Below are 121,896 nucleotides of genomic sequence, written 5' to 3' on the forward strand. Positions count from 1 at the left end.
TAGAGGCCGGTGGTGGGAGATTGTTAATCATAAAGACAGTCATGTGTAAAGGGCAGCTGCCCAAGAGGGTGGGATGGAATAAAGGAACCGCATGTTTCCCAGTCCTCAATGTTCAGTCTCTGTGGGAAACGGGAAGAAGGAGAGCAGGGAGAATTAGAAGTCAAGAGGGAAGAGGAAAAGATGAGACAACTTAAGGGAAATAGGACTGATTTATCGAATATATGTTATCTCACTTAATCCTTATTACAACCCTATGAACTACTCTTTTTTTAAAAAAATTTTTATTGGAGTACAGTTGATTTACAATGTTGAGTTAGCTTCTGCTGTACAGCAAAGTGAATCAGTTATGCATATACATATAACCACTCTTTTTAATATTATTTTCCCATATAGGTCATTACAGAGTACTGAGTAGAGTTCCCTGTGCTGTACAGTAGATCCTTATTAGTTATCCAATTTTTTTTAAGTCTTTTCTGAATTTGTTACAATATTGCTTCTGCTTTATGTTTTGGTTTTTTGGCCGCGAGGCATGTGGGATCTTAGCTCCCCGACCAGGGATCGAACCTGTACCCCCTGCATTGGAAGGTGAAGTCCCAACCACTGGACCGCCAGGGAAGTCCCTAGTTATCTATTTTATATATAGTAGTGTATATATGTCAATCTCAATGTCCCAATTCATCCCTCTCCCCATTTCCCCCCTGGTAACCATAAGTTTGTTTTCTATATCTGTGACTCTGTTTCTGTTTTGTAAATAAGTTCATTTGTACCATTTTTTTAGGTTCCACATATAAGTGACATCATAAGATACTTGTCGTTCTCTTGTCTGACTTCACTTAGTATGATAATCTCTAGGTCCTTCCATGTTGCTGCAAATGGCATTATTTCATTCTTTTTTATGGCTGAGTAATATTCCATTGTGTATATGTTCCACATCTTCTTTATCCATTCCTCTGTTGATGGATATTTAGGTTGCTTCCATGTCTTGTCTATTGTAAACAGTGCTGCAATGAACATTGGGGTGCATGTATACTTTAGGATTATGGTTTTCTCTGGATATATGCCCAGGAGTGGGATTGTTGGATCATACGGTAGTTCTATATTTAGTTTTTTAAGGAACCTCCATACTGTTCTCCATAGTGGTTGTACCAACTTATATTCCCACCAACAGTGTAAGAGGGTTCCCTTTTCTCCACACCCTCTCCAGCAATTATTGTTTGTAGATTTTGTGATGATGCCCATTCTGACTGGTGTGAGGTGATACTTCATTGTAGTTTTGATTTGCATTTCTCTGATAATAATTGATGTTTAGCATCTTTTCATGTGCTTTTTGGCCATCTGTATGTCTTCTTCTTCTTCTTTCTTTCTTTCTATTTTGGCCATGCTGTTTGGCTTGTGGGATCTTAGTTCACAAACTAGGGATCGAACCCAGGCCTTGGCAGTGAATGCTCCGAGTCCTAACCACTGGACCACCAGGGAATTCCCTGTATGTCTTCCTTGGAGAAATGTCTATTTAGATCTTCTGCCCATTTTTTGATTGGGTTGTTCTTTTTTTTTTTTTTTGACATAGAGCTGCATGAATTTATTATATTTTGGAGATTAACCCCTTGTCGGTTGCTTCGTTTGCAAATATTTTCTCCCATTCTCTGGTTTGTCTTTTCATTTTGTTTATGGTTTCTTTTGCTCTGCAGAAGCTTTTAAATTTAATTAGGTCCCATTTGTTTATTTTTGTTTTTATTTTCATTACTCTAGGCGGTAGATCAAAAAAGATATTGCTGTGATTTATGTCACAGTGTTCTACCTATGTTTCCTTCTAAGAGTTTTATAGTGTCTGGCCTTACATTTAGGTCTTTGAACTACTCTTATTACAAGCTTTTCAGAGGAGGACATTGAGATTCAAAAGGACAAATTACGATCTCATGGTTGTGGGAAGAAACAGGGAGAGAAGGAGAGAGGAGTGAAGGGAGGAGAGAAGGGAAGAGACTGGAGTTGGGCAGGTTGATCAGAAAAGGGGGACAATTTTTGAAATGTTGCCAAAACATACTCATGCTGCCAGAACACCATGCTTCCTCCCTCTGCACCCAAACTGGGAAACCAAGAGGGAAATAAGTCCCTGAACCCCCAGACCTCATTCTACCTTCTCTTTCTCCCTTCTCATACCTGCAGATCCTGCTTGAGGCACCCAAAGACCTCTGATGGCTTGTCTTTCCAGAGGTTTTAAACACGTGATCACAGAGATCATTTTTGGCTTCAATTCTAATAGAACTTTCTTTTTGAATTTATTTTTTAAATTTTATTTTTATTTATTTATTTTTGACTGCGTTGGGCCTTTGTTGCTACGCGCGGGCTTTCTCTAGTTGCGGCGAGCAGGGGCTACTCTTCGTTGCGGTGCGCGGGCTTCTCATTGTGGTGGCTTCTTTTGTTGCGGAGCACAGGCTCTAGGCGCGTGGGCTTCGGTAGTTATGACACATGGGCTCAGTAGTTGTGGCTCGCGGGCTCTAGAGCACAGGATCATTAGTGGTGGCGCACAGGCTTAGTTGCTCCACAGCATGTGGGATCTTCCCGAAACAGGGCTCGAACCCGTGTCCCCTGCATTGGCATGCAGATTCTTAACCACTGCACCACCAGGGAAGCCCCTACTAATAGAATTTTCAACAATAAAATGAACACTCTCTGTACTACAGGAACTTTCAAATATGTTATTTCCTTTACTCTTCACAATAACCATGCCAAAATAAAGAATTATTATTTCTATTTTTGTAGAAGATGAACCTGAAGCTCTGCGAGCTTGAGTAACTGGTGCAAGATCACACAGCTTGTGTCAGAACTGGTTTTCCAAGCCAGGCTGGAGCCTACACACTTTTCACTTGACCGTCTTGCCTCAAAATTACTGAGGTCCATGAACCCCACATATATTGCCCCGGTCTTGCTTTTGATTGATCCAAACATTCAGGGTCCATTACGGGCTGCAAATTTTGCATGGATCAGTTACCAGTACTGGGCATTTTATCTTTATTTAGGTAGTTCAAAATTTTTCTTTTCTTTTCTTTTTTTTTGGTGACTGTTGGTATCCAGATAGCATACAGGCCTCCCTCAAATTAATTAAACTTCCCATCTGTACTGAGTTATTTGGCAAGAAGTGGTTCACAGCCAATGCAAATAGAGGAAGAATGCAGGAAAAGGGGTGGGGTGGGGTCGGGGAAGACATTTGTAATGTACGGAGCTGTGAGTGCAAGCACCGCATCTTTGCCTCCCCGCAAATAACAAGCACCCCCATGTCAGTATTCACCCAAGAAGCCATTCAGTCTCTACTTTGGGTCTGTAGTCCCTTAGCGACCACACAGCCAGCACCCACTGCCCCGTGCCTTTGGCAATCACCCTTGGCCTGGGACTGGCTCTATCCTGTGTGGATGCCTGTGGATGCTCCAATAGTCCCTCAAAGGATGGGAGCCGTGAGGCTCTGCCCTTCTTCAAGGTGGATAGGAGGGACTCGGTGCTCCCAGGTCCTGGCAGGGCACTGAGAGATGGGTGCGAGCGTTGAGTGAGGGCTGACAAGCCAGAGCCGGAGAGAAGAGGACAATTCTGGAAGCCCACCCAGCAGAAGGCACTGTTCTCTCAGAACCGAACGAGGAGGCAGGAAACCCCCAAAACAGTCACACTGTGACCACTGCTATCAGGCAACAAAGGAGGTGGGTGAAAGAGGGGGTGGGAAGATGTTATTTCCTGGGGCATATGGAAGAACTGGAGTCAAGCAAATGCCAGGGACAATGTCAAAATGGCTTTCATCCTCAACCCTGGGTGGTGAAAAGAAAAAACATATGTATATATAATTTCTCTTAAACAGCGCTGAGTTTGAGATCCCCTCTGCCATTTACCATTGTGGGACCTGGCACAAGGCACATAAACTAAAGGCGGGTAATAATTCCTCTGGACAAGGCTGCCAGGGAGGATTCAAGGGCTGGCACACACGGAGCGCAGGAAAAGCTAGTTCCCTTCTCTCTCACCCCCTCGGAAGGATTAGGAAGGATGCTTTGCTTTCTTCCCAGGTCGAGACCTCGAGGAAGAGCAGGGCTTGGGACTGTTTTCGGAATTCTCTAAGGGGAGGGCCCTGGGCGTGGCGGGCCGCAGCTGCCTCGAGGGCCCGCTACAAAGAGGCATTGTTCCCGGCCTGCCGGTTGGGCGGCGCTGGCTCCGCCGCGGGCCGGGGAGTGGGCAGGTTTGCTCCCGCCGAGGAGCGAGCACAGGGGCCAACCTCCAACAATGGTTTTGTTAAAAATCAGGAATGCAGGAAAGTGCCAGAGACCGTTTATTTTCCCTTGGGGTGGGCCGGAGAGAAAGCCGCTCCCTTTCCTGGGCGGGATCGAGTCTTGTCCCGCCGGCGGTGTGGCCGCACCAAGCTCCGAGGTCCCCGGGGAGGCGGCCAGGTGACCTCCAGGCCCCTTCCTCTCGGCAACTGCGCGCCTTTCCCAGCCCCACTCAGCCTGTTTTCTTCGGCGCCTGAAAAAGATGCTACGGTCACAGGCCCGAAAGCGGGATAAACTTAACCCACCCTCACTCCACTGTAGTACCGGGAGATGGAAAATACACACACACACACACACACACACACACACACACACACACGCACACACATCGTTCCCTTCTACAAGGAAACCCGGCGCCTCCTTTGACAACCCCCCAGTCCCATGACGGCGATGGTGGGGAGGGCGTCTCCGCTTGGAGGAGGGCGGCTGGGTCGCCACCCAGTTCTCTGGGGGGTTGTCCGCTGCCTCCGGAGCTCCCCTCCCGAGGCTCAGGCTCGAAAGAGGAGGGCACGGGGATTTGAGAGAATCTTTCTTCGCTGTGATCGTTGTCGGCCGTGCCCGCCTGCAGGTCTGGGGTCCTGCCCCCGTTGATCCCGACACCCACCCGCTCCCGGCATCTCTGGTGACACTCGGCACTGCGGAGAGGATGAGCCCAAAGAAGTAGGCCGAGTCCAGATGGGAGAGCCAGGCTCCTTCCCGCTGGCCGGATCGTGTCCTTCCTCCCCTTCCCAGGGCTGGTAGCCTTTGAGCGTCAGAGGGAAGGAAGCCTTAGACTCTTCCCAGAAAGTTGCGCTCTCATCTACCCAATTCTGCGTTACCCTCTGGGCCTCCCTTGGACCCGCTGAAGACCCGGGTGGGGCCCGATCCCAGCTCGGGAAGGCGGCTGGCCAGCCCTCGGCTCCGGGATCCGAGCCCCGCTCGCCCCCTCTGGGTCCTACCTGTGCGCGGCGCCCGCACATCCCTGGTGACCCGCCCGGGAAGGGCTGGGCGGTGCTGACCATGCGAAGCGTCATTTATTCACGTACAACAAGAAAGGGAGGCTGGGGTCCACACCTGTGAGTTCGCCTGCGGGTGCGTCTCCTCGCTGCTGGCAAGCCCAGTGGGAGGCCGGAGCCGGCGAAGTTGCTGGAAAACGGTGAACTCAGAGCTGGAGAGTTAGATGAATCAAAGGTACGGGGACATTAGGCTCGGACAGTCTGTTAACCCATCTCAACGTGACCAGATACTTCCGTGAGCCCCGTAAGGCTCGCCCTTGCCTAGATCCGTGTCCCCTTCCTCCTCTCTTTTGTGATGCGCCCCATCCGAGGTGTGTTAATACACGCACTCAGGTTACGGTTTACTCGGGCTGTTTTTTGCGCATCTATCTCTGCACTCTTCCTCTGTGGGCCGATTTCACAGGTTCACCGGCAGAGGGCAACCTTATTCCAAGTTCTCGAGGGCTCCTAGGCACGTCTCGTCTCTCCGCCCAGCCGCTGAGGTGGGACTTAGGTCTTCCGTGTTTACAGCCATTCCTTCCCGTGATGTTCCCTTTCCTCATCGGGGTCCTCCAGAAGATCCAGCAGTGCTGGCCTCCCCCTCACTTGCAGTAAGGCTTAGGGGAGAGGGTCCCCACGCATCTCCTCTCTAGCACACCCAGTGTGAGCTCTGTCTGGGTGACTGTCCTTTTATTCCCCCTCCTGAGAGCTGTTTACATTTTAAGGAGCCACAAGGCGCCCACCTGAAGGAAAGCAGGCCCAGGGAGGCAGGGCGTTGGGGTGTGTGCATGGGCGCCTGCAAGGAGACAGAGAAAGAGAGAGCAGGACGGCTGGGCAGCCTCTGAAAGAGGGTGAGGGAAGGCTTTCCCTGCTTTCTGAAATCCCTTCAGTTTCCAGTTCAGCTAGCTTGTGGGAGCCCCTGCTCTGTGCCAGGCACAGGGTTGCACACTGTCTTCCTTAGGGGATGAGCTCTGGGCTTGGAGCTGTAAGATCCAGCTGGATTCTGGCTCTCTCCCTGTGAATCTCCTTTTAGAGAAGCACATCTTGTTCATAGCACTTCCTATATGTAATCAAACACTTGTACAGTTGTTTTATCCATTCAAGACGTATTTCTATGTGCCAGTATAGGATCCCTGGCCGAGCTTGTAGTCAGATAATAAGCAATAAATATAATAACTAGAGCATGTCTGTTGGAAGGGGGCCGATTGTATAGGGCTTTGCAGACATTTTATGGGCTCTAACGTGAATGATACGGGGAGCCATTCGTGGGTTTTGCCCAACAGGTGGATACTTATTCTTCACAAGGATCACACTTGGCTGCGAATAGGAGGTAACAACAAAATGAGGGCCATGGTGATGATCTGGGGAGGTTCCCTCGGGGCAGGGGTGGAAAGAGGTGCTCAGATTCTGGATGTAGTTTTCAAAGTAGGAGAAAAAAGATTCCTGCCCTCCTGTGGGGTGTGAAGGAAATCGAAGATGACTCCAAGCAGTTGGAAGGATAGAGCTGCTGTTGACTGAGACTGGAAGACTGTGGAGAAAAGGTGGAGCAGAGCTGAATTTTGGACATATTCAGGTTGAGGTATCTATTAGAAAAGCCAGTGGAGAGGTTGGCTAGGTGGACACTCGTGTCTCGGGAGGGCTGGGCTGGAGATGGAAAGGGGGGGTTGTCGGGATACATATAGGCGGTGCTGAAAACCCTAAGGCTGGAGAGATCAGCGAGAGGATGAGTGGGACACAGGAGCCCAAGCCCTGAGCCCGAGGCGCCATCGTGCGCATCACAAGGGAGCCTGCTCGGCTCCAGGTCCCATGATCCTCTCTGGCTCATGGCTCAGGCACAGGGCCTGCTCAGAGAGCATCTGGTAAATGGACAGACCAACCTCTCTGACTCTTACTTGCATCACACGTAAAATGAAAATAAACGAGGTACTCACCTCAGAAGGTTGTCTTCAGGAAAAGTTAAATGAGGTCATGAAAGTGAAAATGCCTTACAAGTAGCAGGCGCTCAGTGTATCTTTTTTAAATTTTATGTATTTATTTATTTATGGCTGTGTTGGGTCTTCGCCTCTGTGCGAGGGCAGTCTCCCGCCGCGGCAAGCGGGGGCCACTCTTCATCGCAGTGCGCGGGCCTCTCACTGTCGCGGCCTCTCTTGTTGCGGAGCACAGGCTCCAGACGCGCAGGCTCAGCAATTGCGGCTCACGGGCCTAGTTGCTCTGCGGCATGTGGGATCTTCCCAGACCAGGGCTCGAACCCGTGTCCCCTGCATTAGCAGGCAGATTCTCAACCACTGCGCCACCAGGGAAGCCCCGCTCAGTGTATCTTAAAAATGTAGGTTCGATGATCTCATCCTCTTCTCTCTTGTTTGTAACTCAGATTTATATGAACTTTACAGCTTATATTTCTTGATGGTATTGTCACAATAAATTCCTGATGCGTGCAGGACAAACATTGTTATTCTCATTTTATGGATGAGGAACGTGGGCTTGGGGAGGTAAAATAACTTCCTGAAGGCTCACCTCTGATAGTAATTCCACTGGCTAATGTATCTGCGTATGTCTGTGTCAGGCACTGGGTTAATGATTTTGCTTGCATCTTGCAAGGACACTCTTGAGGTGGGTATTATTATCTCCATTTGCAAATAAGGAAACTGAAGCATGGAGAGGATGGATCACTTAGCCAAGGCCACGTGGTGAGTGCCCGGGTCATGAGCAAACCTCCCAATCCTGCCTTGAATGATCTTTTCCCATCTGGTAGCTCCTCTTCCTCATTTGCATCCTAGATTCCTGCCAGGACTGGGCCTTGCCATAGGCAGCGTGAGCGGCTGCCTCCTGGCTTTGAAGTTGGAAAAATTCTCTCTCCTCACACTTCTCTCCTACCAAGGCTGCTGCAGGATGTGAAAGTTCATTCACTTCTTGGGAACTTTCTAGAGCAAGCTGGGTCAAAGCATTTTGGTTCATTGCTCCCTCTCTCTGGAATGTCCTTTCCCCTCTTCTTTATATGGTGGATGACTCCTGTGTGTTCTTCCGAATTCTGGTCAACTCCAGTTTGTTTTTCCAAATCCAGCTCGTATCTCACTTCCACTGTGAAACCTTCCCTGCTTGCACCAAACAGAGTTAGTCACTACTTAGTTCCCACGACACTTTGGTCATACCTCTCTCACAACAACGGACAGTTTCTTATGTGTCTGACTGATGCCACTGTAAGACTGTGATTTCCTCTAGGAAATCTTACTTTTTTTTCATGTCTTTATATCCGATGTTGTGTTTGCTTCATAAACACATAAATGAATGAGTGACCCCTCAATAATCACTATCAAAGCGATTTTATGGATATCAAATAACTGTTTCAGAGATGAGGAAATAGACTCACAGAAGTGACTGCGCAAAGCCATCCAGCTAATTAAATATTGGATCTGGAGCGCCAGAGAGGCGATGAGGTCGTGCCTTATGAAATCTCTTGACAACCGGTGAAGCCCAAAGACTCCATGCTGCCTTTGCCTTCTCTTTGCGCCGCCATCCAGGGTCCTTGAACTCTCCCCCAAATGATCCTGCAGGTGGCAACAGAGGCCAAGGAAAAGTGCAGCTCCCGTCCTGAGCCCCTGTCTGGGCGTGCACGTAAGGAAGGCAAAGCTTTCTGAGGGTGGGGCAAGTGACTTGAAGGAATCCGAGCAAGAGAGAGAGGTCTTAGGTCTCCATCAAGGGTAACTCAGAAAGAAATTGTTTAGACACTTGCAGTGTTAGCACTAGTTATAACATGGATATGAAGAAAGGAAAAAAACAACGAAAATAAAAGGACATCCAGTAACAAAGTGAAACCTTACGTTTGGATGGAAAAGCCACACAATCTGTCCCAAGTCACAGAAAGTGGGGAGGGGAGGGTCAGTTTCAGGGCCACTGCCCTGCGTCATCTGCAAAGCAGGTTTCTGCCTGGTAGAGGAACCAGGTGTAGGTCCAAGTACATTCGCTGCGACCCAGAGGCTGTTTGGTCATGGGCTGATGGCGACCTGGATCATCAGAGCTTCTGGCTTGTGGGACTGTGTCCCCATCTCTGCCCTAATAAACATTTACCAACGGCTCATTAAAAAGCAGAGGAAAGGTCAACCAGTTTGCCAAGGACAGGAAACTCCTGAGTCTTACAAGTGCCCATGTGGAAGAGTGGGCAGCGGGGAGATGGAACAAGGGGACAGTTACCCTGTGCTCAAAATAATTGGGCAGCGTGGAAGACGCCTGGCTGGAGCAGCGGTGTATGTGGGGAAGAACAGAGCTGGGGCCTTTGTGATAACAACTCCTGTTTGTGCAGCACTTGTAAGGCACTTCCATGATCTTTTTACTCCTCTCCACAGGCTAGGAGGTGGTAATGGAGAAACCGAGGCTGGGAGCATCTCATCTAATTACCCACTTATGGTGGAGCTATAGCGTGAATTGCATTTCTGTGACTCTTGGGTTATTCTCTGCTTTGGCCCCATGTCTCTAACCAGGCTGCATGTTCTGCTCCTTCCTTTTTCAGAACATTGTTCATCTCCAATCCAGCCACCTGCCCTATTATAGGAGCTGTTATCTGTCTCTTTCTGGGGCTGTACAACTTCTGCATTTGTTCTTATCCTCTCTTTCTTCCCATTAATTTGACATATGCTATAGGAGTAAGGTCGCCAGATATAGCAAAAACCAAAAACGAGATGTTCAGTTATATTGGAAATTTAGAAAAAATGAATAATTTTTATTGTATGGACATATTAAAATGTTTCTGTGTATCTAGGGGACTTCCCTGGTGGTCCAGTGGCTAAGGCTCTGTGCTTCCAATGCAGGGGGTGCAGGTTCAATCCCTGGTTGGGGAACTAAGATCCCACATGCCACGTGGCATGCCCCCCCCAAAAAAGGTTTCTGTTTATCTAAAACTCAGATTTAACTGAGCACCTGTATTTTATCTGGCAACTCTACATGCAAGTGACAGTTCTGAACACCATTTACATCATTCTGAAGATGTCCAATTGCCCTGTTAGCTATAGGGCTGAGGCCATAAGCTTCTGTGGGGTGTGGGCAGAGGACATAAATGTATGAATTGAGTGATGAATAATAGGAACGGGGCCTGGAACTAAATTGAAAATCAAAGAGCACATATTCCGCCACTCTAGACATTCAAATTCAGAATATTGTAATATTATTAAGGATTTTAAATAAAATATTAAACCAAAAAGCAAGCAAACAAACAGACATATGCACGTACACACATAACACATACATGACTGTCAGAGTCTGGCTCCTATGTGAGACTCTGGCGAGGCCCAGCCACTGCACCTGGCATCGGCAGCCCCTGATCGAGAGCTCTGCCCTCCACTCCCACCCTCCTCCTGCCCACCCACCCCTGCCCCCCACCAGCCAATTCTCACTCATCATGGACCCCCTGGCCATCTTCCACCTCACCAGTCCTGCTGGCCACTCAGATCCACAGTGATCTTTCTCTTTCCGAGGTCAGAATGCTCCTCTCCACCCAGAGACTCCACCAGTGGTCACATTATTCTCCTCTCCAGCAGCCCAAAGGGAGGCCAGGAAGTGACTTTGAGAGACCCTTACCATGAGCCAAGACCTTTATACGCAGATCTTTGCTTATTTTTGGTCTCCTGTCCTTGGTGGGATGGTAAATCACACAAGGACAGCAACCCTGTGACATATAACTCTGATTTCCGTGTTGAGTTTTGGTACAAATATGTGCTCAGGGTATACTTAGCAATGGGACCAGGAAGGTGCAAACTCCTGAACTCAGTAACTGCAGACTGAAGGCAAAACCCTGTACCAGTGCTTCCCCACTCCCATGTTTCCTTACCACACCCCCGTCCCCTCCCGATTCTAGTTTTAAGCATTTTTCAAATCTGAGGCTTTTGTCCAAATTTAAGCCTTGGCTTAAAAATCCATTTTGGAGCTTCCCTGGTGGCGCAGTGGTTGAGAGTCTCCTGCCAATGCAGGGGACGTGGGTTCGAGCCCTGGTCTGGGAGGATCCCACATGCCGCGGAGCTACTAGGTCCGTGAGCCACAACTACTGAGCCTGCGCGTCTGGAGCCTGTGCTCCACAACAAGAGAGGCCGCGACAGTGAGAGGCCCGTGCACCGCGATGAAGAATGGCCCCCACTTGCTGCAACTAGAGAAAGCCCTTGCACAGAAACGAAGACCCAACACAGCTAAAAATAAATAAATAAATAAATAATAAAAATAATAAAAATAAAGGAATTCCTTTTAAAAAAAATACATTTTTTACAGAGCTGATTAGGACCTGAATTTGAAAGATTTTGGTTCTTTTTTGGCCTGCTTTATTAGGAAATTAGCCATAGCACCTTCAAAGATCTCCTCTTGTGCATGCTGAACTGAGGCAGACTTGCGGCTTTGAGAGGAATGCCACTGAATCTTGACAAAGCCCCACCTTTTGTTTCTAAGCGGGAAAAAGTCCCGAGGAACATGGGTGACTTGGAGCAAAGGACCGGTTGGCCCCAGACATGATCTGCTTCCAACGAGGAAAGGGCAAGATTCCTGGAAATACCCAAATTAGACACTAGACTTGGGAAACAAACAAACAAACAAACAAAGGGACAAGCACCGGCTGGGCAACCTTTCAGTCTTTCTAACTCCAAAGATTTTTCAAATATTCTCCCCTTATTGCGATTCCTGGCCTCCCCAGCTAGCGCTGGCTGAGAGGTGCTGAGCTGGGCTGGGGGCCCTGGGCTGCTGCTATGACTTTGTGGCCAGCAGTGCCCTCTCAAGCTCTCTGTTTAAGACTTCCTCTGGCCTCACAGCTGCCTCTGGGAGCCGCCTGGACAGAGAGGGACCTTTCTGGAAGCCCGGTTACCAGGACCTTTCTGGAAGCCCGGTTAATGAATTCTGTTATTACTCTTTTCTTTAGAAATGGATTCCCTTCCTTTCAATGGGAAAAGGTGTCATGACAAATAATATGTCTCTATTTTATCATTAGGCTCCAGACTTCTCCCCGGGGGAAAAAAAATAGCTGTTTTCTGTTTGTTTGTTTGTTTGTCTTTAATTCAATAAACTTGAAGAAGCTCTTTATTATTCATCAACTTCAAAGAGATTCTACTGGGCCCCTTGGACAGGACTCAGAGCTGAGTTTCCTAATCAAGGGCAGAAAGAAAAAGAGACCAGGACACATGGGTGAGTTTACTGGATTAGTGGTTTTTCCTTAAATAGTCTAGTTTAGTGTGTGTGGGGTTGCGTGGGGGGGGGAGTTTGCATGTGCCTGGGCGCCAGCTGCTATGCTGGATGGCAGGGTTGCTGAAATGAATGCAGCATAATCTCTGGCTCTCCCCACCTGCTGGAGGAGGTGGGCTTGGGCCCCCAGCGGCAGGGAGAAGCAGTCTGGTGCAGTGGTTACCAGCACCAGCTCTGGAGTCAGAAGGCCTGTGCCCTGGCTCTGCTGCTTATGGGCTACGTGGCACTGGGCAAGTTACTTAGCTTCTCTGGGCCTTAAGTTTTGCATCCTAAAACGGGGTTCATTACCAAACCTATGTTATAGGGTGCCTGTGAGGATTGAATGAGCTTAAAATAAAGGACTTCAGCACGGTGCTTGGCACTTGTGTTTATTATTATCATTCAGAAGGTGTGCAGGAAGTGCGTGGGAGCACGGAGGAGGGTGCAGCTAACTGCCTAGATGCGTCAGGGGAGGCTTCAAAGAGCCGGTGACATTTGCATTGCACCCTGAAAGATGAGTAGGAGTTTGGTAGACCAAGGTGGCGCCGAGTGAACCCAGGGAGCGGGGAGCGTGGTCAGAGGCATGAGAGAAGGCAGCGGCTTGAAGGAGGAGCAGAGAGGCCGGTGCAGCTGTAGCCAAGGACTTGTGTCTGGCTTGGGGAGGGAGTAAAATCACAAAAGGAGTCCAGAAAGGTGCGGTCAGGCTAAGATTGGCAAAGGATCTTCAGGATCTCAACTTAAGAATCTCAAGTACCATAGGTCATTAATTCATTCGGGTAAGTCACTTTGACCACGTTCGATGTACCTGAAGTATTCGATAAATGTTAGCATCGTTATCATTACTATTATTATCAAGTCCCTTACAGATATCATCTCGTTGAATTCTTACAACATCCCTGCAAAGAAGGTTCTGTCATCCTCATCCTATAAAACCAAAGGAAGGCGGAAGGAAGTTTCGGAATTTGCCTGTCACTGAACCGGTAGGGGGCAGGGCTGGCAGGTGGTGGAGCTGGAGTTTTGAACCTGCGTCTGTCTGACCCCAGAGCCTAATCTCTTCACTGTGGCTTCGTGCTTTCTCACAGTGCTTAAGGAGGCTGCCTTAAAACAAGGCTCCCCATTTGCTTAGTTAATGGGATTGTATATAAGTAATACTATACTGTTTACTTTGAAAAAAATCAATTATAGAAATCCAATAGAGCAGTCTGACAGGGGCTTTGAGTGTATAAATTCACCCTTTGGCCAGGGTGTCTTTCAGGCAGCCTGGGCAGGTGAGGAGCTCTTGGGCTGTATTCCCAAGGCTCAGGCCCCAGAGGTACCGCCAGGTGACACCCACACCCCAACCCCACCCGCGTGCCTGTAGCACAGAAATCACCATGGCAACCCCAGTTAGCATTTCTTTGCAGACTGCTTGGCAGGGCTGAGTGGTACCTGACACCCTCTGGGGCACTTGGCTTTGAACAAGGACTTGGCTCCCTTAGGGGCCAGTGCCAGCCAGGTCTTCAGGTCTCAGGCCTTGAACAAGAGCCCAAACACCTTCCGACTGGACCAGGGCTTGTAACAGCTTCTCTCCCACCCATTCATGGCCAGCCGGGCGTTTGTGTCCTGGGTCAGTTCTGCAGGTCCTCTCCCGTTCTTTGGGGAGACACTCACTAGTTGAAGACACTTAGTCACTGGGGCCCTGGCAGCTGCAGGGAAGGAGCTGGGGAGGGAAGAACATTCTCCAGTGGGAAAGCAGATAACAGGCACGAGGGAGTTCCCCTTCTCCAAACACTTCCCTCTTCATTGTGCACTGGCACCTCCAATGCCAAGGGTTTAAGAAATCGCCAGGGATCCCGGTGACATTTGCCCCAGGACAGCTGCCCCAAATTAGCATCCTTTGCAGGTGAGCTAATCTGCATAAATGTCACCTTCTCCGAGAACCCTTCCCTGCCCCACAATTCACTCTTGTTCCCTGTCTTTCCCCTTACAACATTTATTCCAATTTCTAGTTCTAAAATGTTAAGATTTTCTTGCTTACTGTTCCCTGCCCCCTGCCCCTGACTGTAAACTCCGTGCAGGCAGGGAACTCATCTGTTTTATTCCCTGTTGTGCAGCCAGCGTTGAGAACAGGTGCAGCCCATGGCGTTTTGGTCAGGTCTCTGGCAGCTCCTTCTCTTCCTCTTTTCCCGGCACTGGTTTCTTCTCCTCATCCTGGCCTTGACTGTTAAGTTTCTCAAGGTGGGCTCTTAGGCTGCCTTCATGTCTCACTCTTTTTCCTAAAACATCTCACCCATGTCCAAAGCTTCCATTTGCTTACTTGACATTTTTGTCTGTGTGTCTTCAAGTCACCCTGAATTCCCATGACCGAGGCAAAACACATGGTCTCTTCCCTGGAACGTGGCCCTTTTCCAGGGTTCTCTGAGTCCATGGCTCCATCAGGCAGCCACATGGGCAAACCAGGAAACAAGGAGTCGTGGGTGCCTCCTCCTTGTTTACCCTCCCCCCAATTCAATCACTTTGACCTCTTTCGCAGCTCCTAGATCCATCTACTTCTCACCATCTCTGCAGTCCCCGTCCTGGTCCATGCTACCTGCTCCTTTCACCTGACTGGCTTGTTAACACACCTTCTTGCTGCTCCTCTGGTCCCCTGCATTGTCCATGCTCCAGCCAGAATGTTCTTGAAATGCAGATCCGATCACGTCATCCCCCCCTCCTCCACACACACAATTTGAAACAGCCTTGACCACACGGGGACTGACTCAGGACATGCACTCTCTGGGTGACCTCTTGTGATCCCACCTTCCTCTGGCAGGCCCCCTCTTAGACAGTATCCCTTCAGGATGGCTCCAGCCAGCTCATCTTCCAAGGTCTTCTCTGGTCTAAGAGAGCTCACGCACCGTCCCCTGCCAAATGCCAACCTGGGCAACTTGAGTCGTAATCTAGCCTGTGTGTGCTTTCTTCTAGATTGGAGGCGAGCACTGTCCATGGGGTTCTTTAAACCCCACCAGACGTGTGTAAATGCCTCAGAAAGGTCTCTGTGAGGAGCTCAAACATAGTTCTTTGTAAAGAAATCTCCTCCTGCCTTTTCAACTTCAGCTCTTTCATAGCCAGGAGCAGGGTTGAGGTTAAGGATCACAGACAGGTGTGGGATGACCTCTCTTGCTACTCCTGAGTGCATGCGCCATTATTTCACTTTGGAATATGGGAGCACCTCGCCAACTTCTAAATCCTTTGAGGCCCACCAGAACTGAGTAAAAAGAGTTCTAGGTACAGAATACTGTTTTACATATAAAGTGCTCCATGGAAGGAGTTGGCTAGAATCTACCCCTCAGAGACATGGTCATGTTGCTTTAGGAGAAGTCGGGTAGGCACAGTCCCAAGCCACCGGGAGTCCCATAACAGCACCAGGAAGCTGAGAGAGAGGGCACAGGGGTAACTTGGCTGTGTCACCTGAAGTTAGAGGGCAGGGTCTTCTGAAGCCTTCAACCTCGCCGCCTCTGTCGACCTCCCACCCTCTCAGTCACTCCCTTACCCCACCTGGGGGCCCTCTCCATGGAGTCAGCCCCGGCCTCAGCCCAGAGGAGCTGCTTCCATAGGCAGCACCCCCCAACCTTCTGCCAAGCAGCTGGGGCCGCCACAGCCCCTCCGGGCTGAGAGCCACACTTCTCTTGAAAAGCACAGAGAATCAATCAGGGGGTCAGAGTCCTTCTCTCTGGCTCAGAAGTCCCATGGCTGTCTGAGCCTTGCCCCTCACTGACTCCTTGGTCCAGGCACAGTGTATTTCTATCTTATCCCATCAAGGCCAGCGCTGGGCAAACTCATGTAGAAGATACAGTTCGTCGGAAGTGCTTGTGACCATAGGGACGGGCATCTCCTGCACATTGGCAAGGTGTAAACTGGCACAGCCTTTCTGGGAAGCAATTCAGAAATGTGTGCATTTCAAGAGCATTAAGAGTGTTTTTGCCTTTTGACTGAGAAGTTCCATTTCAGTAGATATTTGTAACCGAAGTTTATAATGGGGAGCTCATTTTCACCGTGGGGAGCCCATCTTTGATGCAGCTTCTTCTGGATGCCTTTTGATTTGCTGCTTTGATAACATGGCAACCTTCTTTGGTTTCCCAGTCATATACTGAACATGGAGAGAGGGTGGAGACAGTCAAAGTGGATTTAAGGCTGTGTAACTCTGTGTAAAATCCCCCTAAGGGGGCCTGTCCCCAAAGATACATGGTTCTCAAAAGGAGACTCTTGTGGTGCTGAGTGCATAAACATTTGTGTGGGGAGCTTGTAAAAAGGGAAATTGTATTGGCCCCTGACCTCCCATTCTGATTCAGTAAGTTCAGGTGGTTTCCAGGAATCTCTGTTTTTAAGAAGCTTCCCTGTAGATTTTGATGCACAGGGAGAAGGTCTGAGAACCATTGCTTAGACTTGTAATCTTCCAGAGTCCATTTAGTTTTTAAAGAATTCCCCTAAGTCTTATTTTCATGGGACTATCGTACGTCACACAGGATCTGTGCATTCAAGAAATGTCTGAAATACCAGACAAGCATTTTTACCACAGATTTAGAGGGAGAGAGTTAATTATCAAAAAGACACGATGTAACCTGTATACCACACTTCTAAGTGTACACACTGCATATAGAGACAGAGACATCTAGAATGACTTCAGTATGCAAAACTTGTTCTGCCCACAAGCAAGCGTGGGCACTTGACTTCTTTTCCTGGGGCCATGTGAACTGGGTGTATGTTTCCAAGCACTTCTAAGACTCTGCCATAAAGTATGATTTTAGAAGCAGATGAGAATTCCTTTTCTTCTCTGCCTAATCCAGCTGTCTTCTCTCCATTCTGCCTGGAGGTCATAAATTGGGCTGTGATTCTTTCCACTGTTAGGAAGAGATCTACTTGGTGGGAGGTGTTATTAATTTTGTCCACTGGTTCTCAAAATGTGCTGGACGTTGGAATCACCAAGAGAGCTTTTCAAAACCAAATGTCTTGCTTGCACCTCAGACTAATTCCACCAGAATCTCGGGGTGGGTGTGGGGTTCTCAGATATCAGTATTTTTAAAGTCCTCATGTGATTCTAGGTGCAACATGGTTGAGAACTATTAATCTAGCCTAAACTTCACTTGAGGTAGAGATAGAAGTAGCGCAGGAAACTGTAGTGAAAGGCCAGGAGAAAAATATTTCTTTTCCTTGTACCTGATTCATGATTACTTTCTGTGTCCACTTGTCTTCCTGTGGATTGGTTTGCTTTTTTTCTTTTCACAGACTTCAATTATTACCCGGTTGCATGACCCCATATTATAGTTTTATTACATTCAGAACTGGAAAGCTCGTCTTGTAACCTGAACCATTTTCCCCTCAAAGTTTGACCATGCCGCCCCCAGTTACCAGGGACACTTTTTAAAAATGGAGATTCATATGTATAAAATAGAAAACTAATAAGAACCTGCTGTATAAAAAAATACATAAAATAAAATTCAAAAACAAAAAATGGAGATTCCTGGTCTCTGCCCATATTCATTAAATCAGAATTAATGGGGATGGTTCCATGAACCTGGATTTTTAACAAGTTCCTCAGTGATTCTTATAAAGTTTGGGTATTTTGGCCCTAACCTCACCAGCCCCATTATGAGTACAGTCACACTTTGGATCCAAAATATTGAGGATGAAGACCTAAGAACAAGCTTAACAGGAATGTGATACATTTCACCCCATGAAGATGGACATTCTGAGGACAGGGATGAGTAAAGGGCTGATTGTTGTTACCAACGACATTGACTCTAGCTTAGAGATTATAAATGAAAATCCCTACAACTATTCTCAAGGCTATCCTTCATAGACTGTGATATAAGAATAATTTTTCCAATCCAGTTTCTCTGTGGATGAAGTGCTAACCACCTCCAGCACTGATGTTATATCAGTTATCTACTGCCACAGCCATGCTGTGTAACATACAACCATAAAACCTCAGTGGTGCACAATATAATGCTGTTCATGAGTCTGTGGGTTGGCGGGGTGATTCTGCTGATCTGAACTGGGTTGGGGGAGGCGCCCCCCCTGAGTCAGCAGTCAGTTGTCAGGCTAGCAGTCAGGCTAAATGACTTAACTGATCTTGCTTGGGCTTTCCCACATCTTGGCCAGAAGCCCTGGGGCAATTCAGCTTGCTCCAAGTGGCTCGTCCTCCAGCAGGCTAGCCCAGGCGTGGCCAGATTCTGAGAGAGTGTGGAAGCGTGCAAGGCCTCTTAGAGCCTAGCTCTGCGACTTGTACAATGCCACTTCTGCCACGCTGTTGGCCAACTTGGTCACAGGAAGAGCCCGCATTCAAGGAGGTGGAGAAACAGACCCTACCTCTTAATAAGATAAGCTGTAAAGTCACATTCCAAAGCGTGTGGGTCCAGGGAGGACATCAATTGGTGCCATTTATGCAAACAATCTACCACAACCATCACTTAATCTTTATCTGTTTAGGTATTGCATGGCTAGAAGGCACCAAGTTCTGAAGGGTCTCACATTGGTGGGAAGGTAAGGCCTTGTATGGCAACTGTCTGCTTCGAGTATGTTAGGCTTTAACCAGTCATGGCCTGGAATACATCCTCCAGGGGGATGTGCAAAAGTATTCAGGAAATTATTCAAGATATTCAGAAAACGTCCCAAAGAAGGCATCACAGTGACCTTGCAGATCCTGTTTCCATGCTGCCCTGAAATTCTAGTTGGGCTCTGGTTGCCAAGGAGATGCTATTGTTTTAAAGTGGGACACATCCATCCCTGTGCTAAAGACCCATTGAAAATGGCTTTCGTCTCCTTTTCCAAATGAATGAATACAAGTCCTTTAGCCTGACCTTTCAGACCCTGCACATCTGACCAAATTACAATTTCCAAATTCATCTTCTAATGTAGGTCCCGCGCATGTGCACTGCATGTTGCAGCAGGCTTTTGCTCCCTCCGACCTCCTTGCCTAAACATGTAGTTCCTCAATCTCTGCAAATCCAGATCGTAGCAATTCTAGAAGTGCCTGTTTCAATATTCACTGTTTTAAAAACCATCACTGTTAACAGCAGACAAAAATGCACGACCCTCCTCTTTATTTGGCATCTGGTTACTGAGTCTAAGCTCGTACTGCTCGCTGCGCGACAGGCCAGCAATCGAAGAGACGAGTTGTTGAGGCAAGGAATAACGACTTTATTCGGAAAGCCAGCAGACCGAGAAGACGGTGGACTCGTGGCCCAAAGAACCATCTTGCCTGAGTTAGAATTCAGACTCCTTTTATATTAAAAGGGGAGGGAGGAAAGTCAAACACGTCCTGGCTCCCATCAGCCTCCGGAGGAGATGTGTTAATTTCTTCCTCCCTCCAGTCATTCACGGGTGAACTTGGTCAGGATGTTTCCTGTGAGCTAAACAAGGGTATTTTAGCTGAATGCTCATTACCTCGGAAGGAAGGTTCTTTTTAACTCTCTAAAATGGGGATAATACCTACTTGCAGGGGGGTTATAATAAAATAATGTATTTAAAGTTCCTAACATTTAGATAGGACACATGATAACTTGATAAACGATGGCTATTTTTATGACCCCACATTACAAGCTATTATCTTCTTTCCTATGTTGTCTGATGTTGCCTATTTTACCCTCTTCTTACCCACACTTCCCCCTTCTTAGCGACAAGGGCTATGTCTTCTTTGTTATTACTGTTAGCTGTATTTACAGATGAGGAAATGGAGGAGCCACAAGATCAGGTAGTTTGTTCAAGTCCAGATAGTTCACTATGGTGGAGTTGAGGTTTGAGTTTATTCTAGGACCTGCTCGATACACCGCTGTGCTGCACTACACTGCCTTATCTTGGCGTGGACTTCCAGGAAGCAAGGCCCGAGACCAAAGTTTATTTGAGATCAAGTGGCCGGAGTGGAGGAACCGGGGGAGTGAAATAGGAAAAGGAGGAAAGAGTAGACTGGTATTCGATTCCACCAGGCCCTCTGAGTCTCCGAACTGCAACCTGGGAGACGGAAAGAAGGAAACACTCATCCCTTGTCTCCAGTGAGTCACTGCTCAGGGGTTAACTGTTAACTCCCTGCACTTGCGGTTGTGCATGATCAGTGTCGAGGCAGGTCCACCTGGCACCCTGCCACAGGCACTCAGAGCAGCCCCGGGGCAGGAAGCCAGACCTAAGAGGTGCTTTCCCACTGTCTCTGGGAAAACCTGGCCCCAGCCTGCGCGGAGCTGGTGGCCACAGCACAGGGCAGGAGGGAGTTAGCGATGGGCCACGGTCAAGTGGTTGGTGTGCGAAGCAGCTGGTGTGTGTGGAGTGGTTGGCACTGCTGCCTCAGCAAATAAAGGAGACAGTCAGTGGGCGGTGAAAGTACTGTAACCAGGAGAGTCTTCCTGAGTTTCCTCTTGATGTGAAGATGAAGGGTTCGTTTATGTTTATTTTAGAAGCAGGCCAGTGTAAGAGGGAGTATTAAGAATTCTTGTCTCAAATTCCTTTTAAAGAGTTCTATGGATGAATTAAAAAAAAAAAAAAGGACTTCCCTGGTGGCGCAGTGGTTAAGAATCCGCCTGCCAATGCAGGGGACAAGGGTTCGATCCCTGGTCCGGGAAGATCCCACATGCCACGGAGCAACGAAGCCCGTGCGCCACAACTACTGAGCCTGTGCTCTAGAGCCCACGAGCCACTACTACTGAGGCCGTGTGCCACAACTACTGAAGCCTGCGTGCCCAGAGCCTGTGCGCCGCAACAAAGAGTAGCCCCCGCTCGCTGCAGCTAGAGAAAGCCTGCATACAGCAACGAAGACCCAGCGCAGCCGAAATAAATAAATAAATAAATTAAGTAAATTTATATATATAAAAAAGAGTTCTATGGAAAGATGTGGGCCCACCTGTGTTTTGAAACATGTCAAGTACGTGAGGTTATGGGAGAAGAAAATTACACACATTAGAAACTATGACTTTGCATTGGTAACTTCCACCATACAGAATGGTCCTAAAAATAAAAAAGTAACATGGTTGTAAGCTTTCCTGAGTCTTCTTTAGCATCAGGCTTATTGTTCTCTTTGGAGAAACTTTTGGCCTTTAAATTGACAAGACCTGCTTTTATATATTGGTCTGTGAACCTGTCCCTCGGGGACCATCTTTTAAATCGAAAGGCCCATTCAGGACTGGAGGAAAAAAATCTATTTTTTAAAATTAAAAAAAAGTTGCCAGTTAGTTAGCCAGAGAGGTAAGTTATCTAACCTCTTGTTTGGAGCATGGACTATCCTTTTATTTTTCAGTTAAAATGTCATGTTGAGAGCATAGTCATTTATATCATTAACTTAAGAAGCTTAGGCTGAATTAAGGTAGTGAAGTTTAGTATACACGTGGCATCAGAAAGACAGAGTTCAGATTCCCACTGTGCTGATTCTAGGTGCCAACTCTTGGGCAAAGCTCTCAAGACTTACTTTCCTCTTCTGTAAAATGTTATCATTTCTTTACAAAGTTATTATGAGGATTAAATGAGATCATATATGTGAAAAGATCAAATACACACATAAACAAGGAGTTTCATTTTACTTTTAAAAATGGCTCAAAGTTATTAATCAGTTCCTAGGGAACTAGTGTCAAAAAGCTGGATTTTGAACTGGGGGAGAAGTGCAAACTTAGCTGTTGGCTGAGTTTGGTCTGATGTGTCCTGTCCTTTATCTCCCCCAGAGGTTGCATATTATTGAAAAAGACAGACTCTAATCAGCAAGAAGCTGGTTTTTGCTGATCTCCCAGTACAGCTGGACACATGGCACAAAGGGAGAGTTCTTGCCTTTGCTATGAATTTTTATGTAATCAGCGAGCTAAGAGAAATAAAAAGGGTTCTCCTTGGAATACCTTGCACAAAAGGCTTTGTACATCCTCTATAACTTTCCCAAAGACTATTTTACATTTCTACTTGGGAGTCTTACTATCACCTCACATTACACATGTATAAACCCCCCTCCCCCCAAATTCTCCTTCCTAACTCTTTATTTCAATTAGCAACAAGAGTATTCTCCGGGCTTTCTCATTTATTCGCTCAGAGTCATCACTGTACTGCATATTTCAAATACATTATTACTCTTCACCTAATCTCAAACAACCATCTCAAGAAGGCATTATGCCTCTCAGATTGTGGTACAGGAATCGACGTTCCTAGAGATCAAATTACTTAAGGTCACAAAGCTAGTAGAATGTGAAAAACGAGCTTTGAATTCAAGCTCTGACCCCAGGTTCAATGCCCCTTTCCTCATTCTACCTTACTATTTTTGGTTAATAAGAGATAATAGTGAAACTAATTTGCCTATTGCTGAGATCACAATGGACATTTTCAAAGGTAACAATAACTGTACGTTTTGCACAACTTACACTATTGCAGTATTCCATTAATGCAGTATCAAGTGATTGTAAGAAATATCCCAAGAAAACTGTGGGTCACGAAGAAATAAGGGGAAAACAATGACTCTTACAATGCTGATGTCTTTCAGAATGCCTGTCCAATAATTTAAGCAGAAACAAACCTAGGAAAGAATGCTACTCCAATATTAATTTAAATATATATACATAAAAGCAAACAGTGTTCAGTTTTGCCAATTTTATTGAACCAATAAAATTCCTACTAATAACAATGAAATAAATTTCTGCAAGTATAAATGTGATACAGTTTAACAAAACCCATTGTTCTGTACCTATAAATAGATTTTCAAAATGTCATAAAAAGTGCAGTTATGAATTGTTAACATGTTAATACACAGTTCCTTTATTTCAAATGTGTTTGCCTTGACTCACCAACAGTTCCTTCTGCATCTGTTCAAATAATATTACCCATCCCTCCAAAAAAAAAAAAAGAGGCATTAAAGCACTAGAATATTACACAAAAACTGATCCATTTAGGTCAGCTTTAGTCAGAACTGTAGAATCAGCAACATAAGAAAAATAAAACCTAGTTATACATACAAAAAGCTTTCATGGGTTCTATAATCTTCTTAACTGCTGACTTATGTGGAGGGCATAATAGTTGAAAAGGCTTATATGGTTAACTAACTTAGACTATATCTACAGCAGGGTCTGATTTGCCAGAACAAGTTTAAAGTGGCTGTTTAGCAAGTTTGCTATTTTCAGAATTGAAACTATAAATGTAAGACCGCCATTTGACACTGAAAATTGTGTGAATCCTAAATTGCATCAATGATCTATTTGATAAAAGCTTATTCTAATTGAAAACCTTATATAGTAAGAGACTGATAGATATATAGCAGTCTTAAAGATCACGTCATCCGCCTCACGTTAGTCCAAAGTCACGTGCTTCGTAAAAAAAAACTTACAGTAACAAAGCACAGGACTACAAAGGCAAAACATCACAGCTTCTGATTACATGGAATAAAAAGTACCAAGGAACGCAAAAGATAACTCTGTATTAATACTGATGAATTAAAGAACTATAACAGACGTTTCACAGCATGCTACATATATCACTCACAACTTAAGGATAAAATGATGTCTAAAATTGAAAGATAAGAAGTTGGCAATCTGATTTCATGTGCAATTCAGCTACAGAGTCTTAATATATACATTCATGATGTAGCTGCTCTGCAAAATCAGGTTAAAAAAAAAAAGAGATTTCAAGTTCAAATCCTATTTCATAAGCTAAAGGATACATCCAGTTCTTCCATGACCAGGAAAGTTATTTTCAGGTTTGAAGGAGCTAATCCAAGTAGCAAGGCCATGTTCCAAGTTGACCTGACAGGGTTCTTTGTAACCTTGCTCCAACTGTGCATGTGGCTGTGAGTATTCTATTAGCATGGAGAAGATGCCAAACTGGCTTGTGGTTTGCTTTCTGTGTCTATCTTATCAGATTGAAAAGAGTAAATGTGAGGAGAAAGAGGAAGGGAAAAATTGCATTTTCTTTCCAGGGAAGATATATGGATGTAAAAGAAATTATCTGCAGTAGATATAGAGTTGGGATGACTTTCTTTCCTTGATGAACAAGGGTACCATTTAACGCTTACCCTTTATTTTAGCGAACCAGTGAAATTCAGAAAGGAGAGGACAGTCTCAACATTACGAAGGAAATTTCTTGGCTACCCAACTGATACATTTCCTTTATCCTACCTTTTGATCCTTCCTTATCAGATTTGGGAGTCAGTTGACAATTTGTAATGACCAACTCGAGAAAGAGACGTATAATCAGTTTCATTCAGTAAGTGTCATAATGCATATACTTAAGCTAATCAGCATTCATAAACAATATTTTAACATTAAAGACTAGAGAGTGTCTCTCCTTTTGATATTCTTTCTGTTAAAATTATACATTCATTTTTAAGAGGTTAAACTCAGGGGTGCAAGAAAATAGACTGTTTTAGCAAATTTACATACCAAAAATTACATTTATCATATTTAGACTTACTAACGTTTGATGCTGTCCTATGAGCTGTAAAATGGGGTGTTTGTTCTAATGGCTATTTTATAGTATGCATTTTATTATTTCAAAGATTTCCACAAGCATTGAAAAGAATCAGATATGCATCCCCCCACCCACCGCCCCCAAATTCCTTCTGTTTTCAACTCTGGACTTCATGGTGGTGCAGTCATAGTTAATTTAAAGCTAGAATGAACACTTCATGACATATGATTTAATAAAAACCATCCTTTCAGTCTCCATCATTCAAGTCTCATTTCTTAACTGGGCATCTATTCATTTCTGGGCCCTTAAAGGAATTGACTAGACTCTGTTATCAGGTTGGGTTGTTCATGAACGGGCATGGAAGGCCATCCAAATACCACTGTAGATCATAATAATCTGTACTTTCAAACAAGGGGGGTTTGTCTTCAGGTCAGACAAGCGTCTGTAGATAAACATGCCCCACGTTAGAAGCCTGACAGTGTTCATCTATGGACCACACTGAGCAGGCACTGGCTATAGAGGAAGAACTGCTGCTTCTTCCTCTTCTGTGCGTTTCCTGTTCCTCAATGATACTGTCTGGATATACCGGAAGTGCAGCCATGGTTATACGGACTACAAAGGCAGTGCATTCCCTTTTCATCCCGTAGCTCATTTTCCCCCATGAGAATAGGGTAGGAATAGGGGTTAGAAGCTTAGTCTAACCTAGGGAAGCTTGATCAAACCATTATGTAGCCAATTTTATGGCATTTTATCTATATTATAAATCAAATGGTCTTCTGTGATCCAATGGGACCACCTAAACATCCTTTATCATATGTCCTTCTATTGGAAATGTGTTTTAAGGCCCAAATGACACCAATAAAACAAATGTCTGAAACACCACCCATTCGTATGCCAGAAACTTCCTGTTCCATTGATAGGTTACAGATCAATCTGGATTGCTGGAGAATTTTCACTTTACATTCAAATAACTTGCACTAACCAAATATAGATCCAGGTTAAGATGGCAATTCAATCACTTTAAAATCCTGCTAAATGCTAAATTCTGCATGGTAGAAATAGTTCAATTTCTGTATCATGTATAAATATAAAGATTCCTACTTTGATAGAAGGCAAAAATCTTCTATGATTTATTTAAAATATGGAAGTAGTATTACTGAACAACGGAGAGTGAATCCATGAAAAGGTTGGATACTCTGAGTTTATAGGCTCTTTGGGGATGAGGTAGAGGAGAGCAAGATATTTTGGCAGCTGGGAAAGGGTAGAACAGTATGGGATGGACGAGATTACACGTGGTGCTGCATTAGATCTGGTAGGGTGTCTAGGGCAAAGGTTAGCCAAGATATAGCTAGATGGTAGAGGGATTTCGAGGGAGTTGGGACAAGTCCTATTCCTCATGGATGGAGAAAAAGTAACTGGGGAAAGTAAATGCTGGTGACGATCAGCAGGTGGCTGGTGGTGTTTCATTTGGATTGTGAAAAGGCGCTCAGACCAAGATGGGCTGAGGGGAGGGAAAGAGAGCGAGCGTGGTAGAGGTCGAGGCACTTGGAGAAAGAGAAAGCAGGCGGGAAAGGACGGGCTGAATGTAGGCAGAAGCTTCCACAATAGGAAGTGCTCCTTTAGATTAGGTGTGTGATGCTGAGGGCAGTCACGCTCTTAGAATTATGGTCCATGTGTTCTTTGAAAGACCCTTCCTCACAGGGTTCTGCCTTGACAGGTACCTCTACCTCTATGATCCATTTCACCCCAGACATTTTTGTTCTAGGTCTCACCTGAGCGGATACTACTAACGAAGCCAAATTAGCATGGAAGTAATCTACACATACAGGGGGCACTGAAGTTCTGTTGACTGAGATGAATACATTCATGTTACAGTACTGTTTTAAGGAAAGATTATTTGATTCTCAGTCTCCAGAGGGATATAATCGGGAAACATAGTTTATAATTATGGCCACCTAGAATAGGTTCTGACTATGAAATTCGGTAACTTAAAACTCGATCTGAATAGAGGAGCCATATACCTTTCAGTTTGCTGTTGAATTTGCTGTTAGCAAATTTCCTGTACTATTTATATAACATTATTGTTGCATAATTTTCACTTCATGCAAGACCGTCTATTTGCATAAAAGAAGAAAAAGTCCCCTTAGATAAAGAGAAGAGTTTAAGGTCTTGCTTTCCAGAGGAATGATTTAGAATTGTCTTTAAAACACAACATAAAACAAAACAAAAACCTCATTTTACTAGCACAGTGCAAATCATTTTTATAATATGCACTGAAATTTTTTTTTCCCTGACGAATTGTCCTTAGAGTTTAAAAGAATCTTACCATCATATATGCATGCGCTCTGCATGAAAGTGGTGAACTATTTTTAAGTACAGATCTTTAATTGTTCGTTGATAATTTCATTTTGCTTCATTTGTGGCATAAAGATCTAAGATTTTGGATTTAAAAACTCTATGAGGTGGGAAAAAAAGTTGCTCAGGAATAATGTTAACTAGTTGTTAGAAGCATTTAAAAATTTTAAGGGACTTAATTAATTAATTTTGTATTGGGGTATATTTGTTTTACAATGTTGTGTTAGTTTCTACTGTACAGCGAAATGAAGTAGAGTTCCCTGTGCTATACAGCAGGTTCTCATTAGTTATCTATTTTACACATATTAGTTAGTGTATATAGGTCAATCCCAATTTAAGGGACTTTATAATACAATTTAAATAGGGGCTCTGGTTCAAATACGATTTTGACATAAAGCTGACATCGAGTTTTCTGTTCTAAGACAGTCCTGTGTTGCTCTGTCACTATTATTTGGGTTTAAAGTCATAATTACAGGCCAAGGCCATGCCCCAGATTCCACACTAGCCATTCTTTATTTTAAAAAGTCCCCAAATGGGACAAAGATTCTTCCTGAGACTGAGATAGTATCCTTAGCTCAAAAATAATAAGTTGTCCCGTCTCAAAAGCCTGTTTTCCTCTAATTATCACAAGTCCATCTGAGGAAGCCTCATCAGAAGGCTCCAAGGAGGCACCTGCCTGGCCACTCCCGCAGTCAAGGGATTGGGTTCAAGATTTACTTTCAGAGAGGAGAGTAGTTGGATTTTCCTAAGGTGATCTGAGAAATTGAGAGTTATAACTGGAAGTGGGAAAACTTGAAATTCAAAAGTAAACGGCTATCCACCAAGCATATACATCAGTGGATTATTAGACTATTTTGAAAATAATAAGCAACGGAGTTAGAGACTTCCCATTCACGTGTGCTTTTCTCACGCACACCTGCACATCTCAGTTTGGCACAATGAGAGCCCAAGGGGTGGGTTAGCAGATCGTATAGTCACATCAATACACCAATTGAACCAGATATCTCTTTTAAAAATATCACATTTTAATATAAAAAGCTATACTATAAATTACTACATAGTAAATTCAATACTCTGAAAAAATACCACCCTGGAAAACCGCATCAGAATTTCAAGTTTGCATTAGCTGAAGTTCACAGCAAACTCGCTGTACAATGGATTTCACAACCTGGAAGGCTGTGCGTGCCGCATCTTGGCAGGTGCTTTGGCACCTTCAAAGTCAACTTTTCTAAGCTGATTCAGTGAGGTTCATAAATATATTGTTTTGTTTTTGTTTCTAGTTCCAAGTCAACTGATTTTCCTGATTAGTGATGAGACAGATCGATGCTGAGCTAGTAAGAAACCTTGCTAGGAAAGAGATCTAGTAAAGGCACTAATATTTCCATAACCCAACTCCAACTACCTACATTTCCGGGGGGTTGGGGGGAACACAAAAAACAAAAATTAAGTGGCCTTTTTAGTTACTTAAACCTTGTTTCCCCTTTTGGTCTAAAGCTCATATGGTGTTCTGTGAGAATTTCTCCTCCTTTTCAATATATAAAAATCATTTTTTATCCTGTAATACAGGTCACCTGCACAAAAACATAGAGATATTAACTGAAAGAATGCTAGTAAAAAAAAAAAAAAGAAAAAAAAAGTCAAGAGTAAAGGATATCCTCAACTTGAAAGTTCTAAAATTAGGGAAGTCAAATGGACATGCATGTTGTCATTCGTATTTTGCCATTCCCCTAAAGACTTTCTTCGTGGTTAACACATATCTATATAATGTGATATGGCATAAAATCAACATATTGTATATGCAATAAACAAAACAGACTAGATCTGACATGAGTTCTTTGAATAATCTCTTTAAATAAACCACCCTGTCTTAAAAAAAATTAGCAGTTTTTTTCCTCAAGTGGAAGATTTCAAACAAAATCCTGGAATCTAAAAATGCAGAACTATCTCATATTCATAGGTTTACAGTCATCTTTCTATTTTCTTATCTAGAACAAAGCCTAAAAGAAAGCAACCTAATGGATTGTACCAGAAAAGGATGATAAATGGAAGGGGAAAATGATTGAACAGAACACTAGTCCACAATTCTTTCATGAGAGAAAAAAAGTAAATCCTAGATAACAAGTAAGTCTAAGATGAAATCTTTGTGGGAACTCTAACGGAAAATTTTAACTATCTTATTCACTATGAAAAAATGGATCTGTTTTAAAACAATTAGCATGTTTGTGTAAAATTCAAGTCACCCTTAGTTAACCAAAAAGTGTTTAAGCAGTGCAGTCGTGTCCTACTGGATAGCTGTAAGCATCTCTTTAGGCACTTCACTGGTTCATTAACATAATATAAATTAAAGCTATAAACACATAACGTTGTGCTCTGTGAAGATAATCTAATCAAGTAACATAAACCAATGCAAAAATGTGACTTTTGGGATGCTTTTTCTTCCCTTAAGACTTGAGATCTTTTTTTAACCAGTTGTCCAAAGAGATTTTTCTGGGGAAGGGGATGCTTTGGCATTATGAAAGGAACATTGTTCAACCCCAGGAAGGCAAAAGCCTTGGGCGATAAAGAAATCTGAACCAAATTTCTTTATGGCTCTCTGTTAAAAGGACACTTCTGCAGTGACATAATAGGGGGAAAGTCTGTTGAGTATTTTTTTTAACATATTGCACTCTTTTGTTGTTGTCGTTCAATCACATTAATGCATAGAAACACAATTTTTACCCTTGAATAATAAACTGTTTAACCTATCATAAGAAAAACCATGGAAAATAAGTTCTAAAAGCCTAGCAGGGAAAAATATAGGTATATTAACCTTCCTCCGCTTACTGCAATATAGAAAACACTATGAGAAAAGAAAAATGTGCAAAGAAAATTTTTGGTCAGTCTTATGTGGGTACATGTTTATATGTGCCAACTAAATGAACTGCAAGTAGCCCTGCAAGCACTGATTATTTCTGATGACTGAGGATTACTGTCAGTGATAGAAAGGATTGTGCATAATTCCACTTTTAATATATACATCTGATATGGAAAACGGAAACTTCTGTTTCAGAAGAGAAAGAAACTAGCTGAATTTGGCATTTCAGTAGCATGCTATAGAATTCATCATGATCAATTTCACATTAAATTATGGACAATGGCTGTATCACATTTCATGTTATCGCCAATAGCAGTTAAAAAAAACAAACAAATAAACAAACAAAAAAAAAATAAACAGTGCCTGACAAATAATCTCCTGGGGACACAGATGAGTGTCCTGTGAGCAGCTTAGTTCAACAGCGCATGCTTCTCCTCCACCAGATTTAGGACACAACATTAAAATTCTAGAATGGCCAGAGGAGGTCATTCATTGCTGAATTCCAATATCTGAAAAACAATTGCTCGAGCAGATTGTAAGCGCTTTTCCATATTATAAAAAAAAAAAAAAAGGAAAGAACAAAAATACACATACACACAAACCCCAAAGCACTGAAGTTAAGCATTAACAAACCAGGTTCATGATTTATGATCAGTATCCAAAAACCCAACTATAAACAATGCCAAGTAGTGCTCCTCAGTATTATTTTTGCAATTGTTAGTCATGTTAAGCATCAAGAAAAAGAAAATAACATCATTGCACATTACAGCCGCCCCCAAAAAAACGGCTAAAACTTTGACACTAGAGAATTGAATAATGTTTGATGCTACATCACAAACAGCTTCTGATGTATATCCTATGTGAAAAGGTCTTTACACATATATGACATTTTCCCTGGATGATGCTTCAGGTCAAATGCCGAGTTATGGCACGAAGAGCATAGAGAAGCTCAGCTTGCATCCGTGCTTCCATTAGAAGTAAATTTACGTGAACCTAGAAATGAAAGTGTTACCAATTTAGTGACCATTATAAACAACTGAAAAAACTTTAATTTTTTTTTTCATATATCAGACATTCACAAATGTTTTTCATGGGTATTACAGACACATATACAAACACACATGCCTGGGCATATTTATGCATGTACATGATGTAATACTCATAAGAAAACTGCATTTATAAAAAAAAGTGAGCAGTAAAAATGACCCCTAAAGTCTTAAAAACGTCCAATAATTTTGTTAGGGTAGATGTTATGTAAAGCCAGTCAATCTTTTGGGTTATAAAATAAAACTAATTTTTACAAATCACAATTTTCCTACAAATTACACGTTCTTCCAGTTGTAAAATTTTATATGGCTAAAACTCAGCCCCACGTTTCTTATAGCCTATGCTTATTCCTTGGAGAGCTTTTAAAAACATTTCTTACTATTTACAGGCATACCTCGTTTTATCACGCTTTGCTTTATGGCACTTTACAGATACTGTGTTTTTTACAAACTGAAGGTTTGTGGCAACGCTGCGTCAAGCAAGTCTATGGGCGTCATTTTTCCAACAGCGTTTACTCGCTTTGTGTCTCTGTGTCATATTTGGGAATCCTCACAACATTTCAAACCCTCCACCAGCAAAAAGATTATGACTCACTGAAGGTTCAAATGATGGTTAGCACTTTTTAGTGATAAAGTATTTTTTTAAATTAAGGTAGGTATACTGTTTTTTAAGACATAATGCTATTATACACTTAATAGACTACAATATAGTGTAAACATAACTTTTATATGCACTGGGAAATCAAAAATTCATGTGACTCCCTTTATTGTGATATTCACTTTAGTGCAGTGGTCTGGAACCAAACCCATAATATCTTTGAGGTATGCCTGTACTTGGGAGATATTGAAGTGAAAATGTGAAGCCTAAAGCAGTTTGGAATTAGTGTCTGGTACTCAGATATGCATAGCTTGCCTAGAGTCTTTCAGATACAGCTGTGAACAAGCACCTAACTTTTCTGGGGGGGGGGGTTACAGCTCATCCGATAGGTTAAATTATATACCCACATATTTTCAAAATTTTTACAAAGAAATATGTTGTGACATATTTAGATTATTTTGATATCTTTCTATAGGTTAGATGTATTGTTGGATCTATTCTCTTGATGAGTAAGGAGAATTTCTAGATACCACCTAGTAAAGGGAGAAAATCTAATGCAAACATATAAGCAGAGCATAGCGATCCATCTCGGAGAGATGCTGGAGGCAAATAGGTATTTATTTATCTGACGTGTGATCGGCTCTAAGACTTCAAGAAAGTCTGCTAGGGATTGAGGTCATAACGTTCTTTATCAAAGTCATATGGTTATTGAGTGAATATTAGGACCCTAAAAAGGTTTTCTTACTCTCAAGCTTAGAAACTGTGATATAAATGGAAGATTCGTGGACTTTAAGGTCAAAGACCTAGGATTTATAGCCATACTTATACTGTACTAGTATATTGGTAAAGATCCTTAACATTTATTAGGTCTTAAATAAGGATTCCTATATATTTCAATCCAAAGAAATATCCTCATATAATAACATATTTGGCTCAAAAGATCCAAATCCATTATATTGTCAAAATACCAAATTACCAAATTGGAATGAGAAACCCTTGTTCTAAGAGGGTAACTGTAATGGCTAGAGTGAAAGAATCTTTAAATGGATATGCCTTCTGGGCATACAATAATATACAATTATAGCTCACACAACATCTCTGAAGGTTTGATTTTTACTAGTAGGATGGTGGACAGTTTCCCAAATATACTTTTAAAATATCAATATTCAGATCCAATCTTTCAAAGGTCAATGCTAAACTTTTACTTTATACAGCACACTGGACAAAACACATAACCAAAATTTAGTTAATACTCAATAAAACCTAATTTAAAATCACTGAAAGAAAAACAGATGGCCAGATGATGCCACTTCCATTTCTTTGATGGAGCTAATTTATTAATATTTTCATGTATAATTTTTTCATAATCATTACTTCTTATATTGAATATTGGTCTACGGTAAAAGGTTTAGTCACGAAACATACCTTTTCTGAGTGTTTGAACTGACGCCAGTAACTATCATACATGCGCTTGGTAGTCCTCTCAGGATAGCAGGTCACTGTCTTAATGTAAACCTTCAGGCTTCGTTCAAGTAATTGATTAACTTCTCCATAATCATAGTCATCATACCTATAAGCAATATGACAACAAGATTTAGAATGACAGAATCAAAATTTCTGATTTCTAAAATTATACCAAGACACAATAATTACCTAGTAATTAAATACCAAAAGCTCATTCATTAATTCACCTAACAAATAGTTACTGAGTGTCTAATTATGTGCCACCATGTTACTCCCCTAGGCACTGGTGATACACAAATGAACAAAATAGACAAAAATCACTGGACCCGTGGAATTTAAATTCTACTGGAGAAAAAAGAAAGAAATGAAAAAGAAAACCATATAATGTATCAGATAGTGATAACTGCTATGGAGAGTAAATGCAACTGGAGGCTGGGAGGGGAATTGTGATTTTAGATAGAGTGGGCAGGAAGGCTTCTCTGAGATGCTGACATTTGAGCCCTAACGCAGGAGTCTAAGGCTTCCCATTTCAAGGAAGAGAGGATAATCAATTGCATCCAATGCTACTGACTAGTCAAAGAAGATGCTACTGAGAACTGACCACGGCAAGGAGCTATGCAGAGGTCATGGACAACCTCAGTAAGAGCAGCTTTGTTGACGTAACAGGAGTAAAAGCCTGATACTGCAGTCGGTTCACAAGAGAATGGGAGATGAGAAAATGGTGAGAGTAGACATACAAAGCTTTTTCAAAGAAGATTTGCTGTGCATGGGAGCAGAAACATGAGGCAACAGCCAGAGGGAAAAGAAGGATGAAGAAAAGATTTTTTTTTTTGAGATGATGAGAGAAAAAATAGCATGTTTATATACTGATGGGAAAGATCTGATTAAGAGAGTAAAGTTGATTATGCAGGAGGGAGAAGGGAGAATTGCTAGAACAGGGATCTTTTGAAGATGAGAGGAGATGGGATTCTATGCCCAAGAGCATAGGAGTGTAGACAGTTCATCCATAATATGAGAGAAGAAAGAGCAAACAGGCACAGAGGCAGATACAAGGGTAAATGTAGGAGTGGGAGCTTGTGGGATTTCTCTTCTATAGTTTCTGTTACTTTCTAACCCAAACATAATGCTTAGTTTAAAAAAAAAAAAGCCTCCAGGATTTTATATAAACTTTATTGAGTAGCATCTAACAGAGAAATATAATCACCATAATATTTGTTATTTATTGTCTTGAATATAATAAATATTTATTGCAACTGAATTAAAATCTATTAGTGTTTCTTTTTCTTAATTAGGTTGGTATAATATCTGATTTAAAGTGTGATGATTCTTTCTAGAATGGTAAATGGGCAAATAGCAGATTTATTATTTACCATTGTAATAGTGTCCTTTAGGTGGACTATTTCATTATTAGTTGATTTTTCAGGAAATTTGGGATTTTTAAAAAAGTTATAGAAACCACGTTGCTTAACAAATTGAATTTTAATTCCATTCCATAAAGGTTTTCTGATACTATATCAGAAAGGATATAGTATAGAGTCAACTGAATGTATTCATTCAGTTGACTGAAGGGGATTTTCCCTTTCTGCAAATCCCTCTCCATAAAAGTCTTCAAAACCCAGCTCAAAAAGGATGTTCTCCAAAAGAGCTTTCCTGATTAGACCATTCAGTCTCATTCACTCATTGACTCCCTGTCCTCTCAATTCTAATTTTCTAAATTTAGAGACCACTAATTTATATTGACTTAAGTTTCATTTCAGTGTTCTTATGTGAGCTTATGTGAGCTTTATGAGGGAGGACTCTACCCTAGTTTTATTTATGCCTTAATTACCATTCCTCCAAAAACTAACCAATCAACCAGCCAGCACTTCTTATTGCTATCTAAAGGGACATAATATATACATTTTTAAATGCCCAGTTCGTCCAGTAAGGATTCTCATACTGAGTGATTCTCTCCTATCCCCAATGATTACTGATATTCTTTTCCCTCCTTAGTAGATTCTAACTACTATAGTTATATATGCATGTTAAGATTCGTAGCAGTTAAACAAAGAAAAATGCTTTTCTATAAGACAGAATTAATTTTTAAAAATCTGAAGTCCACATGTAATATTTTCTCCCCAGAAGCATATACTCCTCAATGGGATAGAAGTAAGACACATGCCAGAGTTTTCACTTAGAAACAAATAAAACTGTCTCCATGATGACCATACCTGATTCCGAACATACAGTGAACGTAGTTAAATAAAGCTCTGCGCAGCATGGTTGTGTCAACATCCTCATGGGTGGCCATAGTGTTATAGGTGAGATTGTAGACCATGCGGAACTTCTCATCAAGAAGATGTCCAATGTCAGAATAAAGTCTGTTCACCAGGGAGAACCCATGATTTTCCCAGGTATAGTCCTAAAAAAATAAAATGTATCTCCAATTACAAAATGGTCACTCTCCATTTAAAGTCTATGTTTTTAAGTATAACTACTGAAGCAAGTAAGTGGAGATATTTCAAAGTCCGTAATTCTTTCACTAATTCCAAGTTTGTAGCTTTACCAAGAACGCTTCCCATCAGTTTGTAGATGGGAGTGCTGTGCTGTTTCCTCGGTGGGTCCAGGGTTTGGCACACTGGTGATGAACTCTGGTTACCTCCTGTGGTCAAGTACTGTGCAAACTATGCCCTCATTTGGAAGGACCCCAGAAGACCTTGGAATATTCCTATGTGACTAAACCTACTCAGTGACACAGATGGTTAGCAGATCATATGAAGCAAGCACGGAGAAGTCTGTCTTTATTCACACTCATACTCTTTTTATGAACCACATCACTACTATGGCTCTTTTCTAGGGCTGGGGAGGGGGTGGCCCTTAAGCCTGTAGCTACTGATGTATATGATCTTATTACAAAATGCCTTTTTATTATAAATGTGAACATATCACTCGATTTCCTCCCTGCCCTCTCCAAAAAAGGACATTATACAACTATCATGTAATAATGCAAGTAACTGAATAAAGTAGTTTCCTTTTGCCTTCTAAGGGGGTTAATGTTGAAATAATAATCCATCAACTGGGACATCCAATTAGACAAGGCCAAAAACTAGGTTAAATAAAGTTATTTACAGATTCTATCGAAATGCTCTATTAATTTATTTAGAAGTCAATTTATTTACATTTCAACATTTCACAATTAAAATGACAGTATCTCTTCTCCAGTTTCTCTGAATTAAAGGCATCTCATACCTGAGCTCGGAATGTTGGCAAATGCTCCTCTCCTCGTCTGGCAAAGTCTTCATACCCAAAACCAGGGTCTTCAATATATCGGGAGACATCAGATGTTATAATCATGTCATCCTCAAAATCTAAGGACAATAATGAACAATCTAGTGTTAAGGAAACCATACCGAGTTAGAACAAATGAATCAGCTTCATTTTCCTCCACTTTTTCGCTTAGCTTTTCCATGGCTTTCCAAAGTGACAATATTGACTACATGGCTTAAATTCACATAAAACATCTTTAGCTGAAGTTTTGAATACAATTTCATTACCAAATATTGGCAATCGTAACATTCAGCTGTAGTCACCCAGGCAAAAAATTGACTAAATATCTAAATAGTAGTAGTCAAGGATCAATACAAGTGTTTTACTTATGTAGAAAAGGAAGATAGCACAGGCCTTTGAATATAAAGCTTAAAAAATTTTTTGATCTCTCCAGGGGATGAAGTAGGATGTGGGGAAAGAGAAGGGATGAAGGTGAAAGACCACTTAAAATTGAGTTTAATGTTAAGATGAATTTTATTAAAATTAGATGGTGTTTCATCTGGATGTATTCACAGTGAAAATTAGTTCAATAGAGTTCATTTTTAGCTTACAAAGAGGCATCCAGGGAGAACTGGTAAGGGCTCACAACAGGGAGGAAAGTAGACTTTTGGGTACCACTATTATTCCCTTAGTGGATTTGGGTGCTAGTTAAACAGGAAGGATCAGTTTGTGTGTAAAGTTCATTAAGTTTTACACCTAAGATACATGCGCTTTTCTGCGTATATGAAAACAACAAGGTATACAACATATGAAGTAAACAATGTGCTTCTGAGACTGTGATTAGAATATTATCAAAATGGCATTCAGAAAGACAGAAGACTATAATAATATTTTAAGACAGTTGACTTCTGTATAGTTGATAATATTAAAAATTTACCACTGAAAAATTGTAAATGCCCAATGCGTGTTAATTTGGTTTAAAGATAATTCTTTTTTAACTTACTTTTTTTTTCCTAGGTTACTCTGTCTTTATAATTACTCTTTTTCTGATTTCAAACACTAAAAGGGAATGAACGACCTTTATTTACTACCTTCTACTCTAGAAAATGAATACATATTTTTCAAAATAAAACACTAGTTTCTTCCACATAAAGAACAGTATTTTCCTAATAAGTGTTTTAATTAATATTAAATAAATTTAACATTTAATAAATAAATAAATATGAAATAATAGTAATGAAACAATTTTGTGGCATAATAAAAAGTTATAATCCTCAAGTGGACAGTCTTGAGAAGCTTAAAATACAAGTGCAATTACAGTAATTCATCTGAAAGACCTAATAGACTAGTAGTACCTGAATTATCTTTAATCTTTGCTATTCATGAAAATCCTAGCAATTATTCTTTTCTCACGAGTTTTGACCCTTCCTTAGTTCCCTTAGCATGGACTAATTAGGGTGCTTAATATAGGCAGGAAAGCTCAAGTGCCCAGGCTACCCAACCTAGGAAACAGCTTATTAAAATCTTACGTAACTTATTACACATAAAGAGAAGAAACTAGCATTTGTTGAGTACTTACAATATACCAGATACTATGCTATGTACTTAATATCTATTTTTTCATTGTTTCATTAATATGAAAAGAAATATATACTTAAGAAATAAATATATACTTAAGAAATATATACTTAAGAAATATACTTAAGAAATAATATGAAAATAAATATATACTTAAGAAATAAAACTAACTGTAAGTTACTAATACCATTATCAGTACTGAGTGTCAGAAACGAATACAGTGTGGGTTAGTTTAAGATGATGTGGGAAACTTGTAAACATTAAACTACTTAAACTGATCTGAAGCTTTTAGGTGACTTGCAGTTCTCCGAAGAGAAAGCTCAGGCTTCTTCCCACCCAACCCCACAACCACTGCCCTGTCTCCTTGTGCTCCAGCCTCTGTTCAGATAAATAGGAACACTTAAAAAATGGTGTTTTCAATGCATTATCTCTTAACATGTATGGACGAGGTTATGCTTTCCTTAATTCAGTCCATCACATAATAAATATAAATGAAGCCAAAAATGTAAAATGTAGTAGCAATCACTGAGGTTGCTATGAAAACTAGGAGTCTTGTGGGTTAAACCAAGACCAGTGAGTGATAAATAAGTTCTATAAAATAGTTCCTCTCTTGAAGTGATCTGCCCCCCCCTACTGTACAACCAGGTGGTCTCATTTGGCAGACATCGATCCTGGGGTTGACTATTACACAGCTGGCTCCTTTGACTTTGCTCTTAGCTTTTGTTTTGCTCATATATATTTCTAAGTTGTCATAGGAACTTTAAACATTTTAAAATAAACAATAAAGAGTAAAACCAAACATGATAGAATTTATCCTACAAATAATATCCATCTATTCATTTTCAAATTAGGAGTCAGTCAAGATCTGTTTTCTAGACAATTTTGTCCATAGAAGGAAATGTACAAAGTTCTCTCAAACTACAAATATTTTTTTCCTAAATTTACCTTAAGAACTTAAATTAAAAAAAAAAAATGTGTCTGATCGACAAATCTAAAACTCTAATCTTAATTCTATCTAAACAAATATTTCAAACTCTGGACTCAAAATATTATTTTACATATTATCTGCATTCTTCTGCTCCTAAGATGTGGCTACTAATATACTACAGAAAATACTATGTTACAGTAATGGAACACCATTCGAACTTGGAAAAAAAAAATAACAATAAAAGCTAGTTAACTCTGTTATCAAGCTACCGAATTCTCCCCTTGTAGAACACTTTAAACATTTATTTTCTCCAAGAGGTTTGAAAAACTATTCTTAGAATCTCTGCATGGAATCTGAAATGCTTTTATCACACTGATCAAACCAAGAAACTTGTTATAGGGAAAAATTAATTTCTATTTCCATTTTAAAACGTAGTAAGTCTATAAAAATAACTCAATTAGCCACATACTGAGTCATTTTTCTATTATCTTTGTGTGACCAGCAAATTTAGTACTGGGAATGGTGAAGAGTTAATAATGAAACAATTTTTCCTTGAATAATTTATAAATGATGCAGCCTTTTCTGTTAAAATCAGAACATAATTTTCGGCTAGGGTCTAAGACTTGCTGGTCAAAATTCACTATAGAAGCTAGAAGTCCTTGCTCAAGGGTCCAAGAAAGTAAAGACTGGGATTCTAAAATATATTTTCAGTACTAAAAAAAAAAACCTAAAAGAAATAAAACATTTATATGTCCTTTAAGCTCTAATGGTCTTAGAGAAGCTTTAAAAAATTAATGTCTATGCCATGTTTCACCGCTATTCAGCTCCAAGTATTTTCTAACCATTGTAACTTTTTCTTTCACTCTGTGCTATTTAGAAGTATACTGCTTAATTTCTAAACACTTGAGAAGTTTCCAGTTATTTTTGTTACTGATTTCTAGCTTACTTCCATTATAGTCAAAAGTTATGATCCATGAAATTTTAATCTCAAAATTTGTTGATATTTGTTTTATTAACCGTATATGGTTGACATTGGGAAATTTTCTATGTGCACTTGAAAAAATGGTATATGTTACAGTTTGGGATATAGTGTTTTATACATGTCAAGTAGCTAAAGTGTGCTAAATAAGTTAAATACTCTCTGGATTTTTGCCTACTTACTCTTTCAGTTATAAAGAGATGTATATTAAAATTTTTCATACATACACACAAAAATTAATGTCTAAAAGCGAATAGATATTACTAACCTTAATACAATTACATTTTAAAATATTGGTTTACCTAGAAGGCTCATTACTTTCCTTTGTCCCATTTGTTTTCCCTGGATGATTTTTATAAATAACCCTTTTGATTTTAACTCCCACATATATGCTGATAACTTCCAAAACTTTATCTTGAGCTTAAAACCCTCTCCTGCTCAACGCTTGCTGCTCCAAGTGTGGTTTGCTGACCAGCAGCACAGGCATCACTTAGAGACGTGATAGAAATGAGGCTTCTCAGGTCCTGGCCCAGATGGACCAAATACAAATCTGCATTTCAACAAGATTCCTCAGTGACTCAATTGCACATTAAAGTTTGAGAAGCACTGTACTAGATGTATCCAGACTGGAAGCTTTAGAGACATTGCAACTCAACATGTCCAAAATAGGGCAGGTTACGTGCTCTGTAAGGTTAGAAAGGTCATCATGATAAGGCTTCTGCCTACCTAATCAGCTTCCTCCTCACATTACCTATCTCGTGAGTTACGTCCTAATGCAGAACCACTTGCTTCTGCACCTACCATCCTGTTTCCTTACCACCGTGCCGTGGCTCAGGCAGGTATGCTGTTCACCACCAACTCCCCATCCCCCAGCCACCGTCAGACTCCCTTGCACTCCAGTCTCTAAGATTTAGCTTCGAGCCAAGCAGCTGGAGGAAGTCCTCCTCTAGGACCCCTTCTGTCCACACTCCTCCCCCACCACGACTGGGTCCATATACCCTTCACATTCTGCCATGTATTGTAATTATTTCTTTCTCTCCCACTAGCAAGGAGAGCCCCCCAGAGGGCAGGAATCATGCCTTATTTAGCCTGGAAACCTTAGTACCTACCACCCTGCTGAGATTACATAGGGTACAATAAATGTTTGTAGTATGAATAGTAAATCAATAACCAAAACAATAAGCTTCTTTATATTTGGCATTTCCTGCTGGTTAGAAGCTCTGAGAAATTATTACTAAATATACTCAATTTGGTAGATAAAATCTTTCATAAAAAAAAATCATCGGGGAAATGATAAAAGGGGTTCTTGTTCTTCCTGGTAAAACTTCTGAGAGCTATTGGTCAACGCCATATTTAACAAACAAGTCATGGCCAAATCAATTACCTTCAGGATTTATGAGACTGACTAGCTTTATGACTAGTCATTTTGAAGCCCTCTTTTAAACCAAGGGAACTCTAAAAATAAATGTTATGTAGATTGATGACTTTGAAGGGTTTAAGCTTTCAAAGTCTATTGAGTCTATGCTATTTTAATAACATTTACTATGTGGTGTTCAATATCTTTTTTAGTCATAATTGGAAAGTTTCCCTCCTATTTCAAAGTCTCTCAGGGTATTAGGAAAAAAATGTGTTTTTAAGACTAGAGCAAAGAAGCCTAGCTTTTAATACAGAATGAATTCCTCCAAATTCAACCTAAGAAAATGACCTAAATAATATATTCTTATAAAATTCCAAAGGTTTCTCCAAAGAAATGCAAATGCAAGTGCAGTGTAATTTTAGAACTAATCTGGAAAAAAGTGGCAGTGTGAGAACAATCCTCCCACATAACTCCCCACCCACAAAAAAGGCAGAGATATTTCTTACAAATGACATCTGTCGAAACAGAATTATACTTATTAAAAAAAATTACAAAAGTAGGATGGATTAAATATTCCTATCTAACCTTATAAGCAACTGGTCTGCTCTGAAAAACATTTTATCCAGGATAGAATATGAACTACAAAACTGAAGTACCTCTCAACTGAATCTGAAATATATTCAAAGATACACCAACATAAGAGGGGAAGCAATGGCATCAGGGTCAGGTAGAGGAGAACTAAATGAAAGGAACATGGTAGTAAAATCATTTCGACATATCCATATGGAAAATACTGAAGGTGGTCTGTCAGGGTTCTAAGAACAACTAAAAGGCAAAGACAGTGAAATAAAAAAGCACCTGAATGAGGAAATGAATGAAAAGTATCTCCAGAGACCACAAAAAGACTTTCTTTCTTCTCCTTCTCAAAGCGAGTGGTCATTTCTTCCTGAGATGCCTCTTCATCTTCCCTTTCTTCTTGAAGCCTTTTCATTCTTTCCATTAAGGCCTCTAGCTCACTTAGAGAATCGACGATCTGGAGCCAGAGAAGATAATATTGGGTGTTATTAATATTAAAAGTTGTTCCAGTCAGTGTCTCCATCTCCCAATGTCACCTTATGCATAGTGGCACTAGCAGAGTTATTAAGTTCCTAAGTGGGTTTTCCAGGAACTCCAAAGAAAATCATATGACAAAATCAAACATTTTCAGAAGTGTAGTGTTTTTGCTTCAGCTATAAATACAGAAAGGTTATATGAATGGATTTATTTAATCTAGAATTCTAGAATTTGGTATATGTTAAATTACATTATCACTTGTTTTGAAAATTGAGGCAGCCTTATGATTTGTAATATGATTTGTAATCTATTTGCTTTAAAAGTTTCCTTAAGACAATTCAGAACTTCAGGTACAGGTTAAATTTTTACAGTAATAAAAATTATATGAAATATTTCAAGTACATAATATCCTGTTTAATCAGATAAATTCTCTAGATATTTTTAACGTAGCAAGTTAAAAGGCAAAGTAGTAAAGAAAACAGTTAAGAAAACTAACCCCAAAGTTGCTGCCTGTTAGAGATGCATTCTCTATGTTGTTGTCATTAGCGAGATCACACACACAGAAATTGTTGACTGATATTAGCCTGAATCCATTGGAGATTTCTGGATCTCTTTCTGGATTGATGCCACTACCAAAAACAAAGCTTGCCAAAGCATGATAATGTGCCAGTAGGACCACAGCATGTACCAGTTCGGGCAGAGACCAATTATTTTCTCCAGTTTTGACAAGTTTCTGAAATGAGAAAGCAAATCAGAGTAAAAGTGAAAATCATAGAATGCTACAAAGCAATTTTAGAAAGTATGGAAAATCTATAAAATTTCACATGTCCATTTATAATACTTAAAATTCCCTTTAAAAATGTTCCATATATTAAAGATACAGCTTTGCTCAGACAATGTTACATTAAACCTATCAAACCTAACAGCAGAAGTACATCGTGGCTTCTCTGAAATTCCTTATATATACAATGCAACTTCTGCTTCCAAAGCACTTTTACATATTATGCTATTTCAATAAGGTATTTTAGAGAATCCAAGAACACTGAAGCTACTTTAAGTAGGGAAGGGACTTTAAAGATTCTCTAGCAAAATCATTCATTTTAAGGTTTTGAGGTAGAGACGCTACCTTAAAAATCACATAAACATTTACTCAGTAAGTTAACTTTTAGTTATCTTCTCTGACGGAGGAAGAACCTATAGCAGATGAGAGAAACTGTAGAATACTAGCTCACATTTGAAAGGACATAAAGAATATCAAAGCACTTTTTTATATGCTATTTTACTGGCTCCTCCAGGTGAATGATGGAATCATAAGTGAAGCCATTAAAAGTAGTAATCCCTCCAATACCAATTCCAGCTGTTAATCCGTCAGGGATCCTCTCCCATCCATCTCTGTCTATCTGTCTGTCTGTCTCTTTCTCAGCGCGTGTGGATGCGTGGGGATATGTCCTGCTGTGCCTTCACCCCCCCCACACCCCCACAAATGTAAAACTTTCATTTGTTTCACTTCACAGCTAAAACCCAAAACCAAAAAACTGCTTTTGCCTTACTCCCCATTATTTAACTATATACAAATTTAATATATTACCAAAAGATCAGGGGAAAAAAAGGGAAAATCAATCATATTCTACCACTTTAATGTAACTTTTACATATCTTCTTTTATTTTCATAAGTAGTAGTATATAATCCGAGTATACCTACATTGTTCTCTGCTTTTCAAACTTTTTGAAAAGTGCGATGTTCATGAAGCATGGGCTATATTGTAGCCCAGAACTACATCTCCATTCCCTTACATGTTCAAATTGCTATAACTTTGTTCATATTTTTGTAAACAATCCCTAATAGATAATAAAAGTCTGAGAGTACGCATACTGACAAAAGCTAAGTTTGGTTTAACTGGGCAAACAACTAACAAAACGAGGAAAAAACAAAACCAAACAAAACCAAACCAAGGACATTTCTATGCATTAGAAGCAGGGATTTTAAATACCTAAGGCTTCTACTGATAATGATTTAGATGATGACTCCTACTTATTGAATAGTGAACAAGTGCCAAGGACAGTGCTAAGCATATTATACAACAACCTCACCCCGGAGGCCTTTCACAGACACTCCTTTTGAAGGGCAAATGCTCCAGTCAATCACAGTTCTCTTTTTTTATCTAAGTTCTAGTTTCTAGAGGCATGTAAGCATACACACACCAGTTGGCAAATCATTTTTATTTGCAAAACCATTTTTTCAAAATCTTAAAATTATGAAATGTTAGAACTAGAAAAGAGTTTAGAACTCATTTAACCTAGGCCCCTCATTTTATAGAAGGGTGAACTACCCAGGCCCACAGAAGTTAACTTACTAAAGGTCACAAACTTGTGGGTAACAGAGTTAAGAGACTAGAACCCAGGTATCTTATCCTGCTAGTGTATTTTCTTTGTTCTACCTACTGCTTGAAAATAGGAATCAACTTTTCTTATAGCTACTCGCTAAAGCGCTAGTACAAGCTAATTACTGATTACTTGAAGAGAAATATTCATTTACATTTAAATTAAACCCACTGACTTTCTAAATTTATCTTTCCTACACATATTAATACACTATTTTTTTATTTTTCAAGTTCCTAATATGCAAGTATTTAAAATTAAGTCTTAGGTAAAATACTTAACTAAAAAATTAACTCTTAGTGAGAATCGTTAGTAAACTATTTTTTTTCCCCAAAAGAAACACTCGGTACCTGAATGTGCTCTTTTGTGATCAGCCAGGGTCGGTGTGCTAACAGCTTGTTTATTTCATTAAGATTTTTCAGTCTTTGTGGTACATATTCCAAACCATTCAACCACTCAGCAATACCTCCTGTCTTTAAAAATTCATCCACATGCATGTTTATTAAGTAAGAACACTGATGTCTAGCTGCAGCCTAAAACACAAAGAAAAAAGTTAGTGGATAAAGTAGTCATGGTATGGTCTTATTCTACTATTACTAAGCCAATCACTGAGATAGAGTTAATTTTTATAGCTAATAATTCTTTTCTTACAGAATCCTCTTCCTAAAACTTTCATCACAATGCTGTCATAGATTCTTGAATCAATATATAAAGCTGATACTTTATATAAGCAAATGTCACAGGAAGCCAATTACTTCCCATCCAGAAGTGGTACGGGTCAACCTAGAACCCATTTTCTATTTATGTTAAGGAAATACATGTTCATTTCATTATGGTAAATGATATCAACTGTATTCTACTTAAAACACAACAAAATCTCATTAACTTGTACTGTACCAATTCAGAATGTATGGTAATTTGAGTATTTCTCGTACTCCCTTTGAGGTAACTGTGAATCAGCCTTATCTGTGCCCATCCTCCTATCGAGATGAAACTGAAGCTCACTGAACCTTTGTTTCATTTGCAAGCCAGAATCAGCCTTGATAAGTTGGTAAATCCATGCAAAACAGCCTTTTCACCTCTCATTTCCTCAGGGCTGCTTCTCAATTAAACAGTATTGTTTTATTCTATTTTCTACATCTTATTTCTCTCTTCATTGGTGACCATTCTAAGTTGGCTTTTGGCCTCACTGTCATCAAAACCTTAAGCTGAGTAATCTTTGTCAAGTTCATCATTTAACAAAACACAGGATGCAGCCCTTTTTTGTTGTTTAAGACTTCAGTGAGAGCATAAACAAATTAAACTGGATAAAAACGAACTCTTGGCTGGCTCTGCTCACTCTGCCAGCTCAGCAGTTCCACTAACCTCTCCAAATATATAGCACTTGCATCTTGTCTTCTTCTTCTTTTCTCCAGCAACAGTCCAACTGTAGCACTGCTTCTACCCTTCTTACTCCTGCTACCTATCATCCCAATTTATAATTCTCCCCACCCCCCCAAACATTAACTAGCTAACTAGTTTGTACCAAGTATTAAACTTAGAAGTATTAGAGTTCACTGAAGAATTCTTCTCTTATCCAGAGCCTCCTTTGGTGCTGGCTAATACTTTCCTCTTATTTAGCCAAATTAGTGATGTTCATCTTGTAAAGAATGACTAAAATGGCACGAACAACCTGTTTTATATATTAATAATAAAAGAAAGCTCTCAGGAGCAAAAACAAAACTTGTGGGCTACTAGAGATATTACTTTGGACCCTACAAGCATCTTTAATCATAAGAGATTAAACATGGAAAATGACTTTACTAATAATTAAATGAGAAACATTCAGTACATTAAGTGGCTTAAAGCATTCAAAATGTATCCAATGGACTTGGGATCCAAAAGCCCACAGGCTTTTTCAGTTCTTATTTCTACCTAATTATACTTAGCTGTGCACACACATATAATACTAGGAGGGAGAGGGACCAAGTAAGGATGATGTCACGTGAACACAGCGCACCATGATGGCGATGTAGTGCCGGTGCGGTAGAGGAAGGGGGCCGTCCATGCGCAGCATGTAGAACTGGCTCCTCAGGAAGGACTCCAGGTACTGCGTGTGCAGACTCATGACCTGGGTGATGTTGTCCAGGCGACCGGATGTAGAGTATTCTTCCACAAGAAAGTTAGTACGTTCATCCACTGTGTTGGCTTGGGCAACCTTCCAATCAAGAAACAAAACAATAGCATGATTTTTGTAAACACACCCTTGGTTTACATACCTTATGCCACGACTGGAGCAATGAATGTTCTTTTTATATGAACAGACACTGAAATTAGGTAGTTGCTCATATTAGAAACAGAAATGAAAAAGAAAGCCCATGCATTTTTGGCTCTGGGACCACAATTTATTAAACAACAAATGTCAAATTATCAAACATTATACACACAGCTATGAAATTGGAGAAAAGAAGCTCCCATCTGCTTTGCCAGGCACATAAGGCAAAATTGGGGAGGCAAAAGCACTGGCATCTGATTACATATATTTACAATTTTATCTCAATAGCTTATGGAGATACTTAATCATTAATCACTATATCTGAAGACAAGTATTTTCAGACTGATCCTTTGCTTGTTTTCATTATTCAACATAAAAAAACCTTTCTGCAGTCTTTTTAGGGACAAAGAAAAATATGATAATTTGTAGGAAAGTGTTAATTGAAAAATTAATAAGGACACTAGAATTCCTATTTTGAGCCTATCATATTAATTACTAAAAACAAGGTAAATTACTACAATGAACATGCTGCATTGGAGAGAATCAAAAGAGCTTTCTCAAAAATAGATTATTTACATATAGCTTTATAAACAGTGACAGCTCGGGCGTGATACCAAGAATTGGCTACGAAGGTGTTAAGAGCGTATTAGCACCTCTTAGAAGGACCCTGCTCTGTGGGAATTAATGGACATCAGATGTGTATTTCTCAGATTGGTTCATTATTTATTGGTATTTTAGAATTAGAGTTCTAGACCTAAGAAGAATGTGTCCCTTATTTTAGATAAGGAAACAGACTCAAGATTAAATTCAACTCATACAGCTATTTAATAGCAGAGACTGGTCTAAAATCTAATCTAAAGTCCAGACTCATGGTCTTTCCAAAGATCCACACTGCTCTTAAGAAATTCTGTTTACTTTTCAGGGCTGGCTTCACAGTCTCTTCTGAAAATAAGTACAAATTATACAAAGACACTACTGACTGAGGAAAATTTAATCCCAAAGGAAATGTAATGTTTAAAAAGTGTAAGTTGTGAGGAAATGTTAATTACAATGGTGTAAAAAAGAGGCAATTCCACTTTGGATCATTATAAAACCAAATATATTTCCATTTGCCCATTTCCTCCCATTTTGTCAACTACAGGGAACCAAGATGATAAAAATATGATAGGATCAAGATAAACTACATATAATTAGGGACAGAATATTTGTTGTTTTTGTTTTGTTTTCCAGCAGCAGATTCTTCTGTTTAACTGATGCCTAAAATACATTAATAGATTCACATGATGCAACAGAGCCTGAAAACAGCAGCTGCTTCTGCAAACCAGATTGTCTTCAAATACATACTGTGTAAATGGCTGTGTTTCAGGAAGTCTTTATATATATATGAGGCAATCACTCCGCTAAGAGCAGCCCTGTGTTCTATGAGGGAAATAGGACAAGCACAGCAGTTTCTCTAATGCATGGTCACCACCTAGATCAGCCACAGTCACTGAGCTCCTGAAACATTACTGTTAACTTTGGAGTTTCATGTAAATGGTAAGGTCACTAAAAAGGCAAATGAACATGATGGAATTGCTGACTCTGGCAATGGCCTGGCATGTATTATTATTCAAATTCTACTCATCCCTTCTTTTAAGCGTTGCCTGAAACATAATAGGTACTCTATAGATAGGTGTTGACTAATTTCTGAACAATAAAGGAATAATGCTGGTGCTTTAAGATAAATGATATCTTTGCAGCCAATAGTAAATCAGTATATATAACCATAGTTAATATGAATTAATAACTCCTTGAAGCAGAGAAAAACTCATTTAGTGGTCCTTAAACTTTTCTTAGCCCAAGTATAACTTAGCGGCATCTAGGAATCTACAGGTCCTAAACATTGCTGTGATCTTTCATAGAGATATATACCCATTAAATAGGTACACAAATCTTGTATTGATTATAATCTCCTTTGTGTCATTTTACATCCTTTCTTTCAACATTTACCATCTTAACTTCCCACCCTCATCAAAAGTGCAGCTTGGAGTGGAGATTCTGTGACATTCTGTCCCACCAGAGACTTAGAACCAAATGAAAAGATTGACTGCTAGTGATATAATATCATGTTTTCTTCAACAGGTTTAGTTGGGAAACGCACTTTTTCATTTCAAAATGTCTTTTCTTAACATTTATGTAATCTACAATCACCATGAAACACTAGCCATTTTAAAACCTTAAACCTTCAAAATAATATTGTTTTGTTATTGTTAGCAGCTTTGTTCAGAAAAGTTATATTTGAAATCAAATATGGTAAAATTTATATTATTCTAACCTTGCAGTACTACCTAACTCCAAAATAAGAAGGCAGATTATTACACACACAGTCTTTTAAGTGAAGTTGAAAAGAAAATACCTCTGTGGTTTTCTGACATATAAATAAGAAATAAGAGCAAAACACATGTTTACTTCCATATTAAAAAAATGGAGATATTCTTTGACATAATTAAGCTTTTTTTTAAAATCACACTTTATGTATATTAAGACAGATCAACTTACTTCCTTCTCTGGAATAAAGGCACTTGGTCCTCTTGTCAAGGGTTGAGATACTCTGATTCTTTTATCCTGTTTTTAAAAGAAAAGTTTTACGTATTAATGATGACTTTCTATGAAAAGTTAAAAGTTAAATTGACTGCTAAGGTACTAAAATAAATGGAATAAATAAATAGAATTATGTAAAATCAGAGTAAGTGTTAGGTCTTGGTTCCCCCCCCATTGCAAAACACAAACAATAACAACAAAAACCCCATATGGCCATTGTATGAACAAGATAATGGGACAGACAAGCTCTTACCACAGTGCTGGGTACCCAGTAGGCTCCCCAAATGTCATTTCCCTCAGTCACACTCTACAGCACCATAGATTTTTTTAGCCCATATTTGACGTGACTGAAACCATCAACCTCCATAATAATCATATCTAATAGTATACTAGTACACTGTTAGACCTCAATTTGAAAGCTAAAGGAAAGGTTAAATTTTAAGAGGATTACATACAACTACCCAAAGCAATGATCTGACTTGTGTTCTTCTTTCTGAATAAAATAGGAATAAGCATATTTAATATAAAGTTTTGAAGCTTTAAGTAGGAAAATGGTAAACCTTGGAGAAGCAGAGGTTAATTTAATCTAAGAAATGGAGACTATAGCAATGCTTATTGTTCCACTGCTATTCTATTTAGTACTAACAACTGCTAGATTGCCAGAGGTAGGTCTGAGTGTTTATTTTTTTAAGTTTTTAATTTTTTTGTTAAATTGTTTTGGTGTCCCCATTCAAGTACAATTATCTCTAAGTCAGGAAAATCCGATCAGGGACTAACTTCCTTCTCCGTAGGCATGATGAAGAACTCTCAGGCTTTGAAATCCTTTTTAACCAGGAGAAGAGACAGGAGGAATGGCCACTTAATTTTCTATAATAAAAGTGACAGCCTAAGGTTCTGAAATAGAAGCCCTCCAAAGTCATTACATAAAAATAGGGACTATGCCATGGTTATAAATATTATAAAGACTGGGAAACTGAAGAACATGGGAACAGATGTCTGCTGGAAAGGAGTGTTAATATTAGGCTTGCCACCAAGCCCTCCTCAGGAAACTGCTAAAATGAGGAAGCAGCTCTAGGTGGTTCCTATCTGAGGATGGCAATAACTATTTCACATGACCTTGTGTCCTGGCCACAGCCAACTAGACCAATCAACACAGAAGCTGATCTGCAGCCCACGAGTGCCTTGATGAAAAAAGTTCTACCCAGACAGAGTTGAGGGTAATTGGCTGGACCAGTAAGATTCTAGAGTACTAGAGTTATAGGAAAGTAATGTAATCTGACAGAGAAGAGACACAAAATAGCTCTCAGAGGCAGAGGCAAAGAGAAAACAATGAAGCAGCAACAGAGTGGCATCAACAGATACCAGCCTCTATGGGAACACCACTAGAGTTTCTACAGATTCACAAGAGAAAGTAAAGCCTAATCATCTCTTCTTTCTCTCCCTTCCCCCTCCCTCTTTTTTCTCCACAAGGTAACCTGAATTTTTTTTGTTCCTTACAATCCAAGAGCCTACCAAACACAAAACAGTTATTTAAATCCCTTACTTCATCAGGAAGCAGTCAGACATTCAACAATTCTTTGAGAACCTAATCAGATACTGTGATAGACTGAAGACATAGGTCGAGCAAAACAGATATGGTCCCTGCCCTCGGGAGCTTGGCACACAGTCTTCAACAATTTCAGGGTTCTACTGAAATAAATATAGTAAATAATGATCATCTCAAACTGCTAATGTTTCAGAAAGAAGTAGGCATCTAGGTTATATTTGTGAAGCGATGACAAATAGATCTCTATCTACTGGTGAAGTACATTAGAGGATTCCATGTAAAAAGGAATAATTTAGAATTTCTAATATTGGTATTTCTTGTCTGCATCAACTATCATCTAGATTTACCTGGAAAAATAATTTAAAAGAAAATAACAGATTTCTTCCCTTTGCTAGCCTTAGTAAATTATAGAAAATAAAATTTCTAATACTCTCTATATAGTATAGCCTAATGCGCTAGTATGTGAAAAGCAATTTCCTTGACAGTTGATCATTTCAAATAAACAAAGCAGTCAGAGCAACTGATTGCGAGGACAAATCACAGGTTTGAGGGGAAAAATACCAATAGGGAGATAAGTGGAAGCTTTTATTAGGTGCATAAAAAAATACATAAAATTCAGAGAAAATATAGGGAGAGAAAAATAAACTAAAAGTGTACAAAGGGACTTTGGAGAAAGAATGATTTATTACTAATATGATTTATTTATAAAAATCATTACTTGATATATGTATCAACTGAATTTACCTTTAAATGTCTGAAATAGTTATTTTGTCTACAAAAATATTTTCTGGAATAGCAGAGAATTAAATCTGAAATGCAGTTTCATCACAAATGGAACTACACACTACTGCACTTAAAAGAATATAACATCTATTAATTTTAACCAGTTGATAAGAAGCAACTGACACGATTTCATTTGTGTCAACATTCATTTGTTCATTTATTCAGCAAGTATTCACTGAGCATTCACAATGTGCTAGGCACAGTGGGGACACAAAAAAGGAGTAGACCGGCAAAAATGCATTAACTGTATCATATGATATAGCCCATAGCAGATGCATATACAAAGTGATATGGGAAGACATCATTTTATTAATTATCATTTACTTAGTCATTTTCCCTTAAAGTTATGTACAGTTTTCACTATTATAAATAATGCTATGATGAATAGCTTTGTATAAAGAGACTTGGGGGCACATTTTGTGGTATTTAAGATGGTTTCTTTAGGAAGATTCCCAGATGTGGATTCACTAGGGTTTAGGTTATAAATCTTTATAAAGTTCTTGTTGCATACTACCAATATGCTAACGGAAATGTTTTACCAATTCTATTTTCATCAGCTGAGAAAATGTTCTTAACCCACTAACTTCAGAAGTGAAAAACAGCCTTCAAAAATGTGTTTGAAACTTTTAATTGTATACATATTTGAGGTAAAATTCCTTAAGCAGAGTTGTGATCAGATCTGTGTGTTTAATAATACAGTTCTGGGAGTGATGTGGTCCCTGGGCCAGAGACAAAAAAACAAAAACAAACAAAAAACAAAAAAACTACAAAATAACATCCTAAAACAAAAAACAAAACAAAACAAAACCCCAGCTGGGAAGCTAGTGCAATAGCCCAGGGGAGAGATGATGTGGCCTCATCTAAGAGAGCTATTTATACACTGAAGAGAAGGGAAAACTAACATTTTAAAGTTATACCAGCATGTATCCTTCTTCAGTTATATTTTTAAAATGGAGTCACTATTGAAAGGATCAGCCGACTTCCAGCTTCTGTAAAAGAAGCATATTTTCTGGTGAGGACTCTACTATTGTCTCGGTTGACTGTTTTGTATATATATATATTTTAAATAAATTTATTTATTTATTTATTTTTAGCTGTGTTGGGTCTTTGTTTCTGTGCGAGGGCTTTCTCTAGTTGCGGCGAGCGGGGGCCACTCTTCATCGCGGTGCGTGGACCTCTCACTGTCGCGGCCTCTCTCGTTGCGGAGCACAGGCTCCGGACGCGCAGGCTCAGTAGTTGTGGCTCACGGGCCTAGTAGCTCCGCGGCACGTGGGATCTTCCCAGACCAGGGCTCGAACCCGTGTCCCCTGCATTGGCAGGCAGACTCTCAACCGCTGCGCCACCAGGGAAGCCCGACTGTTTTGTATATTTATATGAAGGTGAAAAAAAAATTTTTTTAATGATCAAGGCAGCTTGTGAATTCTACTTAAAACTCATTTTCCTGAAAGTTTATTCCCCACCTACTTTCTATTTCTGTATGTTTTTAAAGTTGATAAAATAAAACACAAAAGAAATAGGATAGCACCATATCCAAAAGATTCCCTTTACAACCATAAGCTGGAGTTCTGGTCCCCTGTAATATCTTGTAATACCTTTCCTCAGCTTTTATTTCAAATCCAAAATGCCCAAGAACTGGGTTCCTACTTTATTCATGCCCTGATTCACTTTTCTGAAGTCTCCAGACCTGTGTTGCCTTATATGGCAGCCATCAGCCACATGTGACTACATTTAAATTAATTAAAATTAAATAAAGTTCAAAATCCAGTGGCTTAATCACGCTGGTCACATTTCAAGTGCCCAGCAGCCACATGTGGCTCTGGCTCCTACCGTACAGGCCTGTGCAGGCATCTCCATCACAGAAGGTTCCACCATCGCAGAAATGCTGCTCGAGACTACATCTGATTTTCTTTTAATCACATCTTCAGGCATTTCAATGCCTTTTTGAAATGTTAAATGACTGCTCTGCAGAGTTATTGGTCTGACGGTCACACCTACTGAATCCCATAACCAAGCATCTTAATGTAATTGCAGAAATCCTCTCAACCGAATTGAGAGTGAATCCAGACAGAAACAATTCAGGAAAAGAAAAAAAACCAAAATCAGCCAGTTCTGAGAATCTTTGTCTCAATGTCTGCACATATTACAGTCTGCAAAAAATATCAAGGACTTTTTTTTTTTTATTTTTTCCCCTTTTAAGAAATTACGGTAGAAAAACACATAACATGAGCTCTACCCTCCTAACAAGCTAAGTGCACAGTACAGTACTGAAAACAGATGTCCAGGACTTTGTCATCTGGCATAACTGAAACGTTACACCCACTGAACAACAGCTGCCCACACTCTTCAGATCCCAGCTGAGATGCGACCCCTGCAATCACCGGCCTTCTCGCCTCCATGGACAATTCACATCTGCTTCTTGCTAGGCAACTCTCCCCTAGCTCAGCTTTCCTAGCACTGAGCCATCAAATCCGCTGACTTCTTTGAACACTTCTACACTCTTCCTAGACATTCCTTGCATTTCCTTCATTGACGTTCATTCTCTCAAGTGAGTGTTCTCGTCCATAGCTTCCATCTTCTTGATACAAACAAAACTCTACTGAACTGTTGAGCTTCACTATATTGGGGGGAGGAGGGTGGAGCAGATTAAGGGAGAGAGAAGGGCATGTGATGTGAAAAACAAGCAAGCCCTGCGACTGACTGCTGTATCTTTGCTATTGAGCTCAGAGCTAGCTCTGCTCTGCCCTTCTGTCTGGCTTTGGGGCATTTCGAACAGCTGGGGCATTTTGGAACCTTAAACTCAACATGTTTTAAACTAATCTCCTACCCTAAACAGGTTGTTCCTCACTTTATAAGTTACAAATCACCACACAACACCAGTAACCCTGGCTCCGATTTACAGAGTTATCTTTGACTCTTCATCCTAGGAATCTGCATTCAAACAGCTGCTAAATCCGATAATTCCCTCTTCCCAACAAAATCTTTCAGTTACCCTTTCCCCAGCTCCATCTCAACCATAAGAGTGTCTCTCATGCTGAGAAATATTTTCCCCTCACAGCTGAGAATCATGTCAATTCCAGGCCCTTGCTTTTGAGGAGATAACAGATAAAAGTGTAAAAAAACACACAAAGTACAAGACAAAATAATATCTCATTTTAAAAATTTTCTTCTATTTTCCCTAAAGCATAATAAAACACCCCAAACTGGAACAGCTGTAATATACTTTCTCAACAGATGCTACTCTTAATAGAAGAATTCCAGGGTTGTTCTATATTAGAAGTGAAAATAACCCACAGCTACACTAATTTTGAGGAATAATATTGCCGTGTTTTCCCCTCTTAAGTATAAAGCTAATATCTTATCCTGGGGAATATGTGACTTTGATCATATACTCATATACTAGTGAGTCTTACACAATGACCTTGAAATCATAAACCTTGTTTCATTTCTGTGAAAAAATAAAACCAAAAAACAAGTCCTGGATTTTTTAAAAACTGTACTGTCCGTTACAGTATCCACTAGTCACATGTGGCTCTTTAAATTTAAGTTGATTAACATTAAATAGAAGTTAAAAACTAAGTGTCTTGATTGCAGTAGCCACATTTAAAGTGTATAATAGCTACATGTAGCTAGTGGGTACCAAGCTGGATTTTTCTATCATTGCCAAAAGTTCTATGGTACAGCATTGTTCCATAGCATTGATTAGTCTTGATTTCAGCTACTCGGATAATGCAAAGATACAAAATGGTTAAAAATTCAGGAATGAACATAAGCAGAATAAACAAGTATTAAGGTAACTTCATAGAAATAAAAAAAATTATTTGGATAGTAAGACTGGAAAACCAATAAAACCAACAAATTAACCACGATGGCAGAAAAGTTGGCAGATGGCCATTCTTCAGAGTCTTAATTTGATGACAACTTTCAAATCACTACCTTAAAAAGAAGAAAGGAAATTCTCTAAAATGTTGACGCATGTTAAAAATAAAAGGGGGTATAAAATATTTAAGAAATTTTAAACAATAGTAAATTTAATTGTGATTTGTCTTCAAATATCTTAGACAGCAGTCACAGTATTTGCATACATTTTATTCCATAAAATCCTACAATTTCAATCAAGAGAAAAACTAGTTATAAAATAAGAACTGATACTTTTTAGGTATCAGTTCCATGTGTCCTAAGAGATTATTTTACAAGGGTTGTGATCTCAAGAATGCTACATAAGGAAAGTTTCTTTTTTCAGATGTGTTATTATAGCTGAAAGAAGTTATGCTTGAAATTCATCAGGTGAAATTATGCCTATTAAGTAATTATGTGCTGGAAAACAAAACACTAAAAGGATAAAGATGAATTATATTTAGAAAATTGCTTATTTTGACACTTAACTGCTAGGCAATTTACTAGATCACTTTATATAAATTAATCCCACTAGAAAGTTACGTGGATGTTAGGAATTCTTAAAATTATGAGACTTTAGAGGTAATCAACAAATTACTTGCCCCTAAAAGGCCAACTGCTAAGGAGAATTAATTGCTGCATTTTAAGCTATTAAATATCTTTAAAATAAATTATTCAATTTAATTTTTATATTTCTCTTCTTTAGTTTATTTCATTAAAAATGGAAAAGCAAAAAACATACAAATTCTATCCATTAAAATGTAAAAGCTGCTTATGAATTTATATCTATGGGAGACAATAATATTGAGAGTAATGTGTATAATTAACTTTACATACAGACACTAAGAGGTTAAAAAAATGTGTTCAACATATAAAAAATTCTGGCAAAACAGAAATTTGACTCCACTTAACATACTAATCCCTCAATTTTTGAAGATTTTTAAAGGTATCCTTAGAAGATAATTTAATAGCTTCAACATTTTTTTAACATACTGTAATGACAAAATATCTTAAGTATAAAACACATGTCCCAAATACAAATTTTAATTGTGACTATAAGAAAGCTAACTGCAATTATCAATACAAACAGTAAATTACAGTTGTTGACTCTCCTTCTATTGTTTTTAGATGTTCCATTTTGGCAGAAACCACTGCAAAAAGGGCAGAGATGGGCAGGTGGCTCTATGCTATGAAATAATGCTGATGTCATCTTTTTATTCCTTAGCAGACAATCTCAGGAATAATGACTGGGTTTATAGAAATTGATGATATTACATATTTCAGAAGGAAAGGGCAAATGGAAAAGAACACAGAGATATTCTAAAAACTCTCCATTCCTAAATGAGAAAAGGACGGGTTTTAAATTAGATTAATTGTAATAGATTTTTAATTTTATAGTAAACTCAAATTTAAATGTCTGTCATTACCTGGAATATACATTACTTCCCACCATCCCAAAATGGCCTAAAAGACTGTTTAATAAAATTGTGACTTCTCCTACTCTAGGTTAAAATATGTATTGACCTTCAATATAATAAAGGTATGTATTATAATAACTAACTGAGATCTAAGGTCATTTAGTGAGAAAAGATTGGTAAGCAGAAAACAGCAATAGCATCAAGGGCAAGAATCTTGCAAATCACACAACATCTCTTCTATTCCTTGGAGCTAGAGTGGTATAGGGACCCCAAGAGCACCAGGAGCCCAGCCCCACATGTAGGGTGTGGCAGAAATTTGCAGACACTCTTAAGAGCACTTGAAATTCCCCTTCATAAGTGGGGAACCCTGTCTCCAAGATCCTGAGATTTCAGTTCCCCTTCTAACCAAGCTAGTAAAACCAAGGCTACCAAGCCCTTTCTGCAACAGCTCCACCACTGGGTATAGTCACTTGAGGAACACTGCAAAGATCTTGTCACTAATAACATGAATTTCAGCCTTCTTCAACAACACATACTGAGTAAGATTTTTAACTTGAACTCTCAAAACATTTCCACTAAAAGTACTGCATTTATCAATTTCCCTACCTCCTCATCCCCCTACTAAGCTGTCAGGTGCTAGTGGGTTGGGACAGTACTTTGTTCATCTTGGAGTATTTCAACTTTAGTATGGTGTATGGTGTCAGGTAAACTTCAGGTCCATTTTTGAAAGTTTTACATAATGGCCATTTGAATAACAGCATCTCTTTTCAAAAAATGAGCTGCAGGAAATGAATTAAGCAACTCTCACTACAAAAACAAAAAACCTCGGTGTGCCATTTGGTAGGAAGAGTTAGATAAATTTTGTTTTACTAACTTGTGGGCCTAAAGATAAACAAACTCACCTACTGAGTACTCTGGAAACAGTAGCCATGAGTACTACTATTACTAGTAGAAATCAGCAGTAGCTGTTGTAGTAGATGCAATTAAGTACACAAAGATGAATGGACCTCATCCTAGCACTAAAAGAATTAAAAATTAATATCCATAGAGCAAAGTTTCTAAACTTTGAGTTTCTAAATGAGCTTCCCCTTGGCTAGTAACAAAATCCCTTAAATTTTACTCATTAGAACACATGGGTGACCCTGTTCAAAGTGCAGGTAAGTTTTCATATTTACACCCTGTCTATGAAATGGCAAACTTCTAAAAACAAAGGACCACAAGTACCCTCTACAACCACAGAGTGACACAAACCTACAAAGAAGAACAAATATGGGCCTAGGATAGCCTTTAAACTACACCATTAGCTAATCCTTTAAACTGAAAGTAAATTTAAAATCATGCTCAAGTCCAGTGCCATCCAGAGGCAAGTAGCAAAGAATACACCTCGTTTTCCACTTTCCATGTAATACCACAGAGTAGCGTAAATCAATTAAGTTAGGTTTACTTGTAAATTAAAAATTGGTATTTCTAACATGGCAGATCTTCTCTGTGTCCTGTGGAATTTAGATAGATTTGAACCAGCATTTCCTGAGGCTCTGCCCTCCTTTTTTATCTCTATTGAAATTCTACCCATTCTTCCTCTAAGACCCAGCTCAAATACCAACTCTTTTGGTCTTCTTCCACTCCCACCAACTCTCAAGCTCTTCTAGTAATTTAAATCTATTCTTCTTAAGATTCACAATTATATTTTGTTTCTCTCTTGTAGCTATTAACATATATCATTATCTTATCACTCCCTTCAGACCATAAGTAAGCTCCTAAAAGAGCAGGATCAATTTCTAACATGGTATCTATAGCATTACAGTACAGCAACATGAAAATAGTAAACGCTCATACATTTGTTGAATTGAACTGAGGAGACAGGAGTCTGGTACAGGCTCTTCCATCCCTTTTCTCTTCCTTCAGCAGGGAAGAGCATCCTGTGGACTCGAGGCAGTTCTCTGGACTCTTATTGAGAAATACCAATAAATTAAACTAATAACCACAGTCCTGGACATCAATCCACTACCTTCCTTGTACCCTCTGGGCTCCCTATGTGACAAATATTCACTTTTCTCCATTTGTTTATCTTTTTATGTTGTTAAAACAAGCAGGACCTGCAACTTCCTATAATTTGTACTACTTTCTTAAAAACCAGTAATAATATTGCATGCTGTGACACTGATCCTGAGCAACCAAGGGTCCCATAAAAGCTCTTAAGTGTTAAGCACTTTCTTTAGAGATGCAGAATGACAAAATATACTTGTTGAACATGCTGTAAAATGTTGGGCTAAGGCCAAGAAAATGAGAAGAGAACTATGCCTTGTACCTGAGATAATGCAACTTCATAATAGCTACCTAACTCAATGCTTCCTTATTAACATACAGACAATATACTTTTCTACCACTAATTATAAGATCACTCCCCAGGTCCCACAAAAGTATTAAGAAGTGCTTTACTTCCATACAAACAATTTTTATTTATTTATTTATTTTTGGCTGCGCTGCAGGCTTGTGGGATCTTAGTTCACCAAGACCAGGGATCGAACCCAGGCCCCTGGCAGTGGAAGCGCAGAGTCCTAACCACTGCACCACCAGGGAATTCCCTCAAACAATTTTTAATATTCTGTAATGTGTAATAGTAAAACTTGCTTTTAATTTTAGAAAGCTTTACCTATTAAAATTATGTTCTAATTAGATTAAAAGAATAAAAATTGGGAGTTTTTGAAATTTAGACTCCTATTAGAGACAATTACAGTTACAGAACATTCTAATATTACTAAGTATATGGCTGAGAGTTACTAGTCTTTTGGAGAAACAAAAAATATGCTGTGAATGTAGTTACCTGGTATATGAAGGAAAAGTACAGTTTTAAGTCAAACATCTGTATTTAGTATCTACCACCCATGTTGTAACAAAATCAAAAGGCCTCTAGGTTATTCTAATGAAACAGAATGACAGGACAGTTTCCAGGTTTTTCAACACACAATGATTAACAAAATACAGGTCACTTGCTCAGCTTAGAGTAATCAGGGAAAAAAACATTAAATACAATTGATTTCTAGAGATTTTCAAAACAAGCATTTAGCCATTTGAAAAACCAGTACTTCTTTATACACTGAGTTGTCAAAAATAACAAGAACTCAGGCTCTCATTTAAATTGAGAAAGTACCTTTCACACAGCCTACCAGGAACACAACTGAGCAAATTAAAGTATGTTCAGTTTCACATCGAATTATATTAAACTTCAGTTTCAATACAATTGAAAAGAACAGAAGTTTGAAAGGAAAAATTGTGTTTTAATTTTTGCCTAGAATAGAAAATAGGATTTGTCTCATGAACTTCATCTCTTCATCTCTATTTTGTCAATCCCTAAATCTATAAACAGAGGACTACAAAACTGTGCTTTAATGTATACAGGTAAACTTAAAACCCGTTATAATTGGAATTAAAACCAGTTGCTATGCTCATGTAAGTAGATGGCTCACAAACTTTTTGATGTCAGAACCTCTTTATATTGTTAAAAATTATTGACCCCAAAAAGCTTTTGTTAATGTGAGTGATATCTATCAATAATTATTATATTAGAAATTAAATCAAAGAAAAAATTTAAATATTAATTCATTTAAAAATAAAAATAGAAGTAATAAACCCATTACATTTTAACACAAATGAATTTTTTTGAAACTACAGATTCCAAAACAAAACAAAACAAATTTACTAAGAAGAGTAGCATCATTATACGTTTGTGCAAATATCTGGCTTAAAGAGAACTGGATTCTTATATCCACTTCTGTATTCAATCTGTTTGTTGTACAACATGAAGAAAATCCAGCCTCACAGATACCACATTAAGACTTGACAAGTAGTAGCTTTTAAGTTTGTTGGAATGCAGAATCTGAAACCACATCAATAAACTTCTTACTCTGTTACATAAAAATCCATTGGTTTGAGATTGGTTCAAGATGGTGGAGTAGAAGGACGTGTGCTCACTCCCTCTTGCGAGAGCACTGTAATCACAACTAACTGCTGAACAATCATCGACAGGAAGACACTGGAACTCAAAAAAAAGATACCCCGCATCCAAAAACAAAGGAGAAGCCGCAATGAGACGGTAGGAGGGATGCAATCACAATAAAATCAAATCCCATAACTGCTGGGTGGGTGACTCACAAACTGGAGAACACTTATAGAACAGAAGTCCACCCACTGGAGTGAAGGTTCTGAGCTCCACATCAGGCTTCCCAACCTGGGGGTCTGGCAATGGAGGGAGGAATTCCTAGAGAATCAGACTTTGAAGGCTAGAGGGATTTGATTGCAGGACTTCGACAGGACTGGGGGAAACAGAGACTCCACTCTTGGATGGCACAAACAAAGTAGTGTGCGCATCGGGACCTGGGGGAAGGAGCAGTGACCCCGTAGGAGATTGAACCAGACCTACCTGCTAGTGGTGGAGGGTCTCCTGTGGAGGCGGGGGGTGGCTGTGGCTCACTGTGGGGACAAGGTCACTGGCAACAGAAGTTCTGGAAAGTGCTCCTTGGGGTGAGCCCTCCCAGAGTCCACCATTAGCCCCACCAAAGAAACAGGTAGGCTCCAGTGCTGAGTCGCCTCAGGCCAAACAACCAACAGGGAGGGAACCCAGCCCCACCCATCAACAGACAAGCAGATTAAAGTTTTACTGAGCTCTGCCCACCAGAGCAACACCCAGCTCTACCTACCACCAGTCCCTCCCATCAGGAAGTCTGCACAAGCCTCTTAGCTAGCCTCATGCACCAGAGGGCAGACAGCAGAAGCAAGAAGAACCACAATTCTGCAGCCTGTAGAAGGAAAACCACATTCACAGAAAGATAGACAAAATGAAAAGGCAGAGGACTTTGTACCAGATGAAGGAACAAGATAAAACCCGAGAAAAACAACTAAAAGAAGTGGAGATAGGCAAACTTCCAGGAAAAGAATTCAGAATAATGATAGTGAAGATGATCTAGGGCCTCAGAAAAAGAATGGAGGCAAAGATTAAGAAGATGCAAGAAATGTTTAACAAAAACCTAGATGAATTAAAGAACAAACACTTAGAAGAATTAAAGAACAAACAAACAGAGATGAACAATACAATAACTGAAATGAAAAATACACTAGAAGGAATCAATAGCAGAATAACTGAGGCAGAAGAACAGATAAGTGACCTGGAAGACAGAATGGTGGAATTCACTGCCATGGAACAGAATAAAGAAAAAAGATGAAAAGAAATGAAGACAGCCTAAGAGACCTCTGGGACAACATTAAACACAACAACATTTGCATTATAGGGGTCCCAGAAGGAGAAGAGAGAGAGAAAGGACCCGAGAAAATATGTGAAGAGATTATAGTCGAAAACTTCCCTAACATGGGAAAGGAAATCGCCACCCAAGTCCAGGAAGCACAGAGTCCCAGGCAGGATAAACCCAAGAAGAAACATGCCGAGACACATAGAAATCAAATTGACAAAAATTAAAGACAAAGAAAAGTTACTGAAAGCAACAAGGGAAAAATGAAAAATAACATACAAGGGAACTCCCATAAGGTTAACAGCTGATTTCTCAGCAGAAACTCTACAAGCAAAAAGGGAGTGGCACTATATGTTTAAAGTGATGAAAGGGAAGAACCTACAACTAAGATTACTCTACCTGGCAAGGATCTCATTCAGATTCAACGGAGAAATCAAAAGCTTTACAGACAAGCAAAAGCTAAAAGAATTCAGCATCACCAAGCCAGCTCTACAACAAATGCTAAAGGAACTTCTCTAAGTGGGAAACACAAGAGAAGAAAAGGACCTACAAAAACAAACCCATAACAATTAAGAAAATGGTAATAGGAACATACATATCGATAATTACCTTAAACGTGAATGGATTAAATGTTCCAACCAAAAGCCACAGGCTCACTGAATGGATACAAAAACAAGACCGATATATATGCTGTCTACAAGAGACCCACTTCACACATAGGGACACATACAGACTGAAAGGGAGGGGATGGAAAAAGATAGTCCATGAAAATGGAAATCAAAAGAAAGCTGGAGTAGCAACAGTCATATTAGACAAAATAGACTTTAAAATACAGAATGTTACAAGAGACAAGGAAGGACACTACATAATGATCAAGGGATGAATCCAAGAAGAAGATATAACAATTATAAATATATATGCACCCAACATAGGAGTACCTCAATACATAAGGCAACTGCTAACAGCTATAAAAGGGAAAATCGACAGTAACACAATAATAGTGGGGGATTTTACACCTCACTTACACCAATGGACAGATCATCCAGACAGAAAATTAATATGGAAACACAAGCTTTAAATGATACAATAGACCAGATAGATTTAATTGATATTTATAGGACATTCCATCCAAAAACAGCAGATTACACTTTCTTCTCAAATGCACATGGAACATTCTCCAGGATAGATCCCATCTTGGGTCACAAATCAAGCCTAGGTAAATTTAAGAAAACTGAAATCATATCAAGCATCTTTTCCAAACACAACACTATGAGATTAGAAATAAATTACAGGGGAAAAAACATAAAAAACACAAACACATGGAGGCTAAACAATACGTTACTAAATAAGAGATCGCTGAAGAAATCAAAGAGGAAATGAAAAAATACCTAGAGACAACTTACAACAAAAACATGATGATCCAAAACCTATGGATGCAGCAAAAGCAGTTCTAAGAGGGAAGTTTATAGCAATACAAGCCTACCTCAAGAAACAAGAAAAATCTCAAGTAAACAATCTAATCTTACACCTAAAGGAACTAGAAAAAGAAGAACAAACAAAACCCAGAGTTAGCAGAAGGAAACAAATCATAAAGATCAGAGCAGAAATAAATGATATAGAAACAAAGAAAACAATCGCAAAGATCAATAAAACTAAAAGCTGCTTCTTTGAGAAGATAAACAAAATTGATAAACCTTTAACTAGACACATCAAGAAAAAGAGGGAGAGGATTCAAATCAATAAAATTCAAAATGAAAAAGGAGAAGTTACCATGGACACCGCAGAAACACAAAGCATCATAGGAGACTACTACAAGCAACTCTATGCCAATAAAATGGACAACCTGGAAGAAATGGACAGATTTTTAGAAAGGTATAACCTTCCAAGACTGAACCAGGAAGAAATAGAAAATATGAACAGACCAATCACAAGTAATGAAATTGAAACTGTGATTAAAAATCTTCCAACAAACAAAAGTCCAGGGCCAGATGGCTTCACAGGTGAATTCTATCAAACATTTAGAGAAGAGCTAGCACCGATCCTTCTCAAACTCTTCCAAAAAATTGAACAGGAAGGAACACTCCCAAACTCATTCTATGAGGCCACCATCACCCTGATACCAAAACCAGATAAAGATACTACAAAAAAAGAAAATTACAGATCATTATCACTGATGAATATAAATGCAAAAATCCTCAACAAAATACTAGCAAATATGATCTAACAACACATTAAAAGGATCATACACCATGATCAAGTGGGATTTATCACAGGGATGCAAGGATTCTTCAATATATGCAAATCAATCAATGTGATACACCATATTAACAAACTAAAGAATAAAAACCATATGATCACCTTAATAGATGCAGAAAAAGTTTTTGACAAAACTCAATACCCATTTATGATAAAAATTCTCCAGAAAGTGGGCATTGAGGGAACCTACCTCAACATAATACAGGCCATATATGACAAACCCACAGCCAACATCATTCTCAATGGTGAAAAACTGAAAGCATTTCCTCTAAGATCAGGAACAAGGCAAGGATATCCACTCTCGCCACTATTATTCAACATAGTTTTGGAAGTCTTAGCCACGGCAATCAGAGAAGAAAAAGAAATAAAAGGAATACAAATTGGAAAAGAAGAAGTAAAACTGTCACTGTTTGCAGATGACATACTATACATAGAGAATCCTAAAGATGCCACCAGTAAACTACTAGAGCTAATCAATAAATTTGGTAACTTTCAGGATACAAAATTAATGTACAGAAATCTCTTGCATTCCTATACACCAACAACAAAAGATCAGAAAGAGAAATTAAGGAAACAATCCCATTCACCATTGCAACAAAAAGAATAAAATACCTAGGAATAAACCTACCTAAGGAGGTAAAAGACCTGTACTCAGAAAACTATATGACATTGATGAAAGAAATCAAAGATGACACAAACAGCTGGAGAGATATACCATGTTCTTGGATTGGAAGAATCAGTATTGTGAAAATGACTATACTACCCAAAGCAATCTACAGATTCAATGCAATCCCTATCAAATTACCAGTGGCATTTTTTGCAGAACTAGAACAAAAATATTAAAATTTGTATGGAGACACAAAAGACCCTGAATAGCCAAAGCCTTGAGGGAAGAAAAGAGAGCTGGAGGAATCAGACTCGCTGACTTCAGACTACACTACAAAGCTATAGTAATCAAGGCAATATGGTACTGGCACAAAAACAGAAACATAGATCAATGGAACAAGATAGAAAGACCAGAGATAAACCCACACACCTACGGTCAACTAATCTATGACAAAGGAGGCAAGGATATACAACGGAGAAAAGACAGTCTTTTCAATATGTGGTGCTGGGAAAACTGGACAGCTAAATGTAAAAGAATGAAATTAGAATACTCCCTAATACCATACACAAAAATAAACTCAAAATGGATTAGAGACCTTAGTGTAATACTGGACGCTATAAAACTCTTAGAGGAAAACATAGGCAGAACTCTCTTTGACATAAATCACAGCAAGATCTTTTTTGATCCACCTCCTAGAGTAATGGAAATAAAAACAAAGATAAACAAATGGGACCTAATGAAACTTCAAAGCTTTTGCACAGCAAAGGAAACCATAAACAAGACGAAAAGACAACCCTCAGAGTGGGAGAAAATATTTGCAAACGAATCAACTGACAAAGGATTAATCTCCAAAATATATAAACAGCTCATGCAGGTCAATATTAAAGAAACAAACAACCCAATCCAAAAATGGGCAGAAGACCTAAATAGACATTTCTCCAAAGAAGACATACAGATGGCCAAGAAGCACATGAAAAGCTGCTCAACATCACTACTTATTAGAGAAATGCAAATCAAAACTACCAAGAGGTATCACCTCACACCACTTAGAATGGGCATCATCAGAAAATCTACAAACAACAAATGGTGGAGAGGGTGTGGAGAAAAGGGAACCCTCTTGCACTGTTGGTGGGAATGTAAATGGATACAGCCACTATGGAGAACAGTATGGAGGTTCCTTAAAAAACTAAAAATAGAATTACTATATGACCCAGCAATCCCACTACTGGGCATATATCCAGAGAAAACCATAATTCAAAAAGACACATGCACCCCAATGTTCATTGCAGCACTATTTACAATAGCCAGGTCATGGAAGCAACCTAAATGCCCAACAACAGATGAATGGATAAAGAAGATGTACATATGTACATATATACAATGGAATATTACTCAGCCATAAAAAGGAACACAGTTGGGTCATTTGCAGAGACATGGATGGATCTAGAGACTGTCATAAGGAGTGAAGTACGTCAGAAAGGGAAAAACAAATATCGTATATTAACACATATATGTGGAACCTAGAAAAATGGTACAGATGAACCGGTGTGCAGGGCAGAAATAGAGACACAGATGTAGAGAACAAATGTATGGACACCAAGGGGGGAAAGTGGCAGGGGGGTGGGGGTGGTGGTGGGATGAATTGGGAGATTGGGATTCACATGTATACACTAATATGTATAAAACAGGTAACTAATAAGAACGTGCTGTATAAAAAATAAATAAAATAAAATTCAAAAATTAAAAAAAAAAATCCATTTTTTTATCTTACACTTTGAAGGGATTGTTTACCCATGCATGATTTTGTATTATTAACCATTGGTCATTTAGAAAATAGTGGATCACTGCATTTGACAGGTTTTCCAAAGTTGACACCTTGAATATATTATTTAAAATAAAATGTGTTAATGTCAGCACTGTTCATATCAGAAACATCTTTAAGTTTTGAGAAGTAGTCAAGCTCATGGTCAAGATACCTGTTTTCCAAAATTCTTTTCTCCTCAAAGTTCAAATTTTATCATTGGCAATAAACCGTATCAATTGTTTTCCTGGGAGTGATGGATTCGCTTTGTTCATTTTTATAAAAATGTCTACTAAATACCCAAGTCTGAATAACCATAGCTATGAGTCGGTCATTTTTTCATATAAAAATGGTATTCAAAAAAAATGACTAGTTTGGCTCACAACTCAGTCACACAGCTGCTTTTTCCTCAAGACAGCCACCATACTTTGGCATGGAGAAGAGCTTTGTTTATATTCTCCATTTTGAGACAGAGACTATTAAAATGATAAGTATTCAATGGTCAGGATTTAATAAAATGCATAATTTTTACTGTTTCATCAAGGATACTCTTCAGTGAACCTGACTTTTCTTGTGTGTGTGAATACAGGGTGGTGAGTTAAATAATGATTATTATTTCAGTGTAATGTCACTGCTTTGATTTGTGCTAAAAGCCGGAGGTCCACAGCCACACTTTGGGAACCACTGATAGAAATAAATGTTTCCAATACACTCTCGTCTCTCCTCCTTTTAATTATGTATCCTCATAAATGGTTTCGGTTGCAAAAGGATTGCTAAAAGTAACCTTTACGTGAAGACAAAGTGTTAAGAAACCATTAAGAACAATTATTATTTTTTACTTTTCTCATTACTACGTGGTCATAGAACTTCTGTGGAAGTGTTCATTTCCTTATTTGTAAAATAAACTTAATTGTAAAACAATTAAGCATGAACGATCAAGAAAACCCTATAACAGAAGAGCAATGTAGAAGGGGTGCAAGCTCTACCATATAGTAAAACATAGTACTTTTATAATTAGAGGAGTTGTGTTAGCACATAAATAGAAAAACCAATGGAACTTCCCTAATTATGACTCAAAATCCAGAAACAATAAAAAATTGATAATTCAACTACACACACACACACACACACACTGAAAAGAAAAAAAAAACATTTTGTATGGTACAAAAACACAATAAACAAAATCAGAAGACAAATATTTGCAATTTAACACAGAAAATGGCAAATATATCAATTATATAAGGAGCTCCTGAAAATCATGAGGGAAAAACCAACAACCAGATCAAAAAGTGAACAAAGAATGGGCAATTTACAGAAGAAATAACTCATAAAAAGAAAAGCAAATATTATATTTCACACACCAGATTGACAGAAATCCAAGTTAGGCAACATATTTATTGACAAGACTATAGGGGAACAGGCATTCCCAAAAACTGTGGGAATGCAAAATCAAACAAACCCCCCCCCATACGAATTTGACAATGTCTAGAAAAATTACATATTCATCTACCCTTTGACCCAGCAATCCCACTTGCAGGAATCTAACCTATCAATACAGCCATAAAATAGGATGAGGAAAATGTCTATATACAAAAATAATTTGAACCTGAATTTAATCAAGCCTTCAGCCCCAACTTCAAATTCATAGGAAACAGAAGGTTAGAGGAGCAGGTGAAATGACAACACGAGGAAGCATAGAAAACTATCCAGGTTACAAAATATTCTAGAGGACAGCTGAAAACAACAAGTTAAAGCCATGAAAAACAAAAACAAAAATAAAAGGAGGAACTACTCCTAAGAGAGACTTAAAAGACCTAACAACCAAATGTAATGGTGGACCTAATTCAGAAAGAGTTACCTCGAAAAAGACATTAAACAATTGGCAGGAACTTGAATAAGATGAGGTATTAAATGACATCAAGCAATTATTGCTAATTTTGTTAAGTGTGATACTGGCATTGTAGCTATACAAGAATGTGTCTGTATATTTTAGAAATGCATACTAACATATGTAGGGGTAAAAGGAAATGAGTTTTGAGATTTAATTTAAATTACTTCAGCAACAATAACAACAACACAGGATTGATAAAGTAAGAGTAGCAAAATCTTGCCAATATTGAATTTGGTGATAGGTTTTGGAGGCTCATTACACTGTTCTTTCTGCTTTTGTGTAGAGTGATATTTTTCACGATAATTTTTTTAAAGGTGCCTAGCAAAGTCCCTGACATGAAACAGGCATTTAATAAATGACAATTATTACAATAAAGTTTTGGTAGTTTACAAGTTAAAGAGGAAAAAATGTGTTATGCATATTTAAACCTTACTAAGATTAAGCATTGTAACTTTTATAAAAAAGAACTATTATTCATTCAACATTTTTTTTTGATTTTTTAAAGATTGTTATCTGGAAGGTCTTGGGCTAAGAACTGGAAGTATAAAGATAAATAAAGCATAGGTGTTGACCTCAAGGAAACATGAGGTGAATAAATTTGGATGCACAGTTACAATACCTGTTAGGAGCTTCAATGGAGATGACCAAGATAGGAAAGCCTAATTCTGCAAGAGGATGGATCAAAATTGCCCTCCAGATGGGATAATTCTTTACGAAGAAATAAAGATTTGTTAGACTACCTAGAAAAGGATGGCTAGGTCCATGAGGGTACAACATCCCAGGGAAAAGGAATAGAAAATACAAAGACAATTATACTCCAATAAAGATGTTAAAAAAAAAAGAAAAGAAAATACAAAGACATGACACATTTGGGGAACTATATGCTGTTTCTATATGATCCCTGAATATTTCTCAGGGAATAAGACTTGAGACATAAGCAAGAGCCATATCATGAATGCCAAGAGTTTTGACTTCATATAAATGACAGACACTATTAAAAGGATATTGTCTTTTGAGAAAGCATTTCTGACATCAGTTGGAAAATGGACTGGGGTGGGGAAGTTGGAGGAAATAAAGCCCATTATAAGGCTACTATAAGTTCTAGGAAGGAGATGACTTGGCTTAACTAAGCAGTATGGATTAAGAAAAGGAATTATGTTGAGAGCTTTTTAGGAGGTAGAATAAACGGAATTGAGTGACTGATTGGCTATGAGGATAGTGAGACACGTCTAGGATGCCTCGCCGAATTCGGAATTGGATGAATGGCTGGATGAATAATGGTGACACCAACTGGTATAAAAGCAATCAGGAGAATGAGGCAGCTTGGATTGAGGTTGATACTAATAATCCAGAGATAGACGTTTATAAGGCAGGTATATGGAAGGATATGGGGTTCAGGGAGATGAAATTGCTGGCAAGAGTCAAGTGCTTTATCATTTTAATCTGCACTTAAAGACCCAAACTTCCTATCATGCATAACACCATAACATTTAATAACTTCATACCAGGTTCTCATACCGCCTGCTCACAAACTTTCTTTCAGTGACTCTATTATGCTTCCCGCTTCCATCACCACTACTGGTTTTAGGCTATTACTTTATCCCCAGTGGGGGGTGGGGATTGGGGGAAGAACAGTAGAAACAAAGAAGGTAAGGTTTTCGACATTCTGGCCCTTACCTAGCTTTCCAGTGTTTGTTTTCCAAGTGTTCCCGACATGAACACTTCACTTCGGCTACACTGATTTGCTGACTCCCAAATACTCCTTTGCATATTTCTGTTCCTTCATCCCTGAACCTCCATGTGGAATGCCATGTCCCCTCTTCATATTTATTACAAAGTTGCTCACTCATCTCATAAGGCCCAACTGAGTTCCTACATACACTATATTGAATCATTCAAATCCAGTGAACTGTCTCCTTTCTGGGCCATACCTTTACACATGTCTTTATCTTCTCTATCACCAATTTGATTATAAATGAAGTGTTCCATCTTAACTTGAATAATTAATTCAAATCAGGTGCTCAATAAATGTTGATTGAGCACAATTTTCCTATGTATTACTGAGCCTATTACACATTTAATGATACTAAGTAACAATTTTTGGACAACAACCACTTTAAAAATCATTTCTTGGCATCCTGGACTCATGGTAGTCCTAAAAAACACACCACACACACACACACACACACACACACACACACACACACACACACACCTATTATAAATGAATAGAATTATTTTACAACAGGCGTCCCCCACCACCAGCTGCACAGCAGGAGGTGAGTGGCCGTAGAGCCGGCGAAGCTTCATCTGCCGTTCCCCATCGCTCACATTACTGCCTGAACCATCCCCCCTCCCCCGCGGAAAAACTGTCTTCCATGAAATCTGTCCCTGGTGCCAAAAAGGTTGGGGACCGCTGTTTCACAACATCCAAAGCTTTTGAATTTGTTTTGGCAACAAAATTCTCATAGTGTAGTTTTTGATTGAAGGAACATGCTGCAATTATGTTACAGTCGAGATCTGTGAAAATAATTATTTTCTAATAAGAAGACTTTCTTTAATTTGTCATTCTCTTGATAGTTCCTCCCACTCTCCGGGTTAGCTTACATACAGATGTTATCCAGGCAATGTTCTGTTCTTTCTTATTCTATTTTAACTGACAACTTATTTTAACTAAGGATGGCCTGTACTTAAGGCTTCAGTGTTAGCATACTGAATTGTCTTCTGGTTAACTCAAAATAAATAACGATCATTCATGTGATTTAAGCATTACTAATTTTTAAGCATTAAAAGGACATCTAATGGGAACCAGAACACTGCACTAAGCATTCTAAGTTAAAAACACATACTCAAATCAAACAACCATCCATAACCATTCAGTTATGCACTGAATTCTTCATTGTTAAACAGCTTATGTAATAGCTCTCTTAAGAATATACAAAGTATCAATATAAAAGCTACCTAAAAGGAGCTTACAACCTAGCTGGTGAAATTAGACATATATACCTCAAACAATAATAAACAGAATGATATGTAACTGAATGGTATAGGCAAGGTAATATAATGAAAAGGGTACGAAAAATCTGAGTTCTTTTCCCTTCTCAAGCACTGAGAGACTTTGATCAGTTTCTGGGGCATCACTTTTCTCATTTGAAAAATAAAAAACGAGAAAGATGATCTCTAAGGGCCTTTTGGCATTAACATTCTCTGGTAATACACAATGTTGTGAGAGGCTCTAAGTGCTGGTAGAAAGTTTTCAGAAGCAAAATAACCAATTTGTTTTAGAATTACTTTCTCATTGTTTTAACTAGTTTAAAATAAATGTTATTTTAAAAATAACCAGTTTACTTATAGTCAATTAATAAACTAAAAAAGAGTTTTTGGTAAAATGTTATAAAGCCAAGATTAGAAGACAACCTATATTATAAATATATATTATATAATGTATACATATTTAAAACAGAATGACTTTAAGTATATCTAAGATTCTTTTCAATAATCCAGTTAAGAAAACATACCATACTCCAAAAAAGTTAAAAATAAAAAAATCCGGGCTTCCCTGGTGGCGCAGTGGTTGAGAATCTGCCTGCCAATGCAGGGGACACGGGTTCGAGCCCTGGTCTGGGAAGATCCCACATGCCGCGGAGCAACTAGGCCCGTGAGCCACAACTACTGAGCCTGCGCGTCTGGAGCCTGTGCTCCGCAACAAGAGAGGCCGCGACAGTGAGAGGCCCGCGCACCGCGATGAAGAGTGGCCCCCGCTCGCCGCAACTGGAGAAAGGCCTCGCACAGAAACGAAGACCCAACACAGCCAAAAATAAATAAATAAATAAATAAAATAAATTTATTAAAAAAATAAAATAAAATAAATAAAAAAATCCATTCCTTGTCAGGATCCATGTTGCTTAAAGGTTTTCTTCTTTCTCTCGTTCCTTTTTCCTCCCAAATAAATCAAGGGATTATGATACGCTGTTTTATGTGAATGATGAAAGCGTTGTAAGTTATCTTTATAAGATTAATAATCTTTATAATCTTTTATAAATATCATAAATGATTTTTCAAAGTCATCACAAAATGATGTACGGACTTGTTGTTCTCAGATATTTCTATTTTAAAATGTATTACAGATTTTTAGCTTCAGCATTAAGGATCACTAGGTCTGTCTATATTTGTGAGTTCTAATTTTCCCTAACATATTTTTAGGGAGTTTACATAATCTTAGAGGTCTTCAGATACAGCTGTTTCTTCCCTAGAATGCAGTCTCCAAAAGATATAAGATTTTTCTCCTCTATAAGAAGAGCCACATGATCATTGCTGTGCCAAACATGTATATAATTATCAGCACGTACAGATTGCCTGATAGGTCAAGATGCCTCACTCAAACGCTGGCAGCTGGTGCTGGCTGTCTAATGGGTGTCTTGCTGCTTCTCCACATGGAGAAGGGGATGCTTTTGCTTCCTCCAAGTATGGCAGTGGGTCCAAAAAGAAGCATGCAAATGGAAAAGCTGAAGCTGCAGATCTTCCCCATGAGTTTTTATTGTTTGCCCTTCAAAGCTTAATTTTACTTTATAAAGCAAAGAATTTTTTCCCCGAGTTGTGCTCCAAACTATCTTTTCTCTAAGAGGAGTGTATTACAGTGGGAACAACTCTTGAGTTTTCTCAGCACAATTATATAAGTGGTTATAAGACCCAAGGATTAAGTTCACATGACAAAGTACATTTCCAAATCAATAAAACTAGTCCAATGATAGTTTTTAGAGGATTTAGAGACGAATCAAATGGTGATTTTATGTTATACTCAAGAGCAGAAGTGAACTTAACGAAATCAACACTCTTACCCATGTGAATACAATTATTTTAAATAACAGTTTGAATAGCTGTGTGATTACTGAATCATCAGAATTTAGTTGGCAAATACTTTTTAAATAATTGCAAGGTACCAAGGGACATCTGCATTTCCCATAGCCAATGATTTCTTTGGTATTTTGTTAATGTTATTATTTGATTTCTCAGAGAAAAACATGAAAATATCAAATAAGAATGCTATATGGAACAGAGGGCCCAGTTTAATTTCACGGATAAGCCTTGAAGTAACATTTATTCCTTTAGCAGCAAAACATGAAATACAGATTCATAAGCCTTGAGTGGCAATGTTCTACAAGGTTTCAAGGCAATGGGGTCCTTCTCTACAAAAAGTTAACAACATTTTCCCCCAAAAAAGTGCTTTTTTCTAATTTACAGAACAATATGATAGTGTTTTTCTTATTACAAATAAAAAATAAACAAAAGTGTTTCAAAAATACACATTTCCTCAGAGAAAAAGTAATGCCTTATATTGATAATAGTGCAGCATCCAAGGCAGCAGGTAAATATTTAATCTCTTCAAGCCTCAATTTATTCTTTCATCAAGTGGCGATGGTATCTCAACTTCATAAGATACGTTATAAGGATTAAATGAGATAAGGTATGAAGAAAAAAAATCTAGTACTGTGTCAAGAATATAGTGGGCACAAAGTGAAAAGTAGCCCTATATTCAAATTTTAGACAGAATTTCTGGCAAGATTTACTAATTTCCCTCCATTCTGGATTATGTTTTCCTAAGATCTTCATTAAGAAATAAATTACATTATTGTTAGTACTATACTGCACCCCACAACTTGTGTGCTCTTCCCCCCTCTGTAGTTTTTCTTTTTTTCTCATTATAAAGCTTAACTTTTATTCATGATGGAAAATAAAGAAAAACACAGAGAACAAACAAAAATTCTTCATAATTTCTTCATACAAAAACTACCACTGTTAACATGATTTCTATCCTTCCAATGTTTTTCTAATTATACATATGTAGATGCATAAATATAAATTTACTAGAGATCATGATTTTTTACAACTTTGTAATTTCCTTTTCCCCATAATTTCCCCAAACATAAATTTTAATAATGTTACAATAATAAATTATGCTTTTAACCATGAATTTAGGTGATGAGTACATGAAAGTTCCCTCTGGGGCCCTCACAGGTGACATATTTTAAAGATATCTGTGATCTCTAATGATCTAATTATTTTTAAAAATCTACTGAGTTTCTATGCCTGATTTATCACATTTATAATTAGTAAATTTACTAAGCTAATCACACTATTACAATGAATTAACTAAAAGCCAAGGGTAATTTGGGAAAAAAAAAAAAAAGAGGCTAACCTTTTCAATTACAGTCATTCTGCTATAACACAATATATGTGCCCCTAAAAATTCACTGCACTGTGCAAAATCATGCAATAAAACCACAGGCTTATGGGGAAAGTGAAGTTAAGGGCACAATACTAAAAAAAAATGCATCAGTTTTACCCTTTAAAAAAGGAACCTAATAAAAAATAGTATCAAAGTTTCACACACATTACATTGCTAAAAATATATATAAGCATTACAGTAAATATGGCACATTACCTTGAAAAAGATCTGAAGATTGTTAATGGAAGTGAGTGCTGGAGGGCCTACAGCTTGTGAGTTATGAAGCAGTGGAAGGAAGATGATCTGAAATTGGATGGAAAGTTGTGACACCAGATGTGGATGGACAGAGCTGAAAACACACTGGTGAACTGAGGTGGAGGGTGAACGTTTGAGCAACATGTGTGTTTAGGGTATTCCTAGGCAGTTCAGGTCAACTGGGTGTGGTTTTCTGAATTCACCTAGTATTTCTCTTGGATGAAATTGCCCATAAGCAAATGCAATATTCACCATCATGCTCAAATGATTCCCTAATACATCAATTGGAACAAATCTGCATAAGTGTTACAGCAGAATTAACAGCATGTTGCATTGTGACACTACATCAGTGAAGCACAGCTCTCATTAAGACAGAAAGGAATACTAAAAAAGTTTATTATCCCTATGGACCAGACGACTCAAGACTATTTAATAAATAGATGTGAAATTATTTTTATTTAAAAAAAAAAAAGTTAATTTGACAAAGTTCACAGGCAAGGTGAAGGCAATGAGAAAAACTCAAGTGTGGAAATTCTGCTTTTAATTGTCATATAGTTCATGATAAGTAATATTCTATAAATAAATACTTATCTTCCTTATATCAAAGATTTAGCCATAATAAAAAAGAAAAGTAAAAACAAAACCAGGGTTAATTCAGGCAGTTTATAATTTGATTTGCATTATTTGAAGACCAAATCCACAGAAAAAGATACCCAATTTTATCAAGAAAAATGAGATGTTCTGATATCATTAGAGTGATAAAACAGGATATATATCGCAGATAACCATCAATTACTTTCTGTTGTATAGTTAAAGAATGTTTTTAAAAATATGACAAATCACATTTGCAAATTCTAAAGTTGGAATCAAGTAAACCAGCAAAATTTCTATCACCCAGAAGTTTTTTTTTTATATTTATAAGAAATATAGCTAAGTTACTCATAGAAACACTAGATCAGTAGACCATTCCCTCCCATGCTAGACAGAATAAAATCCAAATTATCTTAATACTTCTTCTGCTTTTAAAGGCTCTTAGAAGACAAAAACCAAATCTATTACCTCTCTTGATAATGACGATATCCAACAACTCTCAATCAAGAAATGCAAACGTATTCACTTATATCAGAGTTTATAGATTTATAAAGGGAAATGAAATAAAATCATCAGGGCACATGCATGAAAACTCCTGACAACTAGTAAACAAACAAACACAAAAGCAGTTCACTTCTATTTACGAGATAGAAATGAGTGTAAAACATTGAATTTCTATATGCCTTCCTTTTACTTCTGGATATTGAGAATTTCTATCTAGGTTGAGGGAAAGTAAACATACAAGACAACAGTTGGAGGTGTGGTCATCATAGTTTCAAGCAAGTTAGCTTGTGTACCTGATCTCCTCATCTACGAAATGGGGTTAATAATTGTACCTACCTCATAGGGTCGTATAGTGTAAAGCCTAAAATTAAGGCTCAATATTACGCGCTGCCTAGACATCTGATGAAATCAGGAAGACCTCAAATGGCTCAAACGCAAGTTCCTCTCCCCACTCTGCTCATGCAGATAAGGTCCCTTGGTGAAAAAACCCTTCTTATCAAATGGACCAGGTGCAATTCCTGCTGATCTCTGAGTGGCAGGTTTCAGTTCCCCACCAGCCATGGAATTACTCAAGCAAGACAATCACAGATTCCCACAGGAACCAGGAGGTACCTCACTTTCTTGATACTACAAAACCTCCCTCCCACGGCCCCTGATTGCTCACTCCTGAGTGCAACCTCCCTATGGCCTGCGTGGCATGCGGTGTTTTCTTTTCCTGAGCTGTGGTATATGTAACTAATAAACTGTTGATTTCACCTGTCCAGTGTTGAGTGTTGTTTCTTTGGTGATCCCCATGACCCAAAGCTAGGAATCCCTTCCTCACTAATGGGGTGAATAAAAGCCTATTGAAACAGATAGTAAAAACATTATATGAGCTAATACCTGTCAAGCTCTTAAAACAGTGCCATATTATCTACTACATGTGTTTGCTATTATTAGAATTATGCAACACCAAGTTCATAAAGTTCAGTGTAACTAGTCAAAGTGTTTAAACATTATCTAACAAGTCAAAGAAAAGATTTATAGAGTAGACTGGATTTAGAAAACTATTAATTGACTCACAGTAGTCCCTTAATTCAATATTTTGCTCAATAAATGACCCAGACAATTAAAAATGGAAAACAAAATTAGAAAATAAAGTTACTTAAGTGAGAAACACTCATTTACAAAATAATTGGTTATAGATACTCTATAATGTGATGATCATTTTCAAGAATTAAAATTTAGATTTAAAAATGCAGAAACTCATCAAGATCACATCACTCTGCCTTAAAAATAAGAACAAGTATTTGATATTTAATACTTGATTAACCTTTTTGTCGATACACTAGCATATTTGGGTGACTGAAGTTTTATTCATGCCTTCATAATTGTTAAAGATAAATAATAATCTATGATTATCTATAAAAAGCCAAAAGCGTATATGTTTTCCATTTTTACCTCCCTTCATAATAATTTAGAAAAGATCTTCCTTTGCAACCACACAGTAAGCTCTCTAAAATCTAGGTCATATTCTGTATACCTTTGTATTCTTCAAAAACCCTAAAACATAAATACCAATTAAGTAACTGTAAATTAAATTATTTCACAAATTAAGCATATTTTCCTATCTTCAGGTCTTCATTGAAAACACCTCTAGATTAATATATAATGTTCAAATTACAGGTTTGATACACTTCTGAAAATACAATGTCTCATCTACCATACATTCTTACAAAAGAATACAATTGCAGCTATCTTTTGAATTCTAAATTAAAGAGAAAAAACTAGTTTTCTGATTAAATATTAGTAAGTACATAAGGTTCCTAAAGGGAAATCCTGGAATGATTGCTATGATAACATAAAGGAATATGGTATAGAAACAGCTACGATAACCTTCCTTCATTTTCAGATTGTATACATCTGTGTCTACATATCTGAGTTCTCATTAGCCACCTACACACACATTACTATTCCCTCAGCAGTTTATCTGTAGCTTCGATGGATATCTATTAAATGCATGAACCTTTGTTTTCATCTCAAGGCATCTTCAATTTACCATCTCACTTGGATTTGCTCTCAGCACTATCCTTCACTTAATTTGTTCTACTCTGTTATTTCAAAATGTTAAGAGCTCTTAACATTTTTATAAAAGACATATTTATTGTTAAAACAAACAAAAGGCAATGAAGAGAAACAGATGGTAAAAATAATTTCCAGTAACCTCACCACCCAGGAACAAATACTATTTATTTTGGAGTCTCTCCTTCTGTATTATCTTTTTATTTTTTTTTTAAAAAGGAAAAACCTAATATCCTTAAAAAAGGTTTTTTTTCCAGCCAATAACCTATTATGGACATCAGTTCACATCAACACATAGATCTACATCCTGAGAGTTGTCTAGTGTATTTATGTCACATAATTTGTTTAATCAATTTAATCAATTTCCTTGTTAACGGTAACATCAGAGTATTAAGTATTTACTGATGATACTTTTAAGTTGAGAGATGATTCAGCTGGAAATTAACCCCATACTAAGATAAGGCTTAGTCAAGGAGGAAATGAATACAGAAAAGAAAAGGACAAAAGAAGATTACAAAGGATAATGTGGTCTTACTCTTTACCCTCTACTATACAGCACACTCCTGACATTTAGGGAAGGCTAGGTGGCCCAACAGTGAGAACTACAGGGCTTTGCCTCTTAAGTGGGTGTGGATGCAAGAGGCAACAAGGGAGGCGGTTACCAGGGAAGCCTTTTAACAGGAGAAGTAATGCACAGATCCCCAATTGTAGGAACCAGTTAGAAAAAGATGGCAGAAATTGTTAAGCTTTTATTTTTAATCTTGTCATTGTTTCCAGTGTTTCAGAGATAATTCTGTTTAAATATAATCAAGAATGGCCCATAATTTAATCAGTATTTTTATTCCTTATGAGAATAAAATTACAGCCAGACCTAGGCAACCCTTTTTTCTCAGGGACCCAATTCTAATCTTATATCTGAGCTCCTCAAATTTTCTATTAATCTGAAGGTAACAATTATCACTCATTAATTAAGGGAAGGAATTGTTGTATAGCATTTTGAAATACTCAGACAAAAAGTGCTACGTAAAAAAAAGATATGTTATGCTAGCTTAATCAGTCATGCAATAACTGACAGGAAATAGTCTCATACCTTAGTTTTGCTGTACTGCTATTTTAGACCATGAAAATGCCTTTTAAAATTTCCTTTTTTATAAATCTCAAAGTCAAAAGCTGACTGCCCATTGCCATGGAGACAGTTCTATTTAAGGTACTACATTAGTCCTTTCCTCGCAGAAGGAGGATAAAAAAGTGGTCAATAGAAAAGCATCGATCTCCATGGTTTAGAATTAAGTCACTAAAAACGCTTCTTGGGCAGCCAACACATAAGGGAAATTTGGGAGTGGGGTAGGTGGGGGCAATTTAATACAGTCCATTATTTTTCCTGAGTAAGAGCAACACAGGTTAAATTTTAGTACTAAGGTAGAGACAATATGAAGAAAACTCCCATTACCTCAAAATTAGATGCAACAAAATAAAAGTACTTATATTCACTATCCTAGATGAACCGCAACTAACGGGAACTATCTTTCCTTTTCAATGAGCAATCTTTTATCCTTTTATCTAGGGCCCATGTGTAATATACATTCCTTAAGTTTGTTTTGTTTTAATTTTCAGGCTTCCTGACATCCCATTTGTAACTGAAGAGTAAGCTACCGGTTTACAGGTAAAAAAGAATACTCATAATTTATATACATATTAAATCTTATCTAAGAGACTCAAAATAATTTTAAAAAGACAATGTGGCAATTCTAAATCTGTCTTTAAGACACATATTCATTTCTCCTTCTATTTAAGAAAAAAATGTCTAAGATAATTTATTTTCCATGAAAACTTAAAACATCAATCTTCCTTGCAATAAAAGTCACCTAAGATGATAAAACCCATCAGAGTCTACCAGTGTTAGTGCTAAAACACCTATTTTTATGTAGACAAGCAATTCCAGGAGATATTTTCACTTGATTTCAGTCATAAACAAGTTTCCAAAACCCATCTCTTTTTTTCCTTAAGCTGAAGTTCAGAAGCTAGCAACAACATAATGACATATTTTTCTCAAGGTAAGAGCAAATTGTACCTGAAAGTCTCAAATCTGTATTTTTAAAACAGGCAAAAGAAATCTTCCTCATTCTAGAGCTGGTACTTGCCATTATTATCTCTAAAGAGTAGAGCTTTAGAATCAATTTAATTGGAAACAATTTCCTCCTTTACCATATTTCTCAAATAATTGATAACGCACACTGAACATAAAATGGATGTATAAATTTTGACTTGTAGAAGTATTTAGCTAAGAATCCTAGACTAGTAATTTTCAATCCGTAGAGTGCATCTGTACCACCTGCGGGGCTTATTCAAATACAGATTGATGGGTCCCACCTCCAGAATTTCCGATTCAGCGGGTCTGCGATGGGGTCCAGGAATTTGCACTTCTAACGAAGTCGCAGGTGATGTTGATGTTGCTTGCTCCAGGACCACACTTCAAGAACCATTGTCCTAGACCTCAAACAAACTCCTTAGACTAGAGAATTGTTATTCCTTGTTAATAAATTACTCCAATCTTTCCCCAAATGAACCATTTTAAAGAAAACCATAGCTTCAGTCCCTCGGGGAAAACAGTAAATCATAGCAATTTGGAAAGGCTATTAATTCAATCAAGACTATGTTAATTCCTAAAAAATTGCTATCTAGTGGTTGGATAACTGCTGTGAGGTTACAATGACAGTCAGGAAGATAAATCCCTGACCAGCAATAAATGGCTTGTGTCCCCTGTGAATCCTTGAAAAACAAGTGTCTACTATTAAATTGTGCAGAGGAACTTAGTACTTGAATGTAAATTTTTCTTAGAAATAACTGTAAATCAATTATGACAATTAACATATGCTCCAGAAAATGTATATGTATCAAGTTTCTATGAGTCCCATCTAGCTTTTCCACTGACGTACATCTTCATTTTTAGAAATCCTTGATCTTGGATTGATTGATCCAAAACTGACAGCACATTATGTTTTAGTTTTCAAGTGCTCTACAGCTCTGTCAGATAGTTAATTACCCATAAACACTAAAATGCATTAAAATGACTATAAAGATAGAATAAAAGGAAATGGCCTTTTATAGTAACAGTGCACTCCTCTCCTTTTTTATGGTCATGAAATGCATACCTGTCACTAAAAAAAGTGATGGACAAGTTAGGAGTTCTTGAGGACAAATTACTTCATTTTCATGACATCAGAGTACCTTTCATGAAAGGTAACACAGTGGTTTGTTAAATGCTAAAATTACTAAATGCACACTGCCACACAGGTTCAAATTTTACTGGCACTCTAAAAGATGCAACACCCTGTAGCACATTGATGGCAGGAACCTGAGTTAGTTTCTTACTCAGTAAGAAATTGTTTCTTAAAAATATCTGAAGTTAAATGAACTTATCATCCAGGTATTCATTAATTATCAAATCTTTCCATTTGCCATTGTGACAAATATTTTCTCTGCAATAGTTTTGATCCAAATCATTAGTAAAGGAAGCAACAGAAAAACACACAGATGTCGTGTACTTACCTTGAGAAGTTTAATATCAATTAAAAGTAAAATGTGTTCCATTAATATTTGCTGCTTAGACATTATGGAAATTTGTTTTTTTAAACCAAGTACATCAGATTTGTGATTACTTCATAAGATAGAAGAACAAGAATGATCATCCGTATCAATACATGGATTATGTACATTTAATTCTCCCATATATAATCATAACCATATGCAATCATAACAAGAGTTAGTCAGTAGAACTCCCGAACTCCCTACCAGATCTAGTTTGGAGGACATATTATTAAAATGCATAGTTACCGATCTTCATTTCAATGAAAATTCTGAGTGACTGACTAGGTTTGAATCTTGCACATTGCACTAGCTGTGTCATTGCTCTGGGTATTATTAGATCTCAAGCATGGAAAATATATACTGATGCTTTTACAAATGTGGGACCTGGATAAATGGTGCCATATTATATTCACTGATTAAATGCTCAGTGTGAAATTTTTAAAGCTCATTTCCATAAAAAGTATTTTGAATAGCTAATGGTTTTCCAGGTTTAAATTATTGATAGCCGTCACTTCTACTCACCAGAAAGGGGTTTGTTTCCATGGAATTATCCTCCCCTCACACACACCCTCCAACACCAACATTCACATATCTCTGCATTCAGGTACTACTCTTGTCAGCTCTGGAGCATGTGTTCATTTCACTTACATGTTCTTGAGTGCCGCTATGTGAATGTTGGTTGAGGAAGGTAGATAAGGAATTAGGACTTTAATGGAATAAGACAGAGTTCAACACTTTAAAATTATTTACTATAAAAACTACAATGCTTGTTGCACTGACAATCTGTAGTCATAAGGAATGTCTATGGAACTACTGTATATTCTCTTCATGTGAGACCTCAAAGATAATATGAGTAACAGAGCTCTGTGATACTAACACGGGGACTCTGGCCAGCACAAAAACAGATTCTTAAGTGATTAGTTGTGCACTGTGACATATCAATCCAAACAACTCATATTAGATTTTGGAAAACTCTCAAAATGTAACTTTAATTAAAATGTTAGCCTCTGTAATACTAATGGCACTTCCACGGAACTGAAACAAGGTGTGACAGTTTCAAAAGAGGTAAAAAACACTCTGTTTATAGGTGCTAAATGACCTGACAAATGTGCTTTCAAGTATATTCAGTATCTACAGATTTTTAAAGTTTTACTTTGGATCCATCCAAATTACATGCTATCTATCCAGGTACTAAATAGGCAGGTCATTCCAGTTAGATGTTTTTACAAATGGTAATGTTTATTACATAGTTGGCTTTTGATTAATTTTGTACACCAATGAAAGTAGATAGAATTACATAGAAAAAACTTTTTAATAGGTCTATCAGAAAGGTCACCTAACCGAGGTCTCTGATGCAAAATGCCTTGCACTGCTTCTATACCAAGAGGTCAGCAAACTTCTGACTGCTGGCTAAATCTGGCCTGCCACCTCTTTTTCTGCTGCTTGGGAGCTAAGAATGGGTTTTATATTTTTAAATGACTGAAAAAAAATCAAAAGAATGTTCATGACATGTGAAAATTATACAAAATTACAATTTCAGGACCCCTAAATAAAGTTGTATTGGAATAAAGCTGAATCCATTCTTTAATGAATTGTCTATGGCTGGTTTCACAACACAGAGGCAGAAGTGAGTAGTTGTCACAGAGACAGCTACCTAGCCCTTACTTTGGGCCAGCAAGCCTAAAATACCTACTGTCTACCCCTTTATAGAAACAGGTGCCAAACATGATCTATACTATCTGCCAAGGGAGGGGCATAATCTTGAAGATCTCTTTGTGAGATCCAGGCGTGTGTTGCAACTCATCACATTGCTTAGGCAAGAACCCTGATGTCCTCACTTGGTGTTCTTTCTGCATCTAACAGGCAGGGGCACTTCATGTCTGTTGAATGAATAAATGAATGAAAGATATTCACAAAGTATGTGAGTGGTTTATAAATGTTTACAGCCTTTACATTTCTTGCCTGCTTAAGAATATGAAAGCCATTAACGGGTGATAGCATTGAGACACAGAATGAGTGTAAAATGGTAATCCATATATTTTTACCAAAAAAGGAAAATTGTTTCTACAATCCTATTTACCAAAATATATATTTCCCCTCATTTTTAAGGGCACTAAATATTAAATAGGTCTCTTGCATAGTCAAAAGAATACTTAAAAGTTCATGTTAATCTTGGGTGCTCAATAATCAATGTACTTTGCGTAAAGAATATTAGAACCTAGACCTTGTAGTCATTTTAATAGCTGTACAATATAAAACAATTGATATCTCACAAGATTATTAACTATATGTCATATTAAAAAAATAATAAAACTATAACACAAATAGGATTCCACACTCCATCTGAGAATTCATTAATTTCAAGTAATATATTATACAAAAAAGTTTTGATAAAAGAATTTGAGCATCACTTGGGGTTTAGTGCTAATGTACCTTTAGCTTAGGTGATTTTTGTTTTGTTTTAATTCTTTGTGAGTGGAGTAAATTTGCTGGGCTAATTTGTTTTCTTTATTAATTTATACCAAAAGAATTAAGATACACATGTTAAATTCCTAATTTCAAATAAAAAGGAAACTTGCTGGGGAGTTAAAATTGATTATTTTTTTCATTTATATTACCTTAAATACAACAATGGGTAGTAGAAACAGTTTAAAATGCACCATTCTGGACTAGAGTCTTATTGAGTACAAAGTGAACAAAGATAGGCCAGCTTGATACTGGCCCTTGGTTATCTCAACATCCCAATTATCATCCAATTTTTATCCCTTCCATCAACTCCTACTTGAATATTGGATGAGACTGCAGTCTTCCTATTAGACACAACAACCAATAACCAAACATATCCTCAGAGTGAACATATTAAAAAATACTTTTTGTCAAAATCATTACCCTTCTTAGTGTTAAGCATACAAGTTAGGAAAGATAGCTCCAGTGAAGCAGTTACTTACGATTTCACAATGTATCCTCCCCTGGAAACAATGTTATACCTAGTAGTTAGGTTTCCAGCCTAATCAGTAAATGACTATTGAAAATACTAGTTACATTAATAGTACTGCAGAACCTAACTAGCTATCTTAACTGTGTTTCTATAGAAAACTCTCAAGAGTTCCAATTAACAAATAGCAAAACCACGTCTTCCCACAAATCTCTCTCCCTTTGTAAGACAAAAAACTCTTCTGTAGACACAGTATTGTAGGCGTGTTGGTAGGGGAAGGCCAGTGGAAGGATGAAGTCTGAGGGTTTCTTTGTTTTCTTTCATCATCATTGTTGCCTTAACACAGGAAGCCAAAAGTAATAGTGGAGGGACTTCCCTGGTGGCACAGTGGTTAAGAATCTGCCTGCCAATGCAGGGGACACAGGTTTGATCCGTGGTCCAGGAAGATCCCACATGCCACGGAGCAATTAAGCCCGTGCGCCACAACTACTGAGCCTGCGCTCTAGAGCCTGCGAACCACAACTACTGAGCCCGTGTGCCGCAACTACTGAAGCCCACATGCCTAGAGCTCATGCTCTGCAACAAGAGAAGCTGCCGCTGAGAAGCCGCACACCTCAACGAAGAGTAGCCCCCACTCACCGCAACTAGAGAATGCCCGCACACAGTGACGAAGACCCAACGCAGCCAAAAATAAAAATTAATTAATTAATTAATTTAATAAAATGAATAGTGGAAATAATCATTCATGCTACTTCTTATCTTCTTAAATTAACTCTTTGTTACTGCAAAAAAAAATTTACCAAAAAGTGAGAATGTTTCCTAGAGGTCCTCTTTATGAGACACAACATGTAAAATGTTTCTAGACAGTGTCGTTGGTCACAGACATTATAGCAGTATTGAATGAATCAATGTTATTGAACTAATGTATGGCTGGTTGGCAAAAGGAGTTGGTCAAAGTTTGTTGGGAAATTAGGAAAAATATATCCTGGGATAAGAATGGTCACAAAATTAACAATAGATTTACATAGATAAAACAATGAACTAGATAGGTCAAAACTGTTCAATGAGAACTTCAATTTGATTCTCACTGATTTAATCTTATAAAGAGAAAAAATTACATTTTTCATGTAAAATTAAAGTAGTAGAGAATATCTGAACTTGAAATCACTTCTATTAATCTCAAGTAATCAGGTCCTATTAAGTTTCATTAATTTTACGTTTTCTGAATCTTGTACATAAAGAAAACATGTGGAGTACAAGGGAATGCAGTGTTATAGCTGTATAAAGAGCCAGGCTTTGGAGTTAGACTGGTTTTAAATCCTGAGTCTGCCACTTATTGGTACTATGATTTTAAGCAAGTAACTAAGGCTCTCTGAGCTCTAGTTTCTTCATCCATAAAGTGTGAATAATAATTCTTTATAGGTTTGTTGTGATGATTAAATATAATAATACACATGTAGGGCCTGATTACTTAGCACAGTCCATGGCACATAGGTGGTATTCAATAGAAGCTACTATTGTTATTGACATTATAAAATGCATTTCAAAACTAAGAGCTACAGTCTCAGATAATTACCATAATCTTCCACAAAATCCAGTTTTAGTTACCTGTGAGGTAAATTTGACCTTTCTAATTCTGCATATATCTAAAAAAAAGAAAGAGAGATTTCATTTCTTCAACTGCCTAGTTCCATCTTTGCAATATAGGAAGATGTAAAAATAAAATATATATCTAGAAATGAGAACATATACCTGCAGTACAAGTAGCTATTAATTAGTAGAGAAAGTAAGTCTTACTCAAATCTATACTTTAAAAAATCTCTGGTACAAGAAATAACATGGCCCTAGTCAGCCAGTTTTACATTTGGTCATACTTATGCATATGCTATGTTCAATACATTCTTTGTGAAACATAGGTAAAATGCTGTCATACCTTATTAGCTTTGAGCAGCAAAATGCAACCCACCACTGAATAACCCATAATATTCATGTGTCCCTTAGGGGAGCAGTCAGTATTCTGGCCCATAGACCAATAAATAACTTCTGGGAGGATCTAAAAAGTAAAGTCTAGCTAAGAGGTAGTCCAGGCCTATGAAGAATTCTCTGGTTAACAGTTACCAAGGGTGATCTCCTTGGTGGCCAAGGAGATCACAGCTGGCTTGGGAATATTCCAAAGTAAAAGACTTGGGGGAGGTAGAAGAGGGAAAGGCTTAGCCAGAATTCTCTGGTGAAACAAACCTCAGGAGGAGACCTGCAGAGAAATTGAGGTTTAAATGTTACTCCTTTAAAGTAGCCTTCCCTTAGAGAACTCTAGCAGATTCCAGGAGATGAAGCATGTGTCCCTATCCAAGCAATGGCCATTTTACATTTCTGAGAGAGACCAACTGCTAAGGCCAGTGTCCTGATCCTCTTAGTGAACTAACATTCTTGCTGCCTATCAGAACTCCCTCCAAAAAGTGGTATGAGATTTAATCGAAACATTCTCATGGTCACAGAGATGAAAAAATAATTTTTGTTATTAAACTTCTCAAAGTGTTCAGATAAATCTTATCAATAAAGAGGACAAAATATGGCTATAAAGAACAGATAAATCTTGGAAAGTGAGAAAAGAGTTGTCATTTTCTTAGCTAGATTATACTGTATTCAATATAAATGTACTGCCAATATTTGCTAAAAATAAACTTTCCATTAACTTGATCCCAAATAAGAGGCAACCTAGTAGGGGAAAGATATATATAAATTTTAATTATAATTCAACATGCAAAGTGTAATAAATGCAGTATACTTGAGTAGCATGGCAGTCCAGAAGACAGAAGAAAAAAACATTTGAAGATTAGGAAAGACTTTTTTAGAGATGTCATAGGTGTTAAGAAAAATTTTGAACAATAGAAATTCTACATGTTAACTGTAGGTTTAGATGCTATAGGATAGATATTTTCAAATAGTTTATACATCTACTTATACATTTAAGGTAACTGTTAACACAATACATGACTAAATGTTTTGGCTTGGCAACGTATATACTGTGTATTGTGAATTCCACCTCCTCCATCTATCCCCACTCCTACCACAGTGATGTGTAATGGACAGGTCAGCTACTGGTAGTCCTTCGTAGGTCTCACCAGATGTAATCAGATAGATCCTTATGCCCATGCCTTCAACACCACACTGAATTACAGGTAGTTGTTGGCTGCCATAGCTTTGTGTACAGGGTAACCTCCCCTCTCCCAACCACACACACACACACACACACACACACAAAGTGGAAAATGCCCTATACCTTAGAGGGCTGCAATATTTAGGGACTTCCACATTCAGAGCTGTCCTATCTCCTGTCTACAGTAGTGGTTTTCTTGTTCTTTATTGAAACAATCTAGTTATCAGTAGTCTACACTGATACTCCTCTTTCTTCTGATTCTTGTCTCTTCTTCTGTTGCTTCTCCCACACTTCTCAGCTTTCAAGAAAAAAAGGCTAACCTTGCTACTCAGGGCCTTTCTTTCCTTTTCAGCCAAGAACCAACCAATTAGAGCACAATGGACATAATCTTTGGATCTGACCATTCTTCAGCTGTTGTATAGTAAGTACTAAGGAGAGCATTCCTTTAGAGCCAAAGAGCTTTGTTTTTGTCCATCCCCAGTTTCTACCAGGTAAAGGGATGCTCACAAAACTTACAGAAAGATATCTCTAGCTAGTCTAAGTCTTACTACAGCTCTTACTCCACTTATTGTGTTACATCCCAATAAATCCATCATAAGTCAAAAATATCCTAGGTCAAAAATGCATTTAATACACCTAGCCTACCTTAAATGTGCTCAGAACAATTACATTAGCCTACAGTTGGGCAAAATCAGCTAAGACAAAGCCTATTTTATAATAAAGTGTTGAATACCTCATGGAACTTATTGTATACTGTACTGAAGGTGAAAAACAGAATGGTTGTATGTGTCTGGAATGGCTATAAGTGAATTGGCTGTTTACCTTCATGATCACATGGCAGACCAGGAGCTCCACTTGCTACTGCTGTCCAGCATCACAAGAGAGCATCATAAAGCATATCACTGGCCCAGGAAAAGATCAAAATTCAAAGATACAGTTTCTACTGAAAGCCTATCACCTTTGCACCACCGTGAAGTCAAAAAATTGTAAGTCGAACCTTCCTCAATCAAGGACCATCTGTACCTGTGGTACTAGAGAAGCTTCTAAGATGTCACTGAAAGGTGCTAGGCAGCGTCTGCAAGTGATCCCCACATAGAACAAAGATGACTGGGTTGGGTTTATCTACATTTTCTGCCAGTGATATTAGCCTTTTATTTCCCCCATAGACACCCTAGAGAATTACATGTATATGCAACATACACTGCTGTCAGGATCTCTGGCTCAGCAGTTCTCAAATGTTTTGGTCTTGGAACTCCAAAGAGGACCTCCTCTTGAGGTCCCCAAAGAGCTTCTGTTTATGTGTGCGTTATAACTGTCAATATTTACTGTTGGATTTAGTGTAGAAGTTAAAACAGAAAATTTTGAATGTCTATTAATTCATTTAAAATAATAACAAATCCACTACATGTTATCATGACACATGTTTTTTATAAAAATAATTTTATTTTTCAGAACAAAAGAAATAGAAGAGATTTACATTTTTGCAAATCTCTTCAATGTCTGTTTAATGTAAGACAGTTGGATTTCATATCTGCTTCTGTATTCAATCTGTTGTGATAGGTTTTGATTGAAGGTATGGAAGGAAAATCTGGCCTCACACAGATATGTAGTTGGACAACGCAAGAGATAATTGTGAATATTCTGCTTTGATACTACACCAAAACTTGACAAGTAGAGCTTCCGAAAGGTGAGTCACAATGTGGAATCTGAAGCCCAATCAGTAAACTTAACTTTCTATATTATATTAAAATTCATTTGTCTATGTTGTATTTTGAATGGATTTTTTACTCATGCATGATTTTGATAAACAGTTTCTCAAAAATGAGTCAAGTGATCCTGAAAATCCAAGGAAAACAATTGACAATATTCATTGGCAGTGGTAAAAATAATGGTCAAGATGGCAAAGATTATGTCCATTGTGCTCTAATTGGTTGGTTCTGAGCTGAAAAGGCAAGAAAGGTCCTGAGTAGCAATGTCTTCATGCACTGGTCATTTAAAAGATACTGGCTCATTGAGTCATGCAGATCTTCCAAACGTTGACACATTTTGTAATATAATATACTATAAAAAAAAATCACACCCATTAATCACCCTTGCTCTCAAAAGGAGAACCTTTAAGAACTGGGAAGCTTTCAGGCTAATGGTGACAGTTATACATTTTCCAAAATTCGAATTATTCCTTGAAAGCTTGAATTTTATCACTGGCAATAAATATTGTCAGTGTTTTCCCTTAAATCTTCAGGGTCACATTACTCAATCTTAAGAAAATTTTTATCAAATACCCAAGTTTGCCAAACCAAAGTTTGCCTGACAGGTGTTCTTTTAAGTAAAAATGGGGTTCATTTTAAAAGTGGCTAGTTTAGCCTGCAACTAAAACAACTGCACAGATTCTTTCCCTAGAGACAACCAGATTGCTGTGCAGTAGAAGCACATAGTATACGTCTCATCACTCAAGGGTCAGGATTTAACAAAATTTAACAGTGATTATTGTTTCGTGCCACTACCTTGAGTTACACTAAGGGGCCAGCACAGTTTTACCTCCACTGCTTTTGCACAGTGAAAACAGAAATAAAGTCTTGTATGATCATGAAAATAGTTTTGACGTCCCAGGCCCGCTGAAATGGTCTTGGATACTCCCAGGGTCTGAAGATCATATTTGAGAACTGTGCTTTACCTCATTAAAGAATTAACCAAACTACTGTTAAAGAGATAATAAAAATAGCCAGCTAACTCTTCTCCTTCCCCTCCAGTTGATCTGGAATAACGTGTCAAAGAGTGGCTAAAAGTCACATTTCCAACTAATATTACCTGGAGAGTTTTAGGTACCTATAGGCATTCCACAGATGCTGAAGCTGGGGGGTGGGGGGGATGGCTATTCCCTGATGGCCTCAATACTACAGGGGACAATTCGAATGTAGTTTTTAGCTTATTACAGAGGCGGTATTAAGAATTGAATGGACTTCATACGAGTTGTATGACAGAGTCCATACCTTTTAAATTTTCTCAGTTTATGAGAATCAACTGATAATGTGAAAGCACTGTAAAAATTGTGAAGGTCTACCCAAACATAAGTTATAACCCAGTCCCTTCTAAGGGGAAAAAGAGGATGAAGAGATCAGGAGAAAAAGATTAAGACATTTCTTTACTTCCATAGCTCTTCTCCTAAATTAAAATAATTAAACATTCTTTGCTTTACCCTAGATTTGCCCCAACTTCTATTAAGCACAATCATCCTTAACTCTTAGTCTTTTCAAACTTAATACCAATATCCCTCATCTGCTGAGGTGTCCAAAAGGCAATTTTACTTTACTTAATTATTTGAAACGTCAAAAGCAATGCATTGAGGGTTTCCCTGGTGGCGCAGTGGTTGAGAATCTGCCTGCCAATGCAGGGGACACGGGTTCGAGCCGTGGTCTGGGAAGATCCCACATGCCGCGAAGCGACTAGGCCCGTGAGCCACAATTACTGAGCCTGCGCATCTGGAGCCTGTGCTCCGCGATAAGAGAGGCCACGACAGTGAGAGGCCCGCGCACTGCGATGAAGAGTGGCCCCCACTTGCCGCAACTAGAGAAAGCCCTCGCACAGAAACGAAGACCCAACACAGCCATAAATAATAAATAAATAAATAAATAAATAAATAAAATTTAAAAAAAAAAGAAAGAAAAAAAAAGCAATGCATTGGATTACTATTTCAGGAGGGGGAGGGGTAGAATATGCAAATAAATCAGTATGTTGATCACTCTAATTAAAAGCATAATATCTTTACCTCTCACTTACAGGCAATAATTAGACAAGACAGAAAAGTGAAGACTAACCAAATCACTCCGTATGTATTGAAATATATTGCCACAACACACAAAGGACCTGTTCTAGGAATAGGGAAAATACATAGACTTGTCTTTCTTATATTTGTAGTTGTACTTTATGGTTTACAAAGTACTTTAACACATATTACCTCTCTCCAGCTATGCAGCAACCTGCAAGGCAAGTAGAAATGATGTACACTTTACAGAGAAAACTAGGCTTCAAGAAGTTAACTAACTTGCCCAAAATTCAAAGACCTATCAAAGACCTAATGATGAGCATATCTTGTGACTCCCAGTATCACTACATTTGCAGTTATATTTTAGCAGTTTATTTATTTGGTGATGGGGAGGTTATAGAAGCAGTAGAATCCCTTTACAAATGAAACCTTACATTGAATCTGAGCTATGAAACACATAAATACACAAAAGCGTTTTTATAAGTGTTTTAGTTATAAATGAACAATTACTGATAAGTTTTTCTCACAAGTGAAAATTAAACATGAGTAGATATGCACAGGAAGGAAGTTTTTTTAAAGGCCAGTGCCTTCATAATCAATGACAATCTTTGTGATCAATATCTTATTAACAAAAAAGTTCAAATATATGTACAAAGGGAGCAGAACAAATTTTAATTCAAGGCCTGCACAAGAATAGTCTTGTAACAAAAGATTTTTGGGTGGTTGTATTTTTAAATTATAATTTTAAAAAGTACTTAAAATTTAATCCAACTCAAGTATTTTTGAACACTGAAGCATCTTAGGGCTCCATAAAAAGCAGTTTGAAAACCACTGCATAATGGCTTGCTGTCATAAATTCACTGCTTGGTCTCTGTCTAGTTCATTTTCAGATAAAACTAAATAAAAATCTACTTTTGACAATCAAAAATATGTACATAAGAAACCTGATTAACCAAAGAAAAATACAGCTACTCATCCACAAAGCAATACCATTCTTTTGGTTGAACCATATAAGACTGCTATTAACTGACAATTTTGACTATAAAAATGAGGTTCATATGGCTTAAACTAATGTTTCCCATTTTATTTTCCCAGTCTCTTCACTCACCAAAAAGTTGTCAAAAGAAGCGATCGTATAAGCAGAGGGGGAAAAAGTGCAATATCCAACAAAGATAAATCACTGGAACTACCTAAACATATTAAGAATTATAAAATGGTAAATCCTCTAACTTAAAGTGCAGAGTTTTATTCACTTCAGTTGCACTAACTGCTCAATACTCAAAATACATAGTAATATGCACCCTTTTATTTATTGGAAGACGAGTGGACTGAGAGTTACCTACCTTTCTTAATGCAGTTTGGCACTCCACTTTGAAATCTATCTAGTTGTCAGTGGAATTTCTTCAAGTAAAATGTATTACACTTCACAACTCATTAACTTTTCCAAAGTAAACAGAAGCATTTCCTCTTTTATTAAAACCTTTATTGAATTATTTCTGATAACAGAGCAAGTTAGAATAAGTAGGAGTTATAGATTTGAGGAGAGTTTTGTTTGTTCATTTCTTTCCCTATGTGGTTTACCTCTCCATTCTTTTTACTGACCTAAGGTTACCAAATTAGGTATATTTAATACGTGAAGAAGTCTTTTTTTTGGAAGACGCTGAATCAAAATCATAAAGGTACTTCTAAGAATAAATGTAATTCTCATACAATATACAATTAAATTTTCAGATGTTGGGTTGAACCAAATTACTTTCTTTGAAGGTGAATCCAGTTCTTTTTGAAGTTCCCTCCAAATTCAATACATTGCAACAAATTAAGCCACTTAGAGAAAAAGGTGTCATGCCACATAAATAAAGGTGACTCTTCCCCCATCACTAATGAGGATTATAACAGCCAAGAGTAATTCACACTGGATGTGCATGGTTTTCATTCTTCCATTATGAACTACACTGAACTAAAATTCAAAATGCTGTGACTCACATGGTTATTACTGAACACTTTAAGTGGAAAACACAAGATAAATCCAGAGAATCCCATTTTGAGCGTTATAGATGAATTTTGCTTAGAGTTATATACTTTCTATCAAAAAGAAAACCATTTCTTTATTAGAAAACTCTTACATGCTGTTTTTAGAATGATGAAGAACTTAAAATGCTAAACACTTGATATCTTTTAAGAGCACTTAAGGCACTCTTAAAAAGCTACAAATGTTTGCCAAGTCATGCCATAACTGGCTCAAACAATCCCATTTCCATCTAAAGTTATTTCATGCTACTGCATGAATCAATATTAAATACCTTGGAGTTACTAAAAACTGGGAATTAGCAGAGGTGTGCATAGCAATTGTAAGATCTGAAAATGGTGAATATCCATTTTCCATATACTACCTCTGTCTTTTAATAATAGCTAGAAATGAGGATGTTCTTTCTAGGTAAATAGAAATAGTTTCTTAAAAGCTAAGAGAAAGATATAAAGATGTCTTGAAAGCTAGCAAAGGGTCATGGATCCACAGCCATGGTTCTCTCAAAAGAAAAATAGATTTTGAAACTTAATACTACCTCCAAAAATTTAATTAGTCCACCAAATTGCCAGAGCCATTAAAAAAAATCCAAGTCAATACAGCTCTTTTTTCCCTTATTCAGTTAAAAAAAAATTAGCTGTTTTTTTTTTAAACCAGGCTTTAGTTTAATCAAACATGTCTCAACAACACTTTTTTTTTTCATGTTAAAGACATAACATCACTTTTAAAGTTGGAAAATCATCATCATCATTTTTTAAAAAGCTAAGTTCAGATGCCATCTGGCCCAGAAGTGAAAGAGTTAACATTCAACTAAGCTGCTCTGCGCTTCTGATCCATTACATTTCTCACGAGCTGCCCTACAATGAGCTGAGCAAGTATCAACTGTAATTTGATCCCAGAGTTTATGGAAAAAAATAACTGCACATACTCAACATGCACATTTAATAAAAATCTGTTTCAAGAAAAACATATCCGATAAACACAATTTAAGGCATATTTCACTGTTTGATTAACTTCAAATATGCAATCCTTTTGCTTTCTTCGTGCTCTCAAATAAAATGGGGGGGGGGGGGGAAGCAGCAGCCCTACTGCAGGGAAAAGAGGCTTGAAAAACAACTTTGATTGGCACTTGGCCTGACCCACAGAGGAAGAAAAACAGTTTTTGGACAAAGAGCGCAAATATTTGAGCTTGCTTACTTACATGCTTTCTTTCTTTCTTTTTTTTTTTAATATATAAAGAACAATCCTAATTGAACTGTATTTAGAGAAATTGACAAAAAACGGTGCCGTATTCATCTTAGTCTTTCAGTCCCGACGCATTTGCACAGCTCAGCAATTTTAATTCATTTGTACTGGACAAACAGAAGCACCTCAACTACTGTTTCCACTTAATGAAATGTAAAAATAGAGTCTCGAGAAGAATAAACTGATTATAATATTACCCAGTGGCGGCTGTTAAAGTCTGATTAAAAGCTTTTCTCAGTCTAAAACGACATCTTTTCACAGCCCCCTCACCCCACCCCCCTTAACGGAGCGAATAAGCCAAGTAAGCTAAACAATACTGGAGTAAACTTTCTATCAGTCACTCTGGGAAGCAATAAGCTGGTTGTGCGTCTGATTTTTCTGGAGCAACACCGGGGTGCTGGGGATGAGTAAGTGCTAAAAAGGGATAACTCACGTCCACCTCAGTCTCCACCTCCCCCAACCCCAGCTTGAGAAACTGTAACGTCGAATAGCATTTCCCATGGGCATAAAGTTCAAGCTGCTTTACCAGTTCCTTTCAGGATCGAACTGTAGCCACAAGAAGACCATCCAAAGAATGTAAAAAGGGAGTGTTCGGGGAAAGCGTGCAAGGAAGGCAGAAGCAAACGAATAAACAAAAACAACACCCGCAAGAGTTAGGCACAGCAAAGAGTGAGCCAGGTTCCTCTGGACCAGACCAGGCAGTTCTGATTTCACACCGACCTCCATCAAGAGCACTGGGAGGAGGATCGAACAGGTCCGTCCCTCCCTCCGCCCTGGGAGCAGGCCGGGGGTGGCAAGGTAGGGAGGTGAACGGAGGAACAGACCACAGGCACCCCCCGCGCCCCCAAATCCCCTGGGGACTAGCGTCTGTCCCGGCAGAGATCAAAAGCAGCAGCAGGCTAAACCCTCCACTCTCAACCCATGCACCCTTTTTGGGTCTCGGCGTAGGGAAGGTGCCCTGGGATCCCTTTGAGCCTTGCTCCAAGAGTGCGCCCCGGGGCCGAGCAGCCCGAGCCGCGGCCGGCAGGAAGCGCCCTTTTCGGCCGGACCCGTACCTTCCGCAGTACTTTCCGGCAGTTGGTACAGAGCAGGTAGTTGGCGGCGGCCGACGGGCTGCTGCTGCCCCGGTTCATCGTGGCTGCGGGCACCGAGGGCGAGGGCGAGGGCGGGCGGCGGGCTGGGGCCGGGCTGTCACTGCGGCCGCCCGCGCAGCTGAGGGGCCGGACCGTCCCCCAGCCGCCGGCCGCGCTTCAGTCTCAGCGTCCTCCGGGCGGGATGTCGGGATGGGAGGCGACGCCCCGAGAGCGAGCGGCTGCCCGAAGCGACCACCGCGGCGGCTGCCGAAGCGACGGCGGAGACGGTGGCGGCTGCTCCTCACCGGCCCGTTGTTCCACCCGCCCCCATCCTCCAGACCCCCGCCCCCGCCAGGCTAGGACGAGCAGCCGCCACCGCTGCCGCCGCCGCCGCCTCCGCCGCCGCCGCCGCCGCAGCGTCTCAGTGCGGCCCCGCCCCCGCCTCCCCACCACCTTCACCACCTCCACGCTCGGGCACCGCCCCCTCCCGCCAATCGGACCGCTCCGGCCACGCCCCCCGGGCGCTAACCCACAGCCAATGAGCAACTAGAGCCCGGCTGGGAGCTGCACCGGCCAATCAGAGAGGCCGAAGACGCCTTGAATCTCTGGGCAAGTTAAGTTTGTCTCCGAGGCTCCGAACTGAAGGGAGATGGCGGGTTAGTTAGGTAGTGGGGTGGGAGGGAATACAGTGTGCTGCTCCACCAATAGGAGGAAGAGGGTGTGTCATATGCAAATAACCCCGTGAAGCACAGCCCCTCCCCTAAGACAAGGCACAGCCCCTGCTCTAGGTCTCTGCAGAAATGGTGAGGGAATGAGATAAATAACTGGGAGCTAGAGCTCGCTAGTGGGTCTAAGACTGAGCTAAATATTTCCTGATTTCTTGAGAAAGGGTGGGGGTTGGGGGGAGCTAAAACGTTCTTACCGTCAGGGCAGTGGTTAGGCTTCCTCTTAACCAAAATCTTAGCTTAGCTATAAAGAAGACTGCAATCACGTAGCACTTTGCATCCAAGGATCTCAAAGAACTTTATGCATCATTTATCGTGAGCCCTGTTTTGCAAAAGACCAGTTACCTGAGGCTTCGGCAGCGGGTAGGGGATAGATGTTGAAGTATATTTGTACCATTAATCGAGTTAGAGGGAAGAAAAGACCCAAAACCTGTAGGTGAGCGGTTTCCTCCTCCATCTAAAGCCCCTTCTCGCAGTCTCTCAGCAACGAAAATTCCTTTATTTGTCCAGCACGAAAAGGCCAAAGAGACAGGGTTGTCTTCCACCCAAAAGTCCTTCTGAGGCAGCTGGTTAGATAAACGCAGAGCATGGAGCTCTGCCTGGGAGCGAAGGTTCAGAGAACAAATTGCCATTTAAAACTGTTGGGCTGGACCTGCCTCTTCCGAAGCTAAAAATGGATTTAGGATTTTGGCGTTCACGCTCTGGGGAGAGAACGCAGATGTAATTGGGGAAAGCTCAGGCTGGCAGGGTGTGGGGGACAGGCGAGTGGGGGAGCCAGGTCTCCCGAGGAGCTAGCAGCGCGCATGCTAGTCGAATGCTGGTTCCCGACGCGAGACGCCCCGAAACCTGCTCCCCAGTGAGAACAAAGGCAGGCTCCGAGCGAGAACCTGATTGGTGCCCGGTCCTCACCGGTGTCCTCCGGACCCCGGAGATAACTTGCTCTGCCCACTGGCGCGGAGCTCCGTGCGCACTGGCGCCCCAGCTCCCCACCCGGCCTTGGCCGGGACCACATAGGACTGTGCGTTATGACATCACCTGTTTTCGCTGTTGAGAACACGATCGGTATTCTCTGCTTCTCCTTTTTTACAGGTCTCTGGTGTACGAGGATTTGTGAAGGCCTGCAGTTGGCAGAATGAATCTGTGGAGATGGTTTAAAAGAACGGTTTCACTGGTTTGCATTTCTTTCTTTTCTTCCCTTTCTTTTTAAAAAAACTACCCTGGTTTCCTTAGGGATTCAGTGTAGTGTTGTGATGCAAAATCAGAAAGGTACACTTGGAGGAGCTAGCAAGTTTAGCATATCAAAGCTATTAGACCAAATTGTGTGGTTAAAACTGCCAATCTCCTCATTTTTCGACAGCTGCCTCCTCTCTGTCCCTTTTAGAGACCAACAGGCATAAACCAAGTCTACACAAGGAACAAAGGAAATGGAAATCTGCCAGTGTCAGGTTTAAATAGATTAAAATAGACTGGAAAACCCCCAAAGGGTCTAAGTTATGTGGTTAGGTAAATGTGTTGATCCATTTAACTAGTGATAGCTAAAGTTCTCTTGGTGCTGTGCAGATTTATAGAGCCTAGAATAGCAATGGCATGGGGAAGGTGTATAACATGCAGTTAGAAGAAACTGTAAAAGCAAGAAGATTCAGCAAAGGGAGAAATTACTACGTACACTTCAACGCAGAGATCCAAGAAATCCAGGGAGAAAGGAAGTCTCAGTTGTCCTAAGAACTGAAACACATATGTGTCCCCATTTAGTGGTAAATATCTTGAGTTATATTCCTGGCTTGTAAAGCAGATTTTATGTGAATAAATTTTAAAGGAAAGGAGAAATTGAAGGATGAAGTGAATTTTTGTGCAGAGACTGAGTTTTCTCAAACAGTATTTTAACTTCAAATTATTTTCTATCATATACTTTTTATATCCTTTCCTTCTATTTAATAGCTAAAATTCTTTCACAGTGAAGTCCTTTAAGTTCTTCCATAACTAAATCTCTCAAGAGGGAGGCCAAGAGAGGCCAGCCCTATACAATTATACCCTCTAACAAAGATTGCTAAAAGGAGGTTTTAGAGGAATCTCTTCATTGATCCATGGTCATATACATGTATGTGACCAAGTGATGGCCCTCTCCACCAAATCCTCCAAACTGTTATAACATTGTCTATACTGTCATTTATTTGGCAGTCAACCATGTACTGCACTGTAACATTTCTTCTATTGAACCACGATATATGTGTCTGTGTCCCACCCCTGAAATCTCCAATCCAGTAACTCATTCTCAATACACAATGACCACCCTTTCTTCTGGTTCTCACACCCTCAGTCCCATCATCCTTCTTCTACCCTCTCACGGTAATGTTCAACTTCTGGACCCTTCCTTTCTCTTCCGTTCCTCACCTGACCTCCCTTTCTTTCCCAGCTAGCCTGGATACCAGAAGGAGACTGTAACTTAGAGAATAAGTGACTTGCAAATCCTGGATCGCATTGTTAGTTAAGAGGGAAGGAAACAAAAGCCCATTCTTTGAACTTTGTACAGAGCAAGGAAAAACTCCGCCCCTTTTGTTGTCTGGTTGATCTAAAACAAGAAAGAACTTTAGGAAAGTAGGATCTGGGTGAAAATTAACAACCAATGTGGAGCACTACTTTTTAATTACAAAATGAGAATGACACTTCATTAAACATTTTACATCATTTAAAAATAGTTTTTGCTTGTTTTGAACTATTTTTTTTTAAATGTGACTTTTTTTTCCTAGTTGTGCATAAAATCACATGGCTTGGACGTACCATAAATTATTTAACCATTACTCCACTATGGAACATGTAGGTTGTTTCCAGTTTCTCATGATTATAAATAATGCTCTGATAAGCTTCCTCATATGTAAGTTTCTGGCAGCATCTTTTATTCCTAGATATGGAATTTCTAACCTAAAGGATATGAATATGTTTTAAGGCTTTTGATGCAATTTGCTAAAAGATTTTGTGGAAAGGTTTAACCAATTTGCAACCAACTCACAGTGAATAAGAGCACAGGGGAGAGAATCATTTGAAAGCACAAATCTGATCTGTCATTCTCCTACAGAAGGCCAGTCAATAGTCCACTTACCTCTACTTCGAATGCCCTCTATCTCTTTCTCTTTGAAAGATCTCCCGGTAGAAATATGCACTTGCCAAAGCATCCAAAGTGCTTTCCTATACCTCTTCCTTAGCATCAAGCTCAATACTGAAATGATTGGTTCAAATTCTATGTTCTCATTAGACTGGTGAACCCCTTAAGGGCAGGGATGGACTACATTCACTTATTCACTCCCAACTCCTAGCTCAACCAACTTTAAGAGAAGGGCTTAAAAAATCTTGGAGAAAATAAGGAGTTTTCACTCTGACTTTCCTCAGTACACCATAAGTTCTGCTAGAACATCTCTTTTGAATCTCTAATAACAGCTACAGGAACTTATAAAAGGATCCCAATACATATTTGTGAATTGAATGGTACAAATCAACTATTGTTGCAAAGCAGAGAGATTGGATTCGTGTCCTTATCTGTCACCAGTTCCTTCTCTGACATTGTACATAATGATCATAACTGGGACTTGCTATCTCTTTTATAAAATGAAACTTCCTACCACAAACCAAGGGTGTAGGGAGGGAGGGTTGAGGCACATTTTTATGCTCGGCGCTTTTGAAAGAAGATACCCTGTTAGTAACGTGCTGTGACTTTTGGACTTAAAACTGTTTACTTCTCTAGATATTCTCATTCTACTGACCTAAGAATGGGCCCCTTTATAGTTCCTAAATAAGGATTCGATTGAAAAAAATCAATTACTAAAGATATTTTTTAAATTCCATTTCTTGAGACAATAGGTCATTTTCTAACCTTTTGCTTCCTCAGACTTCTTTTTCTTTCCCCTGGGGGCACCCAAAGCCTTTGGATTTCAGGGAAAGTCCTGCATTATTTACAAATTTGCAAATACTGTAATTTGTTTTGTGCACAAAGGAATTTGTACTTCACACAATTATAAGTTGATTGCTCCCTTTGAGCTGTTCATTAGATTCCTGCGGCCCAAGACCAATACTACTCCAAAGGAGAAATTAAGAAGATCTGATCCAAAAAGACCACTGCTTGAGTGCCCATTCCCATCCCACCCCCTCCATCACCCACCTCCACCGAGAAAATTATTCTTACCTAAGCTCATTTTTCAAAGAACAAATATTCCACCAACATCCAAATTTCTGTCGGCTTTCTCTTCTAACTTCCTATTTCAGAGTTTCCTGCATTTAACCCCATGTAAAGCAGACTGCAAAGGCGAGCGAGACCCTCAGATGTGGGTTTGTTGTTGTTTGTTTGGCCTGCAAGATGTTAGCCAGCACAGTGCTTTTTAAACATTGAAATACTTTAAATATTTATAATTTAGGAGATTTTGCGCCTCCCGCCCCCAAATCTAGATTTCTGGCGTCTCTTGAAAATTTGTCAGATCTGATCACACTGGACCCATACTGCCACATGGCAAGCGTCTGCTGGAACCCAGTACCTGCTATTTGGGTTTGGACATGCACTTTCTAATTTACCAACATCTCTGTCACTCTTTTGGGTTCTATTTTGCCACTTTATTTACATTATCTTCTTGATCTTTGTAAGGATTCGCCACCTCTATAAACTGTCTCCAGCACCTAAATACCTAAATTACTGATCTGCTGACTGTCCCTCTTAACTTTATCATAGAATATGAATTGAAAAGAAGCTTGTCATCTCTTGGCTATAGCAAAAGTTGAGGAAAGGGGTCAGATGTAAAGATTATCATGCTATGTAAATCAACTATACTTCCATAAAAAATATATATTTAAAAAAGGAATATCATGATGGATAGCTAGGTACCCTGACGTGTGTGTGTGTGTGTGTGTACACAATGGGAAGGATAGTTGTCTAAGAAGGGACTATTATGTCCTTTACACTCTTCACCCCACTCCTTATTCTAAGTCTGCCCGCATCCCCATTCTAATTGTAGCTTTAGGAGAAAGGGACCAAGGGGAATGTGGCAGTAGTAGAAGGACCATGAGAGTGTTTTCTTTTTTTTTTTTTTAACTTTTACTTATTTATTTATTTTTTTTAATTTATGGCTGTGTTGGGTCCCCGTTTCTGTGCGAGGGCCCTCTCCAGCTGCGGCAAGTGGGGGCCACCCTCCACCGCGGCGCGCGGGCCCCCCACCATCGCGGCCTCTCCCGCTGTGGAGCACAGGCTCCAGACGCGCAGGCTCAGTAGTTGTGGCTCACGGGCCCAGCCGCTCCATGGCATGTGGGATCTTCCCAGACCAGGGCTCGAACCCATGTCCCCTGCATTGGCAGGCAGACTCCCAACCACTGCGCCACCAGGGAAGCCCGAGAGTGTTTTCTTTGATGGGCATTATCACATGGAGACTAAGAGCCTGGGCTCTGGAGTCAGATATGGATTTGAGCACTGACTTTGCCCCTTACTAGATATATGACCTTGGGCAAGTTACTTACTGTCTTTAGGTTTCAGTTTCCTCATCTGTAAGACTGAGTAATAATGCTACCTCCTCAAAGAGTGATTGTGAAGATTGAATGAGATTAACACACTGTAGTGTTCAGCAAAGTGACTAGAACATTGCAAGCCCTCAGAAAATGTTTGCTGCTAGCTGCCACAATACAAAGGATGTTATGTTCTCTACGTACTGTGTGACCTTGGTCTAGTTACTTAACTTTTCTATGTCTCGATTTTTGTCATCTGAAAAGAGGATATTAATATTAGCTTAGTCATAGAGTTGTTTTGAGGATTAAATAAGCTATATGTAAAGCACTGTAAGACAATACCTAGCATATAAGAAATGCTATATAAATATTTACTATTATTATATACTGTGGTCAGGAGATCTTTTTTATTTGTTTCTTTTTTTTTTCTGTGAAGATCTTTGATTTTCAAGGTACTTCTCAGAAGGGAATGTAGGGTAGTAGAAATAGCAATGGACAGAAAGTCAGAGGACCCAGGGTTTAGTTCAGTAGTGCTGTAAACGATGCGATTTTGGGTCTCAGTTTTCTTATCTATTAAATGTGGAAGGGTGATTAAGTAGGGTCAGGGCCAAATCCAGATTGTAGGAAAATTGAAGCTTATATAATGTGGGGACCTGCCTTAATAAAAGAATATAAAACTATGGATGCAAAATTATTTATGAAACCAAATACTTATTTAAAATCAGCAATAGAATCAATAAACTTTAAAAAGTTGAAAATACTATAAACATCACAAAATCCAAATAAATAACAGATCTCTATTAATTAACTACCTGACACAACCCTGTATTACTTTTTTCCCTACATATTTTGGGCTGTATATTTTGAATTCCTCTTCATATGACAATGATTTTTGAAATGTTATCTTCGATGGAGAAAATAGAAAGGTAATTCAATATTTTTCTCTAGTCTAGTGCCCTAGGATACTTATGCATCATGAAATGTCCTCCAACCTACATCTTCGTGATCTGATGCATGTAAATTGGCCTGGTGGGCGATAGAAATATTCCTAGAACCCATTCTTACGTTGGGACAACTCAAAACAACAACCACACACTGAAATGACTGTGATCTTGCTCTCTCTATATAACGCGCCAAACCCAAGCTAAAGGTGTCTGCATCTTAACGTTCCCTTAGCCAGAATAACAAAAATACACATGGCTTCCCAATTCTTCCAGCATGAAGAAGAGTTTGAAAGAGGTAACTTAAGTGAAAAGAGACTATGGTCTTTACCAATAATGGTTAAAATAGCTTGCTTTTGAAATTTAATTAAGAATATGACCACGTGAACACATTGCTCTGGCCTCTCCAAGGGCCTTGGAAGGGGCCAGTGCTAGTGATGGACACTAAAGTTTAAATTTTAATAAATTTGTGGTTAATCCGTGTCTGAGAATTGCAAAGACCTTTCCAAGCTCTAAAATTCTGTGAATTTGTTTTGTCTTAGGATTTCCATGAGAATCTAGTGCAAGCAGGATTAGTAGGATAGGAGAAGTAGGAGAATTTCTGCAAGTAAGCAGGGAGAAAGTAAAAGCAGCTCTAGTCTCAAAAATCCCCAGAGTTGCCTTGGTTTTCCTTTGTTCCCTTATTTCTTCTGTGAGTCTGTTCGTCTCCTTGATAATCTAAATTCACTCTCCCCAATTCTCAATATCCTTCTTTCAGATGTAAGGAAACTGAGATAGAGAAATAATTTTATATATTTTAAGGAAAGATCATTGTGAAATATGCTGGCTGTCTGGGTGTTAGAAAGGAAAGTGGGTGAATAAAACAAAAATCCACATGAGAGTGAAGGAGTTTGGGAGTAGGATCCAATTAATAAGAGCACAGAAGAGTTATAATTTTTAGACTTGGATATCTTAGATGACATAGTATTCTATTGTGAAGGATTTGCAGTAAATCAACATGTAGAACTGATTGAAGGGACCCTTAGAAGGAAACAGTCTATACTTCAACTTTCAGGCCTTCTGAAAGTGACAATTACATACAGACTTGGAGCATCTTCAGGGATGAATCTTATTCATCTGAGTATTTCAAGTACTTGGAACCTAAGAGGAGGTGCTTGAAAGTGCTTGTTGGATGAAATGGTTGGATGTATTAGAGTTTGTTAACTGGAAAGCGAGTACACATATTTTTACCAAATAAAATTCCCAAGTTGTCTTAAAACTGTAAAATGATTTTCATGCAAAGGTAAAATTTCCCTTGTTAGCAAGAAGCAGCTTTCAACAATTATATAAATGTAACAAACACAGCAATTTCAAAGATAAAATGTTGGCATTCCCACATGAGCTGCAAGCTTGGAATCACAATAGCATCTTGTAAGATTCTGGAAGGCTGCAACTTTGCAAGAGTATGCTTTGAAATACATGCTGTACAGATAGTCTTTTATTTGCTCATTTATTTATTGGACCCTCAGCAAGTAGTAAGTCCTGGCGACAAAAAACTAACAAAATATAAGTTAATAATCTAATAGTGAGACTGGGGTATAATTTCTGCATTGGTGTAGAAGATAAATAGAAAATGGAGAAGAGAGGGTAAGAGAATTATTAGCAAAGAACTCAGAAAGCTCCTTTGAGCATTTATGCCTGTAACTGGATGCCTTAGTGGTAGTGATGGAGACACATGATGCAGAATTCTTGCTGTGTCTCCATGCAATTTACAATGTCAACAGGAGGATAGGATTAACCCTTATAAATACTAGAGAACAATACAGAAGAGTATATAATGAAATCACCTTTTAATTCCATGTTCATTACTCAATTCATTCCCGCAGTCACACATTAATTTCCTCAACATATGTCTTTGGAGTACTTACCATGTGCCAGGCTCTTGGCTAGCCATGGAGATAAAGTGATAAACATGAGAGTCAGGGTCTTACAGAACAGATAATCTAGCAGAGAAGATGGACTTCAAACAAGTAATGCCAATATGTAATGAGTATTACAGTAGGGAAAACACAGGAAGGGAACATAGAGCAGGGGAATCTAACCTGGTCCTGGCCTCCCTGAGGAAGTAAAATGGAAACCCAAGTGGCGGGGTGTCCACTGTTTCTGACAGTGACTCCCCATATTCCAGCCAGTAGGTCCTTTCCATCTGCAACTCTCATCTTGTTGTTTCAATTCTCCTTTTAATATAGTTCCTGTTCCAGTTATAAAACTCCTATGAATCCTGACTTTTTACAGTACAGTAGACAAACTTTTATGCTGGGAGCAATCCTCCTTTCTTTTTCTAAGAAGCACTATCCCTATTTAACTTCTTTTTCCAGATTAAAGAATATCATTTAACATCATTATTTCACACTTGACATTTCTCACTCAGGCCACCACCATGATGAGTTCCATCTGTGCATGTGCAAGTTAAATGTAGGCACCATTTCTAAGAGGTACATCTATTTTATCTCTCTTAAGACTCTGAAGTATTTGAAGGTAATCCTCATATCTCTAACCTATTTTCTCTAATCCCCACAACATCCATGGTAATGATACTATAATCATAATAGATACAGTGATAGAAGCAACCACTACCACTTACTGAATGCTTACTATGTACCAGTCATTTTGCAATATCCTATATACATTATCTTACCTAATATTTATAAAATGCCTATGAAATGGTTATTATTATCTCCATTTTTCAAATGATTTATAGGGATTAAAAGTTTGGTCAAAGTCACAGTTATTACAAGACATTTGAGATTTGAACCCAGATTTGCTTGATGCCAGTGTTTATAGTATTATTCAATCCTGCCTTGGCATTGTACATTCAGAATATTGTAAATATTCTTTGAACTAATTCTCTGTGATAGGTTACCAAACTGTGAGGTCCACTGACTTAGATCTCCCAACATCCACCAAATACAGTGTGGGCACCTCCAGTAGTTGTATTCCTACTGAGATCAATGCTATGGGAGTAGGAAAAGAAATACGCATTATTCCCTATTCTAATATTTTATTGCCCACTGGCATGTTACTCTAAAATAAAACTAAATGATCCTGGGATGTGAAAAATACTTTTGTTGACACTCTAAGTTGAAGTGCCAAATGTTTTGATATATAAGTCTGATGATTCCTAGGCACTTGGTTAGTCATGAAGGTAAAGTGATGGATGTAATGGAGATAAAGTTGAGGGAGAGGGGAGAGGAAAGAAGTAAGTTGCCATTGCTCCTCTTACATGCTGTATCAAGGATGGTCCGGGTCCATTGTGATTGGTTGAGATTAGCTCCTCTAAGAAAGAAGTTGAATGAACTGGTTTTCACATAATCTGCCAGTGAACTAGAGATCTTTATCTCAACCTGTCCCATCCAGATTCTCCTCTAAGGAAATCTTTCTGCTTGTGGCCTCATTCTACACAATGGTGCTCTATACTGTGTGTTTGCCCCTTGTCTCAGATGAGTGGACCAAGGGGTAGATGCTTGCTGGAAGACAGACATTCTGTGACCTGGCCAGCCATCTGGATGGACTAGCTTAAAATGATGATCTGGGCCGATCAGTTGCCTTTCTGGGAAATTCAGCAATTGGAAAGTAAGGCACCAGGCCAGTTGGCAGCAAAGTCAGATTGTGAGAGGATGTCATGAACCATATGGACGCTAAAACTATGAAGGGGCAGAACAGATAGAGAGTAAAGGTTGAGGAAGCTGGTTGGAAAAGAATCATAGAGACAATGCACAGAAAGAAAGCGAAGACATTAAGACACTGGTATTTAGAGGTGCCTTCGATCCTGGGTGTTTCCAGTTCTGGTCCCTGCTATGTATCCCTGTAACCGCCCCTACCCCTATCTGAATCTCCTTCCACCACTAATTTTGTGAAGTAACTTGAGTGCGCCTGTTTCTTTCAATCAAAAGAGACTAAAACCATCTTCCTTCCCTTACATGTCAAGCACTTACAAATAGGAAGTATTACTCTTAGTTCTCGTTAGTAAATGGATGTGAAAAGTCAGACATTCAAAAGAAAGAACTGGAATGCGCTGAGCCAGAAAACCGCATTTTGATTTTTGCACATAGAAAATTTTTACGTTTCATTAAGCATACGTTTCATTAAGAAAGTCTGCTCTCAAACTTTTTAGAACGTTTTGTGTTCCCAGTTGGAGAATGGAGATCAGTAATCTATTAGCCGAACTGCTTCTCTCCAAGTTTAATGTCAAAGTGATTCTAATGTGTCTACGTGAGCAACTGCCTGTGAAGAAAACTTTGAGAGACAAAAGGCTTTCTCCCTTTCCACTCTTTATCCTTCATTCAGACCTCATGCCTGCTGGCCCAGTTTAATGATTTTCTAGAGTTTTTGAACCAAAAAGACTTTTTTAAAAAGTAAAAAGAGAAATCAAAGTTAAATGTCCTTGAATGTTTCCAAGAACTAAGTAGTTAGTCAAGAAAAAGATAAAGTGAATGAGGGCAGCTTTGTGTCAGTTTGCAGGTTAAAGATCACTGTGGTGGTCTTTATGAAATACAAAGGGGACCAGGCATATAAATATGAACAGCTATAAATGTTTTAATTTGACTCAACTTGCCAGGTGAGGAATGTGCCTCAACAAGTGATTTGTTTCCGTAGGGCCAATCACTAGCCTTGGAGGAGCTCAACTCAGCTAACCAGAATAGATCTGGAATATTCTTGGTTTCCATTCCTGTGCCTCACATGCCTTGTCTCTGCAGGAGCCGCTGCTTATTCATCCCTTTCTAAGTCTCTCTCTTTCTCTCTCTCCCCTCCTTCCTCCCTTCCTTCCCCCTCCCCTTCCCTCTTTCCCTCTTTCTCCCTCTTCTGCCCTACCTGCCCCCTTCCTCCTCCTCCCTCTCCTCTTCTTCTTTTCTCCTCCTCCCCCTCCTGCCCCCTCCTCCCCCTCCCCTTCCCCCTCCCCCTCCTCCTCCCCCTCCTCCTCCTCCTCCTTCTTCTTCTTCCCTTTCCCCTTCTCCTTCTCTCTCTCTCTCTCATTTATATTGGGCTTATTCTGAGCTCAGCCACCCTTGAACCCATTCTCTATCTTGTAGGTAAAATAGTTCTTAGGGTTTGCTAAGACCTTGGAAAATAAAGGAGGTACTTCACCTGACCAGTGAGGACTGTTTTTGCCACACCTTTGGAAACTTTGTGGATGGGAAATTAAAGGAAGTGGTGCTTCTCCCTGGGCCATACTAGAAGGGTTGTGGTCGTGTTGGACTTGCTGTTGATGCAGTAACTCTACAGTTATTTCTGTATACTCAAGGCCTGTCGCTTTGCATTTTCTGTTTCTTCAAGAAGACATGAACATCTAGAGAGTCACATGTCTATGGGGAATTGGAATGCTGAGGAATGGAAACAAATGGAAATATATTACACAAGTGGAACTTCAGCTGTGACCTGAAATGTATTACCTAAGAACTCTGTACGGGTGAAATTTTTTCTATCTCGGTATTGTATAATCAAGTCACTGTTCAAAAACTCTTCAAATTTCATTTTTTAGTACTTACTTTGTAGGGTTTTTTGAGGATTAAATGAAAAAATTTATGTAAAGTGCATAGAACAGTGTCCCTCCTATTATGAGCACTCAATAAATGTTAGCTATTATTATTTTTAAAATTTTTCATACAACAATAATTGTTCAATAGCAATTGAAATTTACTTGAATTTTAATGTTTGGGTTCTCTGATGCCATTTACCACTGTTTGTTTTGATTTAAAAGGGCCTCAAGTACTTGATAACATGCAAGGTTGATCATCAAAGCATCTTTATTACACTTGTGTTCGCAAAGTACGTTTTGGTCTTCTTTTAGTTAGTCTGTTCAATCACATTACAAGATAGAGAATTCTGTGTCAGAGAGCCTGTGGGAAAATGAAGAACCTAAGTGTCTGGAGAAATTAAATGACCACAATGTAACCCCCATTCTAACCTCTCTCTAGATGAAGATGAAGAAAGACCATCTTCTCTGGGCTCTCACGCGTATTAGGTGAGGACTTGGGCTCTCACGCGTATTAGGTGAGTGTATGCGTCCACACACATGGATATGGGCTTGGGCTCTCACGCGTATTAGGTGAGTGTATGCGTCCACACACATGGATATATGCCTTTATGTGTCCTGCTCTCAACAAATTCTTTTTTTTTTTTTGGCCGTGCCTCGCAGCTTGCAGGATCTTAGTTCCTCATAGTTCCTTGACCAGGGATTGAACTGGAGCCCCTGCTTTTGGAAGCACGGTGGAGTCCTAACCACTGGACTGCCAGGGAATTCCCAACAAATTCTTTTTTGCTAAGCTAGAGATAGTGGGTCATAATCATTCCTTAAGTTTTTTTAAAAAATTATTTATTTATTTATTTATTTATTTTTGACTGTGTTGGGTCTTCATTGCTGCACATGGGCTTTCTCCAGTTGTGTTGAGCAAGGGCTATTCTTCGTTCTGGTGTGTGGGCTTCTTCTTCATTGCAGTGGCTTCTCTTGTGGAGCATGGGCTCTAGGTGCACAGGCTTCAGTAGTTGCAGTGTGTGGGCTCAGTAGTTGTGGCACACGGGCTTAGTTGCTCCATGGCATGTGGGATCTTCCCGGACCAGGGATTGAACCCATGTCCCCTGCACTGGCAGGCGGATTCTTAACCACTGCACCACCAGGGAAGTCCCATTCCTTAAGCTTTTAACTGAAGAACTGCAGTTTGCCAGTTAATGAACGGGACGTATCATCCCCATTTAAGAGCTGGAGTTCTAAGATAGAGTGCCTTGGCTCTTGCCATCAAGAGCTTTGCCTACTAGCCAATAGCTAATGATTCTCAGTTTTACTCTACAGGAGGTAACTACCTTTAGGGAGATGGACAAAATCACAAAAGATAATATACTTCATGTATTCTGTATGACTCTAGAAGAACCTAACCATACTATAAATAGGTCCGGTTTTTTTTAAATATAGGTCTGGGCTGAGAGGGTCTTCTGGGAGGTGTAATGGGCAGGATATATAAAGCATGGACCAAGCCATGGATTCTTTCCTCTTTGCCTTTTACAATTACCCTCTGTTTATAGAAACCTATTTATGAGTCTGCCTTGGTCATCAGGCAAAATGCCTTATTTATTTCATGGTTGCTTACAAAACCAAGGGCCGAATCTACAGGATATTTATACTGTTGTCTATCATAGCATTCACTGGGAGAAGAGATAAGCGATTCATCTGACAAAAATATTGCGGCTTGCAGATTCTGAGTGCACGAGAAAGAAGTCGCCGCATTACCATGTCATAAGACAATGATTTTGTTCTCCTGAACAAATGATGTAACTCATTTAGGTTGATTTCACCTTCCTCAGATGTCATGAACATAATTTTTGCTTTGTCACTATAGTTCTTAGTTGCTTGTGCAGTGACATCTCAGGTAAAAAGGGCCTGAAGCAAAGTCTGAGTTGGATCCTCCTGAGAACATCAAGAAGATTTTCTCCCCTTTTTCAAAGAACTAAGGAGTAGATTTAGCCAGACAAGGATAAGGTTCTAGATGTGGAGGGTAACAAGGAGTGGTAAGATTTTTCTAGGTGGAAAAAGCAAAGGGAAGGCAGATGCTTGGGTGTGTTGGTGGCCTAATTTCTGTAGCCCTGGAGCTGCCCAAAGTATCTTCAGAGTGAAGACCAGCCATCTGAGCCCCGAGACAGGACAACGACCTGGGGGTGAAGAGCGGCTCTAGCTCCACCTGCCAGCTCCTGAGCCAGCTCCGTGCCCCCTCAGCTTTGTTCTATTTGCTCTTTATCTTCAGGGCTTCATTGACATCATTCTACCCTATTTCAGAGTGAGATTAGGTGAATTCCTCAGAGCCCATGGATCCCGGTGACATGTTAGCTACACCAACTTTGTATCACCTCTGCTTCTCCAGAAGCAGATTCAACAAGATCACATGATTTTTCAGAGCCTTTTAATGTCTCTTGCCTTTGGCGTGTCACTTATCTGACCTACTTCCAATTTTTCATGTTCCAATCTCCCATCCCTTTTATTTCATCTGACTCTTTCCCATATCATCAGCCCTACTTTCTGCTCCCTTCTCACTAGAGCAAACTGCCAACCCCAGTACCTTTGCTCTCTTGTTCACATTCTCCTCAAAAGTCACCCAAAGTATCCTGGAAGCAAAGGAGAAGAGCTTAAACTATTTTTTGCAGTGGAAAGCCTAGAGATGACTTACCTAAGCATGGCCTATTTGCTGCTTGATGTAGTTCATGCTCTGGCCAGGGGGAAGGTATGGTGGGATTTTGCCCAGGCACACTTTGGCCATTCTGTGTTTTGTGCTGCCCATGCTGAGTCAGCTATTGTTGAAACAAATGAAGGCAAGTATCCTTGAGGAACAGTGATGGAGGCGTGGGTGACATTCATGTAGATAATAACCTTTCAGGTTAGCTCTGGTCCTGCCCATGAACAGAATCTCAACCCCAGCCAAATCCTTCCAAAAGCAAAGATCATTTTCGTCGTAGACTGTAAGCTCCCTGAGGGCACATATCTCTGTCTGAATTCTTTTCATTCATGTTTCCCAGGTGCACAGAATGGAGCCTGTCCCATTGTAGGTGCCTGAGAAGTCTTTGTTAATTTGAATTCCCGCCCGATGGAATTGTTACTCTAGTACCGCATTTCAGCAAGGCTCTTCTCGATCAAATAGCACAATATCAAACAGGTATGGCAGAGTCGATTTTAATATGCTAATTCATATACACAAGGGAAAAAAAGATCGTTGTAAATATCATGGGCTTTGAATGAACGTGAGCTTCTGAGGGCTGTAAATGTATTTCAGAGAACAGGGCTAAAAATGGAGTAGAAATGTACTAAATTTTAAGGAGCATCTGGAACATGAAGGGTAGCTGATAAAGAGAAAATTAAGCTTTTTAATTATAGAAATGTGAAATTGATAAAGAGTTCCCTGTTTATCTGAAACACCACGTTTTCCTAGGACCTTAATATTATTATTCCTAAAAAGCGGGGTCAAGGGGGGTTTAGACTAGATAAAATTCCCTCCAATTCTAAAAAGTTGAGACTATAATTATAAATCATCAAAAAATATAAAAAATAAATAAAACTGATGTCTTTATTCTCTCTTTTGGGAATGAGTGTAGCCCTAGAACAAAAAATCTTAACCTGAAGTGTATGGTTGTACTTCCTTGTATGTTTGAATTCCCTAAAACCGTGCATAAAAATTTTATATGTGTGCATTTTTTTCCCCTGAGGAACAAGGATCCATAGTTTTCATCAAATTCCCAAGGTAGTTTGAGACCCCAAAACCTTATAAGCCACTGGATTATAACATTTTAGGTTGTCTCCTTATAAGGCTTGAAATAACACTTTCTATGTGTCAGGCATTATGCGAAACACTTTATATGTATTACCTCATTTAACTGTAACTTCACAAGACTGCTGCTTTTCTGAGAAGTTAACTTTCTCAAAGTCTTACAGCTGATAACTGGTGAAGCTGGGACACCCACCCAGGCTGAACCAGAATGCCATGCTTTTATTCATTACATAGAACTACCTTCTTTTTGGGAGACAGAACATTTTCCCCAAACCAGAGCCTTTTCAGTCTTAGCCATTATTTTCCCTGTAATTCATCTTTTATATTTATTTAAGAACTGCTTTCTAAGCACCCTAAACCCTTTATACACCCAGGGAGCATTCCTCTGTGGAACTAGCTTTCTAAAGCACTGAAGCAACCCTCTCCAGACCACTCACCTCTGTTCTGTTTTTTTCCATTGTACAACCAGGCTGCAGTAAGCATAATTTTGTCTTAACTCTCTATTCTAAACTCAGGTCTGGCCACGTGGCACTAATGGACAACCCATACATTTGGAGAGACTCCAAGAAATCCATCCCAAGCACTGAATGGTCCTGGCCCTGTTCCAGAATTTCACTAACCTTCCACAAATTGTGATTCCAGACACGTTCTTACCTTGGCCCCCAGGATAATGGAAGCCACAAAAGAGACAGAAATTAAAATGTCAGCCCAGCTGGGCCCACAGCAATTACAATGGAACCCATTGCCTCTTCGATCACCTGAGTGTAGCACATCTGTGCCTCCTGCAGAAGGGATAGCAAAATAATCCAGAGCAGTTATTTTAGATGTCTCTCTTTTTTTTTAAATTATTTATTATTTATTTATTATGTTTATTTTTGGTTGTGTTGGGTCTTCGTTTCTGTGTGAGGGCTTCCTCCAGTTGCGGCCAGTGGGGGCCACTCTTCATCGCGGTGCGCGGGTCTCTCACTATCGCGGCCTCTCTTGTTGCGGAGCAGAGGCTCCAGACGCTCAGGCTCAGTAGTTGTGGCTCACAGGCCCAGTTGCTCCGCGGCATGTGGGATCTTCCCAGACCAGGGCTCGAACCCGTGTCCCCTGCATTGGCAGGCAGATTCTCAACCACTGTGCCACCAGGGAAGCCCCTAGATGTCTCTTTAACTCAGTGTTAATACAGTTGCTACTTAACAACAGCAACTAAGATTTTAATAAGCGACAGGAAAATTTTTAAAAACAAGGTGAGAAGCAGAGCTCAGAATTCTGATGAACTTTGTAATTCAGCAACCACTGCCATCACTCAAAACCTAAATAACCTGAAACATATGATCAAGCCTGGAGCGGCAAGTAAAAGAAAGTGTTGTTATTCTCTGCCTGAGAAAAGAGTATCACCCAAACCTTTTCACCTACTGCAGATTCTGAAAGATGAGTAGTATGCCATGTCACTATGGACAGAGAAAAGGATGTCCACAGCCAAGGTGACATCTGAGAGGTCATATACTTTGTGGGATCATGATAGAAGTTCAAAACATCAACCTGAGAAAAATAAGTGAAACTGATGACCAAGTGGGAAGTATGGGTGGCACAAGGGATTAAATGGTGTGGGAATCAAGACATTGCTAATCTCCTCACTTCCTCCTTTTTTTATTCTTTATAGACCCAGCCACTGATAGGAGCTACTGATTTCACGTGAAGTGATCTGCTGCTTTTTGTGCTCTGAAGGTGCTGATTTCCAGTGTCTGCAGTGTTACATCCATGAGTTCTTCCAGCTTTGAAACTGAGCGCTCCAAGCAAGAGGATCCCTTTTCTTCTGCTGCTATGCCAGGGAAACATTGAGATTACTTTGGCCAAAATAACATTTCAGCCAGTTGACATCCTAACTCAGAGAGGCAGCTAGTCGTGTTAACAAAGAAAACGATGTTTGGTCATAAAGGAGTGTGATGAAACTTTCGCTTTATCTTTTTCTATCTCAATACAAACATATGGAGACGAGTTATTTTCTTAAAGTACTTGTCACCTGCTTTGTGATTGTCATTTTACTTGGCTGCCTTCTCTGTGAGATTATAGGCTTCATGAGGACAGTTTTCCTCCTCATTGTATCCTCAATACAGTAACAACATTTTTTTTGAAGAAGTGAATAAAGAAAGTCAACGCAGAAAAAGTCTTCTAGTCTATGTTATAGGAATAGTGAAATCTTTTTAGGTTAGTAAAATGTGGGTTGAATTGCTCAGGAATTTTTAATAACCAGTGGTTGTCAGCTGAATTTATATTATGGGCAAATGTAATACTGAATGCAGTTATAAGTTCTGGAATAGGGACAAGTGTTCAGGCCGCGGTGGCTAAGTGCTGTTTTTGTCCTCCAGCTCTTATTTTTCCTTCTGGTAACTCTTAGCCAGTGTTAGTCTAGGAAATTGCCCCCTCCTTCACCCTCAGTCCCATCTTATTCTCCTCCCACAGGTATACTTGGTCCTATACTGGTAGGTGACCCTCTGTGTACCAGAGAACTGTCTTCCCGGGGCCACTGGGCTTTGTTCAGCTACAGTTCCAGCTGGTCCTGTCAGAGGACCGTGTCCTTTCTTTGCTTTGGGGAGAAGTGAGCTGGAGCTGTGTGTGGGGTCTCTACACTGAAGCCAACAGAAGAGAAAGTGGGGAGTGGGGAGATAAAGGGAAAGAGGGCGGGAGAGAGAGGGTCCTGATGACATACATCATTAGAGGCAATAAATCACCCACAACTTAACTTTTTTCTGTCATTTGCCACAAAAATAACTCTAACTGGTCCAGAGAATGTGTTGTGTTACTTTGTTTTTATCTTGGTAAAAGAAAGAAATCATTTAGATGGCTCCTAGACGAAGTGCGGTTTGGTACATCTTGGTCTTGTTAGGAAATTCATTATTTTAATGGACCGAAATCTCTGCCTTAGATATAATGTTGGAGCTTCGGGAGCTACAGGTAACTCCGGATGCGTGTGTGCTCTCTTCTACCTGACAGCTCCGTATGAAGAGAGCTATTATGACTCGTTTGTTCATTCATTCAATAAATATTGAGCACCTACAATGTGCAGGCACATCTTTTCTTCAGGATTTATGTTTAGACTGTTCTTTGAACTGTTTCTCATGTCACGGGGATTCTGGACCAGTACTGGTGTGCCTTCCTTAGAAGGACTCCACTGTGTCAAAGCATCACCTTTAAAATATGGCATCTGGAGCAAAGCATGATAACATCCATTCATATGTGTTAAACATGCCTTAAGTGTCCCATGTGCCAGGTGTAAGGGTAACAAGGATGGGTGAGAAAGTTTTGTGCTTAGAGGACTCACTGCCCAGAAGGAAGAGGCTGCCCTGTAGATAAGACAGTCCAGCATAGACAGCTACAGTGAAACCCAAATTGTAATAGGGAAGAACAAATTACTTTAACCTTCGTATTCTATTGCTTTTGCTACAAGTTAATCACTAAAGGGATGTTGCCTATAGCTTCAGGTATACATAATGGCTCATCTCTGAGAACCCTGCCTCCCATATGATGAGCGTTAAGCTAAAATACCTTTGTTTAGCCCACAGGAAACCTCCTGACCAGGTCCACCTGTAAATGGCTACAGGAAAAAAGAAGTTAACACATCCTGGAACCAGGACTTTACCCCCTCTCCTTTTAGTATTAAGGAAGCCTGAATTTAACTCAGGGAAGATGGTTCTTTGGGACACTAGTCCACCATCTTCTCAGCCTGCTGGCTTTTCAGATAAAGTCTCTACTCCTTGCCCCAGCAAACTGTCTCTCAATTTATTGACCTGTCATGTGGGGAGCAGTACGAGCTTGGACTTGGTAAGAAAATGAGGGAGCTGCCAGTTCTCCTTGGAGAGGGGAATCCTTGGAAATGCTTCCCACCAAGGGGAGGTAATTCAGAGTATGAGTGTGGACTTCTGACAGGCAGATGGAGCAAGGGGAGGGGGAGGGTATTTCTGGGAGAGTCAGCAGCCTGAGCAAAGGTAGGGAGGAATGAAACAGCCTAGTGAGTCCGTGGAACTGCAAAGGCTTTGATAGGTCAGGAGTGTGGGATATGAGATTGGGGTACAAAAGAGGTAGGTCAGAAAAGTAGGCAGGGTAGAGCCTTGAACGTCATACTGAGGAGCTTAGACTATTTTCCTACAAGGTGACAGGGAATCTCTAAAGTTTTTAAAGAAGAGGGACAACATGATGGGTTTACATATTAGAAAGACACTTTGAAGGTGTCAGACCCAGGGGTTGGACATCTAGGAAACTGAGGCAGGAAGAACAGTTGGGAGATCAGATCATCTGGATAAGAGATGCAAAAGGATTCCATTAAGGCAATAGCTGTAAGGATGGAAAGAAGGGGATGGATTAAAGGCAGTGGGGACACGGGGACAAGCTGTGCTGTAAGACTTGGCTACTCAAAGTGATTCAGAAGACCCGTAACATCAGCATCACTTGGAAGAAAAGCAGGTTCTCGGGCCCCACCCCACACCTACTGGATCAGAATCCGCAGCTTAACAAGATCCCCCAGGTCATTCATTCATTCATAGGCACATTAAAGCTTGAGAAATACTGGTCTGGGTACCTGAGATTCAGTGGTGAAGACACAAGACAGCTGCACCTTCATGGAGTTCACACTTTTGCATGGGAGGCAGATCTGAAACAAGAATTCCATGGTCAACATTGGAGGATGATGGTGATAAGTGCTAGAAAGGGGACATATCAGGAACTTGGACATGCCCAGGGCTGGGGGGTTCAGGGGAGGTTTCCCTGTATAGGTTACAGTGAAAAGCCAGGGTGAACCAGGAGAAGCAAGTGGAACACATGTGTATACGTATGAGGGGGTGGGGTGGAGTCTCCCATCAGAGACCAGGCTGGAAGGGACACTGGGGCCTTGGAGGAATGAAAAGCGCTGGAGCAGCGTGTGAGGATAGAGGAGGTCCTGTGAGGTGGGGCTGGAGGTCAGGTGGGAGATGGGGTCAACTTGTCAATCATGCAGAGGATTCTGATTTTTATTGCAAGAAGAAACTAGGAGGAGAAAGCCCAGAGCAGTATCAGGAAGGTGGTACATAGGAGGAGAGCTGATAGTCTTCCCTGATGGTTCTGACCAAAGCCCATTCGTTCTTGGAGACTACTACTTTGGGCTCTTTAGTTCTGACTCCATTTAAGAAAGTTTTACAGAGCTCACACTCTGTATTAGGTCCTATGCAAGGCAAGGGAGGGGTATTTAATATTTAAGATGTGATTCCTGTCCTCAAGGATACCGTAGTTTAGTAATGACGTTTTGCTTTGTTAAAGAAGCTTGCAGTCAGACCAAGAAGGACTTCCAGTTAATCATTCCCTAAGTCTTCCCATATAGGCTGCTTCTGAGCCAGTTTTCACTCTTTATGTTCTTATGTATATTTTTATACAAAATTTCACATTTTTTCTTGGTTTCAGGCCATCCTCCCAACCTGCGATATCTTTTTGAATCTTGCTTTGGTCATCAATTTTCTAACTCTCTCTCCCAACTTTATGCCACGTGCCAATCTGATGAATACGTCCTCTTTTTAAGAAAACTTAAGACCCTACATTAAAAATTGGTGACAGGTGTCAGAGGGACCTTAAGCCTCTTAGCACGGTAGTAACAGAGTTTCCCTTCTGGGTGATTATTGACTGATTAATCAGTACATCTTGGGCACCTTATAGTATTTTTTCCTGGGAAGAATCTCTCTATCTTGTAGCTAAAGTGCACTATTTATGGGAACCCACAGCACCTGTGAATACCTGTGTCACAGTATTTGTAACATGGCATTTTAATTTTGTTACCTCTCTGACCATCATCACGGGGCTGCTGTTTTACTCATCACCATATTCCCAACAGCGAGCACAGTGTATTGCATATGGTGGGCACTCAATACACACTTTATTCAGTGACTTAGCCTGCATAATTTTTTATGAATTTTCAGAAACAGCCAGGCTATTTGATACATTTCAAGGATTGAAATATAGAGTTTAGCCCTCCAGACCTTTCCCAGGTCTGTGGCCAGTTTAGCTCTACACGGGTCAGTAACAAGGCCTCACATTCATTCCCCAGAGTCGGCGCCACAGTATCATACCCTTTGCTTTCTGGAACATTTCCTGATATTTCATAAAAGTTTTTAGTGTCTTCAGTTTATCCTAGAGATTCTGCAAGTGATGCAGTGAAATCTGGAGAAAAGAGATGTGTAACCCCTTCTGCACATAACTAATCCCCCAATTTCATGGGCAGGGTATGTCAGCCCCATACTGAGAGTCAGATAGGTAACAAAATTAAAATGCGATACCACACATACTGTGATGTGGGTATTCACAAGTGCTATGGATTCTTATAAAGAGTACACTTATCTCTAGCTACAAGATAGGAAGACTCTAGGAAAAAAATACTGTATGGTGCCCAACATATTGGCTGGATTTTGCCAACAGAACTTTGGTTAACAGGTATACCAAATATAATGACAACCATGGTTTAATTTGGCAAAGGTCATTAATAACAACAATCAGGGACTTCCCTGGCGGTCCAGTGGCTAAGACTCTGCGCTTCCAAGGCAGGGGGCACGGGTTCGATCCCTGGTTGGGGAACTAGGATCCCACATACTGTGAGGCCAAAAAAAAATAAAAAATAAAAAATAAAAAAATCCTTCTTTTTGATGTTAATCATCTAGACAAATTTATAGTTTTTCATATTATCCCTGCATGTTTCATATTTTCTTTTATTTATTTTTTGGCCTCATTGCACGGCTTGTGGGATCTTAGTTCCCCAACCAGGGATCGAACCCAGGGCCTGGCAATGAGAGTGCCAAGTCCTAACCACTGGACCACCAGCGAATTCCCGCACTTGTGTTTTTTAACCATGGGATACTACAGATAACTCATTTTTGAAATTTGCTTTCATTAATACCTTGCTACCTTGATTTTTTCTAATTGTACCTGAAATTCTGTCAGTTTGGCAAAAGTACTTGGTAACCTGTTGGTGGGAATGTAAATTGGTAAAGCCACTGTGGGTAACAGTATGGAGGTTTCTCAAAAAAACTACAAATAGAACTACCATATGACCTAGCATTTCATCTCCTGGGTATATATCCCCTACAAAAAACGAAAACACTAATTCGAAAAGTTACACGCACCCCAGTGTTCCTAGCAGCAGTATTTACAATTGCCAAGATATGAAAGCAACCTAGTCTCTATCAACAGATGAATGGAAAAAGAAGATGTGGTATACACACACACACACACACACACACACACACACACACACACGAATATTACTCAACCATGAAAAAGAATGAAATGTTGCCATTTGCAGCAACATGGATAGACTTAGAGGGCATAATGCTAAGTGAAATAAATCAGAGAAAGACAAATACTGTATGATATCACTTATACATGGAATCTAAAAAATACAACAAACTAGTGAATATAACAAAAAAGAAGCAGACTCACAGATACAGAGAACAAACCAGTGGTTAGTGGTCGGGAGAGGGAGGTATTGAATACAAACTACTGGGTGTAAGATAGGCTACAAGGATGTATTGTACAACAGGGGAATATAGCCAATATTTTGTAATAACTCTAAATGGAATGTAACCTTTAAAAATGGTATAAGAAATTAAAAAAAATACTTGGTAACATTTATTGGGACTTTTCTACACCCCACATCCCAGTTCTGTAATATGGATTTCACAGGCATTATCTTATTTAATCCTCATTTATAAGAGGTATGTATATGAATATTCTTGACTTATTAAAAAAATGACATAAATGGGGGAGATTAAATTGCCTACACATTTATATTGCTTTCTGTCCTTCCTCCCAGGCTCCTGGTGTGTTGCAGACCTGAGGTTTGAATGAGGCCTGATTCCAGCACCCAGACTCTTAAGCCAGCACACACAATTCTGCAAAGGGCCCAGAGACTTAGAATGCTGTGCTAGAAGTGCCCTTTGAGACTGTCTAGCTTAGAACATGATGTACACTTATGGACCTGATTCTCTCTATCACTTTCTAGACAAAATGACCCTCCCAATGGAGAGTGACAGGCTGAGCAGGGGGATGGGTGGAATGGGAGAAGGAGGGTGACTCTAGCTCCTGGGATGCCAGGAGAGGACTTTGATGTCCAAAGCTCTGGAATTGGATGGATATCATACAAAATTCTAAGCCTACATTAATGTATTACTTCAGCAAGAAAATACTTGTTGAATAATTAAGTGAGGTTGGAATCTCATTTTAGCTTTGACTGCCATCAACTAGCTATGTGGCCAAGGATTTTTTTCCCAAACATTTACTGTCTTAACTGTGCATTTTTAAAGACATACATTTCAGGCAAAAGGATAGCAGGAGCGAAGGTGTGCTGTGTTCACAGAACAGAGAGGGGACATCTGGATGTCAGAACTGTCTAGGTTCACTCTGGAGTGTCCATGAGACCGATTCTATTTTTCAATATGAAAAATTATTTGTTACCTTAAAATAACCCAGAAAGATAAAAATCAATAAGTTTGTACTTTCACAGGCAGTGAAAACATGAACATCTGAGCAGTGTGAAACGAAGCCAGTTTCAGAGAGAGCATTTTGCTGAAATCGAGAGTGACGTGTGTGCATCAGTCACACACAGCAAGCGAGAGACAGGAGGATGGAGGGGGACACATGGTCCCACAATGTCCCCAGAGGGAAAAAGGCAACTCTTGGGAAAATGATAGAAGCATGTAAAGTCCATGAAATCAGCTATGTCAGTTGTGAAACATAAGTCCTAGTGCTATGTGTTTGGGGGCTGCAGCCACAAAGATTGAGAGAGAAAATAAAAACTTACACTTTGGTGTCTGAGTCATCTGTGCCCCTCACTCCCACGTTCCCTCCTCCAACATTTTTGTCTCTTCAGCCTTTGTTGAAGGATTCTGTCTCACTGAAAAATAAGGATGGGGGAGGGAGAACTGTTTTCACCTGAGCAAACCAGGGGCTCCATGTTTTTTTTTTTGCTCTGCTTATGTAAAAGGAACTTAGGGAAGCTGAACTATTTCAAATGGGTATGAAAAGTTCAAGAGAGAAAGGCTTTGGAGCAATGAATGTGATGAAAGAGAAATCTGTGCCAGGCAAGATGAAAGCCAAGCAAAGAGCAGT

At 39.1% G+C, this 121,896-nt stretch overlaps 2 protein-coding genes across 3 annotated transcripts; one reads left to right on the forward strand and one right to left on the reverse strand.

Annotated features, from left to right (window-relative positions):
- Positions 1-23,011: 23,011 nt before the first annotated feature.
- SESN3 (sestrin 3) lies at positions 23,012-96,684 on the reverse strand. Of its 2 annotated transcripts, XM_082339970.1 has the most exons (11): positions 96,349-96,684; positions 75,388-75,474; positions 49,465-49,530; positions 46,672-46,869; positions 45,023-45,205; positions 42,790-43,026; positions 42,099-42,273; positions 36,381-36,499; positions 35,363-35,553; positions 33,114-33,258; positions 23,012-31,037 (listed from the first exon to the last, which is right to left on the reverse strand). In XM_082339970.1, the coding sequence occupies exons 1-11, from the start codon at positions 96,424-96,426 to the stop codon at positions 30,951-30,953; spliced, it is 1,566 nt and encodes a 521-aa protein (XP_082196096.1). In that variant the 5' UTR covers positions 96,427-96,684; the 3' UTR covers positions 23,012-30,950. The 2 variants fall into 2 exon arrangements, with proteins under 2 accessions (XP_082196096.1, XP_082196095.1); XM_082339969.1 differs by lacking the exon at positions 75,388-75,474 and having other exon boundaries at positions 96,349-96,681.
- LOC309604947 (uncharacterized protein) lies at positions 96,422-121,671 on the forward strand. The gene is made up of 5 exons (XM_082340061.1): positions 96,422-98,262; positions 108,821-109,508; positions 112,046-112,182; positions 113,307-113,381; positions 114,440-121,671. Exon 1 carries the CDS (start codon positions 96,569-96,571, stop codon positions 96,914-96,916), a length of 348 nt encoding a protein of 115 aa, XP_082196187.1. The 5' UTR covers positions 96,422-96,568; the 3' UTR covers positions 96,917-98,262; positions 108,821-109,508; positions 112,046-112,182; positions 113,307-113,381; positions 114,440-121,671.
- Positions 121,672-121,896: the final 225 nt, after the last annotated feature.

Source organism: Balaenoptera borealis (genome assembly GCF_965194805.1).
Source record: "Balaenoptera borealis genome assembly, chromosome: 11".
Lineage (NCBI taxonomy): Eukaryota > Metazoa > Chordata > Mammalia > Artiodactyla > Balaenopteridae > Balaenoptera > Balaenoptera borealis.

Coding starts and splice junctions, on each gene's coding strand:
- SESN3 (XM_082339970.1), bottom strand. CDS start 96,426: ATGAACCGGGGCAGCAGCAGCCCGTCGGCCGCCGCCAACTACCTGCTC. Junction 42,274..42,789: donor TAACAGGCAGCAACTTTGGG/GTTAGTTTTCTT, acceptor CTCTGGCTCCAG/ATCGTCGATTCTCTAAGTGA. Junction 33,259..35,362: donor CACTGTATGTTCGGAATCAG/GTATGGTCATCA, acceptor TATTGCTTATAG/GTATGATGACTATGATTATG.
- LOC309604947 (XM_082340061.1), top strand. CDS start 96,569: ATGTCGGGATGGGAGGCGACGCCCCGAGAGCGAGCGGCTGCCCGAAGC.